This window comes from Eretmochelys imbricata, chromosome 10 (assembly GCF_965152235.1).
Source record: "Eretmochelys imbricata isolate rEreImb1 chromosome 10, rEreImb1.hap1, whole genome shotgun sequence".
NCBI classification, from domain to species: Eukaryota; Metazoa; Chordata; order Testudines; family Cheloniidae; genus Eretmochelys; species Eretmochelys imbricata.
Window position 1 is genome coordinate 47,794,842 of NC_135581.1, and position 140,271 is coordinate 47,935,112.

Consider the following 140,271-nt stretch of genomic DNA (forward strand, 5'->3'; position numbering starts at 1 on the left):
CTACCTATGAGGAGCTGGGTCATGGTTCCTAGCCCAGTGCCCTGTCCCCTGGTTGAAAGAGGAATCCTGTGTTTATCTGTGCATACAGACACAGCATGCATGGCTCCCAGAAAACCCCTGGGCTCTTCCCCAGGACCAGAAATAAAACAGAATGATTTTGGATAGGCTAAGTTTTGGGACTTGTTCTTTGGACTGGACATTAGCCTTCAGCAGGGGTAGCCCAACGATCTCCGTTTCACGGGGATCCCTCCCTGATCATTTCTTAGCTGTGCAAAAATATCATGATCAGATTGTTCAAACAGCATACTCAAAATTTAAAAGCAGGCCACTTGGGAGAGCTGTGGCTGGCAAACCCTTTGGTCAAATGAACTCAAGTTGGCATCCCAAAATGCACCTCAGCCGCTGAACTAGAATGCCAGTTTGGGAGCTGATCTGACTATCGACGCCAAGTTCAGATAAGAGACAAAATTCAGAGACCAGGAATTTAAACAGAGAGTGGGTTTCAAACGTAACCATGATGCAGCGATCACTGCTCCATAATAAAAATCCCCTTTGGAATGCTCGGCAGCTCTCCAACACGAGTTTCTACAAGCCATTACCCTATGATCCCACTGAGAGTTACCAAAAGCAACTACAGCATTTGCTCAAGAAACTTCCTGAAAAAGCACAAGATCAAATCCGCACAGACACACCCCTGGAACCCCGACCTGGGATATTCTATCTACTACCCAAGATCCATAAACCTGGAACTCCTGGGCACCCCATCATTTCAGGCATTGGCACCCTGACAGCAGGATTGTCTGGCTATGTAGACTCCCTCCTCAGGCCCTACGCTACCAGCACTCCCAGCTACCTTCGAGACACCACTGACTTCCTGAGGAAACTTCAATCCATCGGTGATCTTCCTGATAACACCATCCTGGCCTCTATGGATGTAGAAGCCCTCTACACCAACATTCCACACAAAGATGGACTACAAGCCGTCAGGAACACTATCCCCGATAATGTCACGGCTAACCTGGTGGCTGAACTTTGTGACTTTGTCCTTACCCATAACTATTTCACATTTGGGGACAATGTATACCTTCAGATCAGCGGCACTGCTATGGGTACCCGCATGGCCCCACAGTATGCCAACATTTTTATGGCTGATTTAGAACAACGCTTCCTCAGCTCTCGTCCCCTAAAGCCCCTACTCTACTTGCGCTATATTGATGACATCTTCATCATCTGGACCCATGGAAAAGAAGCCCTTGAGGAATTCCACCATGATTTCAACAATTTCCATCCCACCACCAACCTCAGCCTGGTCCAGTCCACACAAGAGATCCACTTCCTGGACACTACAGTGCTAATAAACAATGGTCACATAAACACCACCCTATACCGGAAACCTACTGACCGCTATTCCCACCTGCATGCCTCCAGCTTTCACCCTGACCACACCACACGATCCATCGTCTACAGCCATGCTCTGCGATACAACCGCATTTGCTCCAACCCCTCAGACAGAGACAAACACCTACAAGATCTCTGTCAAGCTTTCTTACAACTACAGTACCCACCTGCGGAAGTAAAGAAACAGATTGATAGAGCCAGAAGAGTTCCCAGAAGTTACCTACTACAGGACAGGCCTAACAAAGAAAATAACAGAACGCCACTAGCCGTCACCTTCAGCCCCCAACTAAAACCCCTCCAACGCATTATTAAGGATCTACAACCTATCCTAAAGGATGACCCAACACTCTCACAAATCTTGGGAGACAGGCCAGTCCTTGCCTACAGACAGCCCCGCAACCTGAAGCAAATACTCACCAACAACCACATACCACACAACAGAACCACTAACCCAGGAACTTATCCTTGCAACAAAGCCTGTTGCCAATTGTGCCCACATATCTATTCAGGGGACACCATCACAGGGCCTAATAACATCAGCCACACTATCAGAGGCTCGTTCACCTGCACATCCACCAATGTGATTTATGCCATCGTGTGCCAGCAATGCCCCTCTGCCATGTACATTGGTCAAACTGGACAGTCTCTACCTAAAAGAATAAATGGACACAAATCAGATGTCAAGAATTATAACATTCATAAACCAGTCGGAGAACACTTCAATCTCTCTGGTCACGCAATCACAGACATGAAGGTCGCTATCTTAAAACAAAAAAACTTCAAATCCAGACTCCAGCGAGAAACTGCCGAATTGGAATTCATTTGCAAATTGGATACTATTAATTTAGGCTTAAATAGAGACTGGGAGTGGCTAAGTCATTATGCAAGGTAGCCTATTTCCTCTTGTTTTTTCCTAACCCCCTCCCCCTCCCCCAGATGTTCTGGTTTAACTTGGATTTAAACTTGGAGAGTGGTCAGTTTGGATGAGCTATTACCAGCAGGAGAGTGAGTTTGTGTGTGTATGGGGCTGGGTTTTTGGAGGGGGGTGAGGGAGTGAGAGAACCTAGATTTGTGCAGGAAATGGCCTAATTTGATTATCATGCACATTGTGTAAAAAGTTGTCACTTTGGATGGGCTATCACCAGCAGGAGAGTGAATTTGTGTGGGGGGGGTGGAGGGTGAGAAAACCTGGATTTGTGCTGGAAATGGCCTAACCTGATGATTACTTTAGATAAGCTATTACCAGCAGGACAGTGGGGTGGGAGGAGGTATTGTTTCATATTCTCTGTGTATATATAAAGTCTGCTGCAGTTTCCACGGTATGCATCTGATGAAGTGAGCTGTAGCTCACGAAAGCTCATGCTCAAATAAATTGGTTAGTCTCTAAGGTGCCACAAGTACTCCTTTTCTCTTTGGAATTGAGTATCAGCATTGCAGACTCTGCACAACTGATGTTTCACATCCACGACAAAATGTGTCAGATTTAATTGAATGAAACCTCACAGGAATCTCCCAGAATACAACTGATGAACTGACCAACAGGTGGAGCTGATTCCCATTGGTCCTCCCATTTCCCTGCTCCAGGGATGGGTAGTGGATGTGATTGGACCCCAGCTGCTTGCAGTCTAGGGGAGGGTGTTCATTACCTGGAGCAGCTGTGAACTGGCTTTAGGTGCAGGGTATAAAAGGCCCACAGCAGCAGATTCTCCCCATACTGGGTTTGCTACTGGTAGGCAGGATGGGGCACAGAAGTAGCCTGGGCTTTACTCTTCTGTGTTGGGTGGTCAGTGGGGTGACCTGTTACAATCCCTGGGATTTCTCTAGGATTGACTCAGCCATCTGGAGACCCACCCCCAGAGCTGAGCCCCCTCAAGGACAAGCCCATGTGCCTTCTCTTGCCCAGCCCTCCCCCTGGGCTCGGGTTGATGCTTCCCAGCTCAGGGCTGTGTCCCTGCTGCAGCCTGTCACAGTGCAGTGTGAGGAGGCTCAGATGGTGATCACTGTACACAGGGATCTGTTTGGGATGGGGAGACTGATCAAAGCTGCTGACCTGAGCCTTGGCCAGGCCACCTGCAGGTACACATCCCTTAATGCTGCAGAGAACACTGTGACCTTTGCAGCTGGGCTCCATGAATGTGGCAGCACCTTGCAGGTAAGGCAGCTTCATAGAAACCAGGAGCTTCCTATTTGTGGGATTAAAAAGGGTAACAGTGCAGCACAGGGTCTTGGCTCAGTTACTGAGCCGCTAGCTATTTCTTGGAGGGGAGGGTGTCTTTTTTTTTTTCCCCTTAGTCTTCAGTCTCCTTACAGTTGAGAACTATTTCATGTCTTTATGCTCCAAAAGGAGGTTTAAGAGCATGCATGGGGAGTGAGCCATGGTGGCTCTGTCAGATTTCACCAGTGGACCCTTGTGCTCAGTCCGAGCCAGGGACTTTGACTGCCAGTAAAGCCCACTTTGGCTCACTGAATTCTGTGAGCTCTCCAAACCCTGTAGATGGGAAGGAGGCAGCTGAATGTGTTTCTGTACTCTGGTAGCGCAGTAACTTGAGAAGTGGAGTGAGTGTGTTTTACATGGGGGGGAGGGGGGAGCAGTTACTGTATGGCACATGCCTCAGAATAGGCACAGAGGAAACTCGTGAATAGTCATGCGAAGGGGGCATGACCATAGCTCCAGGATTTCGATGGCTGCTCCAGCAGAATGAGCACAGGAACTACTTGTTGGAAGACATGCCCACTTCCTGGAGAACTGTCTTAAATTCTCAGCTCTCAGCTGAACTCCTTGCCCTTAATCTGTCCAATGTCCCCTCCTTCCAGATGACCCCAGACTCCCTGGTTTACAGCACAAGCCTGAACTATAACCCCACCCCTGCCAGCAACCCAGTGATCCTGAGAACCAATCCAGCTGTGATTCCCATTGAGTGTCACTACCCCAGGTGAGAGTCTGACATGCTCAGATCCCCTCTCTCCCCTTCTGGGATCTGGCTCAGTGACTGAGGTTTGCTCCTCCTCCCAGGAAGGACAATGTGAGCAGTAAAGCCATCAAGCCAACATGGGTTCCCTTCAGCTCCACCCTGTCTGCTGAGGAGAGGCTGGATTTCTCCCTGCACCTGATGAATGGTAGGTGGAAGGTCCCTCCAGGGGAGCCCTGCCTGCCTGTCTGTCCTGCTCACTGTGAACTTGCCTTGCAGATGACTGGAGTGCTGAGAGACCCTCCAATGGATTCCAGCTGGGGGAGGTCATGCATATCCAAGCTGATGTCAGCACTGGGAACCATGTGGCTTTGAGGCTCTTTGTGGATAGCTGTGTGGCCACCCTGAGCCCAGACAGGGACTCCTCTCCTCGCTATTCTGTCATTGACTTCAATGGGTAAGAGCTGGGAGCCCTTTCTAGTCTAGAATCTACCTCAAGTCTGTGGGGATCTTACTAACCAGAGTTCTTGTGTGTAGGTGCCTGGTGGATGGGAGATCAGATGACACCACCTCGGCCTTCATATCCCCCAGGCCCAGGCAGGACACACTGCAGTTCATGGTGGATGTGTTCAGGTTTGCAGGAGATGCCAGGAACTTGGTGAGAGCCCCCATTTCTGCTCCAAGTCGATTTCCCCAAGCTAAGCAGCTGTTAGGGTCCCCTGGGATGGTCCTAACCCCTCTTCCCACTTCCCTTCCAGATCTACATCACCTGTCATCTGAAAGTCACTGCAGCTGAGCAAGCCCCAGATCCCTTGAACAAGGCTTGTTCCTTCAACAAAGCAGGCAACATGTGAGTAGCCTAGAACCCCATCAGGGGAGTGACAGGCAGCCTAGAACAGAACTCTTCACTGTAGATGACTGTTCCTGTTCTGTTCCAGCTGGTCTCCAGTGGAAGGCACCCGAGACATCTGCAGGTGCTGTGAGACTGGGAACTGCGCATTCCTTGGAGGACAGTCTGGGAGAGGCAGCCCTCTGGACAGATGGTCAGGGAGGCACTTCCAGAGAGATGTGGCCTCCAGGCATGGTAGGTTCTGTGCCCACTTCACCTGGGAAGATGTCTGGCTTACTCCAACAGACTGTTCCTGGGGGATCTTCCACCCAAAATGGGATGGATTGGTTTTCTAGTAGTGCTTCTCTCCCAATACAGGTGAGCCCTTGGTGAGGGAAGCTGAGGCTGATGTTGTGGTAGGACCCATAATCATCTTGGATACTGATCAAGGATCAAGGGATCTCTCAGTTGCTCAAATGGAAGCAGAGAAGGCAGCATCAGAGGGTAACTAGTTCTAATGAACAAGTCTCATGGTGCCTCTATTGTCACTACTAATCTACATTAGGTTTGCTGGGAGAAGATGCTCTAAAAGATGGAAGAAATGAGTTTTACAAAGTCAGTTGTAAGAATCCCTTAGTCCAAGGAGGGAGTGTTAATGATGAGTCAAAAAGACTCAAGAAGGGCTCCTTGTTGAGAGGGTCCAACCAGAGCCAGTCACATAGGACTGTCGGCCACTGTAGCCTGGGCTTATCTGCTGGGACATCAGTTGTGTGACCTGAGACCTGCACCTATTATCCAGTGGGATTTATAAAGAGGTGCTGATCTCCTGCTCCAGCCACTTCTAGTAGACAAACTCCAATATGTATGGCTATAAAACACTTCAAAAAACACAGCCCTACAATGCAGCTCAAATAAAAAATCCCCCATTTTACTAACTGTGGCCTTCACTCATATACCCAGCAAGTCCCTAGTAGATTTTTGGAGAGGAGAGGTTGCTGGAGAAGCAACTAGCTGCAGTTTTAACCATGTGTCCTTCCTCTTGTAGGATTCTCTTCTACAGCTGGGCTGATCTCAGTGGCAGCTGCCATTGCACTGGCCTTTATTACTCTGGGGATACTTGTATACAGAAGATGCAGCCGTTCCAGTGCCTGAGCAGTCACATGCCTTGGTACCTTCTGTCTAATGTAAATAAACCCCAGTGACTTGATTCTGGTGTGTGATGTATTAATGGGCAAGGGAGATGCCTTCCCTTCTGTGGGAAGGAAATGGTGTGGTTGATGCACCAACCACATTATGGACACACCCACGGGGCTGCATGGGGAGAGATCATGTGAGGGTGAAGAAAGCAGAGATTGCTGCCTTCAGGTTCCCAGAGGCAAATGGCAGGGGGATTTCCCTCCACCTGAACTGTCCATCTGGCACCTGTAACCATTACAGGGCTCTTGCAGTAGAGAGAACACAAATCCCCCAGCCACTGGGCCCTCTGAGTCAAACAGATGCCATGAGGGAGTTCCTACTGACTCCATGACTGGCTTTAGGTGATGCTCTAGGGCAAGGGTTTTTAAACTTCATTGCACTGCAATCCCTGTTGTCCAACTACTGCCCTGGCCCAGGGGGTCAAACCCCCAGGGCTTACCCTGGGGAGCAGGGGCTGTAACCTGAGCCCCACTGCCTAGGGCAAAAGACTGAGACCTGCCAAACAGGGCTGAAGCCCTTGTGCTTTGGCCCTGGGCACTGGGGCTCAGTCGGCAACTTTAGTTTGAGCCAGTCTAACACAGCCTTGGCAAACCCATTAAAATGGGGTGGTGACCCACTTTGGGATCCTAACCTGCAGTTTAAGAACTGCTGCTCTAGGGTAACTACTCACCTTAGAGAGAAGGATCAGGGCACTTTAGACAAATTGTTCTCACCATGGACTGAAATCATGGCTGGGGTGAACTCTTTAGGCTCAGGCTAGTTAGTTCTGCAGGCTAGCCCTGTTCTCTTGCCACCAGGCCTAGGCAGAAAGTGTCTTAAAAAAAACTTTCCAGTTTCTGTGCCCTTACCTGCAGTGTAGTGAGGCCTGTACAACAACGATCATGCAGCCTCTACTCAAACCCAAGTGTAAAGGGCTCTATCCAGCTCTCTACAGTGGTAGACAACACAGCCAACCCTGCTCTGGGACAGGATGTCACTTCTTCAACATCTGCCCTTTAGCTGTGTGGGGAGCAGATCCAAGGCCAGGGTTGCACAAATAAACATCCTCAGCAGGCCAGAGGAGAGCAAAGGGAGCAGCAGCGTGTATGTTCCCAGAACAAGCTCTCTGCCGGAGTGGTTATTCACCCTCTCCCGGGTGATGCTGCAGGGGGCAGGAGCAGCCTCTTTCCTCCAACACATGCAGCTCTCTGAGCAGGGGCCCTTGGAGGCTTGCTGTGCACCTGCAAGTGGAAGGGACTCTGAGCGAGTAAGGTCCTGACAGGGACTGTCTAAGGTCAGAGCGCCTCATCTACAGTGTCCAATGACTCCCCCAATGCCCTGGGAGGAAGGGGAATGCTGACCACCTTTCATACAAGGGGGAAAAGACAGGGTTATTAAGTGAGGTTGCCCAGGAAGGCTTTGGCACAATGTGGAATTTAACCTTGGTCTCTTGCATGCCAAGGTGGTGTCTCAACCATCAGACCATGTCTCTCAATGCTTTTCAGCCCATATTCCCAAAGTCCCTCTGTTCTTGTCCCCTCTGATTAGCTGAGATCTAGCCCTCAAGCCGTAGGTACATTTCCCCCTGCCTCTGGCACAACTCCAGCCCTTCCTCTAAAATATGGGTCCTCTAGTTGGGAAGCTCCAAGACCCTGACATCCTTCAAATCCCCCTCCTTTCTCTGCACTCAGCTTGTTTCTCTCCCTCCCAAATATTGTTGGCTGTATCTAGACAAAGAGCAGGAATCATTCCTGTCCTCATTTCACAGAGGAGACTCTAAGGTTCAGTGCTGCTAAGCCAAAATTAGTGGCCAGCTCCCAAGCGAAGAGGAGTTGGTGCTGCGTGAGGGGCGTGGATTCAATGCCTGGAGGTACTGCAGCTGGTAGAGCTGTCAGGCCCTGACCTGCCAGTTTTCTGGCTTTCTCGGGTGCCTTGAAGAGGGGATGCAAAATCTGATTTTTAAATAGAAATTTTGCTACAACCTTCACTAAACTGGGAAAAGAGCATTTCCATCATGTGGAGCCAAAATTACACCCCTGGGACTCACCTGGTTTGGACACAGTCCTCTGCCCCTTGACCTAATCTTTCTGTCAGTGGGCTTCACAGCTGCTTGGCAGAGAATCAGGATTCCTGGGTTCTCGACCCAGCCGTGGGAGGAGACTGTGGTTTCGTGCTTAGCACAGGGAAGGTAACCGACCACATTCACTCCATGCATTCATTCATTCATGCACGGCTGTGACTGGGGTCATCTGGAGAGACCTGGGTTTTATTTCTAGCTTACCCAGGGCGAACATGATGTAACTTCTCAGTTAGCTTAGCTCTAAGATACCGGAGCATGAGAACTGCCTTGCCCTAGTATAGGGCAATGAAGCCTTAATCAGTTATTAGTGCTGCAGGAACAAATACGTATTAAGAGCTGTCAGTGGAATGGACCAGTTGCATGCCATCCCATGGGCTCCCCACAGGTATGGTGTTGAGAACAAGTGTCTGTCTCCCTCTGGGCACACTGTCATTCCATGCAGGGCTCGCAGCAGTCCCATTCGTTGCTCCATCAAACCAGAGATAAAGTTGAATAACTTCATATGGACTAGCTTTTGGAGCTTGCCCCTGGTGCAGGCCACTAGATTCCCACAGGGGTACCTCTGCCCCAAGAATCTCATGATGCCAACTGACAGAGGGTACTGGGAGACACCGGGGCACAGGGACCCCCTGGGTTCACCAAAAGAATGTCATGTAAGGTCTTGAATGAAGCCTCGGGTCACACAGGTCATCATAACCTTTGTGAGATGTAAGTATGGGAAGTATGCAAGGAGCACTGAAAATTACGATCTGTAGGCCTTGTAGATGAAGCAGGCCTCTCAAAGGTAGTGCATCTTGAGACAAACTCCTCCAGCCAGCTAATGAGGAGCTGGCAGAGACTTCAGAAAGAAACTAACAGGATGAAGTCAACATTGGAGGGGGAACCCTAGCTAGAGGTAAACATCAAAGGTGCATTCTGGTGTATTTGAGGAGCAAAAAGACACCCCGACATCAGGTGCCTAGGAAGTAAACTGATAGCGAGTTGGTGTCATGAAAAAGGAGTCTCAGCCAGGCTTAGCTGAAAATGCTGGAGAGAACTTCGGTGAGAGACACTTTTCGAGACTGGAGGATAACTTGTTAGTTAAGCATAGGCTTAACCGGAGCATGAGAGCTGCCTTGCCCTAGTATAGGGCAATGAAGCCTTAATCAGTTATTAGTGCTGCAGGAACAAATACGTATTAAGAGCTGTCAGTGGAATGGACCAGTTGCATGCCATCCCATGGGCTCCCCACAGGTATGGTGTTGAGAACAAGTGTCTGTCTCTCTCTGGGCACGCTGTCATTCCATGCAGGGCTCACAACAGTCCCATTGGCTGCTCCATCAAACCAGAGATAAATATGAATAACTTCATATGGACTAGCTTTTGGAGCTTGCCCCTGGTGCAGGCCACGAGATTCCCACAGGGGTACCTGTGACCCAAGAAACTCATGATGTCAACTGACAGAGGGTACTGGGAGACACCGGGGCACAGGGACCCCCTGGGTTCACCAAAAGAATGTCATGTAAGGTCTCGAATGAAGCCTCGGGTCACACAGGTCATCATTACCCTTGTGAGATGTAGGTATGGGAAGTATGCAAGGAGCACTGAAAATGAGGTTCTGTAGGCCTGGTAGATGAAGCAGGCCTCTCAAAGGTAGTGGGTCTTGAGACAAAATCCTGCAGACAGGAGGGGTGGGCGATGCTTTTCTTCATGGTGGACCATTGTGTGTTGTATGTCATGCAAAGTCTAAGACAAATGCCAATGAGGAGCTGGCAGAGACTTCCGACAGAAACTAACAGGAAGAAGTCAACATTGGAGGGGGAACCCTATCTACTGATAAACATCAAAGGTGCCTGCTGGAATATTTGAGGGACAAAAAGACATCCCAACATCAGGTGCCTAGGAATTAAACTAACAGCGAGTTGGCATCATGAATAAGGGGTTTCAGCCAGGCTTGGCTGCAAATGCTGGAGGGAACTTGTGTGAGACGCTTTCCAGATTGGAGGATAAATCTCCTTTTACTTTAGAATTGAGCTGAAGTGCTGTGTGTGATACAAGAGCACTGAGCTAATGCCAAACTGGTGAATGAGGATGCGCTGTTCCTTTGGAAACAGAGCATCTGGGATTTCTCTGGGTATCCAGTGATTGGGGTTGAACGACTGAGGGGCCCACTTTGAAGGGACTTGAAGCCTGGGGCGCATTGATTGTCAACCTGCCAGGCAAAACACAGGTCTGGGCTCTCCCAGAGAAGAATGCTTGAGGCGCTGATGGGCTGGTTGCATTGGGGAGCTAACACCCAGCTGGCACAGGCAAGGCTCCTTCATACAGGAGGCTGGTGGCAACTAGGTTGCTGCACAGCCCTGGCTGCCCTGAGAAGTGTCACAGTCCCTATCCCAGGAATCTCAGTTTCACATGGATCCTCCCTCCAGGACAGGCCCTCTCTTCGCTTTGAGAAACAAACCATTCTGGGGGAGGGGAAATATAGGGGCAGATGTGGGTACACGTTGGGGAAAACAATTCAACCCAGCAAACTCCACCCCAACCCTGGAAGGAGAACACCAGTTTTGGAACTCATCTGACGAGTTATGCGGATATTAGCGAGGACACAAATTTCCCCTTGAACAGATTTTACTTTCACACTTATCCACAGTGGAACACTTGGTGGGCCATACTGAGAGAGCATGTGACCAGGAATGCGGCTGTAGCCCGGTGGGAGGTGGAAGCACTGGAGACTGGTCCCTCTTTCATCATTTATCCACAACAGAACAGCTTGAATGGGAAAGTAGGAGGAAGCCCAACATCAGAATGTCCCCTAGCTCAGTGGTTCAAGCATTCTTCTGAGAGATGGGAGACCCCTGTTCACGTCCTTTCTCTCCCCTCAGCAGACAGGGGGAATGAAACCTGGGTCTCCCATATTCCAGGTGAATGCTCTAACCGCTGGGCTAAAACATCTGAGGAGGACACCACGTCCTGCTGCAGTACAATTGTGAATGGGGTCAACATGGGCAAGCAGCACAGCTAGCGAATTGAGCTCCGCATATGAGGTAGGCAACTAAATGCCTAACTTCCCCTGGCTCATGGATGGCTCTGGGCTTAGGTGGGAGACAGGTGCCCGGACTCCCAGAGGGAGGCAGCTGGGCACGTGCCCAGAGGCTGGGACACGGGCACCAGGGAACTTTATACTGTAAAAACTTCGGTGCTGCTGAGTGAATTTGGGCACCTACAGAGTTCGCTGTATGGTTTGTATCAGAGGGGTAGCATCCGATGAAGTGGGTATTCACCCATGAAAACTTATGCTCCAATACCTCTGTTAGTCTATAAGGTGCCTCAGGACTCTTTGCCGCTGTGTGATTTGTGGATCACAGTGGAGCCAAACCCAGGACTTACAGACCGAAATTGGGGATTGAGGGGCCTGGGTCCCTTTGTGGTGGAGCCCACCCTTAGCCTTCCATTGAACGAAACAGGGCAGGAATTTCCCAAACTGCAGCTGATGTACTGACCAACAGGTGGAGCTGATTCCCATTGGCCCTCCTATTTCCCTGGTTCAGGGCATGGGCACTGGGTATGATTGGGCCCCGGTTACCTGCAGATTAGGGGAGGGTGTTAATTACCTGGGACAGCTGTCACCTGGCTCTGGGTCACAGTATAAAGCCCCAGAGCAACAGTTTCCCTCCATACTGGATTTGCTGCAAATGGCAGGATGAGTCACAGAAACAATTTGGGCTTTGCTCTTTTGTGCTGGGTGGTCAGTGGGGTGACCTGTTACAATCCCTGGGATTTCTCTAGGATTGACTCTGCCATCTGGAGACCCACCCCCAGGGCTGAGCCCCCACAAGGACAAGCCCATGTTCTCTCTGTTGCCCAGCCCTACCCCTGGGCTCGGGCTGAGGCTTCCCAGCTCAGGGCTGTGTCCCTGCTGCAGCCTGTCATGGTGCAGTGTGAGGAGGCTCAGATGGTGATCACTGTGCACAAGGATCTCTTTGGGATGGGGAGACTGATCAAAGCTGCTGACCTGAGCCTTGGCCCAGCTGCCTGCCGGTACGTGTCCCTTAATGATGCAGAGAACACAGTGATCTTTGTAGCTGGGCTCCATGAATGTGGCAGCACCTTGCAGGTAAGGATTTATGCAAGTCAGGAGCCCCTACTGATCCCTAGCATCACTGCCCCTGCCTTGTCTGATGGGGTAAAAATGGGGCAGCGGGAGAGAACAGTGGGTGGGATTTTGTCCATGTTATTGATAAGCTCCCTGGTTTTTCCTGGGTGCTTCTTCTTAGCTTCCAATCTCATGCACCAGGCAAAGAATTCTGCCCTGCTCAGCTCCTGGAGCAGGCTCACAAGTGGAGCCTGAAGAGGGTGCTCTGGTGGCTCAGACAGACTTTACTTCTAGACTCCCCTGTCCAAAGTCTGTCTGCAGACTCCACAGACAGGCGCTCTCAATTGAATAAACTGATTGGTGTTAGCCTGAGCTCTGCTAACATAGCCTGTAGGAGGGAAAGGGACAGACTACGGGCTTCCTTAATCCCTGCTCAAAATTCACTTGAAAGCAGCTAACAGATTAACCCTGGGGGTTTTACTGTCTGAGATTCCTTCACAACCTGCACAGAGGAAACCAGTGAGCAGAGTTGTGTAAAATGGCACTACTGTGGTGCTCGTCTTCGATGGCTGCTCTAGCAGACTGAGCTCTGAAATCCCCTGTTTCTGGTGTCCAGGCCTTCCAAAGGCAGTTGCCAGTTGACTGGGCACTGGTTGGAAAACTTGAGCTCAAGTTTTCTATCTGGCTGAGGCTTAGGCCTAAGAACATCTGAATGACTTTACAAATGCTCTGTGTACTAGTGTTAACCCTTCCATGTCTGCTCCTTCCCAGATGACCCCAGACTCCCTGGTTTACAGCACAAGCCTGAACTATAACCCCACCCCTGCCAGCAACCCAGTGATCCTGAGAACCAATCCAGCTGTGATTCCCATTGAGTGTCACTACCCCAGGTGAGAGTCTGAGATGCTCAGATCCCCTCCCTCCCTTTCAGTCCCTGGTCTGGGATCTGGCTCAGTGACTGAGGTTTGCTCCTCTCCCAGGAAGGACAATGTGAGCAGTAAAGCCATCAAGCCAACATGGGTTCCCTTCAGCTCCACCCTGTCTGCTGAGGAGAGGCTGGATTTCTCCCTGCACCTGATGAATGGTAGGTGGGAGGAGCCTTCAGGGGAACTGAGCCCTGCCTGCCTGTCTGTCCTGCTCACTGTGAACTTGCCTTGTAGATGACTGGAGTGCTGAGAGACCCTCCAATGGATTCCAGCTGGGGGAGGTCATGCATATCCAAGCTGATGTCAGCACTGGGAACCACGTGGCTCTGAGGCTCTTTGTGGATAGCTGTGTGGCCACCCTGAGCCCAGACAGGGACTCCTCTCCCCGCTATGCTGTCATTGACTTCAATGGGTAAGAGCTGGGAGCCCTTTCTAGACTAAAACAAGACTGATTAGGGACTCTTACTGACCCTTGGTTCTTGTGTGTAGGTGCCTGGTGGATGGGAGATCAGATGACACCACCTCAGCCTTCATATCCCCCAGGCCCAGGCAGGACACGCTGCAGTTCATGGTAGATGTGTTCAGGTTTGCAGGAGATGCCAGGAACTTGGTGAGAGCCCACATTTCTGCTCCAAGTCAATTTTTCCCCAGGCTAAGTAGCTGTTAGTGTCCTCTGGGATGGTCCTAACCCCTCTTCCCACTTCCCTTCCAGATCTATATCACCTGTCATCTGAAAGTCACTGCAGCTGAGCAAGCCCCAGATCCCTTGAACAAGGCTTGTTCCTTCAGCAAAGCAGGCAACATGTGAGTAGCCTAGAACCCCATCAGGGGAGTGACAGGCAGCCTAGAACAGAACTCTTCACTGTCGATGACTGTTCCTGTTCTGTTCCAGCTGGTCTCCAGTGGAAGGCACCCGAGACATCTGCAGGTGCTGTGAGACTGGGAACTGTGGGCTGGCTGGACAGTCCAGGAGAGTGAACCCTCTGGACAGATGGTCAGGGAGGCGCTTCCAGAGAGATGTGGCCTCTAGGCATGGTAGGTTCTGTGCCCACTTCACCTGGGAAGATGTCTGGCTTACTCCAACAGACTGTTCCTAGGGGATCTTTCACCCAAAATGGGATGGATGAGACTAACCTGACCTGTATTGGTTCTCTAGTAGTGCTTCTCTCCTCAATACAGGTGAGCCCTTGGTGAGGGAAGGTGAGGCTGATGTTGTGGTAGGACCCCTAATCATCTTTGATGCTGATCAAGGATCAAGGGATCTCTTAACTGGTCAAATGGAAGCAGAGAAGACTGCGTCAGAAGGTAACTAGTACTACTCAGAACAAGTCACATGGTGTCTCTACTGTCACTTATTAATCTACATTAGGGTGGCTTGGAAAAGTTGATCTGAAGGATGGAAGAAATGGGTCTTACAAAGTCAGCTGTAAGAATCCCTTACCCCAAGGACAGGGGTGTTAGCAATGAGTAAATGAGACTCAAGAAGGCTTCTTGCTGAGATGGTCCAACCAGAGTCAGTGATACATAGGACTGTCGGCCACTGTAGGCTGGGCTTATCTGCTGGGACACCAGTTGTGTGGCCTGAGACCTGCAACCTATTATCTAGTGGGATTTATAAAGAGGTGCTGATCTCCTGCTCTGGCCACTTCTAGTAGACAAACTCCAACTGGTATCCATTAAAAAAATGGCCCGACAATAGAGCTCAAATAAAATCCCCCATTTTATTTAGTTGTGGCCTTCACTCATATACCCAGCAAGTCCACGCAGACTTTTGGAGAGGTTGCTCGAAAAGCAGCTAGTTGCAGTTTTAACCACCTGTTCTTCCTCTTGTAGGATTCTCTTCTACAGCTGGGCTGATCTCAGTGGCAGCGGCCATTGCACTGGCCTTCATTACTCTGGGAATACTCGTATACAGAAGATGCAGCCGTTCCAGTGCCTGAGCAGTCACATGCCTTGGTACCTTCTATCTAATGTAAATAAATCCAGTGACTTGAGTCTGGTCTATGCCTTATTCTTAATGGGCAAGGGAATTGCCCCCTCCCCCTTCTGATGCACCAACCACATCATGGACACACCAATGGGCTTCACAAGGAGAAATCATGTGAGGGTGAAGAGAGCAGAGCTTACTACCTTCAGGTTCTGAGACTCGAATGGCTGGTTTCTCTCATGGGCAAATAGCAGGGGCATTTACCTCTTCTGACCTGTCCAGCTGGCTGTTGTAAGCATTACAGGGCTCTAGCCATAGAGAAAACACAAATCCCCCAGCCACGCTGACCTGTGAGCAAAACACATTCCATGAGAGAGAGAGTTCTATTACTGGCCTCAAGTGAGGCTCTAGGATAACTTCCCCCAATCCTTCTGTCTAAGGTGAGCAGGCTAGCCCAGTTCTTCTTACCATGGATTTAAATCACCTGGTGTTCATTCTTTGGGGTTAAGCTAGATCTGGTTGTGTAGGCCACCCCTCACTTGTGCCACAGGGCCTAACCAAAGATGGTTTTAAAAAAATCTTCCAGTTTCTGCTTATGCTCTGGGCCATGACCTGTAGATCAGTGAGGCCTGTTTGACACATGCAGGGCAGCCTCTACTCAAACCCAAGTCTAGAGGGCTCTACTATCTTGCTCTCTACAACTGTAACAAACACATCCCACCCTGCTGTGTAACAGTGTGTCATTTGTTCAAACAACATCTCTCCTGTAGCTGTGGGGGGAGCAGGCCCAGGGCTGCACGCACAAGAAGCACTGTCAGCAGGCCCAGGAAGGGTATAGGGAATAGCATAGTGTATGTTCCCAGAACAAGCTCTCTGCAGGAGTGGTTATTCCACCTCTCCCATGGGGTGCTGCAGTGGGGCACTGAAGCTGGTGGGCAAGATAGTGGGGCAGGAGCAGCCCCTCTTTCCTCCAACACATGCAGCTCTCTGAGCAGTGGCCCTTGGAGGCTTGCTGTGGAAGGGACTCTGACCTAGTAAGGTCCTGACAGGCACTGTCCAAGGTCAGAGTACCTCATCTACAGTGTCCAATGACTCTCTCAGCAACCTGGGAGCTAGGGGGGTACTGACCCCCTTTCACACAAGGGGTAAAAGAGACAGAGTTATTAAGTGAGATTGCCCAAGAAGGCTTTGGCACAGTGTGGAGCTTAACCTTGGTCTCTTGCATCCTAAGGTGGTGTCCCAACCATCACACCATTGTTCTCAGTGCTTTCCAGACCATATTCTCATGGTCCTTCTGTTCTTCTTCCCCTGGTCTAGCTGAGATCCAGCCCTTCTCCTGTAGGTATATTTCTCCTGCCTCTGGCCTAATTCCAGCCCTCCCACCATTACCCCAGCAAATGCTAGGTCCCCCAGTTGGGAAGCTCCAAGGCCCTGACATCCCTCGACTCCACCTTCTTTCTCTGCACTCAGCTTGTTTCTCTCCCTCCCAAATGTTGTTGGCTGTTTCTAGACAAACAGCAGGAATCATTCCTGTCCTCGTTTCATAGAGGGGAGACTGAGGTTCAGAGCAGCTAAGCCAAAATTAGTGGCCAGTTCCCAAACTAAGAGTTGTTGGAGCTTCATGAGGGGCGTGGATTCAATGCCTGGAGGTACTGCAGCTGGTAGAGCTGTCAGCCCCCGACCTGCCAATTTTCTGACTTTCTCAGGTGGCTTGAAGAGGGGATGCAAAATTTGGTTTTTAAATAGAAATTTTGCTACAACCTTCACTAAACTGGGAAAAGAGCAATTCCATCATGTGGAGCCAAAATTACACCCCTGGGACTCACCTGGTTTGGACACAGTCCTCTGTCCCTTGACCTAACCTTTCTGTCAGTGGGCTTCACAGCTGCTTGGCAGAGAATCAGGATTCCTGAGTTCTCGACCTAGCTCTGGGAGGAGACTGGTCTCGTCCTTAGCACAGGGAAGGTAACTGACTACATTCACTCCATGCATTCATTTCAGGTAGCAGCACGGCTGTGACTGGGGTCATCAGTAGACACTTGGTTTTTATTCCTAGCGTTCCAAGGGGGAACATGATGTAACCTCTCCTTTAGCTTAGTTCTAAGGTGCTGGAGCATGAGAGCTGCCTTGCCCTAGAATAGGGCTATGAAGCCTTAATTGGTTATTAGCGATGTAGGTAAAAGTACGTATTAGGAGCCGTCAGTGGAATGGACCAATTGCATGCCATCCCATGGGCTCCCCACAGGTATGGTGTTGAGAACAAGTGTCTGTCTCCCTCTGGGCACACTGTCATTCCATGCAGGGCTCGCAGCAGTCCCATTCGTTGCTCCATCAAACCAGAGATAAAGTTGAATAACTTCATATGGACTAGCTTTTGGAGCTTGGCCTTGGTGCAGGCTACTAGATTCCCACAGGGGTACCTGTGCCACAAGAACCTCATGATGCCAACTGACAGAGGGTACTGGGGGGCACAGGGACCCCCTATGTTCACCAAAAGAATGTCATGTAAGGTCTCTAATGAAACCCCAAGTCACACAGGTCATCATAACCATTGTGAGATGTAGATATGGGAAATATGCAAGGAGCACTGAAAATGAGGTTCTGTAGGCCTTGTAGATGAAGCAGGCCTCTCAAAGGTAGTGGGTCTTGAGACAAAGTCCTGCAGACAGAAGGGGTGGGTGATGCTTATCTCCATGGTGGACCATTGTGTATTGTATGTCATACAATGTCTAAGTCAACTGCTAATGTGGAGTTGGCAGAGACTTCAGAAAGAAATGAACAGGAAAAAGTAAACATTGGAGGGGGAACCCTAGCTAGAGATAAACATCAAAGATGCATTCTGGTATATTTGAGGGACAAAAAGACACCCCGACATCAGGTGCCCAGGAAGTAAACTGACAGTGAGTTGGCGTCATGAATAAGGGGTCTCAGCCAGGCTTGGCTGAAAATGCTGGAGGGAATTTGGGTGAAGGACACTTTTCTAGACTGGAGGATAACTTGTTAGTTAAGTGTAGGCTCTAGAATGCGAGTTATGATTTTGTTTCATAGCTAGCCATTTGTTTCCAGCTCTCACACTGGTTTTTGTTTGACTCTCTATTCTGTCTTAAATAAATCTCCTTTTGCTTTAGAATTGAGCTGAAGGGTTGTCTGTGATACAAGAGCAGTGAGCTAAGGCCAAACTGGTAAACAGGGGCATGCTGTTCCTTTGGAAGCAGAGGATCTGGGATTTCTGTGGGTTTCCAGTGGTTGGGGCAGGACCCCACAGGGGGCCGCTTTGAAGGGACTTGAAGCCTGGGGTGCATTGATTGTCAATCTGCAAGGCAAAAGACAGGGCTGGGTAGTCCAGAGAAGAATGCTTGAGGGGCTGATTGCCTGGTTGCATTGGGGAGTTAACATCCAGCTGGCATAGGCAAGGCTCCCTCATACTGGAGACAGCCTAAGGGGAGGATCCACAACGTCCGGGATCTCAAGTAATTACAGGGGACAACTAAAGCTATAACAGGGACGGGTGTGAGGTCACAGGGCTGAACAAAGGGAACCTGACAGGGACACCAAGCAGAGAACCCTGGACAGTGCCCACTGCTCCTCAAAGGTGTCAAGGGAGAACTCCAGAACCAGCTTCCAGAGGTTGGCCAGGAAACTCAGGGCCGGGACCAGGGTGTTGAGGCAGTGCCAGAGCATGGACAGGACTAGTTGGTTCAGTACCAGTGCCCTCCCTCGGAGGGAGAGGCACCGGAGTAGTCCTGCCCATCTCCGGAGCCGCTCTGACACCCTACCCTCTAAACCTTGCCAGTTCTCCAGTGGAGACAGACGCATGGCAGAAAGATAAATGTCGAGACAGAGCAGCAGACCTGCTCTCCACCGGATGGCCTGAAGAGCAGGTGGGAGGGAGCTCGCCTGCCACCCATCCCTGACCACAAGGTCAGAGCTCTTGACCTAGTTGACCTGGGCAGAGGAGGTTACCGAGTAGACGGCCTGGCAAGCCTCCATCCGCACTAGGTCGCCCGGGTGCTGGACAGTGAGGAGCACGTTGTTGGTGTACGCTGACAGGACCAGCTGCAACTCCGGCTCTCGCAGCACGAACCCCATCAACCTTCGACAGATGAGACAAAGGAAGGAATCAATCACCAGTGCATACAGCTGGCCTGACAGCGGGCACCCCTCGCCCAAAGCTGATCAGGGTCCAGTTGAGCTTGAGCAGACACTCCGCGGAAGCATACAGCACCTGGAGAAACCCCACAAACTGGAGCACGAAACCAAATGCTCGCAGAGTGCCCAGGAGATACTCGTGCTCCATCCAGTCAAACACCTTCTCCTGATCTAGAGACAGGAGGGCAAACGACAGACCATCCCTACACCCAAGTTCAAGGAGATCCCGGACCAAATACAGGCTGTCGAAGATGGAGTGGCCCGGGACAATGTAGGTCTGATCGGGGTGGACCACGTCCACCAGCATGGATCCCAGCCGCAGCAAGATGGCCGTCACTATGACCTTGTAGTTCATGCTGAGGAGCGAGACAGGACACCAATTCCGAAGGTTGCAGAGGTGAGCATGGCTTGCCCAGGCCCTCTCTTGGCTTTCAGAAACAAACCATTCTGGGGGAGGGGAGATATGGGGGCGGATGTGGGGAACACATTGGGGAAAACAACTCAACCCCGCAAACTCCACCCCTACCCTGGAATGAGAACACCAGTTTTGGAACTCATCTGACGCGTTATGTGGATATTAGAGAGGACACAAATTTCCCCTTGAACAGAATTCAGTTTTGCACTTATCCACAGTGGAACAGTCGTTGGGCCAGACTGAGTGAGCAAGTGACCAGGAATGCTGCTGTAGCCCAGTGGAAGGTGGAAGCACTGGGGTCTGGTCCCTCTTTCATTATTTATCCACAATAGAATAGCTTGAATGGGAGAGCAGGGGGAAACCCATCATCAGAATGTCCCCTAGCCCAGTGGTTCAAGCATTCTTCTGAGAGATGGGAGACCCCTGTTCCATCCTTTCTCTACCCTGCAGCAGAGAGGGGGAATCAAACCTGGGTCTCCCACATTCCAGGTGAACGCTCTAACAACTGGGCTAAAAGTTCTGAGATGGACACCACGTCCTGCTCCAGTAGAATTGTGAATGGGGACCAAGCCAGTAAGCAGCACACCAAGAAGATTGGAACCAACATGCGACTTAGGCAGCCAAACGCCTAACTTCCCCTGGCTAATGGGTAGCTCTGGGCTTAGGTTCTTTTGGGTGCAAGGATGTGGGCAGGAGCTAGCTTGCCCACTGCTAAAAGCCCCTCCCTCAGCCTAGGGAGGAGCTACTGAACCAAGAACCCAACCAAGTTCAGGGGACAACAAAGGCAATAACGGGAACAGGCATGGGGGTCAAAGGGCCAAAACTAGGGAACCAGAAAGGGACAATGAGCAGAGAGCCCCGGACAGTGCCCACTGCTCCTCAAAGGCAACGAGAGAGCTGGGGGATGCTGCCCAGAGGAACTCTTCCCAGATACGTGAACGGATAAAAGAACGAAAGACAGCCCCACAGTCGCAGGACCCCATCTGCCAACCTCCTCTCCCTGGTGTTGCAAATGGACACATTGGCCATGGCCAGGGGGAGCCTGATGAGGTGGTCCCACGACTTCATGGAGCCTCGGATCGGATGTATGTAAATGAACAAGTGTGGGGAAAAGTGCAGCCAGAACCTCAATAAGAGGTTCTGGAGGAGCTGGAAGAGGAGCTGCAGTCTGGCATACTGAAGGTACGCATGTGCCAGGGTCTCCCTCATGCCACAAAAGGGACAGGCTTCAGGGACAGAAGTGAACTGCACCAAATAGGCTTAGGTGGGAGATAGGTATCTGGACTCCTAGAGGGAGGCAGCTGTGCACATGCCCAGAGTCTGAAACATGGGCACCTTGGGAACTTTATACTTAAGAACATAAGAATGGCCATACTGGGTCAGACCAAAGGTCCATCCAGCCCAGTATCCTGTCTGCTGACAGTAGCCAATGCCAGGTGCCCAGAGGGAATGAACCTAACAGGTAATGATCAAGTGATCTCTCTCCTGCCATCCATCTCCACCCTCTGACAAACAGAGGCTAGGGACACCATACCTTACCCAGCCTGGCTAATAGCCATTAATGGACTTAACCTCCATGAATTTATCCAGTTCTCTTTTAAACCCTGTTATAGTCCTAGCCTTCACAACCTTTTCAGGCAAGGAGTTCCACAGGTCGACTGTGCCCTGTGTGAAGAAGAACTTCCTTTTATTTGTTTTAAACCTGCTGCCCATTAATTTCATTTGGTGGCCCCTAGTTCTTATATTATGGGAACAAGTAAATAACACTTCCTTATTTACTTTCTCCACACCACTCATGATTTTATATACCTCTATCATATCCCCCCTTAGTTTCCTCTTTTCCAAGCTGAAAAGTCCTAGCCTCTTTGATCTCTCCTCCTATGGGACCTGTTCCAAACCCCTAATCATTTTAGTTGCCCTTTTCTGAACCTTTTCTAATGCCAGTATTCAGAGTAGCAGCCGTGTTAGTCTGTATTCGCAAAAAGAAAAGGAGGACTTGTGGCACCTTAGAGACTAACCAATTTATTTGAGCACAAGTACTCTTTTTCTCAATGCAGGTATATCTTTTTTGAGCTGAGGGGACCACATCTCAAAACCACTGTAATAACTTAGATGCTGCTGAGTGAATTTAGGTGCCTACAGATTTGGCTGTGTGATTTGTGGATCACAGTGAAGCCAAACCCAGGATTTACAGGCCTCCATTGGGGATTGAGGGGCCTAGGTCCCTTTGTGGTGGAGCCCACCCTTAGCCTTCCATTGAACGAAACAGGGCAGGAATTTCCCAAACTGCAGCTGATGTACTGACCAACAGGTGGAGCTGATTCCCATTGGCCCTCCTATTTCCTTGCGCCAGGGTGTGGGCAGTGAGTGTAATTGGGCCCCACCTGCCTGCAAATTAGTGGAGGGTGTTAATTACCTGGGGCAGCTCTGAGCTGGCTTTAGGTGCAGGGTATAAAGCCCCAGAGCAACACTGTCCCTTCATACTGGGTTTGCTGCAAGCAGGCAGGATGGGGTATAGCAGCAGCTTAGGCTTTGCTCTTCTGTGCTGGGTGGTCAGTAGGGTGACCTGTTATGACCCCTGGGATTTCTCTAGGAGTAACTCTGCCATCTGGAGACCCACCCCCAGGGCTGAGCCCCCTCGCAGAAATGCCCATGTGCCCTCTCTTGCCCAGCCCTACCCCTGGGCTAAAGTTTCCCAGCCTGGGGCTGTGTCCCTGCTGCAGCCTGTCATGCTGCAGTGTGAGGAGGCTCAGATGGTGATCACTGTGCACAGGGATCTGTTTGGGACAGGGCGACTGATCAAAGCTGCTGACCTGAGCCTTGGCCCAGCTGCCTGCCGGTACACGTCCCTTAATGCTGCAGAGAACACAGTGATCTTTGTAGCTGGGCTCCATGAATGTGGCAGCACCTTGCAGGTAAGGATTCATGCAAGCCAGGAGCCCCTATTGATCCCTAGCATCACTGCCCTTGTCTTGTCTGATGGGGTTAAAAATGCAGGAGGGGAGGGAACGGTGGGTGGACTCTTGTTCCTGTCATTGACCAGCTCCCTGTTTTTTCCTGGGTGCTTCTTCCTAGCCTCCAATTTCATGCACTAGTCAAAGAATTCTGCCCTGCTCTGTTCCTGGAGCAGGCTCATAAGTGGAGCCTGAATAGGGTGCTCTTGTGGCTCAGACAGACTTTACTTCTACACACCCCTGTCCAAAGACTGTCTGGAAGCTCTACAGACAGGACCACTGAACTGAATACGGTGATTGGTATTTGCTGGAGCTCTACATAGGATGTAGGGGAGAGGGGGATAGACACCTGTCTTCCTGAAACACTGGTTAAAACTCACCTGAATGCAGTTAACAGGTTATATCTGGGGTAGGGGTGGGGGGAGGCTACTGTTTGACTCTTGCATAATGTGCACAGAGAAAACTAGTGAGTAGTTGTACAAAATGGCAGTACTCTGGATCTAGTATTCTGATGGCTGCTCCAGCAAACTGAGCTCTGAAGTTCCCAGTTGATTGCTTGTTGGAAAACTTGAGCTCTCTTCTATCTGGCTGAGGCTTGTTCTTAGGCTCTTCTGAATGACTTAACAAATGCTCTGTGTACTACTGTTAACCCTTCCGTGTCTGCTCCTTCCCAGATGACCCCAGACTCCCTGGTTTACAGCACAAGCCTGAACTATAACCCCACCCCTGCCAGCAACCCAGTGATCCTGAGAACCAATCCAGCTGTGATTCCTATTGGGTGTCACTACCCCAGGTGAGTGTCTGAGGTGCTCAGATCCCTCCCTCCCATTTGGTCCCTGATCTTGCTCAGTTATTGAGATTTCCTCCTCTCCCAGGAAGAACAATGTGAGCAGTAAAGCCATCAAGCCAACATGGGTTCCCTTCAGCTCCACCCTGTCTGCTGAGGAGAGGCTGGATTTCTCCCTGCACTTGATGAATGGTAGGTGGGAGAAGCCTCCAGGGGAGCCCTGCCTGCCTGCCTGTCTGTCCTGCTCACTGTGAACTTGCCTTGCAGATGACTGGAGTGCTGAGAGACCCTCCAATGGATTCCAGCTGGGGGAGGTCATGCATATCCAAGCTGATGTCAGCACTGGGAACCATGTGGCTCTGAGGCTCTTTGTGGATAGCTGTGTGGCCACCCTGAGCCCAGACAGGGACTCCTCTCCCCGCTATGCTGTCATTGACTTCAATGGGTAAGAGGTGGCAGCCTTTTCTAGACTAAAACAAGACCGATCAGGGACTCTTACTGACCCTTGGTTCTTGTGTGTAGGTGCCTGGTGGATGGGAGATCAGATGACACCACCTCAGCCTTCATATCCCCCAGGCCCAGGCAGGACACGCTGCAGTTCACGGTGGATGTGTTCAGGTTTGCAGGAGATGCCAGGAACTTGGTGAGAGCCCACATTTCTGCTCCAAGTCGACTTCCCCAGGCTAAGCAGCTGTTAGTGTCCCCTGGGATGGTCCTAACCCCTCTTCCCACTTCCCTTACAGATCTACATCACCTGTCATCTGAAAGTCACTGCAGCTGAGCAAGCCCCAGATCCCTTGAACAAGGCTTGTTCCTTCAACAAAGCAGGCAACATGTGAGTAGCCTAGAACCCCATCAGGGGAGTGACAGGCAGCCTAGAACAGAACTCTTCACTGTCGATGACTGTTCCTGTTCTGTTCCAGCTGGTCTCCAGTGGAAGGCACCAGAGACATCTGCAGGTGCTGTGAGACTGGGAACTGTGGATTGCTTGCAAGACAGTCCAGGAGAGCAAAGCATTTGAATAGATGGCCAGGAGAGCATTTCCAAAGAGATGTGGTATCCAGACGTGGTAAGTTCTATTTCAGCCACTCCACCTGGAAAGATGTCTGGCTTGCTCAAACTGACTGGTCTTTGGTGCTCTCATCCCAAAGTGAGACTAACTAACCAACTTAATGGGTTCTTGCTTATGCCTCTTCCCCCATACAGGTCCTCTTTCCAAGAGGGAAGCTGATGTTGTAGTAGGACCCCTATTCATCATGGATGCCTATAAAGGATCCAGGGATAATCTAGCAGATCCAGTGGAAGTGGGAAAGGCAGCCTCCAACAGGAGATGGCATCAGAGGGTATCTATTTTCTAGCTTATAAGTGTGTGTTTTGGCTGGCTGTCTTGGTCTGTCATAACTGCAGCGCTGGGTTGAAGCCCCCATTGGTGGTCTGAGAAGCAGAGGTTGATCAGGGATTTACAACAGAGGTGCCTGCATTGTCGTGCAGGCTAAAACTCCAGTTGAGTATGGATAACAGCAGCGTTAGCTCAATGGAGCACACAGAATGCTTCCAAACTGCTGCACTCTGTGAATTGGCCAAGTCATCTTGGTGGACTTGACAGGGTGATGGAGGTAGATAAATTCCTTGTCCTGATTTCTAACTACCTGTATCTCTCTCAGGGGCAGGAGAGAAGGCTTGGCTGAGGCTAACCATGGTGGCTGTGTAGGTTTTTACCTACTTGTAGGAGGCCTCCTCCATATCAAAAAGCCACAGTTTCATTGCAGGAGCTGTTGTGTGAGCTGTACCTTCTGTATAATGACAAATAAAATCCACTGTTGTGTGAGCCTGGCCTGTAATGACTCTGTAACAGGGGCAGCCCTTCAGCGCAATGGGCACACAAAGGAAATTATAGGGAGGAAGAGGAGGCTCTGAATGGGTGCGGGTGACTGTCACCTTATTTGTTTTGTCAAGGGACAATTCTGTTTAGATATTAAATGAGCCTCCTCCTGCAGCCCCATCACTTTAGAAAAAACAGGGAGGGGTGTAGATATGTCCCCATGTAGAACATGAGATGGGATGAGATTTAGTTTGTATCTGGTAAAGTTGGGAGTGGGGGCAAAAGAGGTGTAAAATGGCATGTGCTGATACCATAACCCCCCTTCCTTTATAGCAAACAATCCCCCTTCTGCCCCCCCCCGCGCCCCCAAGGTGCAATTCAGAGTTCTACAAATTGGGTGTTCTCCCTCTCCCAGCCACCAGTTCTCTGCATGAAATAGCTTTCAAGGCTGGTTGACTTTGGCAAGGTAGCTTTACAAAGCCCTCTATCCCAGTGCTACTCAAAGTGGCAGTCCATGGACCAGTGCTGGTCCACGAGCCATTGGCTGCCGGACTGTGTGCACCTTTTGTGGGGGGAGGAAATTGCCAGTCCCCCACAACAGATAGCTTGAGAAGCACTGCTCTAGGCTACATCTAGGGGCACAAGAGTCTCTCAACAGCTTAGCTGAATGGTGGTTGCTTTAGTTTGCAGCAATGGCCAAAGTCCTGCCCAGTGCCCCTTATGGGCTATTGGTTGACCTGACCCTGTGGAGGGTCACAGAGGAAGTGCCTCAGTGCTGGCAAGAGAAAGCTGGTGTTCTGAGGCCCAAGCCAGCACCTGAACCCCTCCTTTCAGGGGGTTTTAGAGACAGCTAGTTTTGCCTTTCTGAGGTCTGTATCTGCTGCCTCATCCATTCCTGTGGCAGAGATCCAGCCTCCCCTACCCATACAGTTTCAACCCTCCCATCGCTTCCTGATATACCTAACATACATCTAGGCCCTTCACCTGTTTCTTCCTCAACTGAGAGCTCCCAGCTACTGACTCCCTTCCCTGCAGGATGATTCATTTCCACCTCCAAGAACACAACTGAATTTATCTCTAGGGCAGCTGTGTGAGGCAGAGAAGCCTCCCTCTCTCTGGTTTACACAGGGGGAATAGAGCATCCCCAAGGTTTAGGTGAAACTGAGGTGCCAGCACCACAAATCCTTGTTTAGCGATTTGTCCCACAGGAAATCTGGCTGAGATGGCATAGATCCCTTTCCCTGGGCCTTAGTTCATTGTCCTCAGCACAGAACCATAATCTGTCCTGGAATTCCTCCAGCATCGCTCATCCTGGGGCAGGGTGGAGGGAATTATTCATAACAATGGGGGTTGAAGAGGGAAGCAGCAAACCCAGAGTCAATGGGGGGGGAGGGTCTCTACTGAATGCCTGCTCCAGTCCATCACAGCTAGGCTGTGAAGAGCGTTGGTGGCTAGGCTGTGGTCTTTGATCAACAGCTGGAATTATAAGGCCTGTATGAGGAGCTTAAGCAAGTTAGCATAAGTGTGGTGAAGTAGGCTAGTGACCTTTTGCATAGATAAATGACCTAATTGTCACTCTTTTAGATTTTGGGGAACTAAACATCTTTACCTAAGAGTAGGAGATGGAACTTAACAGACAGTGACCACAGGGAACGCTGCAGGAACATGGATGTACTCACCATAAACCAGTTCAGGCATGGAGTGGCAGGTTTGAGAATGAGCTAATTGGTGTTAAGATGTATAGCTATTTTAGCCTATAGAATAAGTGCACCCTAATATTATGTGGCTGAGGAAATTAGATTTGGGCATGGAAGGTTGGGTATTAGCATGAACATTCATGATATTGCTCAGGCCCTGTACAAAAGGCAAACCACCCTGTGGAATTAGTCTTTCTTATTCTGTTATTTCTTCCTCTTCCTTTAGCTTTTAGATTTCATAGCTGTCTATTAACTTAGCTACTCAGCATTTGATTCTTCAACTCTATTCACCTTCATTGAGGAAGCTGGACCATAGGGCTCACTTGGCATGCCAGAAGCGAGGCTGGTCCTTTATCTCTTACCACCAGGTACCCCAGGAAGGGCGTGAGTGTCCTAATCTAGGAGCGTGGTAAGGAATGATACCACAGGTTCCCCCGGTGCTGTACTGCATGGTCTGGAGTTTTTGTAGCCTTTTCATTAACTTTAATAAAAGTCTCCAAGGCTGTTTTTGTTCTCCAGTGTGAGTGTCCTTGCCAAATGCCCTGCGGGTCTGTACAAGACACTGAACTCACTACATCTGTGTCGCCTGATTCCAGGACAAGAACCTTATCTTCTGGTCAGATTGATGGGGGAGCCTATATTATACTAACCTCTACAATCAGGCAACAAGTTCAACCCTGGCTTTCCTCTTCCAGCAGCCGTAGACCCTGCGCTGCTGGTGGGGTTGAGCGCGGCAGCTGCTACCCCAGCTTTGGCCTGTCTTACTCTGGGACCTTTTCTTGTAGGCACAAACTCCAGCCAGTCCCTGCCCAAGCTGTCAAGTGACACTGCCATCCTTGCAGAGTAAATGAAGAGCACTGAGCAGACTGAGGTGGCTGCTGCCTGCCTGAGGGGGATGTTCCTGCTAGTGAATGGGCGAGGAAGGAGGTGACCCCTTTAGCTGTATTCCAGACTCTCCCACGAGAAACTCCTCCCTGGGGTGGGCTGGAGCGGGGGTGACCCCTGTATTGCCTGGATGCTGCTGTGAATGCTGTTAATGAGCAAGGGGGCCAGGAGGTCAGACCCCTGGGCACTTTGGAAAACACCTTTATTCCCCTTCAGGAGCCTCCCTGGGAGAGGCAGGGTATGTGGCAGGGAGCTGCATTTCAGAGTGGGGCTTTGTTTCCCAGGAGCCCCATGTTGCTACTCTTGGGGGTGTATGTGTGGAAATCCTTGTGTGGTGCTGCCAGGGAACTAGCTGCCGCAGGATGAAGGTGAGGTCAGCAGCACCCCATGTGTTCCTGTTCCGCCCCGGAGCTGCGGACTCAGCCCTGCTGCTGTCTGTTCCTTGTCACAGGGGAAGGTAGGAGTCCCCCAAACCTGCTGGCCTTCATGGATTTGCAATCTGAAGGTGTCAGCTTAAATCTGCCTCTAGCTCTCCCTTGAAATCTCCCTGAGAGCCTCTTCCTAGGAGACACTCGACCGCCTCTCCCACCTAGTGTGCTCACGAATACCCTGGAGACCACAGTCCCAGCTCAGCTGGGATAACTGTCCAGCCCCATTGCCCATCAGAGCCCCACCGCTCAGGGGGTGGAAGCAGGGACTCCACAGGTCCCGGGCTCAGTCCCCTCCCCAAGCCCCTGGTCCTGGCTGAATGGATTTGGAAGAGGAGTTAACAGGGGAGGGTCCCTCATTTTCCACCCTGATTCCAGTAACTGACATCCCATGGTAAGCCATTTCCAGGAGCCAGGCACGAGTTAATGCTCGCAGGCTAGAGTGGCAAGATCCTGTGCATGGCTCTGCTGCTTGGAGGGCATGGCTGAGCCCACCTGCTTGGAACAGCTGGTGCCTAGCTGGTGGTGTCTGTGGTCCAAAGGCCAACTCCAGCCTCCCACAGTGAGAGTTTGGGCTGGATTTTGGTGCAGCTGGGTGTCCTTTGTCCTACAAAAGGAAACCTGGGTGGTCCTGGACCTACAGGCTCACTCAGTGCTTGTTCCTCTAGCACAGGGTGCAGGGAGAGAAGAACAGGCCCCTCCCTTCAACTACCCTTCCAGCGCTGCTCTGTGCCCAGTGGCCTTTGGCTAATTACAATAGTGAACAGGTGTGGCCAAACTTTCAAGACTCAGAACTGAGGTGGGCGCCAGGAATGTAAGAATGGGCCTGGGGAGTTTTCTGGGGAAGGGTGGCCCATGGAATGTTTTTTCTGCTGCCTCTTGTTCCCTGCCCAGCTCACTCCCTCAGGACAGCTCTGGCAGACACTGGTTCCAGAGCAGAGGTGCCCTTTCTCCAAGGGGCTGTGCTGGGCAGGGGGTCCCCTCCCATCCCTGCCCTGCCTTGGGCAAGTCATTTAGGCCCAGATCCTCAAAGATATTCAGACTCTCAACTTCCATTGAATTTAAATCAAGGGAAAGGAGGAGTCAAGTACCTTTGAGGATCTGGGCTTTAGTCTCTCTGCCTCAGTTCCCCTTCTGTGGTATGCACTTCCCTCCCTCCCAGGAATGTTGTGAGGACAAATACATTAAGAGCATGAGGTGCTCACAGCCTATGCAGCTGGGGGCCGTAGCTGTACCTTAGCTAGCAGGGTTAACAGGCTAGTGGACATCCAGTTGCTCAGTCATTGACCTCCCTTTCAGAGTAGCCCTGGGCAGAAGGCAAGGTAGAGTGTTTGCTTTGCAGCAGGGAATAGAAGCCTAAGAAACAGATCTGAAGGCCTCTGCTGCCCCCTGTTGGCAGCAGAGAATTATAGTGTTGCCACGTGATGCACCTTTCTGACGTGGTGCCTGGCTTTTACTGTGTGATTGTTTGTCACACTGGAAGTGGTAAGAGCTCCTTGACTCTCAGGGGTGGCTCTTTTATCTGCTCCCTCCCTCCCTGATTCCTCCATCAGGGGTTTACATTGAGTTTATTATAGTTTTGCTGCCATGGCCCTTCCTAGACTCTAGTACCTGGAGCCGCTAATCTCTGCTCTACTGGGAAGGAAGCAGAGAGAGGGGGGGGACAGGGAACCAGAGAAGGGGAGAAGAAGGAACCAAAATAAGGGAAAGGAGCAGGGATTTGTTTCTCCCCTTTTACTCCTAATGGTGCTAAATCTAACATGGCTTTTACTTACTTTGCATCAGAACCATAGCACAGTTCCCAGAACAGGCATGGAGAGGTAACATGAGCCTGGCGTTGAACGGTAACTAGAGCATTGGAGTAGGCCTCAGAAGATCTGGATCCTGCTCCTGGCTTAGAGTTGCCAACTTTCTAATTGCAAAAAAACTGAACAGCCCTGCCCCTTCTCTGAGGCCCGGCTCACTCCATCTCCTTTCCTCCATCACTCACTCTCCTCCAGCCTGACACTCACTCATTCATTTTCACCAGAATGGGGCAGGGGGTTGGGGGTGAGGGCTTGGGGGTGGGCTCTGGGATGGGGCCTGGAATGAGGGGTTTGGGGTGCAGGAGGCGGCTCTGGGCTGAGGCAGGGAGTTGGGGTGCAGGAGGGGGTGATGGGCATGGGCTCCCGATGGCGCTTACCTCGGCAGCTCCTGGGAAGTGGCTGACATCTCTCTGCTAGGCCTAGGGGTGGCCACAGGGGCTCTGCGTGTTGTACTTAAAGTATTGCACAGAATCTTTTCAGGGGGGATAAGGCAAACTGCCACATTTATATATTACACTCATGTACTCACATGCGCACACACACACAAGCACATTCCGTCTTATTGTTACCAACTAGTTCCTCCCCTTAAGTTCACTGGCCAGGCGCGTTAGATGCGGGAGGGGTGGAGTCGGGCTTCTGTCAATCCGGATCAATGGTCTGATGTTGACAAGACATCCTGGGGTCCTCTGCAGGATACCTCGCATTTATAGCAGTTCCCCTCTCATGCAAATCTATACCAGATTCAAAATCTGTGTCAGTTGGTCATCTGTGGTGCTTCCTTCTGGGTGTTGTTTTCATGCTGCCACATTTATTTTCAAAGGGGGTGTTTTCAAAAGAAGGTGCTTGCTTTTAACTCCCAAGGCCGTCAATATGTCTGATCTTCTTTAATGAGACCGCTTGACAAGTTCTATTGTTCTTGAGTCTGGTTTCCATCCTCTTTCCAACTGTTGCAGCTGTCTGGAGGTGCTTGCCTTCCACGCCTTACTCATTCGCACCTCATTCATTCAACAGGGCAATTGATTAAAAGTGAGGGGAGATCTTATTCTACACCTAGCAAAAAGACATTTTTCTTCTACCTTTATTGTTAGGGGCTATAACATTATACCAAGGTTCAATACAAAGTTTCTATATAAGAATTTAATACAAAGTTCCCATATCAAGGGACTTGACACAAAGTTGAATGAAAACAGAGGTCACACGTGGATAGACTTAATACAAGGTTATATGAAGAGGCATAATACAAAGTCATATGAAAATGATACACAATTATGCAAAGATGCTTAATGCAGAGATTTATCTACAGGCGCACTGCCCCCATCTGCAGAGGCTACCCCCACAGCTCCCATTGGCTGCAGTTCCCGCAGAATCCCCATAGCTGCTCCTCCACCTAGGAGACGGAGGGACATGCTGGCCGCTTCCCGGGAGCTGGGTGGGAAGCCTGCCAACCTTGTGCCAACTGGACTTTTAATGGCCTGGTCAGTGGTGCTTACTGGAACCACTAGGGTCCCTTTTTGACCAGGTGTTCCAGTCAAAAACCGGTCACCTGGCAACCCTATCCTGGCTCAGCCACACACCTGCTGTGTGATCTTGAGCAAGTTACTACCTCTCTCTCTGTCTCAGTTTTCCTTCCCAGCCTGGCTCTGTCATGCCTAGTTAGATTGTGAACTGTTCAGGGTATTTTCCACGGAATGCATCCGATGAAGTGAGCTGTAGCTCACAAAAGCTTATGCTCAAATAAATTGATTAGTCTCTAAGGTGCCACAAGTCCTCCTTTTCTTTTTGTTCAGGATAGGGATTTCATGTATGCACAGCACCAAGTACCATGAGGCCCTGATTTCAGCTGGAGCCTCTAGATGCGACTGTAATCATAGGCAGCAAGTTATATGGGCCCATGGTGCCCGTGCTCCACCAATATTTAGGAATGTGAGCCCGGCTCCACCAATGTTTGGGCTTACCGTGCTTTGGGGGGCCCCACGCTTCGGGGGGATGCAGGGTCCAGAGTGGTCTGGAGGGTTAGCGGGGCGGCTGGCAGCAGCAAGCAACCCAGCCCCAGCCCACCCTGCTCTGCCCACCAGCTCCTGGCGTCGCTCGGGGGAGGGACGGAAGCTGGAAAGAGGTGGAGCAGGAGCTTGGGGGAAGGGGTGGAATGGGGGCAGAGCACGGGCAGGCTGGGACCAGGTCGCTTGCTGCTGCTGGCACCAGGCCCCCCACTAACCCTCCAGGCCACTCTGGACCCCCTGTCCCCTGAAACACGGGGCCCCCCAAAGTGCAGGCCCTGGGGTGGTTGCCCTGGTCTGTCCTATGGACAGGACAGCTCTATCTGGACCCCTCATCCCCCCAAAGCGTGTGGCCCCCCCACAGTGCAGGGCCTGGGGCGGTTGCCCTGGGGATGGCTCTGCTTGGACTTGTTCTGGGCACCACCAAAAATTATACACACCTGGCACCCATAACTGTAATATAAATTATAATAGGCATATTAAATGCAGCTGCACAAAAGATTAATGTTTAGGTCCTATATAAACATTGGCTTTTAACAAAAACCCTACTGTCTGATAAATTGAACACAATAGCTGTTTAAAAGCATGCCAGTTTTCTCTGCTAGCATGCAACCCTCTGATGTTATCTCGGGTGAGTCACTTAAACTCGCTGACCCTTGGTTTCCCCATTTGCTGTGAAAGAATGTGTGAGATCAGGATGAAGACAAGGTTCTGTCCCAGACACTTTACAGGCTAAATACCCAGATGAAGGGTGGGGCAAAGGATGCAGCAAAAACAGGCAATGGAGCAGTGACATTAGCTCAGGCCTTGTCAGCCCCAAGATTAGTGTTTCAATATTTTTATGGCCATTTTGCTCCATGTGCTTTGAACAAGAGCTCTGGGCCCAAGGGTAGAGAGATCTCCTAGGAGACTGTTTTTAAGGTAGAGAGGCGAGAGGTGGGTTCATGTGGGAGAGGAAATACTACCACTGAAATCCTATTGAAGCCAATGGGGGTTTTGCTATTGCCTTCTCCAGGGCCAGGATTTCACGCTACAAGGTTCAGCTTGCAACATTCTCCCATCATTTTGGGGGAGTGTGTGTGGGAGGGGGGCTAGTCACCCAAGCAAAAGAGGCAGGGAAGTTGGTGCGTAACCCACTGGATGTACCTGGCACCTGCATAGCCCTCCCCAGCTCCTCTGGGCAAGATGTGGTGCTGGCAGGGAGCTGGTGCTCCTCCCTCATCCTCCTACCCTTCAGTATGCCCAGGCTGGTTCATTCTCATGTGCAGCCAGAGAGGGAACGATCTTTCCATTGACCTAAATCCTGGGTGTGTGCGAAACGCTATACCCTAAGCCAGGCCCCTCAGTGGCCTCCTTCCTTTTAGACCCAGCTTCACCTCCCTCTGCAGAGCTGCTCTTAACTCCCTACAGCTGTGGGACACTGTCTGCACCAGGAACACACAAAGGGGACCAGTGTCCCAGTGCAGCATGGGGAGATTCCTGGCCAGTTACTGAGCGAAAGGGAGCTGGAGAGGGGAAAGGTGTGCGGAGCTGGAGGCTGGAAAGCCAATAGGTGGCCAGGGAGATAGGAAAAGGCTGTGATCAGGAGCCAGCCCACAGCCAAAGCCAGGCTGACCTGACCCTCCTCTGCCCATCTAAGCTATTAGCCCTTCCTGAAGTCATTGATGCCCTCTCACCCCGTCCCCAATCCCTCCTGCATTCCCCACAGCAATGTTAAGGAAAGCATCAAGCTGTTCTGAAAGTGACTGCATCTTAGTAATAACACAGAACCACTCTATCCCCTAAAGCTCCCCCACCCCCCGCCCCCGGCAGTGTGTCATAGGCACATTTTTGGAAGAGCTCGGACCAAACCTGCTCTGGATTCAGATCAAAATCTGAACTCCCCCCGAGACTGGACACGTTTGGATTTAGGGTTCCAGTCTGGCCCATCAGAGAGAGAAACCCAAGCAATGACATTTGGATCAGAACTTCCCTAGAATTTGGGGGAGGGGTGGAGTTGGGCTCCCATTCTTTGGCCTTTGTGACAATTACCCAATAAAACTGATCATTCACTGCTTTAACTTAGCGACAAAGTAGGGTGCTGGATTTGACTCAGCTCACTTTATCATCTGTCTCACTCATGACAATTGGTGCTTTGCCTTAAAGCCCCAACTCATGGAGTCATGAGATTATGTGAGAATCTCAGGTTCCATTTAAACCCCCCCCACCATTTTCCAGCACCCAGCATTGTATAGAAAAAACTTCAAAACGTAAGACCTGAAGCCTCAAAAACCAGACACCAAAGGAAAAGAACCCCTAACGGTCGTAGCAGTCTTTTAAAAACTCATGGTTTTTTTGGATGCAGTGTTGTTCCAGCTGTGTTGGTCCCAGGATGTTAGAGAGACAAGGTGGGGGAGGTGATATCTTTTATGGGATCAGCTTCTGTTGGTGAGAGAGACAAGCCTACACAGCCTGGCCCGAAGAAGAGCTCTGTGTGGCTCGGAAGCTCCTTTCTCCCACCAACAGAAGCTGGCCCCATAACAGACATCCCCTCCCACACCCCTTGTCTCAGGGGACTTGGTAACCCCCAAGCCTGGCAGCAGAGAAGAGCTGCCAGGGGCTGAGGCTCAGTCTGTGCAATAAGTCAGCAGGCTCCACGGCTGACGTGTCACTAAATCTGCGGTCAGCTGACTCGGCTCAGCGAGCTGCTGACAGGCTGCGGCGCAGGGAAGTCTGTGGTCAGCTGACTGCGCTCCGAGATCAGCTGATGGCTTCCAGCCCTGGCGTGGGTGAGGGGTCCCGTGCCCGGCGTTGCAGAGACAGCAGGAAACCATGGTGAGCGCAGGCGCTGTGCATGGCTGGCTGGGGGGTGTTAGGCCTTTGCTGGGATTTGGGGGCCGGGGGCGATGCAGAGCTGAGTTCCTGGGGCAGCAGGGACTCTGGGTGCTACAACGGGAGCCACGCCTGGGGGCTCCCCGTTACTAGCCCAGTCCTTGGGGTTCGCCAGGCCAGTGTCACGAGCTTCCTAACATGTGCATCAGGGAAGGGGGAGAGCTGGGGGGAGAAGGGATTTGGGGTTAAACATTGTGAAGGGTCTGGCTTAAAAACTGCTTCCTCCCTCCGGTGACCTGAGATCAGAGGGGTCCCAGGAAGGAGCTGGAGCAAATAGAAAGCGCTGCCCCTTTGCACAGTGGGTAATTGGCCTGGGGAACCCACAGTGGCAGCCGGTGAATGGAATGACACCCCTTTGAGTTCTAATACCTCTCCTAGTTAAATGTGCTCGGGATAAATGAATCTCCTGCTTCAGGGTGCAGGCCAGTAGCCTGCAGGGGTCAGGAAGGAAACGCTGCCTTCCCTGCCTCACTCCCACCACCCAGAGTACTGCCCTGCAGGATGGGGCAAGTGACAACTCCTTGTAATGCATCTTTCCTCTGAAGCAGCCAGCACTGGCCAGGGCTGGGGGCAGGATGCCGGGTCTGATGGGCTGTTGCTGTAGCAGCACCTGTGTTTCCAAAGCAGGGAGTACTAAAGGCTTCAGCACTGGATGTGCAGGGGAATGAGTGGGAGGATCATTTCAGGATCATTTCAGAGCCACGTTAATGTTAAACACTGGGGGGATCAGCCATCCTGCTTCCCTCAACCTAGCCGTTTGTCCCCTGCTCTGAGCAGCTTATGCCAGGTTCTGTAGCCTGTGGACCTGTATACGTGACCTGCCAGGGACTTGTCCCCTTGCACTCACTGCCTAACTGCAGCGGGTATAAAGCAGCTGCTCCAGGATGCAGGCTCATGGTCTGTACCAGCATTTGCTGGGTTAAACTGCTGAAGCTGCGGCCTAACTGGCAGCTATTAGGAATGGAAGAGGTTTAGGAACAGGAAGGGGCCATCTGCCCTGTCCCACCTTCACCCCACCCCTTCATCAGACTGATCCCTCTGGGCATACCCCAGCCCTCTCCAACTCTTTCCTTCTCTGGGGATGAGTCTGTCTCCTTCAGACTCTGGGCCCAGTTCAGCCCTGGGGGAAGCCCTTTGAATTCAGGGCAGTTGCATCCCCTCATGCCAGGGCTGAGCTTGACCAGCTGAGTCTGGTTGTTCTCCCCAGGAGCTTGCTCCAAAAGCTAATGGCCTCCGTGCACGGAGCCGCTGCGCCTGAGTTCGCAGGGGCGTTATACAGTGGGGACCCAGGGCCTGAGTAGGAGAGTTATTTGTACAGCTCTGGATCGACCCAGCTGTTGTCCGACTCTGCAGCAGGCTCAGTCAGAGCAGAGACTGGAGATGAGGGCAGCCAAGTACCCAGAGAGGAGAGAAATCTGGGGGGCGGCTCTTCTGGTACAATGGAGACAGGGCAGCGATAACGGTGGGAAATGAGGGTTCCCCTGCTCTGGCAAGAAGAGCAGGGCTGCCCTGCAAAGGACTCTCTGCCGCTGTCGTCCCCTGGCCCAAAGACCACCTGGGTCCTAATTGCCCCCGATCTTCTCCTTCCAGAGGTTCCGGTTCTGTGGAGACTTGGACTGTCCTGACTGGGTCCTCGCCGAAATCAGCACCTTGGCCAAAATAGTTAAGTGGAAACTTTCTCTTTCTCTGTCTTCTGGATCTTATCCGGTGCCCAGCACCCTGGGATCTGAGCACTTTTTGCTCTTAAACCCCCGCAGAGACAGTATCGGGTGCTGTGAAACCAGACAGTCAGCATGGAGCCTTGACCGTCGAGAGGGGTACGATGGCCTTGGGGAGCAATGGGAATATCTGAGTGATGCATCCCGATCTGAGCTCTGGGACTCGGGATGTCTGATGAAGGGGGAGAGCTCAGGTCCCTGAGCGACCGGCGTGAACTCTGCACCTGTCCCTGGTTGAGAGGGCGTCTCTAAGAGAGCGGGGAGAGGCTCGGGAAGTATGTAGAACAGGCTTTGATTGAGGGCTCGAGCAATACACTCAGTGCACTACAAGAGCTGGCTGGGGCTTTAGCCTGAATGTTGCATCCAATGCTCAGGGAGTCTCTTTGTGGAATCCAAACCATGGTGTGCCCCAAAGTGGCAAGAAGCGAGTGGTTTATAAACAACCCAAACCAGTGGCTGTTTGGCTGGGGCAGGGCAAGGTTGAAATGGGTCCCCCTGATGTGGTGTAAAGCGTGTGTTTTGAGGGGAGCTCAGACTCCTGCCAGATAGAGCCCGCCAGGCCCAGCACTGTGGTGGGGTTTTATTTTCTTGCTCTCTCCTTTCCAGTCCTCGGTGAAGCTGAAGCTCATCTGTGGCCAGGTGCTCAAGGACCTGCAGGGCGAGGGGATTGATGTAAGTGAAGGGCGTTCTTCTCCCACGTTCAGCCTAGCTGAGCCGGGATCCAGCGATTGCAGAGACTCAAGTCTCCCCTCCCCCTGGCTGGGTGGCGTGGGCCATGTCGAGCTGGCCAGCCTTAGGGCAGGCAGTGCAGTGGAGTGGGTGGGGTATCAGAGTGGGAGTCAGGACACCTGGGTTCTATTCCCAGCTCTGCCACTGATCTTGGGCACGGTGCCTAAAGCCTGTGTCCCTATCTGTAAAAGAAGGCCAGTGATACTCCCCCATCGGGGAGATCTGCTGGTGGAAAGGGCCATACGGCTGCTAAATACTTACTAGTAAATATTAGTGTCTGTTGCTCTAAGGGTCCTGTGTGGTCTGCTTCACCTCATCCACCCATTGGCCCTGCCATCGCTAGGAGAAAGGCCGGCGGTTGACAACACGGATTCCCTTGAAGTCCTGCAGCAAAGGGGTTTGGCCACTAGGGGACATGGGCTGAGCCATTTGTAACACCCATCGCATACAGCAGCTGACCCACTATTTGGATTATGGAGGTTCCCTGTAGGACATGCCTGGAGCACTAGCAGCCAGTGGGAATGGCCTCTCCTGCACCCCACATTGTGAAGGCAGCTTGGTCTAGTGGGAGGCAGGAACCCAGGAGTCCTAGTCCCCGATAAGCCACGTGCCATGTGGCCTTGGGCAGGTTACTTAGGCTAAATCCAGTAGCTTCTGGTAATTTGGGTTCCCCCTTGAGACACTTCGGCCCCATTACTCAGAAGTGCTGAGCCCCCACCACTCCTATTGACTCCAACTGCACCCAAAACCAGAGGCCCCTTATGGAATTGTTGGCCTTAGCCTGGCTCTACTTGCCCCATGGGGGATCTGCTAAGAGGGCTCAAAAAACAGGAGGACTTGTGGCACCTTAGAGACTAACAAATTTATTAGAGCATAAGTTTTCGTGGGCTACAGCCCACTTCATCGGATGCACCAAATGGAACATAGAGTAAGATATATATATAGAGAGAGAGAGATAAGTTGGAAGTTACCATACAAACTGTGAGAGGCTAATTAGTTAAGATGAGCTATTATCAGCAGGAGAAAAAAACTTTTGTAGTGATAATCAAGATGGCCCATTTAGACAGTTGACAAGAAGGTGTGAGGATACTTAACATGGGGAAATAGATTCAATATGTGTAATGACCCAGCCACTCCCAGTCTCTATTCAAACCCAAGTTAATGGTATCTAGTTTGCATATTAATTCAAGCTCAGCAGTTTCTCGTTGGAGTCTGTTTTTGAAGCTTTTCTGTTGCAAAATTGCCACCCTTAAATCTTTTACTGAGTGGCCAGAGAGGTTGAAGTGATCTTCTACTGGATTTTGAATGTTATGATTCCTCATGTCAGATTTGTGTCCATTTATTCTTTTGCGTAGAGACTGTCCAGTTTGGCCAATGTACATGGCAGAGGGGCATTGCTGGCACATGATGGCATATATCACATTGGTAGATGTGCAGGTGAACAAGCCCCTGATGGCGTGGCTGATGTGATTAGGTCCTGTGATGGTGTCCCCTGAATAAATATGTGGACAGAGTTGGCATCGGGCTTTGTTGCAAGGATAGGTTCCTGGGTTAGTGTTTTTGTTGTATGGTGTGTGGTTGCTGGTGAGTATTTGCTTCAGGTTGGGGGGCTGTCTGTAAGCGAGGACTGGTCTGTCTCCCAAGATCTGTGAGAGTGAGGGATCAGCTTATGCTCTAATAAATTTGTTAGTCTCTAAGGTGCCACAAGTCCTCCTTTTTGCGGATACAGACTAACACGGCTGCTACTCTGAAACCTGTCATTCAGAGGGCTCTGTGATCATTCTGCACCGTGCTGTGTGCCCCGGGAACAGAGTGCCCTGGGGCTGATGGACCTGCGTGTTGCTCTTCTCTTGCAGTATGAAAAGATCCTGAAGCTAACGTCGGATGCCAAGTTTGGTGAGTGTCGTTCCTTTTCAGAGCAGTTGGGTGCCCGTAACCTGGGCTCCTCTAGTGCTGTCCGTGAGGCCGTCACGGTGGATTTGGCTCTTTGCCTCACCCGCCTTCCAGGGAGCTTTGCTGGCTTCATTACTAGAACTGACGTTCCTCTGTCTGTGCTTACGGCAGGAAGGCTGCGGAAAACCGGTGGCTTTGGGATGCTAGGCCAGGCTTTGGCTGACTCTTACCTCCCCCCCGGCCCATTCTACACCCCAGTGCCCTGGCCTGAGGACATTTTACCTGCAGTGTTTATGGGCGCCGGGCTCGGCTTTGTTAGCAACATTGTCTGAAAAGCGTCGCTGGCTGGGGTCACGAGTGGAGAGGCACGTCCTGAAGCAGTGAAGGCCTGAAGAGTTAATGCTCAGCCATTGGAAACCAACGGCACCCTCTGCTTGTGAGCAAGCACAGGAGCCCTGCTAATCTCCCAGGGTCCTTGCCCCTGTTCTGTTTGGGGGAGACGCTGCTAATCGGCAGCCTGACGAGTTTCCCCTTCTCACTCCAAACGCTGCCCTGGCTTTATATTTTTGGGTGGTTCTGGGCCCTTGCGTTGGGGGATAACACCATTTTCCTGAGCGTGTGGAAGAGCCCTGGGCCTGATGGTTGTGGTGATCACAGTAGCAATCAAAACTTCCCAGGCACTGCCCGAACAGCCCCCATCCCTGCCCTGCAGAACTTGCTGTCTTAGTGTGGCAATGCAGAGGGGAGGGGATGGGTCCCAGGAACTCAGCCTGGTCGGCGCAACAAAGAGAAGGTTAAGGGGTGATGTGATGGAAACCTGTAAGTACCTACATGGGGAACAAACAGCTGATAATTGGCTCTTCAGTCCAGCAGACAAACGTCTAACATGAGCCAATGGCTGGAGGTTGAAGCTAGACCAATTCAGACTGGAAATAAGGTGTTTTTAACAGGGTCGTTAACCGTTGGAACAACTGCCCAAGTGCTCTCAATCACTGGTGATTTCTAAATCCAGATCTGCTCTGGTTCAAACAGGCATTAATTCAGGGATGCCCAATGGGCTGTGTTACACAGATCAGACTGGACGATCGAGGCCAGATGGGACCATGATGTAAGCTGTGAAATGTCTGTTTTGGTTTTTATGAATGAGCTGACCCCAGCTGAGTTGCCGTGCTGTGGCTTGGCCCTTACTGCCACTTGGGCCTGATGGTTGTGCAGTGTTAACCTTAGGCTTTGGCTGTATGAATGGTTAGTTTCAGCAAACCAGGGTGTAAACCGGCCACATGCTAGGTGACCGGGTGAACCCTGCTCCACACCCCGAGTTCCGCAGTGCGCCTGGGATCCACCCTGCTTGGAAACAGGAGTAGGTGAAAGTGCCCTAGGGAGCTGTTAGTCTGCAGCAGCAGGGTCCACAGACAGTGCGCAGCTGGCTAGGGCAGGGCAGCTTTACACCCCTGCTTGCCACGAGCTAAGTGTTCGCTTAGACAGGCCCTTACTCCTCTGGCCCTTGGCCATTATTAGTATTTGGATCCCTAGCATCAGTTGATTCTAGTTAGACTTAACTCCTGCCTGTCCCAGGCTTGTTTAAATCCTAATCTGTTTTGAGCCCTGCTGGTTGCATTGACTCCCCCCTCCCTCCCACATACATATCAGTCCACTGCCCATTGCTGCTTCTCACCCAGGTTGGTGACAATGAGTCCAGCTCTTTATGCCTGTTTCCCTGCTGCCCCTCGTGGCCCAGTGCGAGGCGGCATCTGTCTGTGCACCCTCTTTAGTCTCTTGCAGACAATGAACTGCAAAGGGCAGGCCACGTCAAGGGCTGTTGGATCCTACGTCAGTGGACACGGACCCTTGCAAGGGTCTATCAAAGCTTCCTCCCTGCGGGGAAGAGCCCTGCTGCCATGCAGAGGCCCAAAGGTTTCTCCTCCTCTCTCCAGAGTCTGGGGATGTGAAGGCCACTATTGCCATGCTCAGCTTCATCCTCTCCAGTGCGGCCAAACACAGCGTAGACAGCGACTCTCTGTCCAGCGAGCTGCAACAGCTGGGGCTGCCCAAAGGTAGGGGAAGTGCCAAGGGATGGGCCTCTTGGAGTAGGCTGCAGCACACTGGGGAGCCCTGGGTTTGGTAGCGGCAGCCTGACCCTCTGGTGCAATGTCAGCCAGAGGAGGGTGCTGGGGAGCAGAGCTGAGTCTGTCCACCCCATGCACCAGGCTGTAACCCTGGATAACTGTGTCCTACCAGCCTTGCTCCAGCCCTGTGTGGAATTCAGTACCTTGGCTCTCGGGGGGAGGAGGCGATTGCTGCTGGGTTGTGTGTCCCCCGCACTCTCCCATCCGTGAGAAGTTAGAACTCGCTGTGTTAACCATCAGGAAGGACTTTGGAGCAGTAGCTGGGCCATCTTCTGATTGAAATGCTCTAGGGTACCATCATCCGCCCGTCATCCCATGTGCGCCCCAGTGTCAGTATCCTGTTAGAGTCCCCCTGCTAAACAGGCCAACTCAGCTGTTCGCAGCCAGGGTCCCTTCTGAGCCTGTTGGAACCGGAGTCGTGTTGTGCAGGGACCGATCTGATGCTCTTTGGTGGGTGATTTCTTGGTCTCTGTGTTTTGTAGAACATGCCACAGGATTGTGCTGGTCCTATGAGGAGAAACAGAGCCCCCTACAGGACAGCCTAAGGGCACGCAGCCTGAGATGTAAGCGTTCCCCCTCTGGCCGTGCAAACCTGACACTGCTCCAGGCCGCGGATGAGAGATGGTCCTTCAGCAGGGGTACAGGCCCTGCTGGTACCCACTGCCTCCACTCCTCCAGCTGTTCTCCTGTGTCCATGGATGGAAGTTCAATAGGACTTTCCCCAGCCATTCTCCTCTGGGACTTCCTGGGGAGAACTTGCTTCTGAGGGCTGCGGGACAGGGTCAGTTTGCTGAGGGTGACTGGGTTTTCAGCAGCAACAGAGGGGATGACCAGGAGCTGGGACCAGAACCCTGTTGTCTGACCCCCTTGGGCTGTGACCTTGTCAGCCCGGTAGGTTAGGAGCTGCCCAGGTTAGTTCACCTCCGGGACAATCCAAGTGCAGCAGGGAGTGGTGCAGGTGATACACTAGGCCAGGGACGGGCAAACATTTTGGCCTGAGGGCCACATCGGGTTTCCAAAATTGTTTGGAGCGCTGTGCCTCCCCAAACAGCCAGGCATGACCTGGTCCTCGCCCCATCTCTGAACCCCCCCTGCTTCTCTCCCCAACGCCCCCCCCCCAGGACTCCTGCCCCATCCAACCCCCCACCCCCCTGTTCCCTGTCCCCTGACGGCCCCCGGACCCGCCACCCCTGACTGCCCCCCCTCCGGGATCCCTGCCCCCATTCAACCCCCCTGTTCCCTGCCCCCTGACCGCCCCACCCCCTATCCACAACCCTGACCACCCCTGGAACTCCCCTGCCTTCTATCTACCCCCCCCCCCCCCCCCCGCTCCTTGCCCCTTTACTATGCTGCCTCGACAGGCAGCCCCGCCACACGGCTGGAGCCAGCCACGCACCGCACAGCACAGAGCACCGGGTCAGGCCACGGCTCTGCAGCTGCGCTGCCCATCAGGAGCTCACAGCCCCGTTGCCCAGAGCATTGCGCCAGCAGCACAGTGAGCTGAGGCTGCAGGGGAAGGGGAACAGCAGGGGAGGGGCTGGGGGCTCCCCTCCTGGGCCAGGGGCTCAGGGGTCGGGCAGGAGGATCCCGCGGGTCAGAGTTTGCCCACCTCTGCACTAGGCGGTGCTCTGCCTTCTGAGCCAGCGCTGAAGCAGCGCCCCAGCAGGGCATTGCAGGACACTGCGTTACCTCTCTCGGCCGCAAAGAGAGACAGAGCTGAGGCGGTGCTAACCGCTTGGACTCATGGGAATCTTTGCAATGAGGGTTGTGGCTGGGATAACACAGCTATCTCGGAGCGCTCCACTCCACTGACCGAAACTCCCTTGTTATTTCAACTGGAGACATTTCCTTCCTGTAATGTCTTACATTGTCGCTGTGGGCTGGTAAGACAGTTGCTGTGTTGCGCACACACCAGAGGTGGCTGCATTTCAGGGGTGGGAGAAGCCGCTTAATGCTCTTGAAAAATGCTTCCCAAATCCATATCGCCGGCTCGTGCATAGAGAGAGTGTTTTACACTGACAGTGCAAACCTGAGACTGGCTCTGCCTCTGTCCTCAGTGAACCGTCTGGACTCTGTGTCCTGGAGGGTGGATCACACACTCAGCTCCAGCAGGTCAACGAGCCCCTCGTGCATCTGAAGTTCACCGTGCGAGACGGGGACCGAGGCAGAACGGAGCCCTTTGCCATGACCATGTCGGCAGAGAAGTTCCGGGTCTTACTGGCAGGTGAGTAGACAGCAGACGGGCAGCTTGGAATCGCTCGCCTCGTCCCTGCCCTGCCAGCTGGTGCTTCCTTTCCTGTGTCCCCTCTGCTCCCCCTACTGGCTGGGGCCGAGATCGGCTGTCTCCTGTCGGGTCATTTCTCTGTTCCTGCTCACAGTGGAGAGGTTATTCTCTGCCCTGCTGTGACCAGTGAATTGGGAACTGGCTGCAGCGTCCCCTGTTGAGATCCAGGTCACTCTGCCCCCATTGGCTGTTTGCATCTCCTCTTCCACTTTCAGAGCTGAGACAGGCCCACGCCATGATGAAAACTCTCAGCTGAGGAGGGCAGCGAGCGTGGAAGGAGCCAGCTGATTGTGCAGCGGCCCATTGGAGAGTCTGGTGGGTGCGGTTCCTCCCCTGGGGAAGCCCCTCGCTGCACACAATCGCAGACACTGCCTGGGCAGAGGTTGGACTGGGCTCTCTCCTCCCTTCTCAGATCCCTGCAGCTGACACTGATGACTGCTCTTCCCACTCTTGCTGGCTGCTGTCTCCCCTGCCCACCTCTCTTGCTGTCTCCTGCCTGCCCCTCCTCCAACCTGCCTACAAGCCCTTGTGCTTCCAGGACCCCCACCCCAGGACCCATCCCCAGAGCAATGGTGGATGGGGACTTGGGGGCTTCTGCATCTGCTAACGAGATCTCCACCTTGAGACCAGCTTCAGCTCGGAGTTCCCATAACAAAGGTGTCCAAACCCTTGGGCCATGCCACCATGTTACACACACACCTCCGGAGAATACCCAGGCCTGCCGGCTGGAGGCTAGTTTAACACTGAAAGACCCTGAAATCCCCTGCCCAGCCCTTTGTTGGTGGCTCTGTTCCTGAACAGCTGCAGGGAGCTGATCTGCCCTTTTGCTTCTGCCTGAATTGTCTCCTGTGGCTACTCCAGGGCAGGCGCGCGGGTTCCCATGTCTCCTCTGGAGACGTAGCGTGCTGCAGCCCACCAAACGCTGCGGCTAGGCCAGCTCCACATCACCTGTTGACTGAACTCCTGCAGCAATCTGGGATGCCTGTGGCTGGGGCAACTCTCCCAGTCGTACATAAGAGGTTGGGAAGTTTCACCAGCTGAAGCAGATGGAGCGTTCTCTAGTCCCTTCTTGCTCCCCCGCATCCCACCCCTGAAAAGCACTTTGCCACTGTTCTTTCCACTTCCTCTAAAGGAGCCTCTTGCCTGTGGGGGGGATAGAAAAGCTGCATTTATCTTTCCTTCTCCACCCCCACCCTCCCCCCTCCGCACCTACCACCTTTTCAAGGGCAGCTCAGTGCATGGAATAAAGGATCAGCAGGAACATGCATCTGTGAATCTCTCCATGCGTTTCCGGTTGGCCTTGGCACATGAAGCCAGTTATATGTAGTTTCCTGTTTTGCCAGCGGGATCCAATAAAGCCACGTGGTTAACAAAGGCAGCGCCCCACAGAAGCGTTTTTAATTTGCACTGCTGCCTCCCTTGTTACCCCTGTGCCCTCATTTCTGAAACCCTCATGAGATGGGGAACAGAGACTTGTCTTTAAATAACTGGAGTAAATCTTAAGTCAGGGATCAGCAACCTTTTGCACGCGGTCAGTCAGGGTAAGCCCCTGGCAGGCCATGACAGTTTGTTTACCTACAGCCCCTGTTGGCCTAGAACGGCGAATCGTGGCCAGTGGGAGCTGCAATCTGCCAAACCTGCGAATGCTGCAGGTAAACAAACCGGCCCGGCCCACCAGGGGTTTACCCTGATGGGCTGCATGCCAAAGGTTGCCGATCCCTGTCTTATCTATTTGAAAGGGAGAGACTGATGCCGCAGGCAAAATTAATCATACTGGCAGGTACTCTGTAACCTATTGCCAGCCCCTGCAGCTCTGTCAATGTCTCTCCATCCCACATACACCCTCCCTGTTCCTTCAGTCCTGACCTTTGTAGAAACCAGAGCCAGCGTAGGCAAAGTCCATAAACTATTCACTCACCCCAGCCTTGTCTTGTAGCAACCCTGGCTAGTCCAGCCGTTGCCCCAGGCACAGCTCTGGTAACACAGCCATCGAGGGACCAGTTGGGTTTTGGTAACTTCATTTAAATTGTGCTCCGTTTACATTGGCCCCTGCCACTGGTGCCCTATTGTGCTAACCCCCTTTCCTGGCTACAGCTCAGGGTTCTGATTTACAGGAACTTCACAGCTTGGGGATCATGCAGTTGCTCCTTTAGAGCAAAGTCAACATAGCCCGAAGGCAGTGAAGTGGGTAACCATTTTAACTTTGAAATAATTTGGTAAATTGCTGCTGAACAGCAAAAGACCAGGGCAGCCCTGTATTTTTAAGAACAAGGCCGTGGTCCATTGAATTGAAAGGCAATACAATTAAAATGGTACAAACAATAGCTTGTTAGGTATTATTATTAACTCTTCTATCACACTTTCAGAAGTAAATCTCAACACACTTTAAAAAGGTGGTCAGTATCATTATCCCCAATTTACAGGTGGAGAAACTGAGGCAGTGGGAGGGGGGGGAGTGACTTGCCCAAGGTCAGCCAGCAGAGGAGCTGGGACTGGAAACTAGTTATGAGTCCTAGTCCAGAGGTCTGTCACCTCAGCCACACTGCCTAGGTCACACAACAGATAACTAACTGTTGTAAGATATTGTGGGAAATAGCTTGGTAAGATTTACCTTAGTGTTATACATGGATAAGAGTAGCTTGGGGGGTAGAACATAGGGTAAAAGTTGTTACAGCTACCACACATCAGTGTGCTTCATTCTGTCGGTCTCTGAAGCTTACGCTGGAGGCAAGATTAAATGGTGCTGGGATGGGGAGAGAGAGGAATCATCTGTATGAGAGAAGTTGGGGCATGTTGTGACCTTGTGCCCAGCAAGTAGGTTATGAATAACTCTGCTCTGTAGGCTGGCTCTGGTAAATCTAACTGTGGGGCAGGGAGGCGACCCATCCGCACAGTGCACGGGGAAGTTGGCAGCAGTGCTGCTGAGGCGGTAGCTGCTCTGGCTGGGGGCAGGATGGTGGTGGGATGCAGGGGTGTCCGTGTGGTAGCTGCTCTGGGTGGGTGCAGGACGGTGGGATGCAGGGGTGCCCATGCGGTAGCTGCTCTGGGGGGGCCACAGGACAGTGGGGTGCAGGGGGGCTGTGCAGTAGATGGTTGGGGGTGGGGGCCTGTGCGGTGCTTTTCCCCAGCCAGCCAGCCAGCCATAGACTACAAGGCACAGGGCGGAGGAGGAGAATTCCATTCCCCGCCCGTGCCCCCGAGCCCCTCCCCGGCAGCCACGCGGGCCTGGGGACCACCGCTCCCCACCCTGTAGGCGGGAGCTCCCCTTTGCAACTACTACTCCCATCGTGCCCCGCGTTGCCCCGCCCCTCCCAGCAGGGGTGTGTGTGGGGGGGGCTGTTTAACCCTCTGGTTGCCGACGAACAGTGCGAGCGGGAGCTCAGGTGCCCCGGCCGGTTCTGTGCTGGGACAGGCTTTGGGGAGCCGGGCCGGGGGGGAGCAGGCTGAGGGGAAGGGGGGAGCCGGCCCCGTGCTGGGGCTGTGGGCGGGGACTGCGGAGCCGGGCTGCTGCGGTGCCTGGTTGTGTAACTGCCTCCAGGCCCCCTGCAAACCCGGGCGGGGTGGGAGCTGGCTGGAGCAGGGAGCCGGCCCTGTGCTGGGGGGGGGCACTGGCTGCGGGGGGGGGGGAAGCTGTCCCTGTGCTGGGGGGGGCACTGGCTGCGGGAGGGGGAAGCTGTCTCTGTGCTGGGGGGGGCACTGGCTGCGGGAGGGGAAGCTGTCCCTGTGCTGGGGGGGGGCACTGGCTGCGGGGGGGGGGAAGCTGGCCCTGTGCTGGGGGGGGCACTGGCTGCGGGGGGGGGAAGCTGGCCCTGTGCTGGGGGGGGTACTGGCTGCGGGGGGGGGAAGCTGGCCCTGTGCTGGGGGGGGACAGGCTGCGGGGGGGGAAGCTGTCCCTGTGCTGGGGGGGACACTGGCTGCGGGAGGGGGAAGCTGGCCCTGTGCTGGGGGGGGGCACTGGCTGCGGGGGGGGGAAGCTGTCCCTGTGCTGGGGGGGGGGCACTGGCTGCGGGGGGGAAGCTGTCCCTGTGCTGGGGGGGGCACTGGCTGCGGGAGGGGGAAGCTGTCCCTGTGCTGGGGGGGGGCACTGGCTGCGGGAGGGGGAAGCTGTCCCTGTGCTGGAGGGGGGCACTGGCTGCGGGAGGGGGAAGCTGGCCCTGTGCTGGGGGGGGCACTGGCTGCGGGAGGGGGAAGCTGGCCCTGTGCTGGGGGGGGGCACTGGCTCCGGGGGGGGGGAAGCTGGCCCTGTGCTGGGGGGGGCACTGGCTGCGGGAGGGGGAAGCTGGCCCTGTGCTGGGGGGGGCACTGGCTGCGGGGGGGGGGAAGCTGGCCCTGTGCTGGGGGGGGCACTGGCTGCGGGAGGGGGAAGCTGGCCCTGTGCTGGGGGGGGGACTGGCTGCGGGGGGGGGGAAGCTGGCCCTGTGCTGGGGGGGGCACTGGCTGCGGGGGGGGGAAGCTGGCCCTGTGCTGGGGGGGGCACTGGCTGCGGGGGGGGGAAGCTGGCCCTGTGCTGGGGGGGGGCACTGGCTGCGGGGGGGGAAGCTGGCCCTGTGCTGGGGGGGGCACTGGCTACGGGAGGGGGAAGCTGGCCCTGTGCTGGGGGGGGCACTGGCTGCGGGAGGGGGAAGCTGGCCCTGTGCTGGGGGGGGGCACTGGCTGCGGGAGGGGGAAGCTGGCCCTGTGCTGGGGGGGGCACTGGCTGCGGGGGGGGAAGCTGGCCCTGTGCTGGGGGGGGCACTGGCTGCGGGAGGGGGAAGCTGTCCCTGTGCTGGGGGGGGCACTGGCTGCGGGGGGGGGAAGCTGTCCCTGTGCTGGGGGGGGCACTGGCTGCGGGGGGGGGAAGCTGGCCCTGTGCTGGGGGGGGGGCACTGGCTGCGGGGGGGGGAAGCTGGCCCTGTGCTGGGGGGGGGGCACTGGCTGCGGGGGGGGGAAGCTGGCCCTGTGCTGGGGGGGGGGCACTGGCTGCGGGGGGGGAAGCTGGCCCTGTGCTGGGGGGGGGCACTGGCTGCGGGGGGGGAAGCTGGCCCTGTGCTGGGGGGGGGGCACTGGCTGCGGGGGGGGGGGGGGAAGCTGGCCCTGTGCTGGGGGGGGGCAATGGCTGCGGGGGGGGGGAAGCTGGCCCTGTGCTGAGGGGGGGCACTGGCTGCGGGAGGGGGAAGCTGGCCCTGTGCTGGGGGGGGACACTGGCTGCGGGAGGGGGAAGCTGGCCCTGTGCTGGGGGGGGGCACTGGCTGCGGGAGGGGGAAGCTGGCCCTGTGCTGGGGGGGGGCACTGGCTGCGGGAGGGGGAAGCTGGCCCTGTGCTGGGGGGGGCACTGGCTGCGGGAGGGGGAAGCTGGCCCTGTGCTGGGGGGGGCACTGGCTGCGGGAGGGGGAAGCTGGCCCTGTGCTGGGGGGGGCACTGGCTGCGGGGGGGGGGAAGCTGGCCCTGTGCTGGGGGGGGCACTGGCTGCGGGAGGGGGAAGCTGGCCCTGTGCTGGGGGGGGCACTGGCTGCGGGGGGGGGGGGAAGCTGGCCCTGTGCTGGGGTTCCTGTGGGGAGCTTCCTGGCTCACAGGGACCCAGGGCCCATCTCTGTTTCTGGTCCCAGCCAGCTTGGTGGTGCCTATCTCCTGGCTGTGCACTGGCTCCTCATGGAATGAGTTAGTGGCTCAGCCCATGGCCAAGTGGCCCCATCCCTAATACCCATTCTCCATGGTATCTTTGTCCACTGCCTCAGCCTTGCAATTGTCCCCTGCACACCTACTGTTGGGTCCATATTCACCGGCCAGGAGGGCCCAGCAAAGCCAGGGACTGAGAGAGCTGCCTGCCCTGATTAGTAAGATGCATGTGCTACAGTAGCTGCTCTGCCTTATGCTTGAGTCTTGCCTTAGGTGTCTAAGATGCCAGAGGGACCAGAGCTTCACCTGGCCAGCTGCTACATCAACACGGTATGTGCAGGGCTCATCTTCTCGGGGAAGGTGGAGAAGTCTGAAGTGAGCAAGAACCCAGAGGTGCTGTTTGAGAGCGACGCGTACCTGATCTCTGCCACCTCGCGGGGCAAAGAGATCAAGCTGACCCTGATGCCACTCAAAGAGGAGAAGAATACGCTCCCTGGCAGAGAGAGGGGCAAGGAGGGGCAGAGCCAGAACGGTCCCCAGCAGCCCATGGATCTTGTCTTCCGCTTTGGAATGTCAGGCAGCTTCAAGCTCACCTCCGGGGCCGAGCTGCCCAAACATGCCCACCTGCGGTTTTACACCAAGGAGAGCCCGCGCCGAGCCCTCTGCTTCGTGGATTTCAGGCGCTTCGGGCGGTGGGAAGTGCACGGGACGTGGCAGCTGGACCGAGGGCCATGTGTAATGCTGGAGTATGAGAAATTCAGGTGAGATCCACCATGACCTTTCATCTCTGCTTGAGAAACTGACCAGGAGTGTGTGCTGAATGGGCAGGGACACGGGCTGAATGATAAACACAATGTTCTAACAGTGAATTCTGTGTGGCGCCTGGTGATAGAATATGGGGTCTTTCGCCATTACAGGGATACTTCTAGCTCACGTTTATGGAAACTTTGTCTTGGATTGAAGACTGGTTTGTCTGGTGCTTTGTATTCCCTGAGATCTCACTATGAATAAGGGAACAGGCTTGGTTTAAACATCCTACTGTGTGGCTTTTTTTTATATAACAAGTGAACAGCACAAAAATAATTCTTAAGTGTTGCAAGAAGGAAGAGCACAGCTGAGCTATTTAACGCTCACAGCAATGGCTCTCCAGGGCTATGCAGACCACCTTGCTAGCCACGCAATTCAGCATGTTGAGAACCAAGCAGGGGGAGGCTGAATGGTTGAGAATGAGGTAGGTCCATGAGGAGATGTCTGCAAAATGGGAGGCTGGAAAAAGCTGGAGATCCCCTGGGTTAGGACCTGTTAACTGACTACGACAGATTTCCGGAGGGCTTTGGTTGAGCTCTTGTATTATTTTGTCCAAGTTAATGTTTCACTCTTAATGTGTCTGTTACAGTTGTGAAATAGTGCAAGAGAGTGAGAACCCTGCTGTAGCTACTTTAACACCCGCAAAATCCCATGGCAGGCAAGGAGGGGCTTTGTAGCTTGGTGGACAAAGGACCAGGTCCCCAAAGATAATGAGGGTCCTAACTTCTATTGGAAGAGCCTAAATACCTTAGAGGCTGTGGGCCAAAGTGCCCACTTTGTATTTCACAGGTAGAATTCGTAGCTGAAGGGCGTATCACAGACTGACAGAGGTTGGAGATTGAAAGGGGTCATTGGGTTCTCTGGTGCACACACGCGTGCCTGCCCGCCCACGTACCATGTGGTACGTTCATTAGTGGATTTTCAGGGTTAGTTTTTAATTTGCTGAGCATTGGGGTTTCCACTGCTTCCCTTCCAATCTTTTCACCCCTCATATTCTTAAATCTTCCTTTCCCTAATTGTATCCCATTCAGTCATCAGAGACTTGGTGAGTTTGTTGGTTAATTCTCTGAGCACCTTGTCAAAGGCAGATTGCATAAAAGGATTCCAGTATCTCAGATATTGAGTCATTGTTAGTTTCATCCCTCTCCTCTTTGATGAATGAGCTACTCCCTCTTCAGTGCATTTCTGTGTGGCCACTTATGTTTATTTCCCTTTGGCAGCATTCCTTGTACCCTTGTCTCTTCACTGCAAGCCTCACCTGACTCTACGTGTTGGTGTTCCCTTATTTCTTTGCTCTTCTATGTGCAGATCTTAGAGCAGCCCTTCATAAAGCCACTCTTCAAAGGCTCCTTCTTGTTCTTTGTATTCGTCTGTTTCAGCGGACTCTTAGACTGCCTTTGATGCTTTAATGGCGATGTGTCTTACTGTTCCTCCAGCCTTCTTCACACTGTGATGGGTCTTTAATGCTTCCTCTTATCACACTCAATTTCTTAATTTGCTTCCCTACAATCGAATACCTTTATAACTGCTGCATTCCGGGAACCCGTTCTGTATGGGGCTGAATTCAAGTAGCTTACAGCACTGGAACTGCAAGTCCATGTGCTGCTCCTGCTAAGGAAACAGTGGGTCATCCCTGTACCTTTACCCAAAGGGTTTCTCCTCTACCTTTATCATTACCTGTCTTATTGTAATGCCTCTTGATGTCTAATGCTGCCCCCTCCTCTCTCCTACACAGACTGTTCACATCTATATTTACAGTCTTGCTATAAGAACCATCCCCCAAGGTTTCACTTGTGCCCGCTAGACCATAGCCTCCATCATTTTTAGTTTCACTTCTCCCTGCTTGTGTCGGGAGGCAGACCCTTCTTCAGCAGAAAACCCCACTGGAGAACAACCCCACCTCACATGTTGGTTACTGTGTTGGAAGCACATCACAGGTTGAGTGAAATGGTCATTTCCCCAGCCCCTCCTCCCTAGCTGACCGGCCCTGCTGTCTTCCAGGGAGAACGTACTGAGGAACCTGTCTGACAAGGCTTTCAACAAGCCCATCTGCGAAGCCCTGTTAAATCAGAAGTTTTTCAATGGGATTGGCAACTACCTCCGAGCTGAGATTCTCTACAGGTGAGCAGGGTGCAGAGCAGAGAGGAGGAGGCCGGCCCAATGAAGAAGTGGGTCCAATTCCCTATTCCACCCCAGGCTCCCTATGTGACATTGGAGCAAACCAGGCCTTGTTTACTCAGGGACACTGAGGAAAGTTCAGATGAAATAACTAAAGCTGTGAAGTTAATGAACGGGAGGTCAAGTGCATAAAACCCCCAAGGAGGATTCAGCTACAGCAAACTAAAGCCATTTTACTTCTGAATGAGCCTCTCCAAATGGGGGTTTATGATGCACTTTCACTGATGTGCCTTAACTTCACAGCTTCAGTTAACTGGTCTGAACTCCCTATGGAGACAAGCCCTTAGCTGCTCTTTGCCTCAGTTTCCCTATCTGTACAATGGAGATATTAGCACTGCCTTAGGGGTTGTGAGGATGAATACATTAGCAAGCATAAGGTGCTCATGTATAGGGTCCCTTTTACATAGTAAGTAGATATCAGACCTTGTTATTCCCATCACTGTAGCTATGAGACCAGCACCATGTAAGGATCCAAACTGTTGATAGGCCACCCATTTCCATTTCCCTTGCTGAAATGCAGCCAGCCCATATCCATTCCAGTGCTAAGCACCCACAGACAGCACATCCAGTGCACCTCAGCTTTGAGTACTTTGCAGTTCCTGCACTACGCTCGCTGCCAACACAGCCCTGACCTTTATTTTTTTTCTGAGTGCCCTATATGTGCTGGGCATCTCAGATTTGGCCTGCAGTGACACTTTCAGTCCGGGACCTTGCCTGGGGAGCTGAATTACAGCATGCTCACGTGCCGTAGTCAGAATGCACCAATGTTTTACTGCGTAGATTGCATCCAGCTCTTCAGAGGTGAAAAGCCAATGCTTTCACCCACTGCGTCAGCAATCATAGAATCATAGAATATCAGGGTTGGAAGGGACCCCTGAAGGTCATCTAGTCCAACCCCCTGCTCGAAGCAGGACCAATTCCCAGTTAAATCATCCCAGCCAGGGCTTTGTCAAGCCTGACCTTAAAAACTTCCAAGGAAGGAGATTCCACCACCTCCCTAGGCAACGCATTCCAGTGTTTCACCACCCTCTTAGTGAAAAAGTTTTTCCTAATATCCAATCTAAACCTCCCCCACTGCAACTTGAGGCCATTACTCCTCGTTCTGACATCTGCTACCATTGAGAACAGTCTCCCTCCTTAGGCCGGGACTCCATTTGCACTGGCTGGCATTTGTGTTGGGGTCCTCACGTAACAGATGGACTCTCCTAGGTTAAAGATCCCTCCCTTTGAAAAGGCTCGGACGGTGCTAGAGGCCCTTCAGCATCGGAAACAGGTGAGGAGGATGAAGAAGGCTTACACAAGTGCACAGAAAAGTTGCAGCTCATCACACAGAACTCAGGGTTCAGTGCTCACCCTGAAGCGCATGGGGATCGCAGCACATGGGGTGTGATGGCGTCAGTGGCTCTTGGACCCTCTGCAGCCCCAGTTACAAGTTGTAGCTTTAACCTTAGAACTTCCACCACTTCTGGTTTGGGTCCTGTTGTTCTTTGTTCTTGTTAGAAGTGGCTGCTGTCTTGGAGGTGGATCCTCATCATGAATCAGGAGGCCAGACACTCTGACTTCAGGGCCTGTTCTGTGTCTCTCAAAATTCCTTCTCACAGGGGAATCTCAGTTTAATTCTTCAGGCTTTACCCCCCATGACGTGCGGCCACACTGCCATGGCCTGGAGTCTGTCAGATCCCCCTTGCTCAGCCAGATCGTTATGTGCATGGCTTGGATGGGTGACCTGTGCAGACAGTAGTGCTGGCCATTTAGTTGTTGGCTCTGAGTCAGGCCTGGAGCAGGCAATGCCCCTGCATGGGGTTTGGAGGGGTGGTTTTCTGGAGAGCTGTGAGACGGGGCCTGCTCCCATGTAGTCGTTAAAGCTCCTCTGGCACCTTGCCCAAGCAGGGAGGTTAGCACCAACACCCTCGCCAAATCCCAGCTCTGCTGACTGCATTCTGGCTCCTCAGTTAGCCATGCAGCTTGAGAAGGAGACGGACTTCTTCCCTCCCCATACTCAGACTTGCTTTAACAGTTCAGTGATTGCATTTGGCTCCTCCATGAAGGAATCACTTGCTTCCTCGTGTGATATACGGCATGTGTATGGTTAGTTTATAAAGCACATTTGGGAGGACAGATGCTACGCAAACGTCTGCTTATCTTCCGTTGCCTTAACTCCTAGGAGTTGCTCTGCAAAAGTGCTGCATATAAAACTTGTTTGCAAATCTTGAGCCAGATGGACCGTGACTGCCTGTCATGGCATATACATCTATGGCTCCTGTGTCGTGTATGCACCATTCTTTGCTGAGGGGGACTGCGCTCTGCCTTGTACAGTAGCCTCTTGCATATTTCACTCACTTTACCATTCCCTCCCCCGACCAATCTCAAATATACTCAAAGGTATTTAGGCACCAAACTTCCACTGATTTCAAGGGAAGTTCGGTGCCTAAATACCTTTGGGGATCTGGGCCAAAGATCCTAGTTTGCTGTGAAAAGAACCCACAACTAAGAGGACCACGATAGTTTAGGCTCCAAATCTGACTATTCTGGTCTAGTGCTGTGTGGCCTCTGGAGGGGAAGTAGCTATTTTAAAAAAACCCCAAATAGTGTTTTTGTCTGACCGGCCTTCCTCCCTTCCCCTCCCTTCCCCTCCCCTCCCCTCCCCCGGCCTGTCTCTGTAGTTAAGTTACAAACACCTGCAGTGCAGTCAGTGATGCGTCCCAGCCATAAGGGATCTTTAGCCTTCCAAAGCTGCCAGGCTAAATTCAGCCCTGCGTGGAGTGGTAAAGTGACTGATGTATACAAGTGGGTACTGTACAGAGGCAGGTCAGATTCCCACTCAGACTTTGAAGCAGCTGCCCTCGCTATGGAGTTAGCCCTGTTTATGCCAGGGCTGAATTTTGCCTGGCATCTGGAAACAGGGAGCATTTAGCATGTGGAGGGAGAGGAAGCTGACTTGGAGCAGTCAGGGCGGGTTTAGGCCTCTGGTAAGGGAAATCTGGGGGAGGGGTGAGGAGCAGGATGGCTTGGCAGCTGTGGAGGAGTTGCCTTATAGGAAGGGCTGGACAGCTGGGAGGGGACTAGGCTCATTGGTTTTTGCGTGGGACCAGCAGCTACAAAGCGGCTTGGAGTTGGGTCTACACCGCAGTCAGAAGTGTAAGTGCAGCACGGGTCAACATACCCAAGCTCTCTTTGATTCAGCTGGCTCGCTAAAACTAGCAGAGAGGTTCTGGCGCCCAGGTTAGGCACCCGAATACAAGCCTGCCTGGGACCCTGGGTGTGTACGCTGGTGGCTATTAGCAAGCTGGCTCAAGTATGCCTGCAGTGCTCAGTTGCACCTCGGATTGCAGGGTGGGCCGACCCTTGCTGGGAGGAGGAAGGGCTGGATGGCTGGGGAAGGGTTGCATGGGAGAGGGTTGGCTTGGGCTGTGTCTGGGCTCCCTGTTTGAATCTCCTCCTCTCAAACCCAGCAGAGTCCGGACCTGACCTTGAGCAAGAAAGTGAAGCTAAAGCGGGAGAATCCTGACCTGCTGGAGCTCTGCCATGCAGTGCCCATGGAGGTCATTGACATGGGTAAGGAGATAGCTCAGGGAGCACAGCCCCGGGTTCCTGCCCTGCAATGGGCCATGGAGCCTGAGATGGAGGTGACTCAGCCACACCAGCAGGAGGAGTTGCAATGAGATGTTGGGGTTGGGGTTGGATCCCTGCTGCCTTCAGCTGGGCAGACGCTCCGCAACGGGGGAGGGGTAGGGCAGAGCCCTACTCGGGTGGGTTGGGGCAGGGGTAGCAGGAAGCAAGGGCATCATATGAAAGCGCTCAGACTGGGCGTTTAATGCCAGTGGGAGGAGGCTGGGCCTTTACGTGAGAGGCAGGGTGACACCAGACGTGCCCTGTGGGGTGCGCAAGTGGCCCCTACAAAGCTACTTCCATCGTTCAGATTTCAATGGGTAGCTGTTGTCATCAGCCAGTAGCAAAAATCCCCAGCAGCCAGAGATGGGACACTTGATGGGGAGGGCTCTGCGTTACTACAGAGAATTCTTTCCCAGAGGTCTGCCTGCTAGGTCTTGCCCACATGCTCAGGGTCTAATTGATCACCATATTTGGGGTCAGGAAGGAATTTTCCCCCGGGTCAGGAAGGAATTTTCCCCCAGGTCAGATTGTCCAAGATCCTGGGGATTTTTTGCCTTCCTCTGTAGTGTGGGGCCTGGTTCACTTGCAGGTTTAAACTAGTGTCAATGGTGGATTCTCTGTAATTTAAGGTCTTTAAAGCATGATTTGAGGACATCAGTTACTCAGTCAGAGATTAGGGGCCTATTACAGGAGTGGGTGGGTGAGGTTCTGTGACCTGCAATGTGCAGGAGGTCAGACTAGATGATCCTGAGGGTCCCTTCTGACTGTAAAGTCTATAATAGGAGAGACCCATGGTGGCCCTGTTCGCTGAAGAGCGGAGCACAGGTGCATGTCCTGTCACTCTGCTCAGTGTTCCCTACACAACTGTTGATTGCAGGGGACAGACTTCACTCCCTGTCCCAGCTGGGATGTGTTCCTGTCTTCCTCTCTGGGACTAAGCAAGGAGAGGCCCCATGGTCCATCCATTATTTTCCCTCTCTTGCATCCTTTTTGGGTCTGCCTCTGCTTCAGCCTGCCGTAGGTTTTTCCCAGACTTCCCCTAAGGATTTCAGCAGACAGACCCCTCCGCCCCACCAGAGCTAACTGCATTGCACACTGACTGTGGTGAGCGAGCCAGACAGCTGCAGACATTGGTGGGGAAGCAAATGCAGAGGAGTGAGGCCGGATACGAGAGAAATTGACAACCTCTTGGTTTATCAGAACAGTCAATGTCTCCAGCTGGTGTGGAAATAGAGGCAATCCCTTAAAAACACCAAGCTCCAGAGAGCTGAATGCTTTCAAGCTGCGTGTGTGCAGGCTGGAGAGGTGCAAATCCATCTCCAAGCTATCCCACATGGGGTATGTGAGAGGGAGCCTCTGGAAGGGTTCAGAAAGCTGGAGCTGAGCATTGCTGCAGCCCCCAGCAGGGGTCACTGTAGCATAGAGCAAAGCCCACAGCAGATCAGCCCCTCACTTCTGGAGTTGCAGGGAGAACCTTGGACTTGAGAGTTTTCCCTGATGCTCATTTTTGTGTCCCACCAGGGGGGAAGGGTTATGGCCCGGAGCCCTCTGATGATACCGCGGCCTTTGAGGAGTGGCTGCAGTGTTACTGTGTCCCTGGCATGAGGTCGCTGCGTGATGGCAATGGTAGGACCATCTGGTTTCAGGTATGAACTGCGGTGGCCTTGCACTCAGAGAGGCTTGACTCATCATTGCTGTCCTACCGTGGGGCCTGGACCCCGCTGTAAGAGGAGACCGGCAGGCCGTCTTCCCTAGGGCCGGATTAATGCAGGGGCTTTAGGGGCTGCAGCCCATGGCCTTGGGCTAAGGGGGCCCCCGCAGGCCGTGGGCCAGATGTGGCCCGCTGCTTCTTTTCATCCAGCCCACAGCAAGTTTCCATGCCACAGGCAGAACACCGGTCCCTGAGCCTTGGCGCCCTACTCCGGGCCTGGAGCTGCAAGCGCCAGCTCGCCAATGCGGCCCCAAGGCAGGGAGTGTTGAGGGAATCTCTGCGCACTGCCCCCACCCCCAGCGCTAGCTCTGCAGCTCCCATTGGCCGAGTACTGCAGCCAATGGGAGCTGTGGAGGTGGCGCCTGCGTGCACAGGCAGGGTGCACCACGCAGAGCAGCCTGGCCCCTCTGCCTAGGGGCTGGACATGCCAGCCACCTCGGAGCAGAGCAGCGCGGAGCCAGGGCAGACAGGGATCCTGCCTTAGCCCTGCTGCACCGCCGACCAGGAGCTGCCCAAGGTAAGCGCCTCCCAGCCGGAGCCTGCACCCCAATCCCCTGCCCCAGCCCTGAGCCCACTCCAAACCCCCAGAAAATCTAATAGCCCCGGGCCCACAGGAGAGAGTTAATCTGGCTCTGGCCTTCTCCCAGCCCCTTCCGCTCTTCATCACCAGGAGACATTGGCTAAGCCTAGCACAAAGTCTGTTCCTTTGTTACCCGCACAAAATTGTCTGTCACTTGCACACTCTAGGGCACCCACGTCTACCTAGTTCCTAGGGCTCAGGCATAACCCTCTTAATTTAGGCACTCCGTGGGCTCTGGGCTCTACTCCTCTGGGCTCAGAGCAAACTCTCATTCCCTCTGGACTCAGGGCCTCATCTTTTGTGGGTTTATGGGGTCTTTTACCAGTGAAAGAGCCTTACACAGTAGTATCCTACTTAACCTCTATTTATTAACAATCACCAAAACAGAATGCACATGCTACACATACAATGCTCACCACTCCCAATAAAACAGATGAACTTTTCTTGATGGCCAGTCAGGATCAGATCATCTGGGGGACTCCAGTTTCTGCACGCTGTGATTGGCAGTGTGTGAGGTCTGGCAGCTCTGATCCTGGGGCTGTGTCCTGGAGTTGGTTCCCAAGAATTTCCTTGTGGACCCCAGTTTATATAGTGAAACTTGAGTCCTGCTTAGCTATATCGTAACCAATCATTTTACTAAAATTTTAGTAACCAATCCTAACATATTGTAACAAAATTCCCTAACCAATCATACCCCACTACCTTAATTAATTAACACCTAGCAAAATTAATTATGTAAGATAGAAACAATCAAAGAACCAGACAAAGATCATACAGACAAACAATAGGTAAATGGGGTCCATAAAGACAAAACAATAAAGTGTAAGGTCATGCATTTAGGGATTAATAACAAGAATTTTAGTTATAAGCTAGGGATGCATCAATTAGAAGTAACGGCAGAGGAAAAGGACCTTGGAGTATTGGTTGATCATAGGATGACTATGAGCTGCCAATGTAATATGGCCGTAAAAAAAGCTAATGCAGTCTTGGAATGCATCAGGAGAGGTATTTTCAGTAGGGATAAGGAGGTTTTAGTACCGTTATACAAGGCATTGGTGAGACCTCACCTGGAATACTGTGTGCAGTTCTGGTCTCCCATGTTTAAGAAGGATGAATTCAAACTGGAACAGGTACAGAGAAGGGCTACTAGGATGATCCGAGGAATGGAAAATTTGTCGTATGAAAGGAGACTCAAGGAGCTTGGCTTGTTTAGCCTAACTAAAAGAATGTTGAGGGGAGATATGATTGCTCTCTATAAATATATCAGAGGGATAAATACTGGAGAGGGAGAGGAATTATTTAAGCTCAGTACCAATGTGGACACGAGAACAAATGGATATAAACTGGCCACCAGGAAATTTAGACTAGAAATTAGACGAAGGTTTCTAACCATCAGAGGAGTGAAGTTTTGGAATAGCCTTCCAAGGGAAGCAGTGGGGGCAAAAGATCTATCTGGCTTTAAGATTAAACTCGATAAGTTTATGGAGGAGATGATATGATGGGATAACATGGTTTTGGTAATTAAATATTCATGGTAAATGGGCCCAATGGCCTGTGATGGGATATTAGATGGGGTGGGATCCCAGTTACCCAGGAAAGAATTTTCTGTAGTGTCTGGCTGATGAATCTTGCCCATATGCTCAGGGTTTAGCTGATCGCCATATTTGGGGTCGGGAAGGAATTTTCCTCCAGGGCAGACTGGAAGAGGCTCTGGAGGTTTTTCGCCTTCCTCTGTAGCATGGGGCACGGGTCACTTGCTGGAGGATTCTCTGCTCCTTGAAGTCTTTAAACTACGATTTGAGGACTTCAATAGCACAGATATAGGTGTGAGGTTTTTTGCAGGAGTGGTGGGTGAAATTCTGTGGCCTGCGTTGTGCAGGAGGTCAGACAAGATGATCATAGTGGTCCCTTCTGACCTAAATATCTATGAATCTATTTCATACCCTCAACTATTGATAAGTGATTTCTTGCCAGACAGAATGCTGTCAAATTAAATGTTCATTAACCATCTTAAGATCAGTTTCTTTATCTGGTGATAGTGGGTGCTATTAGGACAGGATCTCCTTCTTAACAGCCTGTAACTATGCTGGTTCTGGTGGGACCCAACTGAGAGTGCCAACTCAGGACAAATTGCTTAAAAAAGGGCAGTTACAGCCCAAAGCTGGGGTTTCTGTGCACACCAAGACAAACCAACCCAGCCAAACAGAGAAGACTTTCGTTTTACCCCACTGGCTAACCACAAGTCACACAAGCAATTCCTTTAGACACTCCGGTTTCCCAGTATCCCCACCAGTGCCATTTGTTATGGGGACAAATGCTTATGAAAACCAATACCCCAGTAAAAGAAAAAGGGTTCTCTCGATCCCAAAGGACCAAGCCCCAGACCCAGGTCAATATACAAATCAGATCTTACCCACAAATCACGCTGTTGCCAATCCTTTAGAATCTAAAATCTAAAGGTTTATTCATAAAAGGAAAAAGATGTAGATGAGAGCTAGAATTGGTTAAATGGAATCAATTACATACAGTAATGGCAAAGTTCTTGGTTCAGGCTTGTAACAGTGATAGAATAAACTAAAACTGCAGGTTCAAATCAAGTCTCTGGAGTGCATCCACAGTTGGGATGGGTCATCAGTCCTTTGTTTAGAGCTTCAGTTTGTAGCAAAATCTCTCCAGAAGTAAGAAGCAGGATTGAAGACAGGATGGAGGAGCTGCAGCAGCTTTTTATAGTCTCTTGCCATGTGGTCTCTGCTTTCTTTGTCCCAAAGACAAGCTGTCCATCACAGGGGCATGGAAAAACCTCAGAGTTCTGTCCATGGACATGTCCCTGCATGCCTTGCTGAGTCCCAAGGTGTATCTGCCTTTTTTCAATGGGTCAGTTGTATAACTGATGGTCCTTAATGGGCCATCAAGCAGGCTAGGCAGAGCTGACACCAACTTGTCTGCAGTGTCACCCAGAAACATAACAGAAGTTTGAAATACAGACAGTATAGAGCCAATATTCATAACTTCAACTACAAAAATGATACACACTTACAGATAGCATAATCATAACCAGCAAACCATAACCTTGTCTTAGACACCTTATTTGACCCCCTTTATACAAGATTTGGTGCCACTACAGGACCTTGGTTGCAACAATGATCTATACGGTCCCAGTTCATGTCAATAACACATCCCCAATGTTACATTGTTTTAATGTAATTTAGATGGAATGTGACTTCCTGTTTCTTAGCTAATGGCTACTGCTCTCTTAATATGGCTTTTACACTACTCTGAGTGAGCTATTGCTGCTCCAAGATGCCATTCTGTCACTGTCTGTTGCTCCAGCTAATGTACGGGTGCCCCTCTGCTGGGTCTGGCAGCATTGCTGAGACCTTTGATGCCTGATGAGGGGGTTTGAACTGCCCTTTGGATTGTGTTAGGGCACTGTCTAAAAGCTCTGCCTTCCTTTGCAGGGGGAGCCTGGACCTATGGCCCCGAAAGGTGAACATCCGCTTTACTCTTCCATGCTTTGCAAGGTTCTCTTGCTTCTGGTTGGGTTGGGAGAGGCAGGGAGATCCTTCGCTTGCTGTGGAATTATTAAGGTTAAGGAAACAAGCTACACTCTTCTCAAAACTCTAGTTCACTGTCCTGAATCCAGTAGTGGTTACGCATCCTTACCACTGGGTGGCAATTCAGCAGCCCGGGTGAAAGGAGATAGTGAGCTCCAAGGGTCCCATTATTGTTGGCAGCCCAGTATCAAGTGGCCTGTGTACCCTACAAGTGTCCTTGTGAACGTGGGGAAGCTAGTACTGTCGCTCTTTGTGCTATACCTGCTCTGTGGAGGGAGAGCTATGCAAACCAGCCCACTCTGAGCACCCTCTGTACACTCAGTTCACGTGTAGTCCAGGCAAGATGTCCACAAAACCAGGCCAGCTGTGTCCAACCTCTCTCAGAACCATCTCCAAGCTTCCAGACCATATGTGGGAGCTTTTCTTCCCTGGATGGCTTCCCAGAGGAAAAGAGGGCTGGGGATTAGACCTCTGACTCAGCTGCAGTCAGGCCCCTTTCTCGCCTCCAGAGTTAAACGGTCATCTTAACGTTCTCTTCTGCAGGGGAAAAGTCCCGCAAGAGGCGCTCGCGGGTGAATGCTGACCCTGAGCCTTCAAGTCCAAAGGTACAGAGCCTTAGTCTAGATGTCTTCTGTAACTCTCAGTGTTTATGGGGGCCCCTCTACTCCCAGAGTCATTCTCCTGCTGCCCCCATTGTGCATTTCATTGGATCTTTGGATGGAAAAAGCTAAACACCACCTCAGCCTTCACAGCCGCCCATTATTCCCAGATGAGAAAACTGTAGAACAGAGACAGACCAATGTGTTGCCGTTAGGGGTCAGTGAATCAGGACTAAAACTAATAGAACCCAAACTCGCACTCTTGTCCTCTAAGCATTGCCCTAGATAATACTGCCTCTCTCAACTAGCCCCCTAAGTCATGGACACTTTACTGACACATATCCTGACACTAGGCACATGTGTGCATGTTTTTACACTCTGTTTGTACACACATCTCTGTAGAGAGGCTCCTCATCCCAGAGATGTTCTGATAGCTGGGATCTCAACCCCATGCTCTCATTAAGCTCATCTCAGGATGAATTGAACGCAGTACACGAATAACAGGTTATTTTATTTTTTAGTAGTCTCTGCTGGTTCGGCAGTTCTAACTGTTGCCTGCTGGCCTCAGGGGTGGGGTTAAAGAAACACACTTCTATTGTCCAGACATTATTTAATCTCACGTTTGAAAGTGAGCAATGTACTGCAAACGTCAATGTTGCAGTAAGAGACAAATCGCTAACAGGGTCATGCTGATCAAGGAGTGTCTTTGGAACAATGGAAGTTGTGCAACCTGGCGAAAGGAAGCGTCTTAAGGGTGCGTACAGATGCAGCTTTTTTAGCTGCAAAGTCCCTGCAAAGCGTTTAATCAAAATACAGCTGCTATTGACCCGAGGCTGTGGCATATCTTACTGGTACTACTGCCATTGTTTGGGTTAATGGTGAAACAGCTAATCTATTCCCCTTTGTTGTTAAACTTTGCAAATCCGCAAACATCCCTATGCATATCTGACTGGCGGATTGCAAAATACCTCTCTCTGTCTGTCTGTGTAACATAGGCACTATCAGAATAAATATGATTCTTTCTAAGGGCCAGCCAAGAACCCCACTGCACTGGGTGCGGTACAGACAGAGTAGTAGACGGTCCCTGCTCCAAAGCCAATGATGTGAGCTCTGTCTTTGCCTTGCACAGCACCAAATGTTCTCTCAGCATTTACTGTAAGGGTTAGTAGTGGCTGCGTGAACAGCTGGTGATGTGCATGCCTGAGGTGGAGAACTTTAGGGAGAACAAGGCCAAATGTTCACATTTGGTGCCTGACTTTAGGCAGCTTACGTTTTAAAACTTGCCCCAGTTTTCTCCCAGCTGATGTGTGTGGAGTAAACTCCATAGGGCAGATGGTTAAACCTGTGCATCTGAAGGTCAATCCCAGAACAGCAACAGCACTTCCCACAACAGCCTTTGCCCCCGGTTCCCCTGAACTTTCAAACGTACAGAAGAAGCTCAAGTCGCTTCCCTGTGACCGAGAGTGCACATTTCAATCATCTGCCTAGGTCACAAAGCCGGTGCCTAAGAGAAGTTCGAAGGGCAGCAGCAGCCAAGAGAAGGTAGCAACGCGATCTGGCAGGAAGAAGGGGAAAGAGCTCGTCCCAGGAGCTGAGAACGCCAAGGGAAATAAAGCAAGAAAGCCAAACGCCAGGTCCAGAAGGAAAGCTTCGGCAAGCCAAGAGTCTCCCACGAGCAAAACTCCTGCTGCAGATAGGAAGAGGCAGGCATCTGCTCGGAGAAGCACAGGTTAGAATTCTGCTCTGGCTCCAGCGTGAGCATGGGAGGGGGATAAGCCCAGATGGCTTATGCTGGTCAAGGTCAATCAGGCTTTTTTTCAAAAGTGGAATAAAAGAACTTGTGTTCTGCAAGGAAAGGGAAGCCCCATCAACCACCCACATGCTGTAGGATTGTTGGCCAGCCACTGGAATTAGAAACTCTGAAGCTAATTCTCTGTGCACATGTTGTGTGACCAAATCACTGACCGTAGGAATGGTGGGTCCGCAGCGAGTGAATCCTTAATGGACACCAGGATAGCAGACTGGTGGGTTGGGGTGGGTGATACCTTACATAGGATCCTGGGGCCCCAGATCTGGCCAGGACTGAGATCTGAGTTCTATTAGGAAGCAATTGGCACTCGCCTCCTCCCTCAGTCTTCCCACGGGAGAAAGTGAATTTCCCCTGCTGCAGGGAACAGGTAGCTTGACTGTCAAACTTTGCCCTCTCACTGCTCTGACTTTCTCTCCTGTCTTTTTAGGAACAGCTACTGTTGCCCCAAGATCCAGGCGGGTGAAGGCTGAATGACTGGTCTGGCACAGCATCTGTCCTCGCTTCAGCCTGGAGTAACTCAGATGGCAGCTCGCTTGCTACTGCTGCATGTGCTGAGAGAGATGCGCAGGGAGCAGCTGCTGGGGTGACTCTTCTCTGAAGCGAGCGTGCCCACTGCGTTGTTTCTTAGATCCCTTCTCAGAGGTGGCTTGCTGCAGGGGCTCTAAGCAGCTGACGCAAGAGCCCCCACCCCATGAAATGGTGAAGGTGATGCCATGGCGTCAGCCTCCCTGCTCGGTTACAGGGTTTTATTCCTTTTTAAATGCAGCTTCAGGACCCAGCAATTGGGCGACTTTGTATCAAACCCCTTGGAAGCTGCTGGGGCACCCGCTGGTGACTGCAGCTGAGAGCTGGCAGCTCTGGGCAGAGAGATGGGAACACGCTCAGTGTGGGAAGTCTGAATTGAAACAGTTTCCTGAGGGTCAGGTTAAAAATCCTCAGAAGACCATAGCTCTTCATTCCCTGCTCTCAGCTGCCCTTTGCAGCCTCCCTGCACGCTGTCATGAGATGGCTCTGGCTTCTGAGGCTGTTTGGCCCAAGTTAATGGGGACAGAGCAGAGTTTGCAAATGTTTTTATTTCCCTGGCTGATTCCAGAGTCTCTAACCCTTGCTCTGCAGGAGGGATGAGCTTTGCAGATCAGCAGCATTTTATCTCATGTAACTCAGGAGGAGGGCAGCAGCGGCATGTCTGAATAAGGGATCAACTTTGCTACTGGACACACGTGCAGACTCTGGGCAGCGGCCACGCAAGCTTCTCCTTGCTGTCCCCGCTAGTGTGCCTGAGCGCGGTAGCAGATCAGAAGGTAGGACAGCCTGGATGGCTCTTTCAGAAATTGACCTCTGCAAAGGGGATGTGCAAACACTTAGCTGTTGTGTGAAATGAGTCCATCAGTCAGTCGCTCCTGAGCTGGGCTGCCCAGAAACCAGTGCCCTGAGGTTACAGGCTCAGCGGCTGAGCCAACCTGCCCACCCTCCCTATAGTGTGGTTCTCTGACCCAACTACCAGTGCTTCTAGCAATCTGATTTCAGTACTAACAATAAAAGCTTTCCATAAACAATCCCTTGTGTGGCTGCTTTGCTGTCACTGCAGGAGACTCTCTGCTGTTCTGGAGGCCAAGTATTAGGGCAAAGAGGCAATATAGCCATAGTATGGCTTACAGCCAGCTCAAGCCATTCTGCTGGGACCTGCCCTTTCTGGGTGCTAGTGATTTGGATGTGCCTCCTTTCCAGCCAGCTAAAGGGAGGTCCTAGTGGCCATAGCTAAGCTTTGCTGGATTCCTGTTGTGAGCGTTCACATGGGGATTCAATGTGAGGATTCAAATGGGGAAGGATGCTATAGAAATACCTGTCCATAAATGGAATAAAGAAGCCCTTGTAATAACTGGGAGTTAATGGCAGATTCTTCTGGCACCAGTTCAGGTGCTAGCCTGGATCATTTGGCTAGAACTAGTTTTTTCATGTCTGGAGGGAGTGGGGGCCTTTGACTGTGGGTGAGAGCCATGGCTCCCCATCTGAATTAGGAAACTGTTGCAGTGAAGCTGAAGGGCTGTTGAGAATGCCCCCTGTGACAGTCTGTACCCTTATGCTCACCACTTTTACAAAACCATGATCACTCTTGTACAAAGTATGCCTTGTGAGGTATCAGTTAAAAGCCCATAATCTGCTGAACATTATTGTCCTGGTAAAATGCATGTGGCAACATTGTGTGTAAAATTATAAGATTCTACTGTGTGATTTTACTGAGACATGCTCCAAGTTTAGAAAAACAGCTTCAAACTATTTGCCCAGAGACCAAGGCTAGCCAGCACCTCAGCCAGCTGGCAGCATAATCAAATGGACTATCACCTGGTTAAGCAATCGTTCTTTGGCAGTAAGAAAGGTGTGAGTGAGAAATTTGGGAATCTTGGCAATGGAACAGCTGGGGTAAACAGAGTGGCTGTCGCCTGAACTCCAGCTGGAGATGATCTTCAAAGAGGAGGAAAAGATACAAAAATGAGGAATAGAGGTCCCAAATCACCTCTCTCCCCTCATCTCTACTCACTGCATCAACAATGTTTGAAAGACAAAGAAAGCATCACGGTACCTGGGGAGGGGTCCTGGTTTGGGAGGAATCCAGCCAGAGTGTTGTAAACCTATGGTGAGAGAAACCTTCTTGCTCTAAGTTCACTTAGCTTGTTAGGTTAGGTATTAGTTTGCATTTTACCTTTTATTTCTTTGTAACCATTTCTGACCTTTATGCCTCATTCCTTGTAATCACTTAAAATCGATCTTTCTGTAGTTGTTAAACTTATTTTTCTGTTTTATCTATCCAGCGTGTATTTGGATTGAAATGTTTGGGGAAACTCCATTTGGATAGCAAGATTTGTGCATATTATTTTCTATTAATGAAATTACAGGCTTTCTATGAGCTTTCCTTGTCAAGAAGGAGAGAGCTGGGCACATTTCTGGGGACATGTCTGGGACTGGGAATTTGCTTGTGTCCCTCTCCAGTATAATTCAGGAGTGGCTAGCTAAGAGCACTCATCTAACTCAGCTGGGAGTAGTCTACATGCTAGAGGCTGTGTGTGTGAGCAAGCCAGGAGTGGTTGCTCTGACAGCAAAGCAGCATAAAAGGCAACCCATGTTGGAGAACTGAGGGGACACAGCTGTCCAACAGTCCAGATTGTACCCTGGACAGGGGTGAAAGAGAGCCGGTACGGTATCAGCCCGTACGCATCCCACGTTAAAGTGCTGCCATGGCAATGCTTTAACATCCCTGCCCCTTTTGCACAACGTAGCTGAAGTTGTGTATCTTAGATCGAACACCTGCGGTAGTGTAGACAAGCCCTAAGAAAGACCCTAAAAAGCAGCACATTGTCTTGGCTGGAGAAAAATCTATCAATGGTTGAGCTACCAGACTCCTGTGAGCCAACATTAGCTATTACTGACATCACGAGGATTCTGCCGCCAGTGTGCACCAACCCTGCCAAGTGAAAAACTTTTGGGGAGCTGTCTGATCAGCTACTGAACACTTATCCTTCGACTAAAAGGTCGATACCCTGCTCTTGGTGCAAATGAAGAATCAATGAAAACTGGTGAGAGAGCCCACAAGGGGAATGTCCAAATGTAAGAACTTTGGAACCACACTGTGGTAACACCATTACCAAAGCGAGACTTGAAGATCATATCAGATTCCAAGAATATGCGTAACAATGCAAACTTCCTCCTCAGTTGACGGGATCAGGGAGTGTGAACAGAGATGATCAGCTGGTTGTGAAGTATAGCTTGCTGGTGGGTTTCACGACATCGCACAAGCAGTGAAAGTAATGCCTGGCACCCATTCTGCAATACCAGAACTTGAGGCAGATCACAAGGAAGCAGGTTTGTGAGCCACATGCAAGAACATGCTTGAAAGTCTCCAGGAAGGAGAACACCAAGCTGGAGTGTAGGGAAAAAAATCCCAGAGTTAGGACCCTCCTTCAAGGTAAAGACATAGTATCCTCTCGCATTAAGGATACTCCTCCATGGGAAGTAACCCCAGTTATTGGGAAGAGATGGGGAATCATAGGACTGGAAGGGACCTCGAGATGTCATCTAGTCCAGTCCTCTACACTCATGGCAGGACTAAGTATTATCTAGATAATGGGGATTCGATTATTAGAAATATTGATAGGTTTTGTGATGACTGGGAGAACCATATGATGAATGGCCTGCTGGTTGCAAAGGATGTGGACCTCTGAAGACATCTAGATTGACACATGTGCAGAGCTGGAGAGGAGCCCTTGGTTGTGGTATGTGTCAGACCAATGACATAGGGAAAGGTAGGAGAGAGATCCTGCAGGCCAATTTAGGTTGCAAGGTAACAGATTGAAGTGCAGGAACTCCATAGTCCCATTCCCTGAAATGCTTCCAGTCCCACACACAGGGCCAGTTAGACAGGAAGAACTGCAGGGTCTCAATGCATGGATGAGATGCTGGTGTTGGGATTTAGGTTTATTAGGAACTGGGGAACCTTTGGGGAAAGGAGGAGCCGATACAGGAAGGATGGGCTCCACCTAAACCAACACGGAACCAGATTGCTGGTATGTAAAATTAAAACAGGTCATAGAGTTTTTAAACTAAGGGCCAATAGCTGCAGAAGAGCACAGTGTTTAGACAGAGACATCCCTTAGAGGAGGATTAATTTAAATGGGATACTCTATATCCTGATAAAGAGGAGAGGATAGAAGCTGATAAAGTGCAGGTAGGAACTGAAGAGTCAAATAAAAAAAGAGTCCCATTCAGTTATATCCCATGAAGGCAGACAACTAAATATTGACATTTTATAAGTGCTTGCATACAAATGCTAATATTCTAAATACAAAGATAGGTAAACGTGAGTGCCTCATATTAAAGGAGGCTATTGATATAATAGACATCACGGAAACTCAGTGGAATGATGATAATCAATGAGACACAGTAATAGCAGGGTACAAAATATATAGGAATGACAGAGTATGTTGTGCTGGTGGGGGAGTGGCACTGTGTGTGAAAGAAAGCATAGAGTCAAATATAGTAAAATCTTAAAAATTTAAGATTTTTAAAGGAATCTTTAATTTTTAAGGAATCAACTGTACCGTAGAATCTCTGTGGATAGAAATTCCAGGCTTGAATGATAAGAATATAGCAGTAAGGATATGCTACCACCCACCTGACCAGGATGGGGACAGTGACAGTGAAATGCCGAGAGAAATTAGAAAGGCTCTAAAACCAGAAAACCCAGTAATAATTGGGCGATTTCAACTATCCTCATATTGACTGGGTCCATGTCACTTCAGGAAGAGATACAGTAAGAAAATGTCTAGCCACCATTAAATGACTGCTGCTTGGAGCAGCTAGCCCTGGAATCCACAAGGGGAGAGGCAATTCTTGATTTCGTCCAAAGTGGTGCACAGGATCTGGTCCAAGAGGTGAATAGAACCAAACTACTTGGTAAGGGTGACCATAATGTAATTAAACTTAACAGCCCAATAGGGGGAAAATACCAGAGAAACCCACCAAGGTAGCATTTAGCTTCAAAAAGGGGAAGGATACATACAAAAAGGAGAAGGCTAGTTCAATGGAGCCACAAGAGTGAAATGCCTGCAAGCTGCATGGAAACTATTTTAAAACACCATAATAGAGGCTCAGATGAAATGTACTGTATACCCCAAATAAAAAAAAAAAAGTGAGAGCACCAAAGAAATGCTACCATGGCTAAACAATAGCATAAAAGAGGCAGTTAGAGGCAAAAAGGCATCCTTTATGGAAGTCAAATCCTGCTGAGAAAAATAGAAAGGAGCATAAACTCTGGCAAGTCAAGTGGAAAAGGTAGGTCCAGAAAGATTTTGAAGAGCAGCTAGCAAAAGTAACTGGTTAAAAGATTGAAAACTGACTATTCCTACCCTTTGTTTTCTAAGTGGAGAGAGGTAAATAGTGGGGTTCCCCCAAGGAGCTGTACTGGGACAAGTGATGTTTCACATATTCCTAAATGGTCTGGAAAAGGGGGTAAACAGTGAGGTGGCAAAGTTTGCAGACAAAACACAATTACTCAAGCTAGTTTAGTCCAAAGCTGACTGTGAAGCGTTACAAATGGATCTCACGAAACTGGCTGACTGGGTAACAAAATGGCACATGAAATTCAATGTTGATAAGTGCAAAGTAATGCACATGGGAAAGCACAATCCCAACTGTTCACCCAAAATGATGGACTCTAAATGAGCTAGTCCCACTCAAGAAAGATCGTGGGAGTCATTGTGGCTAGTTCTTTGAAAAAAGCTGCTCAGTGTGCAGCGGCAATCCAACAAAATGTGAGGAACCACTAGGAAAGGGACAGCTAAGCCAGAAAATAGCATCATGCCACTTTTAAAATCTGTGGTACCCCCACACCTTGAATACTGCATGCAGTTCTGACCTCATCTCAAAAAAATATAGAGTAGAATTGGGAAAAGTATAGAGAAGGGCAAGAAAAATGATTAGGGGGCCGGAACAGCGTCCACAGGATAAGGGATTTAAAAAAACCTGGTCCGGTTCTGCTTAGAAAAGAGGTGACGGGGGTGGGTGATAGAGGTCCAGGAAATCATGAGTTGTATGAAGGCAGTCTTCTTTATTCCTTCAAGTAACACATGAATCAGGGGTCACCCTATGAAATTAATAGGCAGCAGGTTGAAAACAAACAGAAGGAAGTGCTTCTTTGCACAACACAGTTAACCTGTGGAACTGATTGCAAGGGGATGTTGTGAGGGCCAAAAGTATAATTGGGTTCAAAAAGAATTTGATCAATCCATGGAGGATAGGTCCTTCAATGGCTATTAACCAAGACAGTCGGGGATGCAACCCTATACTCTGGATGTCCTTAATTTCTGATTGCCAGATGCTGGGACTGGATTGCTTAATAATTACCCTGTTCTGTTCATTCCCTGTGAAGCACCTGGCCCCGTCCACTATCGGAAGACAGGCTCCTGGGCTAGATGGGACCATGGGTCTGACCCATTATGCCTGTTTGTATGTTCAAAGCAAACACTCAAAGTAAGCAGGGTGATAATGTGGAGCTTGGACTCAGATAGAGCAAGATCTTGGGCTCACACGTGCACTATTCTTTGGGTGGTACTAGCAGGGAATTTCTGTACCCAATTTGTAGTTACTATGTAGTTTAATTTTTTAACCATTTTTTTTCTTGCCTTCATGTTGTTTGCTGCCATTGGTTTGTTGATTTTTACCTGTGTGTTGGTTAAACAGTTTAGCAAGGTTATGCACATTGTAAACATTGTACAGCAATAATAGAGAAATCCAGCAATAACACAATTGGTTTGTACACAGTAGCCAAATTCAATTAAATGACAGTTTAATTTGGTCCAGTTAGTGGTTTCTAGCTGATTGCCAATGTAATTGTCCATATATCGTAAACTGAGGTGTAGTTGACCAGTCTCTTATTTATAAAGCACTTTCCTTTTTTTTAATGCTTGGGGGTTCCTTCACTGTATACTGATATCTTCTGCTGTTTTTGGTCTGTGGGATGCAACTTTAAACAGCTAGTTAGTTAACCTAATAAAGTTTGTTTGCTTGACATTTCTTCTGGTGTTTAATCCTCCAACTTTAATATACAGATTAACTGAGTTTGTTTACAATGTAATGGTGACCGAGTCTTTTATAACGCAAGCTTTCCTTTTGCAATTGTAGAGATATTAATTTTTATTTGAGGTGCATTACTAATATTTGATACTAAATGTAATGCTTAATTGCTAGAATAGAGGCTCACAATCGTCTTAATGTTGAGATTTCCTCTTTCATTGAATGAAAAATAAAAATAAAAAAACTGATTAATAAAAGAGAATGCTTTTGGTTTTTAATTGCATTATTTGTTGAGGCAGAAATATACGTACATATATTTATAAACAGACCTTTCTGAACTTTAAAAAAATGGTATTAATATTATGTGGTACCACTTTTTTTATATATATATATATATATATATATATATTTAAAGGTATAAAATTGACTTTTGTTGCAACAAAATAAAAATAATTAAAAAAAAAGTGATGTTACACCCATAACGTACAACACAGAGCAGCATACGTGACAAACTTACAATTAAAAACAAGTGGCGCCAGAATTCTTACTGATACCTACGCCAGGTAAGACAAACAAATAAAAAAATATTTAAAAAAATAAACAAAATGGTTAGCCCTTTAAAGAAGCAAGTTATTACCTTATTTAATTTTTTAATAAAAATAATTCATATTGATATTTGCAAAAATTGTTGTATTAATTCAGTAACGAGGCCTTTTCCGTTACTTTATATTAACTTTATTTTAAAACTCTGCTATGTGGTAATAAGGAACGCCCATGTTTCAAATATTAGTGAGTGGTTAGGATTAGAAGCAGAGTGTGCATTTCTGTTGCTTGGCAAACATAATTCAAGTTAGGAGTAATTCCAGCAACTGCATTCCTGAAGGGTTAAAATTATTAATTTACTGGATATTTTTTAAAGTAAAATGTTTACCTTATTTTTTTTCTTTGTTTGATTGTTGTTTTATGTTTTGGAAGTTTCTGTAAAACCTGTAACTTTTAAAACAGAGAAAGAGACCAAGTGAGGAGAGGAAGGGGAAGAGGGGATGAAGAGCAACTGAGGAAGGGAGCGAGACTTGAGCCAAGAGAAATTAACTCTATAAAGTTATCTTAAGGCACTGGCAGCAGCAGCAAGTTTAGCAGACTGAGAAAGGCGATAAAGGAAAACTTAACTGGTATGTAAAAATATTTGCGAAAGGTGGTTATATTTTTAGCCATGAGCAAGGAGCCTGGCTCCAGGGGTTAAAGCAGTTGGGAACTTGCACCGCTGGTTTTTATCTGGGCTTTGAAAGTGGGGGTTGTTTCCTGCTCTTGCAAAACCTCAATTTGTCTCCCCCACCCCATCCCAGTGTCTGTTGCTTTTGTCTGCATGCCACATGGAGTGCAGGAGTGCCCTTATATGCTTCAGTTAACTGTTTTGGGGCAACTCCATCTGTTAATGCATCTTTTCATTTTCCTAGGGCCACCTTTCTTCATTCCTGTTCCCACTCTTCAGGCACAGGGTAGCTACCTGATGCCTGCTGACCACCAATATATATAATGGCACAGCACCTCTCTTTTTTTTTGTAGGTTTTTTACAGCTGTTTCCACAATGTTTTATTCTGTTCCTGGATTGCTTGCTGACCTGTTAGGAGAACGGGAGCATTCCAGGGCTCTGTGGCTTCCCCTGCTTCGTTGTACTCTTTCTTTGTTTCTGTTATTTGCCCTGCCAATGTTGTGGCATATTGTCTTAACCATTTAACAGCCATGATTATAGTTTGCAATAGTCTACATTTTAAGGCTACACTCTCTGCCCTAGCCTTACAGATTCCATTCCATGTTCCTTCCTCATGTGTGTCTCCGGCAGAGCAGATAACATCAAACTATGTTTTATAATTAAGAGGTAGGGGGTCTTATCTGCATAACTTCAGAAAAATAGCAGACGGAAAACCTTTTCTCAAATTAGTACATTCTACAAATAATGACACATATTTTGATGTAATACATGGTACAAACAAACTCATAATGTTGTGTGACCACAGACTTTTGTTTTAACCAAAGGCAAAACAACACAGGAATATGTATAAAATATATCACTGGGGGGACTAAATATTTCCCAATCTTTCCAAACCAGTGTTGCTTTGAGTATGTAGTTCCATTACCAATTGTATTTCAATGCTTTCTGCCAATTTTGGTCAAAATTAAACCACCTTTCTATGAGCTGTGGCTCTTTTTGTGATTGGATGCCCAACATTTAAATATTGCATGATTTAGAAAACTGCACCATTTCCAGCATCTCCATCCACCCTGGTGATGAGCACCAGATAGGTGCCTAATGTGGTAGCAAGAACATTTTTCTAGCTGATGGTTACCCCTTAGTGCTCAACATAGGTCCAAGCTAGTAGACTACTTGGGCAAGCCACATCACTGCTCCGTGCCTCAGTTTCCCACTGTCAAGTGGGGATAATGATACTGAAAGCCCTAAGGCCTGTATCCACAAAAGGGTCTGAGGAACCACAATGCCTAACTTTTAGACACCTAGAAAATCACAGGAACAACCCTGTGGTAGGGGCCTCCACAGTGAATGGGGTGAGACAGGTGCCTTTGAGAACAATGCATAAAGCCAGTAAGGTAGGTAGGGAGACAATGGAAGAGGCCAGCAAGAGGAGTGTGCTAAGCCTTGCCCCTCTCTCTGAGTTCAGCCCCTAAGTCTGGGCTGGTGGAAGGCACCTATCTTTGGTAGGAATCCACAAACCAGGAGCAGACAGGGGTTCGGCTGCCTAAGTCACAAGCAGGGCCCGATCCAGTAAGGGTACTCAGAAGCTGCCTAATTCCACAAAAGAGCATGGACAAATGGGGTTCAAGTCCCTCCTCTGCCAGCTGAGAAGGGATTTGAACAGACCTCTGCCACCTCTCAGGTGAGTGCCCCAAGCAGAGTGATTCTAACTTTCTCTGGCCCTGTTAATTATTCAATTATTTAATTAAAGTGAAAACCTCAATAGGAGAGATTGAGGGAGACTACATGAGAATATCCCATGCTCAGGGCCCCTGACCTGAGAGGCAGCAGATCCCTGCACAAATCCCTTCTTCTTATCCAGCAGAGGGGAGACTTGAACCAGGGGTCTCCTCCCAGCAGTCTAATCACAGGGCTACAGCTGACAAGGGAAGTCCCGTCCCCCCCCCCCGCAGCTGTCCTGTGGAGCTAGGCAGCCTCTGAGCATGTCCACTGGCCCCACCTGTGACTCAGGGGAACACCAGGCCGTGGCTCACTCGCTCTGGGGGGTAGGTAGGACACCTCGAGTGAGGCAACAGCCTGCGTGGAGAGAGGCAGAAACCCTAGCACACACTGCAGAACCGGAGGGGCCTGCAGGGTTGGACGGCAGCCGAACAGGAGCTTTGAGAGTCGCAGTTGAGCCTAAAAACAGGACTTAGGAGCTTAGGAAGCTTTGTGGCTCCTACACTAGGGATTTTATTAGCGGCCGGGCACTGGTCTGAGTGAAGGGCAGCGGCCCCATTTCTGATGCCACAGGCAAGAGTCAAACAGTCAGAACTTTACTCAGCAAGTGACTCAGTGTTTAATGCTCAGTTTTTACAGAAAGACTAGGCCCAAAGAAGCCACGTCTGCAGAAACAGTAAAGCGCCTTGCTGTTAGTGTTGTGGAGAAAACCCCACCCAGGGAAGCACAGGACGGTTAGGAGTTGTAGGGCACGCAGAAAAAGGAACCGATTCTGCCATTATCAAGGATCAAACCCCAGCACCTCTCCCCTGAAAAGGACAGGATTCTATTTGGGATGTTCACTAGTGGGTTAAGCCAGTACAACACCAGCTCTGTGATCTTCCCCCACAAATCAAGATCTCCCCACCCCCCGACGTTACTAAGGTTGTAGCCCACCAGTCAGGCATTTACACTCAGAATCAGTGCTGACTTGAGCCCAGAGGCAGCTGAGCTCTGCCCTGAGACCGCCCCTTGGCGCACACTGAGAAGGGGCAACTCATTACTACCCCCATTGTGTAGCTGTGGTGCTGGAATCGACGTGTCCATGATTTGAGAAGCTAGTGAATTGCCCCGAGCACAGTGATTTCTGCCTGGTGCCGGGATAGGGGCTGGGCTGCCAGCAGGGTAGTCCTCTTACTGCCTCAAGATCAAGAGGACAGAGCGCACTTGGAACGGCGTAAAAGAAAGCTTCAGGCCATGCTCCTCCAGAGGCAGATGACTGCTCAGGTCTGGCCGCTCCAGGAGGTCACAGCTGGGAAAGGAAGAAGAAGAGAGGATGAAGGTGAAGCCCCAGAATATGTGGCCTCCCCCTCTACCACCTACTTACCTGATTGCTTCCTTCACAGGAAGGGAGGTCTGGAGCCACGTGACCACCGTGCTGCCATGTGACTCATACAGCCTGACTAACAGCCCGTCCAGCCTGTCCTCAGCCTTCATGGACAGAGAGAAACGTTATTCTCAGGATCAGCCAGATGGCTAATGATACCTGATCTCCAAATGCTTTACCACCCCCGCCCTCCCTTTGTATCATTAAACCATATTAGAGACAGGGAAACTGAGGCACCGGGAGGGGAAGGGACACACACCAAGTAGGCCTGTGGCAGAGCTGGGCCTAGAACCCAGGTCAGCTGAGCCCCAGTCCAGTACTCTAGCCACCACCATATGCTGCCTAGAGGGCACGGTGCCTCCTGCCAATCATCAATGTTCAAGAGCAGCTTTGGTTCACCATTTCAACTAGACGATAGCCAGCAGGAAGAGGTCAAACTCTGAACCTGGCTGGGTCGCCCCCTTTTAGAACAGACGGATTCTGAGTTCTGCAAGTCCCTGCAGGAGGCTGAATGAGGAGTAATGCTTTGCAATTCTCTTCCAGAGCCCTCAGAGTGCTGACACAGCCAGGAATTGTTCAGCCCATCCAGGCCTGAATTCCCAGAAGTGGCCACTGGGTTTAGATGCCTGTACTGTGAGTGTTCATGTTGGGCCTGATCTCCAGAGGAGCTCAGTCCTATCCCCACCCAGCAAAGTACGCTGGATTTGTGGGTGCTCAGCAACTCTGAGCATCAGGCCCAAGGCACTGTAAATTGCGTGCCCAAAAATGGAAGAGAAGCTGCCACAGCTATGGGTTCAAGATTTTGGCTACTGCAATTCCTCCAAGTCTAAACAGCGAGCCAGGCTGCCGGACTCGCGGACTCCTGCTATAACCACTAGCCCACGCTGCTTGCCCTGTCAGTGTAGGGAAATTCCTGCTCAGCTCAGCTGAATGCCAAAGACCTGGGAGGTGGGGGCAGATTAAGGATGAATGAAAAGGACCAATCACTGGACTAGGACTGAGAGCTGTAGCTAACTCTCCTGCAAGGCACTTGGCCTCTGTCAATGCAAACTGCTGTAACAATGCACAATGCTAACACAAGAGCTGCCAGTGCTCTGTGTCTTTCAACACACCACCGCCCTCCTCGTCTCTCTTTGGGGCACGTGCCTGTTTGACGGTTTCCAGCACGACAGCTGGTGAGTGCACAGAGAAGGCACTCCAGGCTGGGCGCTGCGCTGACAAAGCTGGCCCGGTGTGCAGGGGGAAGTTCAAGTTGTAGGCATAATGGATCACACCCGCCTCCTGGAAGGAACCTGCACAGAGAATACAACAGCAGCTGTCAGGGGCTAAGCGCACAGCACAGTGAGAAACAGCAACGGCGCCGTCCCCAGTGAGAGGGGAGCGGTCGCCATGCCGCTGCCCCACACCAGGAGAGGGCGATCTTCTTTGCCCACATGCTCCCTTCATGAATTGGCAGGCTCCTATGGGGCATATCAGGGCTGTGCTGCTCAGCCCCCGAAACTCACCCCTGTGAGGCATCAGGGCATAGGTGAACTGATGGGGTCCAATATCTGCAGTGGCATCTGGTGACTTTGGCGCTCTCAGCCTGGAGGAGAAGGGCGGATTAAGGGGGTGGAGCCTCTTCCACTGGAAGTGCCTAGAACCAGCCCCACTCCCTTTAAACGCTAGTGCACGCACGCTGCCGGTGTCAAACCACCCTGCCGTTCCAACACGCAGCAGGGACCCCTGCAAACTGCACCGCAGTCAGGCCCCGTGGTGGTGCCCCGTTGGAGGAGGAGCTCCTGCCACAAGACCACTGCACTCACACGCCAGAGGCCTAGTTCTGACTTGACTTGTCACCAAACACTGACCCAACACTAGGATCAAAGTGTTCAAGAAGTTGATCCCACTGTAGAGAGCAAGGTGCTCTCTAGATCAATAACTAGATCAATGACAGTGGCATGCATTAGCGGCATGCATTCCTGACCGCTGCAGGAAAGGGTTAAAACCTCTGTACTTGACAGGACGGGGCAGAGAGCGGATCCCGTTATAAATGGGACACATTCTAAAGCACAGTATGCGCCAGGGCTTCCATTTCCAGTCCAATCCCGCTGCTGTATACAGGGTGCAGACCACAGCGTTTGCAAAGTTAAACGATAGCGCACACGGGACTGCAGCATCCCCAGCGAGCAGAACTGTAAAACCAAGGCATCCATTGCCCAGACCCGCCCCCCTGCCCACTCACAGCGAGAGGCTCATCACGTTCTTGTGCACGGACGCGCCGTATTTGCAGTCGTTCAGCAGTGCCACCCCGAAGCCATGCTCAGACAGGTCCATCCACTTGTGACTCCACACCTTGGGGAAAACAACCAGCCTAGCATTCGGGGGCTGTCACCCAGGATGGTCATTGTGGAGCAAGGTGGGTGCTACACAAACTGTCCCACTGATCAAGAACACAAGGGGTGGCTGGGGGACGCAGCCGATGGCCCCCTGGGCTCTGCAGAGATTACTGGGGCCAATCCCTGTCAACGGCCTAGGTGCACCAATCAGGAGCGTAACGGGAAAGCTAGTCCCCATGAAGGAAAGGCAGCTCGGGCTCCATCACCAAACTGACCGGCAGCTGCAGTGAGGCCGGGATGCAAACTCCCTAGCTCTGGGGAACTGCATGACCCACTTCACACTGAAATGCAGCCTCATCTGCCCCAGGCCGGCAAACCACAGGCCTTTCCAAGGCAGTTCAGCCCCGACCTGGATCGCCCGGAGGGAGCTGGCTATTGGGCCGTGGGAGGCTGGTACTTTGCCATGTCAGTGTACAAAGCCGTATCTGTGCCCTGGTTGGGATGGATTTGAACAGCAGCGCCGACACAGCGACCCAAGATTTCGCTCTCACCGAGGTCCCTGCTTAAAGTGCTGCTCTCTTGGGATACGGGGAATCTGCTCCTGCCGGGTTCCCCTCTGCCCAGGAGGCAGCCTATCCCTGCAGCAGTTCAGCAAGCAGCTGTGGCCCGAGGCGAGCTGTTCTCAGAGGGCACGCGGGGTGGGAAAAGAAGGGACGGTGTCCATCTATCAGGGCTATTTCTACCTAGAGAGCTGGGGCAGCGGCAGGGCCCAGGCTGCTGCCCTCCTACCTCGAACCGAGCCCAGTCCCAGGACGTGTTCCAGTGCGTCGGCCTCTGCAGGTGCCCAAACTGAATCTCATACGTTGCATTCATGCTCCGAACCCGCAACGGGAACTCCACCTTCAGGAATTGGTGAGCCTCGTTCCAGTCAACCTAGAGCAAACCGGGCAGCCAAAAGGAGGCTCAGGTCATTGTGTGGGAGACAGGAAAGACGGCATCATCTTCACCGCAGCAGCTCCCCTGTGCTCGCTTCCCCATTGTCTGCCAGCTCGTTAGCCCCACCAACAGGGACCTGGTTCAAGGGCAACAGCAGGAAAGTATCAAGCAAGGGCTAAAACTGGCCCTAGGACTGTACTCTTCTGCCTCTGAACATGGGAAAACCTGATCACATCAATCCATCCCAGTGGCTTTAAACAATCCCAAAGCTCTTCCGAAGTGCTTTGTTATACGCCAGGGGTGGCCAAACTGTGGCTCACAAGCCACATGAGGCTCTTTTACAGTTAAAATGCACCTCACTGAATCCCCCCAGTCTCCCCCTACCAGACTGGGTAGGAGAAGCGGGGGAGGCCCAGGGCTTCTGCCCTGCGACAGGGTGGTGGGGCTCAGGGCTTCTGCCAGAAATGACTGGAACCTGCTGAGGGTGGGGGGCAAAATTTAAACATTTGCCCCCCCCCCAACAGCTTGAGTGATGCCCTCCCAGGCACACACCCCCTCATACCCTCAGTGGCCCCTGCCTGCAGCATCCAGGTGTTAGCTCCTTGTGGAGAGACAGCGGCAAATAGCTGGGAGCTGCAGCGAGGGGCTGCTGCTTTGGCTCCGTGGGGAGAGGCAGCAGCAAAACACTGTCTCTCCCTGCAGCTCCCAGCTGTGTGCAGCTGCCTCTCCCCACGACCGCAGCTCCCAGCTTGCCGGCTCCAGCAGCTGCTGTGCAGGGATGAGGCCTGGCAGCACCATGTGACCGAGTGGGGCTAGCAAACCCTGGCAAATATCTGGGGGGCACGTAACCCACCGTGTCCCATCCCTCCCCATGTCACCTCCAGCTTCTGCCCAGCAGGGCGGGGGGTCTTGGGGCTCAAGTCCCATGGGACATGCCTGCCAGGGCGCAGGGCTTCAGCAGGAGTGGGGCTGAAGCCCCAAGCCCCAGCAGACATGCCCTGCTCTCAAACTTCTGAAGATTGTCGTATGCAGCTCAGACTGTCGGTAAATTTGGCCACCCGTTATTTGCAGTAACGGCTCGGTGGGAATAGGGGCATCCAGGAAAGGCAGCAGAGGCTCTGGGTATTGCCTCCAGTGAGGAGACGCGGCTGTCTTTGCTTACGAACGTTCCCTATCTTGGCTGCTTCTTGACTCTCCTCCAGTTCTGGTCTTGGCTTGCCTAGAATGCAACCTTTCCTTGGACCTCGCCCCGGCCATCCACACCTTTGCCACTCTATGCTCCATTTCTGCAAAGCACTCGTCCTTCTGAGATTCTCTCCTCCCACCACGGCAGTCTGTATAAGGAGGGTTTGGCCTGCACAGGCCTTTCCAAACCTGGGTCAAGAATCGAAGATAAGGACACATGGCATCCAGGATGACTTCTTGGGTGATGACACTCCGCTCGCTGATCTGCAGAGAGAATTTCACACTTCCTCGCAGGCCCCCAGCCAGGACAATCTCCAGAGGCTTCAGAAGGGTTGTGATTGGCTTCCTAAAACAGATGTCAAGCATAAGGGTTAAGATTCAGGGGGTGACAGCAATGCGTTCAAAAGGTCAACATCAGGCTCCTACACTTGGAAGACAAGCAGGGAGCAAGAATACTGCCCACCCACCTGACGCTCCGTTTTTCTCACCAGAGGAATTCTTAGAACCCCTCCCAGGTGCTGTGTAATCTTACACTATTCTACGCTACTCCCCTGGACACAAAGCGCTGGAAAGAACAAGCACATAGTTTTCCACTGCAGAAGTTTTGTCCTCTCTCTTGGTTCTTTGCTACAATCCCAGAGTAGCAAAGAACCAAGAGGCAGAGATCTTTGCAGGGTCCTAAAGAAGTACCGGTACCCACAATGCACTGCTCACCTACCTGGTTTCCAGGTGATAATCCATCACATCCCAAGCATCCCAGTACAAGGGAACGTCATCAAATATCACAAACTGGTTAGCGCAGTGACCATCCTGGACTGACTCTCTGAAACAAAGCAGGGAGGCAGAGGATCAGCAATGGAACAAGAAGCTGCAGTGGATGACAAGAAATTCTGTGACCTGAAACAACATTCCAACAGCCTGGAAACAGACACCTGCCACTTTAGGTTCTCTGGTGGGAGAAATGAACCAGCCTTTCATTTGGCAGACTGAGGTTCAAGCCCCACAGGCAGCCTTAGTTATGATGAAACTGAGTAGAAGAGGCCCCAAATGAGTCCCCACTGGGTTTCACACCCGGTCTGTGGAATCACTGGATATGGTTTCAGTGACAGCAGATCCATATTCTACGAACATTAAATAAAAACAACGTAGACCGTCAGCTCTTTGGGGCAGGGTCCATTTGCTCCCGTGTTTGCCCAGTGCCTGGCACAATGAGGCCCCAATCTGGATTGGCCCTCAGGCACAGCTGCAATAAACACGAAGAATAATCATCATACCTCCCCGAGTGCACTAACCGAAGCGACACCACACGCCCCATGGAGTCCAGGTGAGCCGCGATAACCCCGTTCTCCATGGTCACAGAGCCGTCCGCCTGGTGAGAAAGAGGAAAGAATCAGGAGAGAGCACAGGCTCCGCATCAGCCAAAGAGTGAGTTACTGTGTGGAATGCTACAAATTACTGAAAACGGTGTTGCAAATCCAGCTCGGGAGCTTTGCCCGTGGAGCTTTCTGATGTACAAACGAGGAACCCCACAGGGCGGCTCACCTGTTTCGTCACCGTCACGGGATGAGGGGGTGTTAACGAATCCTCCACGGCAGAGTAGCCCATGCTAGGCACCTTCACCAGGGCTGAAAGGAAGAGAGGCAGAGCGGTTCACTCAAACGCTTTGCCCTTTAAGAGATGTCTTCTCTCTCACTCCGTGTATTGGGCCTCCTCTTCACTAGGAAATACCTCCCCCATGCTCTGATGCCCAGGAGCTTCCCACATAAAAATAATTTTCCATGTGGTGCTGAGGGAGATGGAGCCTATTTCTAGAGATCATGGCCAATGTTCCCTCTAATTTTTGACAGGCTGGGTGCACAAAAAATTTCTTCTGTGCGAATTTCTGAAGCCGAGTTCAAATTTGTGTGCCATGAGGCAAATGCGTCCAAGCAAGTAAAATGCTTATACATTTACAAAGTTTTAATTTGCAATTTGTGTCAATTTATATGGGTTTTCAGATAGAGACATCATAAGTAAAAAAAAAAAACAGGAGTTTGTTTTTTAAATTTAAAATTTTCCTAAAAAAAATCAATAAATGATTATCAGCCAAGAATAAGATATGTACTGTAATTACAAATGCATTTTAATTTCCTTACTGGTCGAACTGTCAAAGACTGCTAAACTAACCTTACTGTTTTTCCCTGCGATATTTTTCATTTGCCCATTCAATATAAACTCTGTCCAGATGTATCAGTCCTCCAACCAACTGGTAACTCTTAATACACATTAGCATGTCCAAATGATCCACTGCCCAGTGCCCTCCACCACCTCACAGCCCAGTCTCACAGACCCCCCAGACACTCACTCCATCATGCCCTGCCCCCTTCCCTGGCTGCACTCATCAGCCCTGCTGGGAGGTCTCTGGCTCCTAGGGTCAGAGTGGCGAGGGGAGAGGGCAGGGAAAAGTGCCAATGGGAGCTGCCGGAGCCGTGGAGCGGGGCTTGCGGGCACCGGCAGTGTGCAGCGGTCCTAAGAGCCAGCAGGTCCCTCTGGCTCCTAGGGTCAGGTCAGGTTGGGCGGGGGGAGCAGAGAGCTCTCTGCCCACTGCCAGTGCCTGCAAGCCCCGCCCCTGCAGCTCTGATTGGGCAGGAGGGAGCCGGTGCAGCACATGGAGACCCCCTCCACCTCTATGCCTGGGGGCTGTCCGCACTGCCAGCGGGCAGGCGCACCGCCAGGAGCTGCCCCAAGAATCGCCGCCACGCCAGCCCTGGGACTTTGGCGGTGATGATGAGCGGTCCCCGATATCGGGACAAAGGGCGTCCCGACCGATGTGCAGTCGGGATGAGGGACTAATGCGCGTGCGGTGTTTCGCCGTGTGCGTGGGGTTTTGGATCTGTGTGCGTGCACATGGACACAGCTTAGAGGGAACAGTGATCATGGAGAACCCTGATCTAGAGATAATGGATAAGCCAATGTCCTTTTCAGCTGTGCGAAAGGCAATGGTTCTGTATCCTCCATGTGAGTGGAATTAGCCAGCCATCACTTTGTTGGCCTATTTTTCCTGGTCCACCTCCCCTCCTCTGCTCCTGTCCCTACCACCAGAAGATTTAGGGTGCATCTGTGCTTTGCAGGGGACGATCTGGAAGTCCTTAGATAGGCAGGACAATGGCACCTAAGGTCTTTGCTCCAGTCTTAGAGACAACTTCAGTCCGTTCCCAGGGCAAAGTGTTCAGAACAAGGAGGCTTTCTGCTGTCTCGGGACCAGTCGGCAAAAGTTCTCCAAACAAGGACCGAACAGCATCTTCAATGAGGAGACCACCCACGCTACGGATTTCTGGGCAAAGAAAAGACATTTCAGTTCAGAGCAGACTATTATTAATTATAGAGCACCCAAAAGTTGGCGAGCCCCTTTAGAGACATACAAAAAGACCATGGAGAGAGAGAAAGGATGTAGTACACACTGTCCTCAGAATTGCTTGTCCATTTGCCCCATTCATGCCTAATCTTACTAAGCAAGTTCTCTTTACTCTTAACCCTACTTCCCCCACCTCCCTTCCATTCATCTGCTGTGTTTAACTCTGGGCTGCATTTTTTCCAGTTAAACTCTGTATTCCCTCCTTGCACCATCCTAACATTCCTCCATCTTCCATGCAAATTCAGACTGGCCATAAAACATACATTTTTAACAGTCAGGGAAATTACCCATTGGAACAACCTACAAGGGTCGTGGTGGATTCTCCATGATTGGCAACTTTTAAATCAAGGCTGGATTTTTTTTTCTAAAATATCTGCTCCAGAAATTATTCTGGGGAAGTTCTCTGGCCTGTGTCATACGGGAGGTCAGCAAATTCTTTCCCAGGTGTCTGGCCGATGGGGCTTGCCCACTTGCTCAGGGTCTAAATGATCTCCATATTCGGGGTCAGGAAGGAATTTTCCTCCCAAGTAAGATTGGCAGAGATCCTGGGGAGTTTTTGTCTTCTCTGCAGCATGGGGCATAGATCACTTGCTGAACTAGTGTAAATGGTGGATTCTCTGTAACCTGAAGTCTTTAAATCATGAATTGAGGACTTCAGTAACTCAGCCAGAGGTTAGGGGCCTACTACAGGAAGGGGTGGGTGACGTTCTGTAGTCTGCAATGTACAGGAGATCAGAATACATGGTCATGATGGTCCCTTCTGGTCTTAAAGTCTATGAATCAGTGATATTATCACAATGATTCCATCTAGCCTTGGAATTGACGCATCTCTGCAGCCATTCCTAGCACCTTCCCAACAATCCTCCCCGTCCCCACTGCTCAAACCAGCCCGTCCCATGCACGGTCTCTTCCAGTGTCACAGGGCTCCTGGGAGCCTCCACCTATAGGGGGAAGTCTCTGCTTGCCAGACTAGGACTGTGTAACCAGACACAGTTGGGACTTGTGTTCTCTGGGTATCGACAAATGGCATAATGCAGACTGGCTGAGTGCAGGGGGGCCACGGCCCAGGGCACTACATGCATCCTTCCTCCTACAAGCCTCACTGGAAGCAGGATGGGCAGGGCAGAAAATCAGGTCAGGTCCCATTAGTTATTACTGACACCAAGAGCACCCCTATTAATGTAGAGTCCCCGATGCCTCTCAGACTTGTAACAAAACCAAACCACAACCAAACATTCACCAAACCAGGTGAGGAGTCAGGTCAGAAAGCAGGAACAAAACCTTTCAAAGCCCACCTGACAGAGGGTGTTACAATGAACCCAACCCACTTGGCAGGAAAAGCCTCTTAGCACAAATCACTCCTCACCTGCGTAGTATCTCATGGCATCCTCCACCACTAGCTGGATACAGCTGCCCGGCAACACGTCATGGAACTGATTCAGGAGCAGCAGCCTGAGCACAGGGGACCGAGGCAAGAACCAGAAGAGAGCTACGGATTAGGATCGCTATGAATGAACCACGCCACCCTCGTGCTAGAGGACAAAGCCCTTTGTATCCTGCAGCCGGCTGATGGGGACTGCAATAGTCAGGCAGTTCTCACATGCACATGGTAACTTCTGGCTTCAGGTCACCACTTTCATTCCATCCATCAAAAACGGGAGTTCTGCTGGACCCTGCTCTGCTGCTATTGGAGACAAGAGAGAGAGCAGCCAGCTCGCCGGCCCTGAGCTCTCTTAGCAGTCACCTGAGCCAGGCATTTCCTAGCCTTCTTCTGGGAGGATTCCCTGGGCACAGGTTTGGGAATTCACAGAAACAAAGGTACTTGTTCCTTCAATTCCCTGCCTTGGCAGTAACCTTGGGCATTGGTGGCATCTTAGTCTCTCCTGGTCTCTGCCTGTGGCACACAATAGTTCTGCCTCCTGAGGACCAGAGGGGTATTTCTAATCGCCTGTGATATACAGGAAACTATGACATACTTGTCCATAAAAGGAATTCTTCTATATCAGTCTGTTGTGAGATTGTCTGGGGTTTGGTCTACGCTAAAAATGAATGAGGCTATTTTTTGGTTTGCTACTTAATACATTGTTCGTTACGATCTCATCTAATGAAAACACTGTGTCTGCTTGTTTTTTATATACCTGAGTGTGCTTATCACTAGACCCCTGCAAATCTGCGGTTATCCACTTTATACCCGCAGATATCTGCATCCACTGATGCAGTTGTGTTGTTTGCCATCTTTGCAGATCACGGATCGGATGCGGATCCAAATTTTTGTATGCACGCAGAGCTCTACCACTGAGGTAGGGTGCGGATGCAAATGCATATAAAAGGGGGAGTGCGGACTGCAGGTCAGATACAAGTTAATTATCACAGATGCAGATCCACATTTCTGTATCAGCGCAGGGCTCCAGTCATGCTTGCAGCTTTATCCAATCAATGGTGGCACTCGGACGAAGTACTTTACCTCCAGAGATGCTGCAGTTTGATGGAAGGATACTGGAAAGTATTTTTGTGGGTCAGAGCAAAACTGCTCAGTACTTCAGCATCATGGAGTATCCGCTCACACTCCCGATTCCCTTTCTTTATCTGATCCCAAAGCAGGAGAAAAGAGGTTTTTAGGAAGAGCTATATCAGAGGAGATTATTGCCATCTTTAGCAAAATATCAGATCAGACATTGGGATGTAGACAGTATCTATTACGTATTCACAAATAGCAATCAGATTCTCTTTTCCTTGAGGGTTCCTTCTCCAGAGCCCCTCCCACTCTAACAGCAGAGATTACAGTCGCTCAGAAATTAGCTAGCTGTTCTGAAAGATGGTACTTCCCACAATGCTCTGTTAAATCGACAGCAGCACCCAGTGCTGCCGTGTCAGTTTTGGAAACAAGGGGCTTTGGGTGGCAGCCTTTCTGTACCATGTTACAAAGGTTAGGCACAGAGACACACTAAACTGAGGGCTAAATGCCCCTTCCTACTACAGGGAAAACCCCAGTGGCTCAGCAATCAACCCGAGATCCAATGAGCAGCTTCAGATCATCTCTGGCTCAAACAAGAGCATCCCTCTTGTTTTCAAACACAGTTCAAAGAGACCCTGTCAAATAGTTTAAAGCTGAGATTTAAGACCTGTAAAGAAGAAAACCTGAATTAACCAAAAGCAGTGCTAAAAACCCCAACCCACCAATGCTGTGCCAGTGCATGAGACCTAGAAAGCGGAACCGACTAGAAACAGGGTGTGTCTACACTGGAACAAGGCTAATAGAAATGGCATTCAAAACGGACCATCTGCAGGAGTCTTGTCTACACTAGGGCTCACGCCGATGGGAGTTTTCTGTTAATTTTTCAGGTGCAGCCAGAGCACCAATCACTGTAGCACATAGGGCTCTGTCCTGATAACTTATATTGGACTAACTGGGGAAATTACATGGGCTCACAGCTTTAGAGAATCACAAGGTCTTTATCGGGTCCTACTATGGTGCTAAATTGCACCAACGACGGCACACCAAGGAGGTGGATTCAGAGTGGAAGTGTTCCCTACTGGTCAGAGTTAACATTGATCTAGATAGTTTCCACCCACTGCCTTATCTCCCCTCCCATCCCGGGCAAGTGGTAACCTGGGCCTGAGTGGTATAAGTGCCGTTGTGCAGCTCCAGGAACAGTTCTCCTATCCAGGTGAACAGCTGGGTCTTCTCCTTCTCCAGCATAGAGAAAAACCGGTCAGGTGTGGACATCTGAACCCTATGGGGGAGAAATGCAGATAGTGACAAGACAGGCTTAGCAGCTGCTGCCCACTGCAGAGGGAACGAGGAGCCCTGTGGTTCCTTCCCTAGCATGAGTCGATGGATTGCCAGTGGGAAAAACAGCCCCAGCCGTGAATCATCAGCTCCCTCCAGCCCCACTCTCCAGAACGCTAGGACCAAAGGGGTTAGCAGAAAGCTTTCAGGAGTCAGCAGTCGGTACTGTGCTCTGAAGGACACACGAGAAGAGAGGGCAGTCTCTCCCTGGACCTGGGTAGCCCATCTGTGTCTCTCATTCTCTTCAGTCTGTCCAGCATCTTCTGGGTCGGGCCACCTCCTCCGTCTCCAAACCCAAAGAGAGCGGCGCTGTGGTTCACACGGCCTTTGTCTCTGTTGTTGTTCATGGTTTTCAGCATCTAGAGGAGATTACGCATACACATGACACGTAGTGTCAGGCCCTCACATAGTCAAGGAGAGCCCTGCGGGCGTAAAGATCAGGCACTAGCTTGTTGTCTTCTCACCATGTTCACTCTCTTTTCAGCTCTGCCTCCCGAGACACATCCACCAGGGCCCAGGGAGACAGGAGAAGCTGGAGAAGTTGAGAGCCCTCCTGCAGTGACTCATCAGCTCCCCACTCCCCTGTGGATTTATCTTTAAAATGCCGCTAATTATAAAAACTCAAGGCTCTGACACATTGCACAGACAGACAAATCTGGGCTTTACTCTGAACATCTAAAACCCCCACCTGCTCGTCCTATCACCTTCTCCCCACCTCTCGCCATGTGGCGCTCCCCTACAACAGCCTTTGCTTACAGCCCAGATGGCGGTGACATTCCCTTGCAAGCTGGGTACACTGGGACAGAAAGGCAGATGCATACCCATCTGCCTACCATGTCACATCGCTCACCTCCTCCACTCGACCTTTTAGCTCATAGGAATTGCCAGGCGGGAAATGGGTCACAACTTGGGAGCCGTCGATGCCTTCCCAGAAAAAGGTACTGTGCTGGAAGAGAGCAAAATGTCACCAAGGGGGAGTCTATAACAGCCTCACAGGGGGACACCACAGTGACAGCCAGAGTGGGGCACATTAGTCCAGGGAGCTACTGAAAGGAAACTTCTGGTTGCCCACCATTAACTTTTCAAAGCTGTCAGCTTCATACTTCAGCACCTTACCACAATGTGATCAGTAACCAAATCTTCTCTTGTCATGGGCTATGAACTACCTGATCCAGTCAGTCTGACGTACAGCTCTGGTGAGCTCTTTGAACGAGGGCTTAGGCCCAGAGAGCCGAAGGAACAGTTCAGCTAGTAGGAAGTTTGGTCACATGCGAGCCCACTGGGCAGATTCCCATACACACACACACACCCCCACAGCAGGAAAGCCCAGCTCACCGGGAAGGTGTTCACCAGGCTCCAGCTGAGTTTCTGAGTGAGGAACCATTGTATCCCACAACCACGCATCAACTGGGGCAGCTGGGCCGAGTATCCAAAGGTGTCTGGCAACCAGAACTGGGAGCAGAGAAGAGAGCGTGCGAGAGAGAGAAAAACACAACCCCGTCACCTGCTCAGGTGTCTCTCAGACAATGTATCCAGGTGCACCTATCTCTCCACACATCTCAAGGGCAGAGATGGGAACAGGCCCAAATTCTGGATACCCCGTACAGTCAGCCACGTATCACTGTGGCCCAAATGCCCTGCACAGGGCCCCCACAGCCTGGAGGAAATATTGCTAGGTAGTACGTGCTATATGAACTGCTCAAGGCCTATATACTGGGGAGTAGGAAGAGGTACACTGCACTAATATATATAAGACCCTAGCAGCCTCCAGCTGGAGTTTCTTGTGGATGGTCCAGTGGTTCAGGCACTAGTTTAGGACTTGGGAGACCTGGAATAAAGTCCCTGCTCTGCCACAGACTTCCTGTGTGACCCTGGGCGAGTCACTGGGCCTGTCTGTGACTGAGTTTCCCCCACCTGTACAATGAGAACAGCAGCACTGCCCTACCCCACAGGGGCGCATGAGGATAGATACAAAAGGGATCGAAAGAACTCAAATACCACAGTGATGGGCCACATACATACCTTAGATAGATCACTCCTAAGTGAGCGTGTCCCACCAAGAAGGAAGCAAAGACAGTGGGAATATCAGCTCTGGAAGGGACTACATGCATCACCTCCCCCACACACAGAGAGGGAACGCGTAGAGGATCCACTGAGGAGGAACACGTACCTCTGAGCAGAGCCTCCCAAACTGCTGCTGGAAAAACCGCTGTCCCTGCAGGAACTGACGCACCATTGATTCACCACTGGGAAGATTCCCGTCCTGGGAGACAATGGCAGCCCTGAGGAATTCTGTGCAGATCTCCCGAGCCCCTTGCCAACAGAGAAAGGCGAGTGGCCACCCCAGTAGCATGCACCCCATGGCAGGCCCAATCCATACAGCTCCCAGCTGAGACACTGCTGTCATGTATGGACGCACCCTCCAGAGGGGTGGGGGGGGGGACAGGGTCTGGGGAAAGGGAAGAGCTGTGTTGACAATACAGCTGAGGGTGTTACCGGGTTACGGTTCCAGGGTATAAGGTTGCCTAACCTAGAGTTAGGGGTACAGAGGGTAGGACTCCCTGGAATAGGGTAAGGATTCCAGTTGGTAGGACTATCCAAGCTCGCGTTATGCTTCCAGAGGGTCGGGCTCCCAAGCCTAGGGTTCACATGGAGAGGAGTCCTGCAGCTAGGGTTGGGTTCCAGAGGGCAGGGCTCCCCAAGCTAGGGTTAGATTTCCAATGGATAGGATGCCCCAGCTAGGGTTAAGTTTCCAGAGGGTAGAGCTCCCCAAAGTAGGCTTAGAGTTCCAGAATGTAGGACTGCCAGGGTTAGGGTTCCAGAGATAGGGCTCCCCAAACTCAGATTAGGATTCCATCAGGTAGGGCCAGCCCAAGGTAGGGGTAGGGTTCCAGAGGGTAGGACTCTGCAAGCTTAGGTTAGGGTTCCAATGGGTAGGGCTCCTCAAGTTTGGGTTCCAGAGGATAGGCCTCCCCTGGTTAGGGTTCCAACAGGTAAGGCTCACCTGAGTTAGGGTTCCTGAGGATAAGGTTCCTTAGGCTAGGGTTAGAGTTTAAATGGACAACAGTCCGCAAGGGTTAGGGTTAGGGTTCCCAGGGAGAGGACTCCCCAGGCGAGGGTTAGGGTTCCCAGGGTAGGGCTGTTGTGAAAGAACAGGATTTGATATAACTCGCAGCCATCTTGTGCACTTAGCCTCCCATAAGCTGGAAGCTAGGACACCACATAGGAATAATCTGGCCTTGCTTAGGCAGACAGAACAAAAACAGTTGCAAGCTGCAGTTTTACTGGCTGGGATAGATAAAAGTGAAAGGACAGATTCATGGGAAGGCATGTGTGGGAGGGAAACATGGAAAACTGACCCTGATTCTGGTTGTCTGTGTTTATCAGGGGTTTTTTGGCTGAAGCTGCTTTGCTTATATGGAGAATAATGAATTGTTATTGGCTGTTGCTAGGGAAATTGTTAGCCTGTTAGAGGCTATTGTGAGTTATGTGCTTTGTCTGGAGAAAATCTATAAAGAGTTTAGTTAAAAAGCATGCTTTGGAGCAGTCGGAGGAAGCTTTTCTTCAGGCAAGGAGCTGATACCTAAACTCCCCATCAGCTGGACAGAATGGCCCCCGGAAAGCTGGCTGGCTATCACTCGAAACCATTTCAGACTTTGGGTAAATATAAATGTTTGGAATGCTCTAGCCCTCCTGCTGAAGCATTTAGATGTGTGTGCGCTTCAGACCTCATAAAAAAGTAGTTTTAGGTAAAAGCACTCGTTTGTGCCAATCATTTATCAGATGGAAGAGCTGTGTCCCCACTGATTTATTCCTGACGCTGCCTGGAGAGAAACAGTTAAGTTACCACTGCAGCGCTGTGGGTACTGAAAACCCGGGGTGACAGGGCTGCCCAAGCAAGCATTAGGATTCAAGATGATACGACTCCCCAAACTAGGGTCAGGGTTCCACAGGGTAGGGATCCCCAAGGCAGCCTTATGGTTCCAACAGAAAGGACTCCCCACACTATATTTAGGTTTCCAATGCAAAGGACTCCCCTGGCGAAGGTTAGGGTTTCAGAGTATAGGGTTCTCCAGGATACATTTAGGTCTCCAAAGGGTAGGGGTCACTGTGCTAGGCCCCAACGGCTAGAATTAATGTCCCAAAGGGTAGGGGTCTGAGATAATGGTCTTCAGGTACTGTTAGTGTTCCAAATGGTAGGGTTAGGGTTATATTTCCAGAAGGGAGGGCTCCCCGGGCCAGGGTCTGGGTTCCAAAACCCCTCTCATGGTTCCCGTTGAGGGTCTGAGCAGAAAAACATGTTAAAAGAAGGCATCTGAGACTCAGTAACTGATCTGTTATAGAGAAGACTCAGAGGGTGGTGCAGAAGGGCTGCTGTGATCTTACCATTTCTACCCAAGTGCCACCAACAGGTATGAACCGTCCCTCTTTGGCATAGTCCTGAATCTGAGCGTACAGCCCAGGATACCAGTTCCTCACCCACTCAAACTGCTGGGCCTGCAAAGACGACGGACCAAGAAGCACATGGAAATTATTCTAGAGATTATCCAATTTGGCTAAAGCTTCTGGCTCACAGCAGCTGCAAACCTAAATTTTCAGCAGGCATTGGAGCTCAGTGCAAATAGGACTGGTCCCAGACCTGGCAGGACAGCTCTCTGCTGCCAGGCAGGAGGCTTGGGCTGAAATCTGCACCTGGCATTTGGGTTTGGGAGCATGGTAGAAGCAACTTGGAGACTAGTGATAGAGAAGTCCCTTGCATAGAAGCCCCCCTCCCAGCCACTTACCATGCTCCTTAGAATATGCACTGACCTTCCTCCTGTCTTTGCTCCAGGAGTTTCGCTGCCCACCTCGGAGCAGAAGACGCCAACTCACCTGTGAGCAGACAAACGTGAACTCCGGGTTCTTCTCCATCAGGCGTATGACAGTCACCCAGCTGCGAGCACACTTGCGGATAGACTCCTCGTATGGCCACAGCCAGGCTGCAGGGACAGAAGCAGGCTGAGCTCACCGTGGCCACATGGCTTTTCCATTTTAAATGGCCATTATTTTATATACACACACAGCCTGAAGCCTGCCAGTGCCCATTGTGTGCTGCCTTCCCCTGGCTGGAAAGACACAACTGAGCCTCATCTGTAGGGCCCTACCAAATTCTCGGCCGTGAAAAAAGTGTCACAGACCATGAAATCTGGTCTCCCCTGTGAAATCTGATCTTTTGAGTACTTTTACCCTATACTATACTCTTTTATACTATAGGGTAAAAGTATATACAAGTACACAGCGTTTCTCAAACTGGGGATCCCAACCCAAAAAGGGGTCTCAAGCCCGTTGTATAGGGGTCGCAGTATTGCTACCCTTACCTTCTATGCTGCCTTCAGAGTTAGGTGGCCGGAGAGCGGCAGCTGCTGGCCAGGCACCAAGGTCTCAAAGTAGTGCCACTTCCAGCAGCAACAGAGAAGTAAGGATGGCACAGTATGGTATTGCCACCCTTACTTCTGCGCTGCTGCTACTGGTGGCCATGCCTTCAGAGCTGGGTGGCCGGAGAGCAGCGGCTGCTGGCCGGAGAGCAGCGGCTGCTGGCCAGGAATCCAGCTCTGAAGGCTGCGCTGTTCCTGGTGGCGCCGCTGCCTTCAGAGCTCGGCACCCGTCCAGCAGCCGCCATGCTCCAGCCACCCCGCTCTGAAGGCAGCACAGAAGTAAGGGTGGCAATATTGCAACCACCCCTACAATAGCTTTGCAACCCCCTTTTGGGTTGGGACCCTCAGTTTGAGAAACGCTGACTTAAGGGCTTTACAGGTTTGTATTTTTCCGGTTTTCAGTACATATTCATGCTTTGCTACAACTCCGGGAAATTTAAGATTTAAATATCTGAAATCGTGACATTCAAGATTTTTAAAATGCTACGACCATGAAATTCACGAAAATAGACTGTGAATTCAGCAGGGCCCTACTCATCCGGGATCCAAACTGTGCTGCCTTTACAAGAATCAACTATTGCGGGGAGTGAAGACATGGGAAAAATCACACTATTAAAATGAAAATGGATTGAAGCACGGTTGTAAATCCTGAGGAGTCCCCAGCTCACGGGGCGGCTGCCTGTCCTGGATGCCTCACTTCCTTTCCTCACAATAGCATGACTAGAGAAAACCCCACTGGGAATTTGAAATCTAGGGGCCAGGCAAAGGAAGTAAGGAATGGGCATGGAAGGCTTTGACATGCCCCTTTGGAAAGGATGCCTTTCAGCCCTGTGGTAAATCACCATCTCCAGCCAGGCTGACACAGCTACGTACATTTCGTAGCTGATGGCTGGGATGTCCCAGTCCCTTCCCCTAGAGGATCAGAGCATCACTTCTACAGAACGCTCAGTGCCTGCTCGCCTGAGAACCGCTCCCCTCTGGCAGAATCCAGTGTCACTGGCCAGCCCTACTAACCACAGACATTTCAGTAAGGACACATCCCCTGGACTCATTTTTACCAGAATCAATGTGGCAGTGGCCCATAGCGTGGATAGTGTGCTGGCTCTCTCCATTTTTCTGGCTGAAGACGGAAGAGGCGAGCTGACGCACTGCAGGGAAGGTAGAGGGGTCAGTGACGTCAAGCAGGTTAACCATCTGATTGGCCACGTACAGGGTCTGGAAGCTCCGCTGGTTTTCCTCCCCGAGGAGCTGAGGGAGGGCAAGAGTGAGAAGAGATAGACGCTGAGCTCAGCAACTCTTATATTGAACAGGCTGAGAGTCTATATGAGGTGATGGACAGCATGCTGAACTGCTGCACATGTGGACAGCCCATTAGCCGTGTCCTACCAACTTCCCACCTCTACCAATGACACGTGGAGCCTGATGCAATACAGACCCAAAGGTGGTGTTTCCTTCACCTAGTGTCTGCACCTTGCTTTTTTGGAACTCAGAGGCTGCAGTTGTTAGCTGGCATGATTAGACAAAGGAGACATAAGCTACGATGGCAAATACCTACTCCTTCAGGTCTTTTTGGTAGAGGCTGGAGCGCTGAGGGGAAGGAGGCTAAATCAAGGGAAAGACATGAAAAAAAGAGGCGGGAGGGAGGTAGAGGAGCTGGAGAATAAAAGAGACAGAAGATTAAAGTATTTACCTTGGCCATGTCCACTAGTATCTCAAAATCTACCAGCAGCTCATGGACATCCCTGTTGAAGACCACAAGCTCCGCCTTGTTTAGGGTGAACTTCTTGTCAGGGTCAGGAGGTGCAATCAGGCTGCCTTTTCCAGCCCCAAAGAGACCATTGCAAGCAACTTCCACATAGACAGTCAGGCTGTAGAAATGAGAAAAATGGAAACAGAAGTCACCAGAGATCAATGACCAACTCACTGTGTTCTCTGCGTGGAGACTAGGAAACAAGATCTGCCAAAAGCACAGGAACGGTTGGACCAGGCCAGACACCAGTGGCCTGTCTAGTCTGGTATCCCGTCTCTTATGGTGGCCAGTGCTTCAGAGACAGACATACTACACCTCCCTAACTCCGCAACACTGTTCCACAGGGGACAATTTTCTTTCTGATCCTAGCTAGTGAGCAACTCACACCCTGAAGCACAGCACTCAATAAACCTTGCCATTGTAATCCAGCCTGACGTTACCTCAGGAGCTGAGCAGCCAATGGGTGACAATGCTGCATCACTGGTCTTCACACAGCTCTGAACAGAGAGGCCTGGGCACTTTCCCTGCGTGCTGTGGCTGTGCCAAGAGTGCCTCATGGCCCCTCCAACCAGTTCAGGGTGGGGGTTTCCCTGAATTTCAGCAAGTGTCAATGCTCACCTGTGAGGCTCCGCCTCCTCGAGGCCTTCTGTCAGGATGTAGCTGGTCTTCTCCCCTTCTTTAGTCAAACCCTGTGTCTCAGGACAGGGAGGAGGGACATTAAAATAGCTCCATGACAACACTCACATCAGAGATGTTAACAGGTCCGATGGGAACGGCTGCCATTCTGCATCAGTACAGAATCACTAACCCACGGCTTGTTGATACATATCAGCAGAGGGGCCCCTTCTGACACATGGCAGATTACCATGGAGTTGTGTACTGAGATTGTGCTCACTGTTTGCCTATGGAACTAGTACAAAGAGTATTTGCAGCACCCCACTAAATGAAGATTTTGCTTAAACTCCCTAGGACATGTCTCCATGCCCCATCAAACACACACTAAAAACATCGTGGAAAGGGTTGGCTTCTCCTGGAGAGCTGCTGCAACCCCAGTGTGAACACCAATCCCATGGGTATTCCATGCCACAGACCAATGGTCAGGACTATTGCATTAAAAATCTCAGAAAACAGGGAAAAGCGCTATATAATTAGGAGGAAATTAAAATCCAGTCTGATTCAAACCATGTAACAAATGGCAGGGCATTCCTACAGCCCCATTATAAAGGGCTGAGACAGAGGACACATCATGGAAACAGCATTGATTGCAGCACTGCCCAGGATGTACTTCTAATGAAGATCTAGCATTGGCACATGTACTTCCTCTTACCTGGACCGGCTGCGCATCCCTCCACACCATCCCCTCCCCATCGCTTTCCCACAGGAGATGCACTTCCTTCCCCGCCCATTCTCTGGGGATGCCAAGCTCCACTTTAAACCAGCTGGTCCACCACCTGAAAAAGACAGGCACATACACTCCTGAACTGATGTTGAGCCATTAATGATTAAGCATTTCCCTATGAAAGGTTAACATGCACAAGACACTACAGCCTCAGTAGAATCTCTAAGGAGGTCTGTGGGGAAACCACGCAGTATGTACAGACACCAACGCACACACACACACACAGGAGACAATCCCTCCAGGGCTTGCTTTTATTTTTTCCTAAGAGTGAAAGATGCTCAGCTGACAGCCCCACAGACAGAGGTCTGCTCTGTATAGATCAGGTACAATAGGGCATGGTCAACAGCAGTACAAGCGCCCCACGCTCTGCCTCCACCCATACACATCAAGCCAGATGCGCCAGGAACATCCACGGGCAGTTTGTTCTCCATGGCTCATTCAGTCAGAAGGTCATCAAGGAAGGGGAAGTTTAGAGGCACTTTTACAGTACAGACACCTGTCACCTAGGAACTGGACTGAGACACCCACACATTCCACCTTGGTCCCCAAAGACCCAGGGCATCTCAGCCAGCTGTCTAGCAGTAGATTTCTCTGACAGCGCAGGTCAAACAGGACACTGAGATCAGCTCCCTTTTCCATGGCATTCCCCAATGCAGCAGGGCTTGGCAGTGTTGTAGGTAGCAATTCCAGGAGGACAAAGGAGCTGCCATGCTGGAAGCAGAAGAGGCACGCAAAGGGGGGTCTCACATTACCAGCATGAGGTGAGACCAGAGGAGATTGTGACTGCAGGGATAGAGCAGCTACCCACCAGGCAGGAAAAGGCCTCAGAAGGGGAGAAAAGGGATGAAATCAACCCTAGTTCATGAAGCCCCAAGTCTCAAAGATCCACTCCCCGCACCTCCGTAGTCTAACATGAAGTATTCCACACGGACAGCTGTCAGGGGCGTCAAGTTGAATGACAGGGGCTCTGGATGGACAGAGACAGCTAATTAGCTTCCAGAGATCTTGGGTCAAGTTTTAGTCCAGAGTTTATTTTTATGACCAAATTATAAACACCCAAGACAGAGGTATTTATGATACCTCCTTTAACTGCCCCAGCATTATCACAGACCTTCTGTTCTGCCTGGAGATTTGCCGATAGGCCCAAGGCATAAATCAAAATCCAAGTCCTAAACACGGAGCTGAAAGAATCCAAAAGAGTGAGGTAGAAGGCTGAGCGAAGAGATTTCAGAGTGCCTGGCTCGCAGGCTAGTCCTGCCTCTGACACTGACTTGCCATGCGGCCTCACTCAAGTTACTTAACTTCTCCATGCCTTATTTTCTCCCCAAATGTAAAACAGAGACGATTAAATATCTTCTGTCCTACTTCATCAGGGGTTTCTAAGGATTAGCTAATATGTCTACAAGCAACCTCAAGATGCAAGGTGATAAAGATATCTTTAGGTGTAGAAAAGAATAACTGTATACACACACATGTTGCATACAGTTCTACTGATTAATCTGCAGCACCTGGGGAGTAAAAATGGAACCTCACACACAGAGCTCATTGTGTCCCTCAAGGGGAAAACCAATGGTGTCTTCACACCACTTCCTCATTTAAATAAGAGACAGTTAAAAAACAGGTTTCAGAGTAACAGCCGTGTTAGTCTGTATTCGCAAAAAGAAAAGGAGTACTTGTGGCACCTTAGAGACTAACCAATTTATTTGAGCATGAGCTTTCATGAGCTACAGCTCATGTCACTTTGTTCCTCTAAGGCTGGTACTTACGTGGGTCCAAAGGAATCCCCAACTTTCGCAGGTCTGAATTCTTGTCTGACAGCTTCATCATGTGGGATTCGCTGAGGGGTCTGGAAGCAGGAGAGAGACACCAGGGGGCAGGTGTCCCCAAACAGCCTGCAGTAAAGATGACAGGCAATAAACCAAACGCCCCAAGGTACGAGGATCTGTCTCCCAGTCTCCCGACCAAGACTAAAACTTTGTCACACTTGGTTTTTCTCAGTGGTTCACCATTGCAGAAACATTCAGTTTAAAAAAACCCCAAACCATGTTTTAAAAAACTAACAATCCCGTTTCTTGTTAGCCTGACAATAAGCCTGGGTGCCCAGAGTGGCACATGGTCACCATCAGCAGCAGAACACCTGTATCTGCCTTGTATATTTTCACTACCACAAGTGCCAAGCCATGGAGATTTTCTTTGTTCCCACAAATCACACAATCATAGAAATGTATGGCTGGAAGGGACCTCTAGCCCAGCCTCCTGTGCTGAGAGAGGACCAAGTAAACCTAGACCATCCCTCACAGGTCTTTGTCAAAGGGGTTCTTAAAAAACCTCCAATGATGGGGGTTCCACAACTTCTCCAGGTAACCTGTTCAGAGCTTAACTATCCTTATAATTAGAAATTTTTTCCTGATGTCCAAACTAAATCTCCATTGCTGAAAACTAAGCCCATTACTTCTTGTCCTATCCTGAGCGGATGTGGAGAACAATTGATCACCATCCTCTTCATAACAATGTTTCCCTTTTGTTCCTTTCTATTTAAATGACAGTAGCCCCCATTCAAAGCTTTACAAATACCTTTGCAAGCAAAGGTTACAGCAGTATTCCCCATATTAGCACTGGATGAAGCTATGACAATCTACACCAGCTGAGGATCTGTCCCTACGTGTACTCACATGAGCCACGTGTAGCAATACCATGGTATAGTTATCTACTTGTACAGATTTTAAAGACACTAGCTGTGCAGTAATAGTCACATTATGACTTAAAGCATCAAGAGATTTATAGTCCAGACAGAAATTCCACTCTTGAAGCAACAGAGTGACGTAGTTAGTCTCAGACCCGTCATGTCATTCGTTTATCTGAGTTATGAAGAAGAGGGTTACAATGCAATTATTGGTTTGTTCTTTTCCAGAAAAACAGGATTGAAGGATTTTTTTAAAATGTAATACAAGTGGGGGGTTTCAGACATCCTCCCAGGTTAGTGGCTGCAGCATGCTGCTATCGGAGCTAGCTGTGAGAATAGCAGTATTGCTCTGAGGCTGGTTGGTTCCCACTTTCTCCCACCCAACCCAGCCTACATGACTCCTTTGTGCCCCATGGCAGGATTGGAAGGGGGGGGGGGGAGACACACGTGGCAATACTGTTGATCTCACATCTAGCTTCCTGTGCATGCGTAGATTCAGGCCCCAATCCTGCAATTTATTGTAAATGGACAGGCTGTGCGTCTATGCAGAAGCCCCATTAACGTCAGTGAGGCTCAGCCTCCAGGCTGGGCTCCTCCTGAGCAGAACCAGTTGCAGGAGCAAGGATTTACATGACAGCTGCCAGGAACAGAAGCAGTCATGGTAGGGTCTATGAAAATAGTCTTTTTATTCAAATATTTGAGAGCTAAACAACAGGAAGATCGTGGTGCTGGTAAGACAGATGGGCCTGTGAGAGGATCTGTTATGAGCTGCTCCACAGGGTGAAAAGGAGCAGTGTGAGAAACCCAAAAGGATTATCAGAATCGGAGAGAAAGAAGCAGCAAAACTGAAACTGACCAGCCTAACTGCAGAGTGAAACGGCAAAGGGGAAGGAAAGAGCCGCAGAGCACCTTTGATTTTTCAAGGCTTTAATTTTAAACGCACAATGAAGGATCTTGTAAGTGTCCCTGTACCTCCCCTCCCCCCGAGCCTGCGCCACGCTCCAGAGCGGCGGCCCCCGTGCTGTAGCAGGCGGGCACAGCCCACCCGATCTCCCCCGCCCCGGGCACGGCTGGACTCACCGCCACTCCCCGGCAGACCCACAGCCCGAGCAGCGGGTTTCCCCGGGGAGAAGCCACGTCGCTGTCCAAACCCAGCCCCGCCCGGCCCCGGCCCCGGCCCCTGCGCACCGCCGGGCCAGCAGGCACCAGGGGCTGGGGGTACGGCGACGCAACTAGCGCCCCCCACGCCCCTCGGCCGGAGGGGGCGGCACTAGCGGGGCACGGTCCGGCTCCCACCTGCCCCGGAGGTTGCAGTCGGGGAAGCCGTGCTCGGAGAGGAACTTCTCGGCCCGCTCCAGCGTGGTGCGCCGGTGCTTCAGCACCTGGGGCCCCGCCATGGCCCCGCGGAGCAGCGCGGACAGGGGCCGAGCCGCGGCTGGGGAGCCCGGTGTAACGCAGGCTACGGCTCCGCGTAAGTGTACTGCGCATGCTCCGTTCATCTGCGCATGCTCAGTAACATCTGCGGAACCCAGCGCCCTTCACCCTGCCCTTACTAGCCGTAAAAATCTGCGGGCTGCTACTTACAGGGCTTAAAAGGGGGCGAATCGGAGCAGGGGGGTGGCCAGGGTCCGCGCAGGGGGCGGAAATTGACTGGGCGGGGGGGGGGGGGGTCAAGCAGCTGGAGGCAGGATAAGGAGAGGGGCTAAAGGGCAAAATCAGGGTGGAGCCGGAGTTAAGCTGGGAGCGAGGTGCTGACAGAGGGCAAAACCTGGCCCAGGCAGGGCACAGGGGGTAACAGGTACCCCAGTGGGGCTGAGACACCAGCGTTTGCCAAATGGGGGGGGGGCAAAGGGGCTTTTTTATATTTCCCCTCTCACAGACAGCACCTCTCAGCATCGGCTTCCCGGGGCCGGGTTCTTAAAGTCACAGGCATCCAATGCCTCCTCAATGCAGCTGCTCTTTGTCTTATCTAACCGGCTGAGGCTATGTCTACACTGCACACTTCAAAGCGCTGCCGCGGGTGCCGGTGCTCCTGGTAATCCACCTCGACCAGGGGATTAGCTCCGAGCACTGGGAGCCGAGCCTGTCCACACTAGCGCTTTAAAGTGTTCAAACTTGCGCTCGGGGGCCGGGGGTGATTTTTCACACCCCTGAGCCAGCAAGTTAGAGCACTTTAACTTGCCAGTGTAGATAATCCCCGAGACTTAATTCAGTGAAACATTTTACATCTATCCCCTCAGAAACAAAGAATCCCTTATCACTGTATCTGAATGCATAGAGTCTCCAAGCAGTTTCCCAAGTTGTCTTATCTGCTGCTGGGATTCCCTGAATTCCCTGAATTTTTAATTCTAATTTTTTCTTCTCGTTTTTAGAGCAGATGTTTATTCTGTTGGATCATCTGACTTCCACTGACTGAATTTCTGACCTATTGTCAAAACTTTGTTTTGAGTCAATCCACCAATGGTGTAAATATTGGTGGTCAGACAAATAGGCCGCCTAATCTAATATCCTGTCTTGTGACAGTGGCCAATGCCAGGTGCTTCTAAGGGAATGATCAGATCAGGCAATGACTCATTGAACCATCCCATTGTCCACTCCCAGCATCTGGCAGCCAAAGGATGGTTTAGGGACATGCAGAGCATGGGCCTGCATCCCTGATTATTGTGACAAAGTGGGAACATTCTTAATGTTTCCTCTGAATACTGTAGGGGTGCCTCAGTTTCCTCTTGTGGGGGCAATTGCTGTAGACCTAACCCCCTCCCCTTTCTACAGCTCCATCTATGCATTATATGCAACATATGCAAGGGCTGTAATGCAAGAGGCCTACAGGCCTGTCTCCTGTAAGACTTGGCTTGAGCTAAAGCATTGACGTATGCTAGGCTATGGCACTTGACACAAATAATGTACTAGGCCAATTTCTAACTAAATAAGAACCAAAGGGCCTCTGAAAAGGCCCTAGCTGCCCCTTGTATGCACCCTCCACCCTGCAAAAAGTCCCTAATCAAAATGCTGCCATAGCAAACCGCAGATCTTGAAAATGACAAGGTGCATCAGCACTGTGCTAATTATGAAGCTGTTTTTTTATTTTCCTTAGAAGGCTTTATTAATAATGCTTGAGTGGTGGAAAATTACTAATCGGTTCGACTTGAACATGGAGCTATATAAGACTGGCGTTATAGGGGCAGGGCAGAGAGAAATCAGGCTGGCACCTGCGTGTGACCATCTCTGACTCTCTCTCCCTGCATGCTTGTACTCAATAAAAGGCCTCAGATTGTTTGAACCAAACAAAAAGTATGACTCATTTTCCACAACATCCTATGCATTTCTTAAGTCTCTAGGTGGTGGGATAAGGGGGTGTAATTGTTGCAAAGCAAAGGGCCAACATACATAAATGGCCGACACTCTGTCTCCTGGCAACTGATAGCCTGGGCCCTTCCCCCCTGCAAGGTGATAGCTAAAGGTGTTGGAGAACAAAGGAATCAGGTGACCTCCTGGCCTGGGAAAGGGACAAAGCCCAGAGGAGGAGGGGCTGGAGAGTGAGTCAGTTTGGGGCTGGCTGGGGACGTGGAGTGAAGTGCAGATGTGGTTGTGTGGCTCACTGCCCCCCAAAATGGACCCGCCTGAGGGGTCCTGTTCTCTGTACCTACAAGCTCTATTTTAGACAGTGTTCCTGTCATCTAATAAACCTCTGTTTTACTGGCTGGCTGAGAGTCACGTCTGACTGTGAACTTGGGGTGCAGGACCCTCTGGCTTCCCCAGGACCCCACCTGGGCAGACTTGCTGTGGGAAGCGCACGGAGGGGCAGAGGATGTTGAATGCTCCAAGGTCAGACCCAGGAAGGAGGAAGCCGTGTGAGCTTCTTGCCCTGAAGATAGTCTGCTCACAGAAAGGAGACTGGCTTCGTAGGGAGCAGTTCCAGAGCATCGCCCGGGGACTCCGTGACAATTATCTTGGCTAATAGCCAATCTACTTATCCTGAGGGACTGATCTAATTCTTTGTTCAATCCATTCATAGTTTTTCCTTTCAAAGTATAATGAACACTCATCTACAATCCCAAGATATCTTTACAACCACAAGAATTCTAAATTTATGAGTTATACACCCTCCAGTCAAGAATTTTTAATAAATTATATCTTCTTGTTGTGCCTCTTTGTTCCTGAGCCTGTAGGGTTCAGTAAGGCCAGTTCCAATGCCTTGAGCCGAAACACCTGAATGAATCTTAGTCTAACCTCATACAGTTCCTGTTAGCTTTGCCAAACATTTCGTATACCTAAGACCATATCTACACTTTAAGTGTGGGTTAACTCAAGTTATGTCAGCATAGATTCACTATGGTTACTATGTCACTTGTGTGCATGCCTCCTGGACTCCTTGCCTCAGCAGTCAGGGTACTCACCAGAAGCACTTGTATAGATTCAGAGTGAGGTGCACCATGACTAGATATCCCACTGTCCACCCACTGTATTTTGGGAAGCTTTGGTTTTGCAATATATGCTGGGTACCAAACAGGTCAGACAGGGGTGGTTGTGGCCATGGGATCAAACTTCTTATAATGCATTGTTAACTATCCACTAATTTTATATGTATCCCATACATAAACGTATACATAATGTTTACACCTTTTTTTCTAAACGCACTAACCTGTCTGGCCCTCCTCACTGTCTGCCATCTCACACAGAATCATGGAGCTTGCATGGCTCTGCACTATTGTCATAAGCGTTTTCACCCAAAGCTGCATGCTCCTTTAGTATTTGCAGATCAGCAAACATAGAATCATAGAATCATAGAATATCAGGGTTGGAAGGGACCTCAGGAGGTCATCTAGTCCAACCCCCTGCTCAAAAGCAGGACCAATCCCCAATTAAATCATCCCACCCAGGGCTTTGTCAAGCCTGACCTTAAAAACTTCTAAGGAAGGAGATTCTACCACCTCCCTAGGTAACGCATTCCAGTGTTTCACCACCCTCCTAGTGAAAAAGTTTTTCCTAACATCCAACCTAAACCTCCCCCACTGCAACTTGAGACCATTACTCCTTGTCCTGTCCTCTTCTACCACTGAGAATAGTCTAGAACCATCCTCTCTGGAACCACCTCTCAGGTAGTTGAAAGCAGCTATCAAATCCCCCCTCATTCTTCTCTTCTGCAGACTAAACAATCCCAGTTCCCTCAGCCTCTCCTCATAAGTCATGTGTTCCAGACCCCTAATCATTTTTGTTGCCCTTCGCTGGACTCTCTCCAATTTATCCACATCCTTCTTGTAGTGTGGGGCCCAAAACTGGACACAGTACTCCAGATGAGGCCTCACCAATGTCGAATAGAGGGGGACGATCACGTCCCTCGATCTGCTCGCTATGCCCCCACTTATACATCCCAAAATGCCATTGGCCTTCTTGGCAACAAGGGCACACTGCTGACTCATATCCAGCTTCTCGTCCACTGTCACCCTAGGTCCTTTTCCGCAGAACTGCTGCCTAGCCATTCGGTCCCTAGTCTGTAGCTGTGCATTGGGTTCTTCCGTCCTAAGTGCAGGACCCTGCACTTATCCTTATTGAACCTCATCAGATTTCTTTTGGCCCAATCCTCCAATTTGTCTAGGTCCCTCTGTATTCTATCCCTGCCCTCCAGCGTATCTACCACTCCTCCCAGTTTAGTATCATCCAGAAATTTGCTGAGAGTGCAATCCACACCATCATCCAGATCATTTATGAAGATATTGAACAAAACCGGCCCCAGGATCGACCCCTGGGGCACTCCACTTGACACCGGCTGCCAGCTAGACATGGAGCCATTGATCAGTACCCGTTGAGCCCGACAATCTAGCCAACTTTCTACCCACCTTATAGTGCGTTCATCCAGCCCGTACTTCTTTAACTTGCTGACAAGAATACTGTGGGAGACCGTGTCAAAAGCTTTGCTAAAGTCAAGAAACAATACATCCACTGCTTTCCCTTCATCCACAGAACCAGTAATCTCATCATAGAAGGCGATTAGATTAGTCAGGCATGACCTTCCCTTGGTGAATCCATGCTGACTGTTCCTGATCACTTTCCTCTCACGTAAGTGCTTCAGGATTGATTCTTTGAGGACCTGCTCCATGATTTTTCCGGGGACTGAAGTGAGGCTGACTGGCCTGTAGTGTCCCAGGATCCTCCTTCTTCCCTTTTTTAAAAATTGGCACTACATTAGCCTTTTTCCAGTCATCCGGGACTTCCCCCGTTCGCCACGAGTTTTCAAAGATAATGGCCAATGGCTCTGCAATCACAGCCGCCAGTTCCTTTAGCACTCTCGGATGCGACTCGTCCGGCCCCATGGACTTGTGCACGTCCAGCTTTTCTAAATAGTCCCTAACCACCTCTTTCTCCACAGAGGGCTCGCCATCTATTCCCCATGTTGTGATGCCCAGCGCAGCAGTCTGGGAGCTGACCTTGTTAGTGAAGACAGAAGCAAAAAAAGCATTGAGTACATTAGCTTTTTCCACATCCTCTGTCACTAGGTTGCCTCCCTCATTCATTAAGGGGCCCACACTTTCCTTGGCTTTCTTCTTGTTGCCAACATACCTGAAGAAACCCTTCTTGTTACACTTAACCTCTCTCGCTAGCTGCAGCTCCAGGTGCGATTTGGCCCTCCTGATTTCATTCCTACATGCCCGAGCAATATTTTTATACTCTTCCCTGGTCATATGTCCAACCTTCCACTATTACCAGCAGGACAGTGGGGTGGGAGGAGGTATTGTTTCATATTCTCTGTGTATATATAAAGTCTGCTGCAGTTTCCACGGTATGCATCTGATGAAGTGAGCTGTGGCTCACGAAAGCTCATGCTCAAATAAATTGGTTAGTCTCTAAGGTGCCACAAGAACTCCTTTTCTTTTTTTATGTTTAAGATCCGCTAGGATTTCACCGTTAAGCCAAGCTGGTCGCCTGCCATATTTACTATTCTTTCGACACATCGGGATGGTTTGTCCCTGTAACCTCAACAGGGATTCCTTGAAATACAGCCAGCTCTCCTGGACTCCTTTCCCCTTCATGCTAGTCCCCCAGGGGACCCTACCCATCCGTTCCCTGAGGGAGTCGAAGTCTGCTTTCCTGAAGTCCAGGGTCCGTATCCTGCTGCTTACCTTTCTTCCCTGTGTCAGGATCCTGAACTCAACCAACTCATGGTCACTGCCTCCCAGATTCCCATCCACTTTTGCTTCCCCTACTAATTCTTCCCAGTTTGTGAGCAGCAGGTCAAGAAAAGCTCCCCCCCTAGTTGGCTCCTCTAGCACTTGCACCAGGAAATTGTCTCCTACGCTTTCCAAAAACTTCCTGGATTGTCTATGCACCGCTGTATTGCTCTCCCAGCAGATATCAGGAAAATTAAAGTCACCCATGAGAACCAGGGCGTGCAATCTAGCAGCTTCCGCGAGCTGCCGGAGGAAAGCCTCATCCACCTCATCCCCTCATACATGTGGGGTGTGACATTATACTCTACATTCTTTATGAAAATATGCTTATGATATGGATATGACATAGCTAATGTATACTTTATACAAGATGGCTGATATGGGGTATCATTGCAAAACTTAAGACCTATTGACTGCGTTTATCCAACCTGTATGCATGTGATGTTTGTATCTGAGGCTAGAAATATTGACCATGTCTCTGTATTTCAAATGTGCTCTGTTGGATGAGGCCAGACAATGTTAGTGGCTTATTGAATGAAAGCATAAACACATAAAGATTACCCCAGGAACTGTGTGCAATAGAAACCTCTGAACGATAGTGCTATACAATGGGGACTTCTTGACCAAGATCAGATACCTCTACACAGTGGGTGCTGTTTGACCCAGGTCACAGCAAAGAGCCTTCCAGAAAGTGGGGGGAAGAAAGAAAAGGTGGACAATGACAGCCTACAAGAATAACTGGAAACAACCTGAGGTACAAAGACTGAACAGTGAGAAGTGATTGTCCCAGCAATCTGGATGATGGGAAGACAAACCCTTCAGCTCAGCATACTGAGAATGAGAAGGATCTGATATTATCACTTACTGAAGAATAGTCCAGATGTGTCTAATATATCGGGTGTCCCCATTATGCAGAGATAGGCCTTTTTTTCACTGCTAATAAAACTAATGAAAACAACACAAGACAAGTGACGTTTTAACAGTGAAGACAAAGGCTGAAGAAAACGTCTCAAAAATTAAATGAGAGAGCAATGAGGTGACGTGAGTACCACGGTTCTGAGTGTCATTTTGGTGGTGATACCTCTTTACTCCTTAAGTGTGTGTAACGGTGACAGAAGTGGAAGTCTGTATAAAGCACAATGGTAGATTGTCTCCAAAAATGAGTGAAGTTTCTTTCCGTCCAAAGTTCCATAAAGAGGCCAAGAGACATTTGGAACCAGTTACACCTGTTTCCTAGAGAGCTGCTTGCCTCAGAACTTTGGCACATGCATCTTGAAAAAAAACAGTGTGAGCACCCATCGCTCGGGGGCTGTTCGTTATAGAGACAGTCAAGGTTCCAGTTATTTAGGGCCTATGTTTTTTATAGTTCATGATTTTTTCCTTTTCCTGATGTTACTTCCCTTAAATAAATCTGTTGTTTGTTTGCAAAAATCATTTCTCTCTCACTCTTTTGTCCACTACACCACACAAGAGAGGTGGGAGGCACAGCAACTTCTATCCACCACCAGGTGATAGATCCAGAGGGGTGAAAATATCTGCTGCTGAAATCAGAATTGTAGCGGGACTATTTACTCTTGAGTTAACAGGGGAGGGACAGATAAAATGTTATACAGATAAAACTACACAGGATCGTTTCAGGGGACAAGGCAAGATGCCACGTTTATTATAACACAATTTGATCTATAACCAATAGCTTATACCTAATACTGACACACACATACACTTCAAATGTTCTGCAGCTGCTGGATAGTTACCAGTCCTGAACGTAGCTTGAGTACGTGGCCTGATTTCGCAGCTTGGGTTCGTAGTGGCTAACTGGCCAGGAAAGCCGGGTACGAGGAAGGGCTGGGTCTCTGTTGGGCGCGCACAGATGCCCCTCGATGTCGGCAGAAGAATGTTACCCACAGTCTTCCATCTCACCCATCCTTTTTTATAGGCTTTTAGTTTGAATTCAGAGTCTATAGGTCTTGCTGTGTCACGCTGCCTCTGGGTTCAGTGTGATTGATCACCCGTCAGTTGGACCTGTCTTTGATCTTGCTTCAGTTGTACCTTTGTTCTTTTCTTTTGGGGTGGACTCTTCTTACTTTGTCAGGCTGTTGTCTGCATCTTCAGCCGTTGGTGTTTGCACTTAACTTTATCAGGACAGGCTGCAGCTGGAGGTTGATATCTGTGCATACCTCATTCACACACCTGAACTAAGTTCATGAGGTTACAACAGGGTTTTGCAAAATGGAGTAAGCATTTTAAAATGGGGTTTTAGTTACAATATAGAATCTTATTAGAACAAGTATAACAAACAATTTATAATGTTGGTAGGCAAACAGGAGTTACAATGTTAGAACAGTGAAATTTGGTTTGTTCATTTGATACAAAATAAAGTCATATTAATAAGTAATAAATAATTAAAGAAAAGAAACAATTTCATCAATTCAGCTCTACATTGACCCGCAAATGACCCTTCAATCCAGAGGCATTGAATGGATCACACTTTATGTAATTGTCTCAAGGCTGTATAATTTTTTTGAAACAACCTGAGCTGGTGGTTTCAGCATCCAACAGAACATACCACACTTTACAATTGACATTAAACTTATCAGAACACAGAAAAGAATAATTGGGTGTAACAATTTTTAAAGTTGAAGACCAAGAGGGGACCCATCTTTTAAGAATATCATACCAATGGTGTGTTATAATTTGTTCTGCTTGTGCAGATACTCTTTATATTTCAGATCCCTGATGTAAAATAGCCAGACTGCATGTCTGAACCTGGGCCTGTGTGATTTCAGTCAGTTGGATAATTTGGTTATTTTTCTTCATTAATTTGTACAGACTTGTCCAACTGACCCACAAAGAAAAGTTAAAGTTTATAATATGACTGGTATCCAGTGTGTTAGTTCTTTTATCCTCATGAGTTGGGAAATAATAGGTTAAGGTGGGCATTTTTAATATAGTTATATTACACATACATTGCTCTCCTGGTGGTTCTTGCCACAAAAGCTTCTCTAATCCAATGGCACTGTAGCGAGGTCGAGACTCACCAGCACAGCGCCTCCTGCTGGTAGTCTAGGGAATTAGCTCTCCAGTGTACAGAGCACCTCCGACTGGCCAGTGTCTCGCCTCCTGTTGGCACCCGTGTCCCTGCTGGACGCCGGTGCCCTTTACCTTGGGGTGCTGCCCCCGCAGTAACCTCTTATTCTGGGTTTCCCCTCCCAGGGGAACCCCCAACCCTCTAAACCCACCTTGCTTCAGTGGCTACTGCCAGTCATCATCTAGCCCCCGCTCACTGAGGCAGACTGCAGTGTAATGGCCACTCATCATTGGCAAGGGGTTAGGACCTGCTGCCTTTTCCTATCCCCGGGCTGCCCCTCTGCAGCCCCAGTACCTTTTCAAAGGCCTTCATCAAGACCTGCAGCCTGGGGGTAACAGGCTGGAGCTCCCCAGCTCCCTGTGCCCTTCCCCAGCACTGCTCCACTTCAGGTACCTTAGTCCCCTTCCCACTCACTCCAGGGCTAGAGTGAGACTTCTCCAGCTTCTGGCCCACAGCCCTCTTATCAGGGCCAGCTGGGCCCTAATTGAGCTGGCCACAGTTGTGTACCATCCAGAAACATATGTAAGGAAAAAGTTATTTTCATGTTTTTTCAGCAGAGGAGTTAAGACTGTCATATCTTTAGCTCGTACCCAATCCATCTCACTTTCTCTTAGCATAATAGCTAATGTTGTTCAGAACACCACAAGGCTAACAGGAACTGCTAATGGTAAGAACTCACTAAGGCCAGCTGACGTAGCTGATTCCTACAGATAACAGCCTTACATACCAGTGGCGTGAGAAAGTGCTGTCTGTAGGAATTAGCTTCATCGCATTGTAGTGTCATAGGCAGCACATCCCTATAGTTTGCAGCAGCGACAGGTCCAACTTTGCTAAAAAAGGTATTTCAAGCAGTCTCACATGTAAAACCAATCTGATCACTCTCTTTAACAGTGTAAAAAGCCTACAAGCAGTAGATGTGGTATATCTTGCCTTTAGTAAGGCTGTTGATACTGTCTCCCATGACCTTCTCATAAACAAACTATGGACATGAACCCTAGATGGACATAACGATAAATAAGATGGGCATAACGAGTGGGGTTCTTCAGGGATGAGTTCTGGATATGTTTCTATTCAAAATCTTGATGATTGAGATAATGGCATAGAGAGTACATAGAGTACACTTATAAATTTAAGGTCTAGAAAACATGACCTAGATCAGCGGTCTCCAAAGTAGGGTGCGCATGCCCCAGGGGGTGCGCCAGAGGATCCCAGGGGGTGCACGGCAGGAGGAGCACAGCCAGAAGGCACGGGCGGCAGCTCTGCACACATGCAGCAGGTCTTCCCTTCCGGCGACATGCCTGCGGCAGGCCTTCCCCTCTCCTTTCTTCCGCGGCACCGTGGGGGTGCGCAATCCAAAAACTTTGGAGACCGCTGACCTAGATAATGGCAGAGAGAGAACACGTATAAAGTTTGTGAAAATTTAAGGTCTAGAAAACATGACCAATGAGGGAAGATTGAAATATGATAACAGTTTTCAAGCATGTACAAATAAAGTAGCATCTTTTTACAAAAGCGGTTTCGTACAATCTATACGTATCGCTAACAGCTACAGAAAGCACATTTCTACATGTAGCAATTTCACAGACACCATAGTGTGAGAAACTGCTCTCTGTAGGCATTTGCGACATCAGGTAGCTGTTTAATACAATAGCAGTTTCTTACAATCGACACATATCGATAAGTGCTACTGGTAGCACATTCCTATACAGAGCAAAAAGAACAGGAGGACTTGGGGCACCTTAGAGACTAACCAATTTATTTGAGCATGAGCTTTCGTGAGCTACGGCTCACTTCATCAGATGCATACCGTGGAAACTGCAGAAGACATTATATACACACAGAGACCATGAAACAATACCTCCTCCCGCCCCACTCTCCTGCTGGTAATAGCTTATCTAAAGTGATCATCAAGTTGGGCCATTTCCAGCACAAATCCAGGTTTTCTCACCCTCCGCGCTCCCCCCCCCCCCCGCCACAAACTCACTCTCCTGCTGGTAATAGCTTATCCAAAGTGACCACTCTCCCTACAATGTGCATGATAACCAAGGTGGGCCATTTCCAGCACAAATCCAGGTTTTCTCACCCCCACACCCCCATACACACACAAACTCACTCTCCTGCTGGTAATAGCTCATCCAAAGAGACCACTCTCTCTACAATGTGCATGGTAATCAAGGTGGGCCATTTCCAGCACAAATCCAGGCTTTCTCACCCCCCCCCCCGCCCCGGGAACACACACACACACACACACGCAAACTCACTCTCCTGCTGGCAATAGCTCATCCAAACTGACCACTCTCCAAGTTTAAATCTAAGTTTAACCAGAACGTCTGGGCGGGGGGGGGGGGGGGTAGGAAAAAACAAGGGGAAATAGGCTACCTTGCGTAATGACTTAGCCACTCCCAGTCTCTATTTAAGCCTAAATTAATAGTATCCAATTTGCAAATGAATTCCAATTCAGCAGTTTCTCGCTGGAGTCTGGATTTGAAGTTTTTTTGTTGTAAGATAGCGACCTTCATGTCTGTGATTGCGTGACCAGAGAGATTGGAGGTTTTTGGAGGGGGGTGAGGGAGTGAGAGAACCTGGATTTGTGCAGGAAATGGCCCACCTTGATTATCATACACATTGTGAAGAGAGTGGTCACTTTGGATGGGCTATTACCAGCAGGAGAGTGAGTTTGTGGCGGGGGGGGGGGGGTGGCGGAGGGTGAGAAAACCTGGATTTGTGCTGGAAATGGCCCAACTTGATGATCACTTTAGATAAGCTATTACCAGCAGGCCAGTGGGGCGGGAGGAGGTATTGTTTCATGGTCTCTCTGTGTATATAATGTCTTCTGCAGTTTCCACGGTATGCATCCGATGAAGTGAGCTGTAGCTCACGAAAGCTTATGCTCAAATAAATTGGTTAGTCTCTAAGGTGCCACAAGTCCTCCTGTTCTTTTTGCGAATACAGACTAACACGGCTGCTACTCTGAAACCTGTCATTAGGCCCTTAAGACGCTGATATCTTCCCTCACCCAGGCCCTGCTACCAGCCTGCTTATTTGTCCCCTTCAACTGAGTGTTGAGAGCCACTAAAGCTGGCACAGGACAGCAATCATGACTGAAAGAAGAAACACCCCTCTGGGGCACATTCAGAAAAAGAAAGCAAGCAAAGGAAGCTTTTCTATCTAAGCAGGAAGGATCTCTCCTGAGATACACAGACACAGATACCTTCCAGCCCCAGTAAGGATGTGAGTGGTGAGGAGATGTCTGATCTTCCAGTTAGTCAGAGAGCAGGTGCCTGGCAGCTACTGCAGCATCCATATCTCCATCTCAAATGGATGTAACCATTCACATTCCCGAAGAAAAGTGTAGATCAGAGAAGGGTGTGGTGGAGGCACAAGAAACAGCTGCTGCTGAGTTTAGTTCCTTAAGTCTAGACGATCCAGGACTGTGGATCCACTTGAGCAGTAGCCTGAGGGACTTCCTTGTACTGCATGGGCCACAGCAAGTGAAAAACTTCATGTTCCCCAAAGACAATGAAAATAGAATTTTTCATCCAACACATTATTGGCATGAAATCCCCAATGGTGACAAAGTGGAGAGGCCATGGCTTATGTGCTCAAAACCCAGAATGCTACATAGTGTTTTTGTTGCAAACTCTTCCAGTCTAATGTTCTAGCCACGTTGGGCTCTACAGGAATAAAGGACTGGAAAAATCTGGCTCGAAATCTGGCATGCCATGAGAAGGCAGCAAATCACCAGAGAGCATTCCATAGGTGGAAAGAGCTTGAGATGAGACTGAGGTTAAAGGCCACCATAGATGATCAGCATCAAGAGAAGATTGCATCAGTGTCTCTTTACTGGCAAAATGTTCTGAAAAGGCTCGTTGCTGTTGTGAGAATGCTTACTACCTAAAACCTAGCACTGCATGGCACTTCAGATCAGCTGTATGTGCCAAACAATGGAAACTTCCTTAAAATTGTGGAGCTGATGGCTGAGTTTGATGCTGTACTCCAGGAGCATCGAAGAAGAGTCACCACCCAAGAAATGTACACACACCACTACCTTGGAAAAACAATTCAAAATGAGATCACACAGTTACTGGCAACAAAAGTCAAACAGAAGATTGTGGCAGATCTGAAGTCAGAAAGATATTACTCTGTTATTCTGGACTGCACCTCTGACATCAGCCATACGGAACAAATGACTTTTAATGGTGCATTTTGTAACAACAACAGAACCTAGTGAAAATGTCCCTGCAATGGTGACTGTCAGAGAGCATTTTCTAGAATGTATTGACATTGATGATACTACAGGAGCTGGTATGACAATTGTGCTTCTTAAAAAGCCAGAAGATACGGGAATTGCGATAGCTGACATGAGAGGTGCCAACATGAGAGGAAAGAACAGAGGAGAGCAGACACGGATCTGAGAGTTAAACTCTTGAGGTTTTTTGTCCCATGCAGTTCTCATTCATTGAACTTGGTGGTCAGTGATGCAGCATCAGCTTCTAGTGAGGCTGCTGAATTTTTTAATGTAATTCAAAGCATCTATGTATTTTTCTCTGCATCAGCTCATCGATGACAAATTTTGAAGCAACATCTGGGAACATCCTCTCTGACACTGAAACCACTGAGTGCCACACAATGGGAAAGTCGAGTGGAGGTGATAAAACCTATCAAACAGCAAATTGGGAAGATAGATGATGCCATAGTTGCCATTATGGAGGATAACACTATGACAGGAACTGTTCGTGGGAGAACAGTGGCAGAGGGAAATGGAATCACCAGAAACATACGTAACTTCAAATTTCTGTGTGGCTTAGTGTTGTGGCATGACATACTGTTTGAAATAAATGTTGTAAGCAAGAGATTCCAAAGTGTTGACCTTGATATATCTGGAGCAATGGAACAACTGGACAAAGCAAAGTCATACCTACAGTCTTACTGGTCAGATGAGGGATTTCAAAATGTTCTGAAGAGTGCACAGAAGTTGGCAGAGGAACTTCACACTGAAGCTATTTTCCCACCCATTCAAGAATACAGGAGTCACCAAAGAAGAAGACATTTTGGTTACAAGGCATGGGATAATCCCATAAGAGACCCCAAACAACAATTCAAATTGAATTCTTTAACCAGGTGCTAGATTGTGCAATACAGTCAGTTGAAGAATGTTTCATGCAGCTCAAGCAACACAGCAGGATATTTGGGATGTTGTATGATATTCTAAAACTCCTCCCTATATCTGAAGAAGACCTACACCAGCAGTGCAGGGCACTAGAGACAGAGTTGACACAAGATGACATGTGTGATATTGATGCAAGTGATTTAGGTGATGAACTGAAAGCCCTTTCAAGATACATTTCAGCAGAATCAATTCCAAAGGTTGTTCTGGAATATATGTGCCCAAATAAGATGACCACCCTCTTTCCAAATGCTTTTGTTGCTCTGCACATACTTCTAACACTTCCTGTAAGAGTTGTCAGTGGAGAACACAGCTTCTCCAAGCTGAAGTTAATAAAAACACATCTACGCTCCACAATGACACAGGAGAGGCTGGTCAGCCTTGCAACTATCTCAATAGAGCATGAGCTGGCCCAGACTGTGGACCTTCAGCAGGAAGCAGTTCAAATCTTTGCAACCAAGAAGGCACATAAAGCACCACTTTGATTATTCAAACAGATAAAAATGCCAGTGTTTACTATCCAGACAAGAAAAGTTACATTCAGGCGTTTGAAAGTTAAGTGTTACCTAAAATTTTTGAAGAAGGCATTTTAAGTTGTTAGTTCTCCTTCATTGGGGTAGGTAGCAGAGCAGTACCATGAGAGGAGCAGAACAGGAAGGCGGCAGAATTGAGAGCTTTCAAAGTTTTGGCCCAAGCAAGGGGGCATGGGGGCGTCATTTGAGCTCCCCACCTCAGGTGCCAAAATGTTGTGTGCCGGACCTGGTGTTAAGATCATGTCAGGCCAACAAGAGAACTGTGGGGCTGGAAATCAAGGGACCAAAACTGGTGTGTCGGAAATTAGGCCTAATTGTTGGACAAAATAATAAGGGGAAGGACTATTTCACCCATTGCTCCCTTTGGGGTGTGTTAGAAAAAAAGACCTTGCGGGGAGAATGAAGTGTTCTGACTAGCTGGGAGACAGGTAGACAGGAAGAAGTGAGCTTCACCGCATGGCTGCCACATCACCATCTCCTAGGGACCTCAGGATCCACCGTAATGCTGTTGGGCCTTCATGATCCTGATCCTGGGAAATGTCCTGTCCAACCAGGCCTGAGAGAGAGGAACCAAGATGACACTGACACCTCCACTGGCTCCGGCCAAATCCCGAACACCACCTGGGATGTAAGACTTTGGTTCCTGCTGTCACCACCGCCCCCACCTTTGTGTGTCATTTTCCTTCCCTCCTATTTCTCCTCTTTCCTCTTCTTTTGCCTTCTGTTTAGTAAGACTCTGGCTGAGCTGGCCAAGAGTGCATATTTTGCAACACTGCTGTGATCCTGTGACTAAAGGCGCAGCGAAAAGCAATGTTCTAAGCAGCCCAACACTGATACAAGTTTGCCAGGTCTCACAGTGGTGGCTGATCGGACCGTGTGCTGCTGTGCCTTTAGATCACCAGCAGTAAAGCTGAAAGTGAAAGTCAACACCAGAAACTGAAGCTGTTTTTTCAATCTTCCCCTATTGGTGTGTTTTTGGCTAGTTCTGTCTTTTTGGAAACAGCATTCATCTGCAACAACAGATCCAGCCCATCTCAACAAACTCCTTCTCTTTACCAAAACCAAACAAACAAACAAACAAAAAAAACCAAAATAACAATGGGAAAAACAAAGGACAGTTATAACCATCTTTAATACATTCAAAGAGACCTTCAGGCAGGGCTTTTCCCTTCTAAAAATTCTCTCTATTGCAAAAGAATACTGTTAAAACTAAAGCCTCACTCAGTACATGGCATTTCAAATGCTTGAACTGTTTCCTTCTTGTTCTGTGTCTTTAATAAAAGGTTACAACGATTTTTAACGGGGTGTTTGCCATGGGACTGAGCAGACCAATGTCTGCATGTTCCAAAATCCCAAGCCTTATTTCACTGTTTAGTACTGTACAGTGGCAGGGGTCATGTTAACACAGTCGTTCTCAAACTTTTTTACTGGTGACCCCTTTCACATAGCAAGCCTCTGAATGCAGCCCCCCCTTACAAATTAAAAACACTTTGTAATATATTTAACACCATTATAAATGCTGGAGGCAAAGCAGGGTTTGGGGTGGAGGCTGACAGCTTGCGACCCCACATGCAATAACCTCGTGACCCCCTGAGGGGTCCCAAACCCCAGTTTGAAAACCCCTGTGTTAACACCTTTCAATCTCTAGGCCAATTTATTCCAATAAAACAAATACAAAAACCTTCCAGGCTATGGCCGCCTCTCTCCCCACAACTCATACTCGCCCTTGTGAGAGCTGCATTGCCCAGCTGCCCCACACCCTCCCCTCCAATGCCGGCCTCACAGCCACCCTCCTCTCCATCAACCCCACTGTCTCAACCTTGGGATCAGCTACAACTCTGCCCCTTCTTCTCCCCCTCCCCCAACCCCACATCCAGGCTGCTGCCCAATCTTGCCAGTCCTTCCTTTACCACGTCTCTACAATCCCCCTTGTCCTCTCCAGCCCACCTGCTCCAGGCCTCGATCACCCATCCCATTAACTCTGCCCTCCCCCCACATCTCCTCTCATTCCTCTTCAGAGCCCGCTGTAAAATCATCTTCTCACCCAACAGATCAGCCCATTCCGATCCATCCCCTGGCTCCCTTGCAGGTCCTATGCTAGAGCTAGCAAATTCCCCAAGAATGCATCTCTCAGGGCCACCCAAACCACGTGTGAATTCAGCAAATCCTTTCAGCCACACACAAAAAGGGAATGTTTTGCTTTAAAAGTTAAACCAGTCTGTTTGGACCATTCCACAGCAAAACGTCACTTTTCATTTTGAAATTGAGGCAATTTAAAAAAAAAGTGGAGGTTGAAAAACATCCACAACCAACCTGAAACAAAAAACCAAAACAAGTTTTGTTTCAGGCCAGACCAAACCTGTATTTGTATTTCTCCGACTGGCCCCCAAACTGAAAAGTCACTGATTCGCTCAGCTCCATTCAGCACCCGAGTGCAGCTCCGTGTTGAGTCTTTGCAAACTTCATCCCCACCTAGCTCTCCGGGCTCATTCCCCCGCCACTCTCCCAGCCGTTCCTTTTGTGTCCTTCCCTGGCTCTCTCTTGCCAACCCCCTGCCATGCTGCTCCTCAGGCTAACATTATTCTCTCTTTCTCCTGCCCCAAACTTCCCTCTCTTCCTTCAAGTTCCTCCTTATACAAGATCCTGCTCAGGAGAATGGGAAATCAAATAAACCAAACAAGAGATTCTCAGCTCTTTGGGGTAGGGCTGTGCCCTCCCCTGTGTTGTACAGCCCCCAGCATGATGTTGGGACTCAATAAATACCCACGGACCTGCGTTCTGACTGCCTTTTATTGCAGCCTTTAAGAATGGGATTTAGTGTCTGTGTGTATCCTTAGGAAAGAATCTTCTCAGCCCTTTTATTCTCTCAGTCCAGGGCACCAATGCAGCTGTGGCTGGCGTAGCAATTGGAGCGCCTCACACTGAGAGAGATGGCCAGTCCAATCTCATGCTTCAGGGATTCCATGGTCACTGAGGGGCAAGGAAGGATTTTTTTACCCATATATCCCAGAACTGCAAAGCTGGCCAGGTGCATTGTGGGGATTTCACCTTCCCCTTTGCTGCTGCAAGAGCCAAGATACTGGAGTGGACAGAACAAATGATCTCCAGAGTGTCTGACACAGAATGATTTTGCACCTTGTGGTCGAATCTCCTTTTCTCATGACACATTATACGGACAGGGTTTGTGGGGAGGCCCCAGGGCCCCCTTGGATTAAAATCCCCAACAAATGCCAAGAGCAATCCTCCCAATCTGGGGGATGCAAACCCCAAGGGCCCTAGCCAGACAGCCCCAGGCCACCTTGCCACTGTGATGTCAGCAGTGGCCCTGGGTCACAAAGCGGGTAGGCAACCTGTGGCTCAGTGTGCTCTGGGAGCTGGAGGAGGGAGCACATGGCTGTTCGGGCTCTGCTTTTCAGACAGTTGGGAGCATTTTTTGGAGTGTATAGCACCTGTTTACACAGAACTCATGGAGGAATCCACATCCTCACTGTCATCTGCGATTATACGTGAAACATCAAAATTCTTCTGTGGCTCGAACATCCCAGCACAGGGGTGAGGGACCTTTCCAGATACTCCACAGAGAAGGGGGATCTTCCAGTTTTCCTGCAGGCTGATCTGGGGGAAACATTCCAGTGAGGGGCTGGGGAAAGGAATCTGAGCTCTCCTCTTCTTCCCTTCTTTCTTCCACCTCCCTGCCCCCTCGTTCTTCTCCCTCAGTGCCCCTTCCTCTCTCTTCCTGATTCCTCCATGAACGAGGGTGAATAAAAAAATCAATTAAAAAATCAAAAATATCAGATATTTTTATTGTAATCAGATTTTTTCTTCAAATTAAATACACTTTTACAGATAAATCTATTTAAAATTTAAATATGAAAGCATGACAACCTATTTTCAGCCCTAAAATGAATATAATCTATTATTATAACTGAAATTAAATAAGCAAATATTCTAGCCATCTGGGCTTGCTGTCAAAGTTTTAAAGAAAGTCAAAGCATTGACCTGGTAGATGTCACTGACTAACCACTTGGAAGAAACTAGAGTTTGCTGAAGTACTAAACCCTCTTTCGATGGCAGTAGCCTCTTCTGCAGATTCAGAGAGAATATTTTCTTCATTTCAGTTTATCCAACTAGTTCAGTTCAATGAGTAGTTCATCTAAAGTTTAGGACTCGTTTGGGAGTTGAAAAAGCAGGAAAGCTTGTTTTCCTCTTCTAATCTATGAATTAAAAAGAGATGTGAGAGGATGAGATCTATTAGTTCTAAAATCTCGACAGACATAGTGACCGGAAAAAATCAGTTCAACTGATCAGTTGCAGATAATACTTCTTTCATTTAATAAATCAGTTAGATTTAAATGCAAAACAGGCTTTGATAAACTTACATATTTTCTTATGCACCCAGCACATTTAACATCATTTTCTTTAATAAGAAACAATTTAAAAACGCTTTTGTGCATTTTTAATTGTATTCCCAATTTCCATCTAAATTTAATTTGACACAAATCATGAGTAAAAGATTAATCGCCATCCAGTAAATAGGAAATGTATGATTCACAATTTTCTATCACAATAAAAAATGTAAAAATTAAGACTGAATAAACATATGTTAAGCTATATAATTGCTTACACTTAGTGCATCCTCAGGGGTTAGGAAAAAGAAGTACAAAATTATACCAAGCTCTGAGAATCAGCCTTTCTTTAGGTAAATATCTAAAAAGTAAAAATGGAAAACAAGATTAAAATCACTGATTTAAATCAAGATTTCCTGTGCCTGCGGATTTAAATCACAATGAAAATCATTGATTTGACTCGCTCTGATTTAAACCAGTCCATACTGCTGTGAACTCAGTGTGGGGTGGAAAGGGGTCATTTTAAATTGTGTTGAATGTCAAGTAATTTCATCCCAAAACTTAGTAAAAATATTTCGTTTAGAGAAACAAGAAATGCTCGGCTGTCTCTTCCTGTTTCCAAATCCACTATTTTAGTCACAGGGGTTCTTTTACATACCTTGGGGGACACCATGATTAAAGCCAAGCAAAATAATCACTGTTATTAACCATGGCTATTTTATTATTAAAGAAAAGAAAACACTAAACAAAACAACAAAAGACAGAACACAAAGGATAAAAGGCTGATTTTTAGTCGATTTCTTCTGTATGCTTCTCTCAGGAGAGCTTTTAACAGATTACACCTTTGTGAGCAGGCCTGCCTTTGATGGGGCACTTTTCTCTTGGTAAATTGAAACCAAGGTCTTATTTCCCAAAATTATTGTGAGTCATCAATACTAAGACTGTTTATGGATGAGCAAAATAATTTTAAGATCCTATTAATAACTAGACAGTTTATATAGATGAGCAAAGTAAGCAATTTTAACTAAATCCTCTGAAATCGAAGAAAGTAGTTAAATTACTTAGTTAGAAGAATGGTTTCAGAGTAGCAGCCGTGTTAGTCTGTATCTGCAAAAAGGAGTACTTCTGGCACCTTAGAGACTAACAAATTTATTTGAGCATAAGCTTTCGTGAGCTACAGCTCACTTCATCGGATGCATGTAGCTGTAGCTCACGGAAGCTTATGCTCAAATAAATTTGTTAGTCTCTAAGGTGCCACAAGTCCTCCTTTTCTTTTTTTAGTTAGAAGAAGCCATTTAAGGAGCTGTCTTGAGACTGGCCAATTAACAAAATATTTAGAATCTTAAATTCAGTTAAAACCCACTATTTCTCCTTTTCCCAATGTTTAGCCCTTGTCTCTCCCCCAAATGCATGGTCTAACCATTTAGTGGTTAACAGGAGAAACTGTTAACATCTTAAATTACAACACCATGTCCATATCTCTTGTTTTCTCACACACACACACACACACACACATATACTCTTCCTTTGCCTTTCAGTCCTTTCCCCCTCTAACAAGCAGATATGGATCTTTACGGCCACCTCTGCCGACTGGTGGTCTGATTTAGAGGTGAGTAGGAATTCTCCCCAGAAATGGAGCCTGCTCTCCCCCCATTGCTGCCCTCTCCAGACCACCTGCAGGAGACTACTGGGAATGTGCTTGGAATCTCCATGTGCTTGCGGAGACAGGGTCTCCTGATGTAGGAGGTTTGTTTTCTCCAAGATTCCTTGGAGCATTTTAGCTTTATTTAAACCCACAGACATTTCTAGCCCTTCTGGACTAACAGGGAATTCCCTGATGGGACCGCAATGCAGCACTACCATCCCAGCCTTGTCTACACTCTCCTCGTCTCCTGAGGGAGATCTGTTATTAACTAGAGAAGTGGAGACAAGCAGAGCTGGTGAAGTCCTGGCCTCTTGGGCTAAAATCTCTAATGGAATCCTGCTGGTTTAGGAAGAATTTGGAGCAGATTCTCCCCAAATTTCCCCCTGTTGTCCCTGTCCATGTTATCTCAGCTCCCTACCTGTGGGGTGAGGTGTTTGTCAAATGCCTTGGAGATGGGTGTGCAATATAAATGCTCTGGGCTGTGACTGGTGGCAGTCCCTCCCCAGAGAAGCCATGCAGTGTGATTAGTTCCCCACACAGCTGTATTGTCTACCTCACCCCCCTGGGGTTTCTATCAGTGACCAGGAAAGGAGGAATACTACAGTATTCTTGTCAGCAAGTTAAAGAAGTATGGGCTGGATGAATGCACTATAAGGTGGGTAGAAAGTTGGCTAGATTGTCGGGCTCAACGGGTAGTGATCAACGGCTCCATGTCTAGTTGGCAGCCGGTGTCGAGTGGAGTGCCCCAGGGGTCGGTCCTGGGGCCGGTTTTGTTCAATATCTTCATAAATGATCTGGAAGATGGTGTGGATTGCACTCTCAAGAAATTTGTGGATGATACTAAACTGGGAGGAGTGGTAGATATGCTGGAGGGCAGGGATAGGATACAGAGGGACCTAGACAAATTGGAGGATTGGGCCAAAAGAAATCTGATGAGGTTCAATAAGGATAAGTGCAGGGTCCTGCACTTAGGACGGAAGAACCCAATGCACAGCTACAGACTAGGGACCGAATGGCTAGGCAGCAGTTCTGCGGAAAAGGACCTAGGGTGACAGTGGACGAGAAGCTGGATATGAGTCAGCAGTGTGCCCTTGTTGCCAAGAAGGCCAATGGCATTTTGGGATGTATAAGTAGGGGCATAGCGAGCAGATCGAGGGACATGATCGTCCCCCTCTATTCGACATTGGTGAGGCCTCATCTGGAGTACTGTGTCCAGTTTTGGGCCCCACACTACAAGAAGGATGTGGAGAAATTGGAGAGAGTCCAGCGAAGGGCAACAAAAATGATTAGGGGTCTGGAACACATGACTTATGAGGAGAGGCTGAGGGAACTGGGATTGTTTAGTCTGCAGAAGAGAAGAATGAGGGGGGATTTGATAGCTGCTTTCAACTACCTGAGAGGTGGTTCCAAAGAGGATGGTTCTAGACTATTCTCAGTGGTAGAAGAGGACAGGACAAGGAGTAATGGTCTCAAGTTGCAGTGGGGGAGGTTTAGGTTGGATATTAGGAAAAACTTTTTCACTAGGAGGGTGGTGAAACACTGGAATGCGTTACCTAGGGAGGTGGTAGAATCTCCTTCCTTAGAAGTTTTTAAGGTCAGGCTTGACAAAGCCCTGGGTGGGATGATTTAATTGGGGATTGGTCCTGCTTTGAGCAGGGGGTTGGACTAGATGACCTCCTGAGGTCCCTTCCAACCCTGATATTCTATGATTCTATGAAATGACCCCCCACCCCCTTTGCACGTATCCACAGCCACAGACCAGGGGAAGGAGAATACAGCAGACACTGGGTGTTGCAGCCTTTCCCTATCTGTGCCTGCTACTTCAGGTTAAATAGGAAACAGGGGTATATACAACTCAGATTCACCCCTTTCCCTGCGTAACCTTCTGTAACCTTGATGTTTAAATGTTTCCAATTCACAGTAAGTTGTTACAGGTAAGGCTGCAACAAAACCCAGGTTCAAGCATCTAGGTCAGTTACAGAAAATGTATTTAGGCAACACTATGAATGATAAAAACCAAACTTCATTCAAAAAGAAAATGATTAGTTAAGCAAACAGGTGCACAATTACCACTTACACTGTCAACACCGAGTGTGTATATAGCTGTTGTATTGTGGATCAGTGGGGGATCAGCCCACTGACAACAGAGTGAAGTACAGCCTATGAACCCTGGGACATAACAGTACCCTTGGGGTGTTAATTGGAGCGTTCACCGAATTAACAAAACAACTCCCAGTAGGAGCCATTCTCATACTATTGAACGTGCAACTGCTCCTTACACTAATTATATTTCCATCGCCTCCTTATTGACTCTACATTACATGTGGTTTACATTAACATCTGCACCAATATCCTTCCCATACTAGCAGTATAGATAGCATTTTAATAAAACAGTCACAATTCTCAAAAACACTCCTTAAAAACCCTGCTTAAGCCAGCTATAACCAAAACCTAACAGTAGCAGAACCCCAAGCCATGTCCTTGCTAACTCTTACTTTCCCATAACAGGATCTCCAACTTATTGCTAGCTTTCCTCACACTAACAACTTCAGTTTTCCAAACTCTTCTATACTTAAGCTAACTTAGGCCAAAAACCTAATTTCTATTTATTTCGTAACCTAAACCATCCCATTGGTAGGCCAAATTCACAGCCATGAAAAGTCATAGACCCTGAAATCTAGCTATTGGAGGGGCGGTGAAGGGTAGGCTCCTACCATGCCCCTGGCTCCAGCTGCTAGTCCCCTCTGGGCTGGGGAGGGACAGAACTCACACTTCCCCTTCACAACTGCCCTCACGGGGGAGATCAGACTCCCCCCTCCGGGTACATACCCCCACTGCTCGGAAGGCAGCGCAGAAGTGAGGGTGGCAATCCCACAACCCCCCTACAACACTTTTGCAACTCCTCCACAACTCCTTTTTGGGGTAGAACCCCCACTACGACATTGTGAAATTTCAGATGTAAACGTCTGAAAACCTGAAATTGATTTTCAAATCCTGTGGCCATGAAATTTACCAGAATGGACCGTAAATTTGGTAGGGTGCTACCTATAGGCTATACCTGCCCTTTGCCAACTCCCTTCAGTGGGTCGGCCCCCTCCTTCCCATTAATGAGGTTATGCTTGTGCCTGGCATTCGACTTTTCCAGAGGCCTTGTGGTCTGCACTGCCTGAATGAGAAGGGTTCTTGGCGTCCCCATCTCCCTGCAGTTCTCCCTCCCCAGGCACTGCACGTGCTAGATTTCTAAATCCTCCAAGCTGTGTTTGCTGCAAGCTAGTCCCCATCCCCTGCACTGCTGAGACCCCACTGCACACTGTGGGGGAGTCCGGAGGGCTGTGATTCTTGGCACCGACCTGTGACATTGAGAAGGAAAGTTGGGGTGGCTTTGCCTCTGTTTAGAGAATCGCTCCTTTCTGGGTCACACACATGTTCTCTGTAACTGAGGAAGTTCTTTGGTGACCCAGGTGTGACTGTATTTGTTACTCAGTGAAATCAGGTTAATTGAAGTTCCACAAGAGGACTGGAACCTGCTGCTTTGGGTACAGAAAACTCCCCTCCCCTCAGCACTATCATTCAGATCACTCCCCTGGCGGTTCAAGAGAGACCTTTAATGGAGAAATTTAATCCTTCTCTTCTGTTGACAGACACAGCAGAGCAAGAGACTGCAGTGTCAGCCAGGGATGGCAACCCACCTGACACAGAGTCTCCCGGGCCAGGTAGGCAGAAAGCAGCATGATACACAGCCAGAATTCCTTTCCGAGGCCAAAGTTGCTGGTCATCTACAATGTCTTTTACAGAATCAAGTGAGCTGTAGCTCACGAAAGCTCATGCTCAAATAAATTGGTTAGTCTCTAAGGTGCCACAAGTACTCCTTTTCTTTTTGCAAAGACAGACTAATACGGCTGTTACTCTGAAAAGAATCAATATAATGTTTAGTTCTAGCTTGTGCAAACAGTATAAGCCCCGTGTGATCCTTCTGGGTGAAGAGTGGTATATTAACGCAGAGTGCTATATTAGAGCATCACAGCTGTTATTATGAGAGCAAATGTTTCATCAGCCTCAGAATTCAGAAGGATGCCCACAACGGCTTATGAAGTTGTGTGCACGGTTGCAGCAATGATCCAAGCAGTTGCGGTGACTGCTTGTGCAAACAATCATTGTGATGTGTAACTGGCTGACTGTGAGTCAAGCCATCACGGCTGGGGCTGGAACTGTGGGTGCTACTGAGTCACACACACTCCATTCCTGGAAGCAGGCACCAATGCATTTTTCATGACTGAGCTGCCCGTGGTTTTCATATGTACATTACAAAAGGCTTTGTGAGTCACGAACAGATGCTGCCTCAGGCACTGCTGGTTTGGGGGCTGTGCAGTGAGGTGGGACAGAATAGATCACTTCTTGGTCAGAGTTTCTCCAGCCAGAACACACTTCATAAACTCAGTTACCTCATGGAACCAATGCTTTAGGTGACAGAGCCGCCTTGCTGAATCCCAAGGAAGGAGGAGAGGTACCACAAAGGTTTTATCCCCAAGGAAGGGGGAATCCCACATTTCAGTGCTGCAGCTCCGTGCATCCACCTCTGTCCGAGCCTCGCAATGTCTCTGGCTCCTTGGGGTTCTCCAGCTCACGAATTACGTCCTTCTGGCTGAGGGGAACCCAACGGAATCCCCTTCAAACCCCTTAGTCAAGCAGAGAGCCTCCCCTAGGAAATGGAGGCTCCCCCCACCCGGAGCAATTCCAGCCATCTTGGGAGCCGCAGACCAGCACAGAGAATTAAGCTTGGGTTTCATTCCACATGGCAATGCAGAGCACTGGGCACCAAAGTGCTAGCTTGGCCTCCCAAAAGCGAGGTGTGAATGTTCTGAAGTCCGTGCGATAGAAGAGAAACTCCTGTGATCTGTTTACATTGGTTCTTGTCTTAGGAGTCAATATGGGGCTTTTGGACCGTCTCTGCCAAAGACTGACTCAGACTATTGGTGAGTAGGAATTCTGCCCAGAAGCGTCCCACACGCTACAGATTTCCCCCAGTTTCCCTCCGATTCCTATTGCCCCTACATAGAATGAGTCACATGATACCTCACCCCACCACTGCCCTTCTGAATTACAGGATGGACACCTTTCCGAACGGGACAGGACAAATCTGGACTCCAGCCAGCCAGGCCCCACTGATTCTTCTGCCCCAGGTAGGAGTCAACAGCCTTTGGCTGTGACAAATCACCACATGGATCTGGTCTTCACCAGGCAGAGGGGTGGAGCCTAGAGCTGACTCCACACAGGCCCTGGGCTGGTTATGGCACAGTCACAGCCAGGGTTGCGCCTTTTCCCTTCAAGCCCCATTTTCACCCCCTGCCATGCCCACTATAGTTACCGTGCCATGGAAGTCTCCACTGAATCTAAATTTCCCCCGTGTCTCTCTTATTTCTCACCATCAGGAGAAAGCAGACAGGAGGTGCGCCATGGAGCTCAAGGTCCGCCAGCTCTGCTCCAGCACCCTGCAGTCCCCGGGTGACTCCCCCAGAATGGCCAATGTAAGTGACCCTGCCCCTCTCCTTTGGACGCAGGCCTCTCTGGATCTGAGCTTTTCAATGAGACAGGCCCCAACCAGACTTATTTATCTGAGCCTCCCCGCTCCAGAACATCATGGGGTTGGGTAAAATGGTCCCCGGATCTGAGCCAGACCTGGTTCTTTGTAACAGGAAACACTCACTGGCTCAGTGCCCCTGCGTGCTAGGGTTTAGTGTCACAGGGGCTCTTCCGCTCTAGCATCCCCTGTGGTCAGTCATGCTGGTTCTGCAGCTTCCATAGCTCAGTCCCTCTTCATTGGTTGCTCTGTTAACTTTTTCCTGGCTGTTACAGGGTGGGGTCTATACAGTCCATTGCATTCTTGTTTTGCAAAAGCCAACCCTAGCCCAGGATTTCCTGCCCCCCACCCACAATACACTGGTGCCTAAGAGAGAGTCCACTGAGCTGGGAGACACTACATCCAAATCTCATCTCTGCTGACTACTGCTTTATGTTTCCACACACTGCACAGACCTGATAACTGACCCAGGCCTCAGAACGCAAGCCTAAGCAGTTAAGTATTAGCCAGCCCCCTTCCCACACTGAACAAATTAACAGCCACGTTGCACAAGGTCACTTCAGGCAGAGCAGAGACTAGAAGCCACATTTCTAATAAGGCAGACCCAAGTATTGTGCACTCAGCTACACTGTCTTTCAGACTGAGCATGCCAAATATACGTGCTTTAGTTACTACAGGTGGGGATAGACCCCCCAGGGGTTCCTGATCTCCACTATTCTATATTGTCTAGCAAAGAGTTGTGTAACCCTCTGGCATAGTGCGTGTTAAGTCCTCCTCTTGTCCACACAGCAGACAGCAATTGGGTCTGTGGTTCAAGTGGTGCAGGTCTGTGTGGGGAATGTGAAGGTCAGAGCTCAAACCTTTCACTTGATAGTATTGGTTTTCCTAGTGTCCTCTTTATTTATCAGGCTGGTGTATTGCTTTCACGCCGTGAGAACGCAGCCTTTCCAAGTGGGCCTGGAGTTAGGAACTACAGTGCTGCCAATGATGATGTTACACTCAACAAAAGGCCGGAGGGTGGAGGGGGGGGTCAGTCATCTGTCACTCGATTTGGTGCTGGAGGCAGACACCGACAGGTGTGAAGGGGGAGGGGGTGGGGATTGCTGCATGGTTCAGGCTGGGTAAAGAGGTCTGGCTGGCGGTGGCGAGGCCAGGTGTCCTGTCTAGTGTAGGAAACAGAACGCTGGTGCAGGAAGAGGATATTTCCATACTGAGCTGGCTTTTCTCTGCTCTGCAGGTTTTATGGCCTTGGTTGCTGCTTCACCTTAAACCAGCAGCCCATGGGCCAGCCCTGCCTCTCCTCCTGCAGACCTTAGTCGGAGTAGTGAGGATGATTCCGGAGGGAGGCAGGCTGCCCTTGGCCAGCAGGTGTGGCAAGGGGAACAGAGGTGAGTCCCAGTCTTTTGTCCACCCGCTCTTAGTCCTTCTGTAGCGAGAGGCGTCTGCCCCAGGTGGGGGCGGGGATCAGCTCCTGGCTCTGGTTCCGGCTCACGGCAAGGACACAGCCAGCTGCCAAGAGTGCAGGTAGAGCTCAGAGACAAATGCAAAAGATCCCTTCAGAACCTGGTGGGATGTGCCCCCTTTCTGTCCACAGGGTGTTGGTCAAGCCCCAGGGCCACTCTACCCCAGGACCTGCTGGCTCAGCTGCTGGTGAGTAACCCGCAGTTGGGAGGTTTCCTTATCCTCAGTGGGAAGGGGCTGCTCCTGAAGCTGGCCTGCAACGCGTGGCTCTTCTCCCCGCAGCCCCCAGAGGAGCTGGCTCGTCACATTCCTCACGTTCATTGCATATCGACCCAGCACCTCTCAGCATTTAAGAAACCCAGCGAGCTCTCTGAGCCAGCCACCTTCCTGGCTCCCCTGATCCTGGGGTTGGACCAGGTTCCCCAACACAAGTTAGTGCAGCCCTCGGATGACTCCAATGTAAGCCAGATGGAATGAGCCCTTAGGGACTGTTGTGCAGGCCCCCTCCTGCCCCCTGGCCTCCAGCATCCTCTCTTACCAAGGGGCAGCTGGGGATTCCCTTTATGGACCAGCTGCCTCTTTCGGGCTGCTTCAAGCTCCCCTTGTGCTGCTCTAGCCTAGGCCAAGGATCTGACCCAGCAGCTGCCTCACGGCCTCTGGATAATCCTGTCTCCTTTCATCTGAGCTACAGCCAGCCCAGGAGTGAGAGGATGGAAGGAGCCAATAGCTGGTCCATAGAGTGTCCCTGATCAACTGAAATATCCATCTCAATCCTGTCCTGGTTGTCAGCTCCACCTCCCTGCTGTCTCCTTCCCTCCAACACTGAGCTCTCCCCCTGCACCTGTAGGGAGCGCCCTTCTCTAACTGCCTTGCAAGGGAGGAGTACAGCCACCTCTGTATTTTTGTCTGCCAGGTGCTTGGTGCATCTTCATATATGACAGTGCAGGTCAGAAGGGCATCCATGTTCCCCCTCTTCCAGCTGATAAGCATGTTCCAGGCCGGGTCAAGCCAATTCTGGGATAACTACAGGAATGACATGCTCCTCTACATGGAAGGTGAGGAGGGGGTGTCTCCCCTTGCAGGAGCAAAGCACTGTGGTGCTGGGCTCAGAGAGGGAGAGGCCAGGGCCTCCCTCTGAATCCAGAATAATATGATGCTGTGACCTTGGAATCAGAGAGGATCACATCAGAATCATATCCCTTGGGTCATCTAGCCCAGCCCCCCATGCCTAGACAGGAAGGATCCTTTCCAGGACTCAGAGTAGCAGCCGTGTTAGTCTGTATTCGCAAAAAGAAATTCACTGTATTTTCCACTGAATGCATCCGATGAAGTGAGCTGTAGCTCACGAAAGCTTATGCTCAAATAAATTGGTTAGTCTCTAAGGTGCCACAAGTCCTCCTTTTCTTTTTCCAGGACTGTATCTAACCTTCATCCGACACCTCACACCCTGGGGAAGGATCTTGGCAAGCAGAACTCCTGGGTATTTCACATCAAGGGGTCTGGGTCTGAGGGGCATTGTTCTCCATCAGCGATTTGCACAGAGCCATGGATCTCCTTGGGGCCCATGAGTCGGCAGCTCCTCCCTGCCTCCCGCCAAACCAGAGCCATGTTGCAGGCTGCTCCCCAGTAGACCGGTCTAAACAGAAAGGAAACTGATCTTCCCATCTCTTCCAGATCACGAGACTGGATTCTGCCAGAGGGAGTGGGAGCAGCAGCTGCTGCAGTTAAGGGTCAGAGAAATGGAGGGCTGGAAAGGAGCTCAAGAGGTCAGCTCGTCCAGCCCCCACACACTGAGGCAGGATTAAGAGGCCCCCCCAGCAGCACTGCATTGTGGGACAGAGGAAGCGGCTGAGCCCAGCAGATACAATTGGAGAAGCACCAAGGGCAGCTCACAAGGATTCACAAGCATTAGGAGAGACGTGGGGGTGACAGTTCATGCTCCCTCTTCCCCTCCCCTCCCAAGTGTCGTGGGTTCCTGGCTGGAGTTATTGAGAGGACCCATTTCTTGTCCTGTCTCAGTTCTAACTGGCTCTTCTTTCCCTGGCAGTTCCTGGAAGACCTTCTCTTCTTAATCTCGGACCACACCTGGCTGGGCTGGTTCATCACTAGTATCAGGCGCCAGCTGGCCTACAGTGATAAATTGCCCAGTGACAAAGTCATTGTCCTGGAAGGAATTAGGGCTCAGTGCCTAGTTCAGAACAGTGGTTGCTCCCCAGGGGCAGCTTGGGGCCAGTGAAGCAGACAGCTATATCCCGTGGGCTCTGTGCATGCCAGCAGCCAGCATGATGGTGTCTCTTTCGCAGAGCTGTCTCTACAAGTGCTGGTTCACCAGGCTGATGTTGTCTCCAGCAGAGACCGTCAAGCCCCAGCTATGGCTTATGGTGGAGATGGTCAATTTCCGAGAAGAAGAGGAAAGAGAGGTGAGGCCTTTGCTCCTCCACTGACAAGAGATCACTCGTTCCTTGTCAATCCCCTGATGCTACGTGTGTATGTTCTGCCTTGGACACGGTCCAGGGGATTGAAAAGACCTTCCTTATACACATGCCCTTGGCAATGACCTTGAGAGCCCATCCTGGCCCCTTGGCTTGTTGCTCAGCATTCCCAACCTCCGTCTTTCTGTCTCTCAGGGATTGGCCTGAGGGCTTGGGCTGTGTGCCAGGCAACACCTAGGTGAGATTTTCGACATCCTGGAGCACTGGGAAGAGTTCGTCAGCAGGGTGCAGCTCCACCCTTCTGCCGGTAGCTCTCTGCAGGTACGGTCCCACCTAGCATCTCTGCTCTTTCATCCATCTCTCCACAAACCTTTGCAGATAAAGGGACCTGCCAGGGAGGACACTGCTTCCCAGAAGCCTGTTTGGTGAGGAGCTGAATTTCCAAGCAGCGGCTCAGGCTCTGTGGAGAGAGCCCTTTCCTTACTCCTCCATGGAGCTGAAATCGCAGCACAAGGGGGTGGATTCTGGGGGAAAGGTGGGTCCTGTTGTATAAGCTCTCCAGGGTATCTCCTGGGCAGCTCAGACATGCTCCACACAGCCCCATAAACAAGGCTCAGAGAGGGCCCAAAAGACACTGCCATGCCATCAGCTCCAGCTGACACATTTCTCAGCAAAACAGACCCTTGGTCTTCCCCTGAACTATTTCACAGACCTCCTGACAGACTCACCAGGGCCGGCATGTCTGACATTTCCCCGCAACCCTCCAAACCTTCCTAGTAACTCTCTGGACCAGATTCTCAGCTGGTGCAATCCACTGTAGTCCCAATGACATCTCTGGAGCTAGGCTGAATTAAAGCAACTGCTAGTGTGTGTCCCCTTTGGCTGCCGGGTCACCTCAATCACTCAACCCTGGGAAGCTGGGAAGGGCCTTGGAGTCCAGGCAATTCAGCTCAGCAGAGTAGCCTTTGGTTGCTAACCCGGCTGGGTGAAAAATCCTCCCCTGGCCCAATTCGTGAGTTAGGAGCAGCTGGAAGCCATCCCTTCTCCTCACTCTCTCCTTTGCAATTCTCAGGAGCCAGCTTCCATTGAGCAGCTGAGAAGCCTCCTGCTCCTCACCTATAGGCATGTGGTCCACTCAGGCCCCATGGATCTCATCCCAGAGAGCATAGGCTGCAAAATCCTGTCTGCCATCCAGAAGCCCTTTTGCCTGAGCCCACACGTAAATCAAAGCCCTCCCCTGACCGCCCACGCAGCACCTACCCAGGGTGTACACAGCAGCACAGAGCCATGTCTTTGCATAAACTCAGCTCAAAAGGCTGGCCCTTTGCCCTAGGAGGGACAGGAGACACGGGAGCAGCACCACTCTCTGTGCCCCCCCACCCAAATCTTGATTAGCTTCTACTCTGATTCCAGGCCCATGGAAGCTAATGGAAAGACTCCTATCTGGGCCTTGTTAGAATGTAACTGTGCATCACTCGATGCTATTGTCCCAGAGATGACTGTACCCTGTTTGGTACCTCTAGGCTTGCGCTGCACTCAGGGATCAGAAGATAAAGCTTTAGGGCTTGTTTCCCCACACACTGCAGTCGATGGTGTAGCCGGGCACAAAAGGGGCACTGAGTGATTCAGGCCCCTAGCCCAGCAGACAGGCTCTGGTGCCTAAGGGGGATTTTTGAGATAACTCAAGGTTGTTTTCTTGCCATCGGAGATTTGAGGCCGGCATTCAGTCTTACGCTGGTTACAATGCCCATATGCGAGTCCTAGCGAAAAGGAGAGAGGATGCTAGTTTGGTTTAACTGAATGTTCTTGCTGGAGAACAGACCATCACAGGGAGAGCCCAGCAGACTCCAGAGGGCAGCAGATTCCTGTCCCAGATCAGACAATTACCATCTGATTGTCAGGGGAGCTGAGCAGCCCCAAGGCCCATTGACAGCTCTGGGAACTGCAAGCGCTCAGCACCTCTGGAAATCAGGCCATTCTGATACCAGTCAGCTCTGTGTTCTTGGGGAACCAGGGTGCAGTATCCAGCCTGTCTGACTCATGAAAGACACTCCCCCACCCCCACCTCAGCCTCTGTTTAAACCAAAACCCATCAGAGAAAAAAAACTTGCAGAGAGCAGTGAAGGGCGTTGGGAGACACACCTAGACCCCTCCTGAAAAGGGTGACAAGATTAAGACATCTCCATTAGCGTACAACATGAAGAACAGAGACAACTCCCCTAGCCTCATCTGCATGAAAGATGGGACAGGGAGACATCTCAATTTGCATACAGAATGGAGAACGGAGAACCGCACTGAACTCTGGGACCAGAAAAGCAGGGACGCACTGCATCATGGGAATCTCTGCTCCAGATGTTAATGAACCTACGCCTGCACACACCCAGCTCAGCAATTATCAGACCAATTCTAGTAATAAATCCTTGATTGATATCCAAAATACTGAAGCAGCCTAGTTGCCTTGTGAGCTCCCTGGAAGAAAACACCACCCACAGCCAAGAGTGATCAGCTCCTATTGTCTAGCCTAAAGAAAACCCTTAAGTCATCAGTTTACCCATAAACAAATCTCGTGTTCTCCCTTGAAACATTGTATTTTCTCTACAAAAACCCCTACCTATGCCCAAGTAAGGTTATGATGCTTAGATCCAAACTATGCATCAGTTCCACTGGGACTCCATCTTCTCCTGACTGATCGTGCTGAGGGCTCTGCCTGTCTCCTGACCTCAGGACCCTGAGCTACCACCATCACTCAGGAACCCCGACCAGTTCAAGCCTCCTGAAGTGGGTGAGATCCCCCTCTTTCTCTCTCTCTGTTTTCCTTTCTACCTCAGGTATTAACCTTTAATAATGTATGTTATGTTGGTTTAGGCTCTCCTTGTGTAGTTATCACTATGATTCAATAAATAACGTTTATGGTTCAGCTGGTTGCTTCTCTCTCTCTGAATTTTACTCTTTTTTGTTCTTAGCTTCCCCCATTTACTCTGCAGCAAGGCTTCTTTTACCTAAGCTACAGATCCCTGTAGTGCCCAAAAATACGGCGGGGTTTGCTCATCAAGTGGGTTACTGCCAGTACAATTGTGACGTGAAAGGGGGATGGGGTGTGTTGAACCTGTGGCACATAAAGCGGGGGCAGGCGAAAGTGCTGCTCAGCTCAGCCTATTGAGACCAGGGGCACAGGAGGGTGACAGCTTGAAGGTGCGGCTTAACCCAGCCCTTTGAGTACAGGGACATATGAGGGGATCAGCTTGAGTGTGCTGATTGACCCGGTCCGCTCAGACTTGCTCTGTTAGTGTGTGCCCGTGTGTTCATCTAGTTCTAGGGCTGGAGGAACCCAGCTCTGGGGAACCTAGGTCCTGCAGGATAGCTCCATTGGGAGGGGAGAAGGAAGGAAGGAGTAGAGCTCCATCTGAACACACAAGTGACATAAGAAGTACATTAATAGAATTATAAAAACCGCCCACCCGAAGAGTAACCCTAATAAATGAGCATACCCCAAAGTAACGGGCACATCTGGTAACAATTCCTTGCATCCGTCTCCAGAGATGTTCCCCTAGGGAATGCAGAGATGTTCCACTCAGCAAGCCAGGTCCTTTGCCTTAGGGTGTGAGGGCAATCCAGCCTAGGACAACAGCTCCCTTGTAGAGACTTGCCCTGTAGCCTTGTGCCTCAGCTCTCTATTACCTGTGGCTGTTTCCTCCCTGTTCTCTCCCGCTCCTGCCTGTGCGTCCAGGGTCCACTGGTGAGATCTGCTTTTGTGAGAAGCCTTGTGCTGGTGGGTGAAGCTGTCACCCAAAAGAGCAGGACTCCCTTGGTGACCCAGGACACATGCACCCCGCTGTCCCTCCTGCTGGTGAGTGAGCGCGCTGGGGTCCTGGGAGGGGTCCCTAGGTCAGACGCACATGCCAGAGTACCCGCGTTGAAGGCCATGTGCTTTGTTTGCGACTGGGTACCCAGGGCTCTATATCGTGTGCTGCAAACCCAGTGCTGATGCCAGATTCTTCTGGTGCAATTCCAGCCCAAGGAATTAATTGGCTCTATTTTCCATTAGTGGATTCATACTGCTTCCACCTGGGACAATTCCCCATCCCACTGCTGAGGGATCTGTCCAGCACCCAAAAAGTGCCCTGGGGTTTAACTCTAGGTTTTCATTCTGGGACATGATGTTGGAGTTAGCAGGCTCAGCCCTCCCTAGGTTTGCAGGAAAAGATTTGACCTCAGCTGTTCAGGACTCTAATGCTCCCAGTCACAAAGACGCCTCTGACCAGATCCTCCTTCCCTGCTCCGTGGCAGATGCTGAGGTTTCCAGAGGTGCTGGCAGGAATGGTGAAATAGGGGCTTTTGTGAACTTCCCCTGCATTCTGGCCACGTGGCAGCTCCCAGGCAATATTCCCAGCTCCGTGCCCCAGTGCGTTGCACGCTGGGGCTGGGGGTTGGTGGGGGTGTCAAACAGCGTTTGGAGGCTCCACATCTTGCTGAGTAACCAGGCTCCCTCAAATTCTTTTGCCTTTGACTCTCTGCTTTGTGCTGCAGGAGATCCTCAGAGGCAAGGACCGGGCCTGGCTGCAGAGCCCCGATCAGCAGCATGCCCTGCTGGCCATCTCATACTTAGGGTACGTCCATGGGGCCTGACTTACCTGCAGAGCCCAGCAGCCGGGGAGGGGCGGATGGAGGGAGAGGAGGTGGGGGAGGAACGAGCTCTAATAAGAACCAGAGGATGCTCCTCCCTGGTGGCTCACAAACGGAACATATCCTCCTCGGCCTCCGGGTCACTTTATCCAGCCCCAGCTCTGCGTATTTTCTGGCAAGAGGGAGCCCCTCCCGTCAACATGAAGTGCTGTGAATGGGTGCAGCCGCAGAGCAGGGCCCAGGATCATCCCCAGAGAGCAACTTCCCCAGCAGAGCCCCTGCCGGCTGGGCCCAGAGGGCGTAGGCATCTCCAGATGGGACCATTCCTGAGGCGGTGGCTCTGCTGAAGATGCCCCCTGGAGCTCTGCTGCTTAGGGAGGGAGCTGTCCCTCGTGCCATCAAACCCAGCCTGACTCCGGCCGGGACCAGTCTCTGTTCCAATGGCCCCGTCTGCTCTGTTCCTTCCAATCAGGAAATTCCAGCCTCACCTATCTAAGGAACAGGAGGCTGAGAACCATCAACACTTGTATCGCTGGCACCGTGGTTCAGCGCCCAGCCCTGGCGAAGCTGAGAGGGACTGAGGTGGCAGAAAGCTCCACTATGCGGGTAGAGGTTAGTGAGGCATGGACAAAGCTGCAGCTCCCACTTGCCTCCTTGGCTGGGAAACTCAGCCACCCCCCTGCTGAGTAGCTGGTCCCAGGTGGGAGGAAGGATTCTTTGGGAAAGGACAGCCTGTGGTCCAGGTGAGACCCATGTCTATGTGCAGGGGGATCAGTATCACCTGGGGAAAGGGACCCCGAATACCAACAGCACCTGGCTCCAGATGGGGGATCCACTTGTCCCCCTGCCTTGTGCACCCCACCTCCCTTGCTATTTACTTCCCCGCTTCTCTCTGCTCCAGTGTCTCCAACAACTGCCCTGGGAGGCCCTGCATCTCATGCTGCAGCCGTTCCTGGAACTGCACCTGACCCCCACCATGCTGCTGCGTCTGTTTCTGGTATGATCGGGAAGAGGGGCCCATTCACGCTGGCCATGTGGGGATGGGCCGGCTGGTCAGGTTCTACCCGAACCACAAGAGGGAAGGCTCCAGTTGATCCCAAGGGGGCTGAGCAGGCCTCCCAGCTGCCGTGAACTAGCCAGTCCCCACGGGGCATACATCCGACCCTGGGATCCAGCAAGACAATCCTAGTCCTGCTTCAGGGGGTGTCACTTTGGCCTCCTAAATTTGGGCTTGCACCCCTGTGCTCCTGAAGGAAACAGCCCCGAGACCCCACAGCATCAATGGGGAGAGTCCTCAAAGCGCTGAGTCCAAGATCCTCGGACCCATCCCAGTGCCCCCGAGACAGGAAAGGAGCGCCGAGTTCCAGTGTCCGGCAGCGGAGGAGAAGGGGTTAAATGCGCCATCTCCTCTCCCTGCTGGGGCGGGAAGCAGGTTCTGGGGGTTGCCCAAAGGACATGGGGGGCAGGTCGCCCCGGCATTGCTGTCGCTCACACGGCTTTCTCTCTGCTCCCCAGCACTTGCAGCCGTGGATCTGCTCTCCCGGGCCCAGGAGCGGAGCCGAGTTGTGAGAGCCAGCGCCCGGTTCCTCATGTTCTATTGCTTCCAAGCCATCACCGAGGTGAGCAGCACGGACCCTGCTGCCCCCCGCAGCACTCACAGAGAGAGGGGGAGGGGTGATACAGACAGAGCTGGGCTCAGCCCCAGTCCATGCCTTGATTTTCTGTTCAGTGGCCCATTAGGACCTGAGACCCATGGCAGAGCAGGGCTACATGGCCAGGCTGCTGACAAGCCAGGCCTTTGATGCTCAGGAGGCCACCAGACACTGGGCATCTCAGGCTCTCTATTGGATCTTCACACCTTGCAAAGGTAAGATGGAGCGGAAGCAAACAGTTGCCACCTGCCAGCCCCGGCCATGACCTAGCGAGCAGGGCTGTAGAGAGAACATGGTGCCTTCATCCCAGCCCTGACCAGAGGGACACAGAGCAGAAGTGGGTTGGTACCGACCAGGCTGGCCTGGCATCTGCCCTTCACCAGGTGCCTGGGACCATCTGGGACCTCCCCTGATCCCACCCCCAACACACCTTCTACATCAGGGTGATAGGTAGGCAGTTGGCCCAGGAGCCAGCTGAGAGCTCACCCTAGCTGGGCGTTCCCAGTTGCATCCAGAGTCTGGCTTTTTGGAACCTCTGACCTGGCTCGACGGCGAGGGGGAAGAATCCGGCCCCGAGAACACTGCCTGAGCGCTGCTGGTTTCTTGGGCAGCTGTCGTGTACACCCAGACAGCGGCAGTGGCAACCATGCTGAGCAAGATGCAGAAGGATGCCAGCTGCAGAGAGAGCCCTGCCCATGTTCCTATGGTGAGTAAAAGAGACTGTGGCTGGAGAGATAGACACACACACATGGGAAAGGGGGCGTTATTGTCTCCTTCCCTCCATGAGGAGCCGGCAGATGGAAATTCCTGGGTATGGGCTCCAATGCTCACTCACATAGCCCTGGGCGCAGGCTGCCAGTGCCTCTATCTCCATTCCCTGAGGAGCAAACCCACCTCCCTGGGCCGGAGCTCACTGCTCACACTCGGCCTGTGCCTTTCCCTGCAGCTCATTGCGAAGCACCTGCCATAGCGTGACCTCATGCCCTTCAGCTTCACCCTGCCGGTGGGCCTGCTGGAGAAGGGGGAGCGTGCTGACCAACGGGCAGGCGTCATGGAGGTGGTGTTGAGAGAGAAAGAATCAGAGCTACAGGGCCAAGTAATGGCTGGGCATTGGACATCTTGGGCAGCTCCATCTTGCCCCATGCCCAGAATTTCTGGGGCACGAGGGAGGATGTGGAGGGGAGATGTTCCTTCTCACCATCATTGATCAATGGGACCCATCCCCTGTCTGCAGGGCGGCCGCTGGGCACGGCCCTGTAATCATTTGCAGGCATTGATCCCAGGAGTCTGGCTTGCCCAGCTCACTCCCTAGGAAAAGTGCCCTGTCTCCAGACTCATCCCCCAGCTGGGGGAACAGAGACCACAGTGCGGTCCCCCGTGTCCACTGGGCAAAGAGTCAGTGGACACGGATTGAAATGATTCCCAGATGCTTAGGTCCCACTCAGCCCAGGTGTGCTGTCACAAGGGGAAGTACAGGGGGAGGTACACAAGGGGAGGTACAGCCAGGATATCCGGAGGGGGGCGGGGGGTGTCACCAGGCAGCAGAATTGGAACCCTTAGTGCTACAGAGCTGGATCAGGGGTGGGGGTTTCAAGGTACCAAACCCGCCTCGGCTCAGTCACTCACTAGGACAGTTTATCCATGGCCTCTGCCAGGCCATGTGACCACTGACTTGTTTCTGAGCCTGCCCAGCTGCTCCTGGCCCTTGCCTGCCAGACACCCACAGCGGGGATAGGGTCTCAGCCCCTGCTTTGCCTCCGCAGGTGCAGGATCTGCACGCGGCTCTTTCCTACACACTGTGCCCACCCCGAGAGGGGGGCAGCTGAGTGAAGGGACGAGACATCCTACACCTACTGGTCAGACAGCACACCAAGGCCACGGTCAGAATCCTCCTGCAGATGCCCTGGCCTTACGAGCGGCGAGCGCTGGCCCCGGGGAAAGGATAGAATGCCCCGCTCCAGCCTCCCCTTAAAGGGGTCACTCCACAGCACCATGGTTACACGCAGCACAGACCCTCCCCTTGCACACGGGCCCCCAGGGAACAGCCCTGCCCCGGCATGCTGTCACCATTAGCCTCCCTGTCCCTTGGAGGGCTCTGTGTGCTCTGTGACCCCTGGCTCAGGGCTCCCTCAGTTGAGCTATTCCTAACACAGCTGTCATCCTCCCCCACTTCGTTCTGTGCCAGCCAGTCCACCCCGTCCCAGTTCAGCTGTGCAATGACTTGGCTGGCTGGAGGCCAGAACAGTCCTCCAGGGCCCCCCATCACAACACAGACCAGGAGAGACCCCATGTGAGCAGGTTCACCCCCTCTGTCAGCATGGCCCCCCGCTCCTGGCAGGGCATCCCTCCAGGCTGAGGCAGGAGAGGGGCCAGCCTAACTGCATCGCCCACACAGATGCCCCTACACTGAGCATGTTCCCGCAGGGGCACCCCCTCCCCCAGCTGGGAAATGCCCTCTCCCCCCCCCCCCCCCCCCGGAATCCCAGCCTGGTATCTTCCCCATCGCATGCTTTTATATGCCTCATCCCACCCTAGAGGCTGGTCTTCTCCGATTCACCAGCCTGCCAGGGTCCCCTGGGCCAGCAGCACCTTCCCTGCATCCTGCCCAGAGCCGACAAGCACAGCGCCCATTTTACAGCCTTCTCCAAACCCCCCACCCCAGAGCCATGGCGTGGCCAGAACTGGAGCCTTGTTCCTCCTGAACCCCCCACCCCTTGCCCCATGGGGAAGGAGCTCCTGCTATCCTTGCCTGCAGCCCCCACTCTGTGCCCCTCTCCCAGCTCAGGAGATCCAGCCCAGCACCTAGCCCTACCCCCCACCAAGGGTGGGCACCTCCTCACACCAGCCCCCACCGCTGAGCCTGGAGTCACTGCTTTCCCACGTGGGGGCTCTAACCCCAGCCCCTCTGGTTCCCATCAGGAGAAGGCGGCAAAGGAGGGAGGGGGCCCCCAGCTGGGAGAAGAGAGTCTGGCCACCTCTGCCCATCCCTTGCTGTGACACAGTGCCCCCTGGCAGTGCCCAGGCAGGAGGGTATAAACCCCTTAGGACTGGCCAGTGCCTGAAAGACCTTGAGGTCAGCCAGCAGCAGGCTCAACCTGCTGCTTCTGGCCCATCGCCCCTCGGAGGGCATCATCCCCGGTGTGTACCAATGGGGCCTGTCCTCTGTGTTAATTCCTTACCTGTCCCATGCCTCTGTCTGTCACAGCCAGGCCAAGGCCATCTGGAGATTCCTGGGTGCAGACCCCATGCTGGCCAGGGCGGTACTGCACATCCTGCTGTATGACAACCCGGAGAAGGGCCAGGCTAACGCTAAACAGACCCAGGACAGGAGCTGCCCCCAGCCAGCCTGGCTGCCCCCGGCGGTAAGTTCCCAGCGCTGGCATTCAGCCCTCTTTTCCAGCTGCATTCTGCACATGGCCACTGTCCTCTGACTATATCTTGTTCCCTTCCAGACCACAAGCGGCCTGTGGGAGCTGGTCAGGGCCCTGGGGCAAGTGGACACGCTGGAGGGACTCGAGGACGAC

General features: G+C 50.6%; 6 protein-coding genes across 9 annotated transcripts; 5 read left to right on the top strand and 1 right to left on the bottom strand.

Moving 5' to 3' along the window:
* The first annotated feature begins 3,136 nt into the window (after positions 1-3,136).
* Positions 3,137-6,288, top strand: LOC144271251 (zona pellucida sperm-binding protein 3-like). The gene is made up of 9 exons (XM_077828467.1): positions 3,137-3,550; positions 4,213-4,331; positions 4,412-4,515; positions 4,587-4,764; positions 4,845-4,965; positions 5,066-5,157; positions 5,246-5,391; positions 5,515-5,640; positions 6,182-6,288. The coding sequence occupies exons 1-9, from the start codon at positions 3,137-3,139 to the stop codon at positions 6,286-6,288; spliced, it is 1,407 nt and encodes a 468-aa protein (XP_077684593.1).
* A 5,783-nt stretch (positions 6,289-12,071) lies between these two features.
* Positions 12,072-15,330, top strand: LOC144271239 (zona pellucida sperm-binding protein 3-like). The gene is made up of 9 exons (XM_077828454.1): positions 12,072-12,485; positions 13,236-13,354; positions 13,445-13,548; positions 13,625-13,802; positions 13,880-14,000; positions 14,103-14,194; positions 14,283-14,425; positions 14,570-14,695; positions 15,224-15,330. The coding sequence occupies exons 1-9, from the start codon at positions 12,072-12,074 to the stop codon at positions 15,328-15,330; spliced, it is 1,404 nt and encodes a 467-aa protein (XP_077684580.1).
* Positions 15,331-22,388: 7,058 nt separating this feature from the next.
* Positions 22,389-25,310, top strand: LOC144271245 (zona pellucida sperm-binding protein 3-like). The gene is made up of 9 exons (XM_077828460.1): positions 22,389-22,796; positions 23,510-23,628; positions 23,711-23,814; positions 23,890-24,067; positions 24,145-24,265; positions 24,366-24,457; positions 24,546-24,691; positions 24,829-24,965; positions 25,287-25,310. The coding sequence occupies exons 1-9, from the start codon at positions 22,389-22,391 to the stop codon at positions 25,308-25,310; spliced, it is 1,329 nt and encodes a 442-aa protein (XP_077684586.1).
* Positions 25,311-34,957: 9,647 nt separating this feature from the next.
* COMMD4 (COMM domain containing 4) lies at positions 34,958-45,252 on the top strand. The gene is given in 9 exon segments (XM_077829283.1): positions 34,958-35,070; positions 36,718-36,789; positions 37,452-37,517; positions 39,431-39,470; positions 41,402-41,521; positions 42,076-42,156; positions 43,651-43,698; positions 43,701-43,817; positions 44,093-45,252. Coding segments are annotated over 9 exon segments (588 nt in total). The 5' UTR covers positions 34,958-35,067; the 3' UTR covers positions 44,134-45,252.
* On the top strand, positions 43,710-72,122 carry NEIL1 (nei like DNA glycosylase 1). 2 transcript variants are annotated; one of them, XM_077829282.1, is made up of 10 exons: positions 43,710-43,817; positions 49,746-50,233; positions 52,281-52,400; positions 53,667-53,730; positions 55,913-56,012; positions 57,591-57,715; positions 61,819-61,846; positions 62,458-62,519; positions 64,002-64,242; positions 64,751-72,121. In XM_077829282.1, exons 2-10 carry the CDS (start codon positions 49,755-49,757, stop codon positions 64,795-64,797), a joined length of 1,266 nt encoding a protein of 421 aa, XP_077685408.1. In that variant the 5' UTR covers positions 43,710-43,817; positions 49,746-49,754; the 3' UTR covers positions 64,798-72,121. The 2 variants fall into 2 exon arrangements, with proteins under 2 accessions (XP_077685408.1, XP_077685407.1); XM_077829281.1 differs by lacking the exon at positions 43,710-43,817 and adding an exon at positions 47,230-47,260 and having other exon boundaries at positions 55,910-56,012; positions 64,751-72,122.
* A 3,294-nt stretch (positions 72,123-75,416) lies between these two features.
* MAN2C1 (mannosidase alpha class 2C member 1) lies at positions 75,417-100,531 on the bottom strand. Of its 3 annotated transcripts, none has more exons than XM_077829278.1 (26): positions 100,353-100,530; positions 98,140-98,265; positions 96,302-96,425; positions 95,593-95,663; positions 94,915-95,092; positions 94,283-94,472; positions 92,683-92,789; positions 92,197-92,307; positions 89,981-90,073; positions 89,146-89,262; positions 88,661-88,756; positions 88,024-88,169; positions 87,631-87,754; positions 86,485-86,606; positions 85,387-85,472; positions 83,778-83,939; positions 82,169-82,251; positions 81,901-81,995; positions 81,345-81,449; positions 80,816-80,972; positions 79,295-79,438; positions 78,412-78,521; positions 77,693-77,772; positions 77,334-77,479; positions 76,188-76,291; positions 75,417-76,112 (listed from the first exon to the last, which is right to left on the bottom strand). In XM_077829278.1, exons 1-26 carry the CDS (start codon positions 100,451-100,453, stop codon positions 75,995-75,997), a joined length of 3,096 nt encoding a protein of 1,031 aa, XP_077685404.1. In that variant the 5' UTR covers positions 100,454-100,530; the 3' UTR covers positions 75,417-75,994. The 3 variants fall into 3 exon arrangements, 2 of the variants coding, with proteins under 2 accessions (XP_077685404.1, XP_077685405.1); XM_077829279.1 differs by having other exon boundaries at positions 81,919-81,995; positions 95,593-95,669; XR_013347410.1 differs by lacking the exon at positions 77,693-77,772 and having other exon boundaries at positions 76,077-76,112; positions 95,593-95,669; positions 100,353-100,531.
* Positions 100,532-140,271: the final 39,740 nt, after the last annotated feature.

Coding starts and splice junctions, on each gene's coding strand:
- LOC144271251 (XM_077828467.1), top strand. CDS start 3,137: ATGGGGCACAGAAGTAGCCTGGGCTTTACTCTTCTGTGTTGGGTGGTC. Junction 3,551..4,212: donor AATGTGGCAGCACCTTGCAG/GTAAGGCAGCTT, acceptor CCCTCCTTCCAG/ATGACCCCAGACTCCCTGGT. Junction 5,158..5,245: donor TTCAACAAAGCAGGCAACAT/GTGAGTAGCCTA, acceptor GTTCTGTTCCAG/CTGGTCTCCAGTGGAAGGCA.
- LOC144271239 (XM_077828454.1), top strand. CDS start 12,072: ATGAGTCACAGAAACAATTTGGGCTTTGCTCTTTTGTGCTGGGTGGTC. Junction 12,486..13,235: donor AATGTGGCAGCACCTTGCAG/GTAAGGATTTAT, acceptor GCTCCTTCCCAG/ATGACCCCAGACTCCCTGGT. Junction 14,195..14,282: donor TTCAGCAAAGCAGGCAACAT/GTGAGTAGCCTA, acceptor GTTCTGTTCCAG/CTGGTCTCCAGTGGAAGGCA.
- LOC144271245 (XM_077828460.1), top strand. CDS start 22,389: ATGGGGTATAGCAGCAGCTTAGGCTTTGCTCTTCTGTGCTGGGTGGTC. Junction 24,692..24,828: donor AGATGTGGTATCCAGACGTG/GTAAGTTCTATT, acceptor TCCCCCATACAG/GTCCTCTTTCCAAGAGGGAA. Junction 24,966..25,286: donor ACAGGAGATGGCATCAGAGG/GTATCTATTTTC, acceptor TATCTCTCTCAG/GGGCAGGAGAGAAGGCTTGG.
- NEIL1 (XM_077829281.1), top strand. CDS start 49,755: ATGCCAGAGGGACCAGAGCTTCACCTGGCCAGCTGCTACATCAACACG. Junction 50,234..52,280: donor CTGGAGTATGAGAAATTCAG/GTGAGATCCACC, acceptor GCTGTCTTCCAG/GGAGAACGTACTGAGGAACC. Junction 57,716..61,818: donor GTAGGACCATCTGGTTTCAG/GTATGAACTGCG, acceptor CTTCCTTTGCAG/GGGGAGCCTGGACCTATGGC.
- MAN2C1 (XM_077829278.1), bottom strand. CDS start 100,453: ATGGCGGGGCCCCAGGTGCTGAAGCACCGGCGCACCACGCTGGAGCGG. Junction 90,074..92,196: donor GTGGCACTTGGGTAGAAATG/GTAAGATCACAG, acceptor ATTGTCTCCCAG/GACGGGAATCTTCCCAGTGG. Junction 83,940..85,386: donor TGCCATGAGATACTACGCAG/GTGAGGAGTGAT, acceptor TTCTTTGCCCAG/AAATCCGTAGCGTGGGTGGT.